Consider the following 144,179-nt stretch of genomic DNA (forward strand, 5'->3'; position numbering starts at 1 on the left):
CTCTGCCAAGAATTCATTTCTGATAAGTTTGTTCTCACATCGGCACGTTTACTCCAGACCCTGGTCAGTTCGGGCACTGAGTTCAGTACGGGTGGACACGTGACCCCTGGGTGCCAATCTCTGGTCCAGCTGAAGACAGGGTCCAGGGTTTGAGTTTGCTGGCAGGCCGAGTTACAGAGCGCGAGTGACCACAGAGAGTCTGATATGGTTGATCACATTGTCGAAGGTCACCAGGAACGATCAAAGTTCTAACAGAAGTTCTCACAAAGGTTTGTGTAGAAGTTCTCACAGAGATTGTCACAGAAGGTCTCACCAAAGTTCTCACAGAGGTTTGTGTAGATATAGAGGTTCTCACAAAGATCCTCATAGAGGAAGTTCTCATACAGTTTGTCACAGAGGTTCTCACAGAGGTTTTAGTAGAAGTTCCTACAGAAGTTCTCACAGAGTTTCTTGTAGATGTTCTCACAGAACTTCTCATAGAGGTACTCATAGAAGTTATCACAGGAAGTTCTCACAAAGGTTCTTACAATGGTTCTCACAGAGGTTTTTACATAAGTTTGCACAGAGGTTCTTACAGATGTTCTTATAGATATTCTCACATAAGTTCTCACAGAGGTTCTCACAAAGTTTTGTGTAGACGTTCTCACAGAGGTTTTTGTAGAAGTTCTCACAGAGACTGTCACAGAGGTTCCCATAGAGGTTTTAGTAGAAGTTCCTACAGAAGTTCTCACAGAGTTTCTCATAGATGTTCTCACAGAACTTCTCATAGAGGTACTCATAGAAGTTATCACAGGAAGTTCTCACAGAGGTTCTTGTAGAAGTTCTCACCAAAGTTCTCACAGAGGTTTGTGTAGATATTATCACAGAGGTTCTCATAGAAGTTCTCACAGTGATTCTTACAGAGGTTATCGTAGAAGTTCTCATAGACATTCTTACAGAGACTGTCACAGAGGTTATCACCAAGGTTCTTGTAGAAGTTCTCACCAAAGTTCTCACAGAGGTTTTTGTAGATGTTACCACAGAGGTTCTTGTAGAAGTTCTCACCAAAGTTCTCACAGAGGTTTGTGTAGATGTTATCACAGAGGTTCTCATACGTAAATGTTCTCACAGAAGTTCTCCCAAAGGTTTTCATAGAAGTTCTCGTAGATGTTCTGACAGAGGTTATTGTAGAAGCTGTTGCAGGGTCAGTGAGACACTGATGTTGCAGACTCTGGTGTATGTGGAGCACGGCCAGGCTGATAGCATCACTGAGAGCAGAACTCAGGAGCTGAAACTGGTTCCTCGTCTCTCTGTACTGGTGCTGTAATCAAACACGATCATTTTGTTCCTCTTTATTAAACCCCGTTATGATCTGAGATTAATTCCGGTTCCTCGGCTCGTTCTGCTCGTTCCGTCTCGCTCCGCTCTGTGATTGATCACTTCAATAAAATTTCCTCACTGTAATTAAAATCAATTTAACTGTTTTTATTAAAATCAAACTTCAACAAGCGTCTCGTGCAGCGTTGATCAGACGTGATGATCCAGAGTGGCTTTTATCTACAACAGGACGCAGTTCAGGGAGCTCGAGATTAAGGGCCGAACTCAAGGGCCCAAATGAGGCAGCCGGACGGCTGTGCGGCTGAAACCTCGTCGCTCAGATCAAATTAATACTCAAATACTAAAAAAATAGCTTTTTTTTTTTTTTACTTGTGTGTATTTACAATCAGGGAAGCATTAATCAGGTCTGGAAGCTTCTGTGGAAGAAAGATGGAGAACGTCTCCTCTGAAGAACTTCTCCTGGCAGCACCAGAACTCATCAGCACTTTCAGAAGCCAACTTGGCGTCAGAAGAACACGAGGATCAGATGGTGGACGTCGACTGGATAATTCCTCAGATCCTCGTGCCCGGATGGTAAATTCTGACTCTTAATAAAGCTGTCTGTGAAAGTCTGGCATCCTGATGCCAGTAAATCTGCCAGGCCGGGCATCCGGACTGATCCACGGATCACTCGGCCCGGGGCGGAGCGCTGAAGCAGAGACGACGAAGCTGCAGGAGGTGACGTGAAGCTTTCAGTCACCCGGAGATTCACGGGGACTCGGTTTAGAGCTTTAAGAGGGAGTGAAGTCTGATAAGATTGATCACATTCTTATAGAGGTTCTCACACAGGTTCTTGTAGAAGTTCTCACAGAAGCTCTCAAAGAAGGTCTTACATAATTTCTCATAAAGGTTTTCACATAAGTTTTTACAGAGGTTCTCATATAAGTTCTCATAGAAATTTTCATATAAGTACTCACAGAGGTTCTCACAGAGGTTCTTATATAAGTTCTTATAGAAATTCTTATAGAAGTACTCACAGAGGTTCTCATAGACGTTCTCACAGAAGTTCTCATAGACGTTCTCTTAGAGGTTCTCAGATTTTTTCACAGGAGTTCTCACAGAGGTTCTTTTAGAAGTTCTCAGAGGTTCTCACAGAAGCTCTCAAAGAAGATCTTACATAGTTTCTCATAAAGGTTTTCACTGAGGTTCACATACATTTTTACAGAGGTTCTCATATACTGTAGGTTCTCATAGAAATTCTCATAGAAGTTCTCACAGAGGTTCTCATAGAAGTACTCACAGAGGTTCTCACAGGTTCTCATATAAGTTCTCATAGAAATTCTCATAGAAGTTCTCACAGAGGTTCTCATAGAAGTACTCACAGAGGTTCTTATATAAGTTCTTATAGAAATTCTTATAGAAGTACTCAGAGGTTCTCATAGACGTTCTCACAGAAGTTCTCATAGACGTTCTCTTAGAGGTTCTCAGATTCTTTCACAGGAGTTCTCACAGAGGTTCTTGTAGAAGTTCTCAGAGGTTCTCACAGTAGTTCTCACAGAGCCCTGACCTCAGAAAGAGGTTTTATTTGGACACAACAGAATGGACACAACTTCCAACAGATACATTCCAAAATCCTGTTAAAAGCTCCCTTTTAAAAGAGTGCAGCCCTTATCTAGCCTCCTGATTGGCTAAATATTCTTCTGGGGAGGAAAGATTTGGGACTGTGCATGTGGGTTGCCATTTGTTTGATCAGGTCTGACTCACAGTGGACATGCCAGTTCGTCCCAGAAGTCTTCACTGTGGTGGGGGTCTGAGCTCTGTGCATGTCAGTACAGTTCCTCCACACCAAACCTGCGTTGTGGACATGAGTTCAGTCATCCAGGATGAAGAATGAGGTGTGAAGGAGGGACGTCCACATACTTTTACATGTGTAAATCACTGAACACACCATATGGTTCTTTTTTTAACTCGTCCTCTCAGTCACTGAAGCTTTTAGTGTTTTTGTCTCTCTGACCGGCGTCGTGGTCTGTCAGAGTCATGATGAGCTAATAAAAACATCATCATTAATTACAGCCGGCACTTCTGCTCCTTGTCAGTCGAAAGATGAAAAAAATCAATCATCTCCTCACTGCAGCCCGGCCTCTGATCTCCGTCCAGACGTCTTCCTGTTAGCCCTGTCACGGGGGTCCCGCTGAAATTTGGGCTTTTGTGTGAAGGACGTCAAAAAGTGGAGCTAATCTGTCGGGATCGGATTTACTGTCAGCTCTTCATCTCTCAGATAATAATTCATTTATTCATTCATCCATTCATTCATTCATGGCCTGCTTTTCCACTGATGCATCCTGGTCAGGGTCACAGTGGGTCAGATTTTTTGGGCAGAAGGCAGGAAACAGAAACAAGGATGGGTTGCCAGTCCATTCACACACACACACACCTGGGTCAATTTTTAGTAGGCAGTTGGGCAGTTGTAGCCTAGTGGTTAAGGGTACTGGACTGGTAATCAGAAGGTCGCTCGTTCAAACTCCACCACTGTCAGGTTGCAACTGTTGGGCCCTTGTGCAAGGCCCTTAACCCTCAATTGCTTAGACAATATACAGTCACAGTACTGTAAGTCGCTTTGGATAAAAGCGTCCGCTAAATGGCATAAATGTAAATGTAGTAGTTTTAATTAACCTGACTGCATGTTTTTGGTTGGTGGATACATGGAGAACATGCAAACTCCACACAGAATGGACCCTGATCTCCAGGTCGGGGAATCAAACCCAGACCATTCTGAGTCCAATAATGCCCATTTTAGTCCCTCTGACAGACTCTGCAGTCCAGAACAGATGTTTAATCATGGAGACGAGTGATTGTGAAGGAAACTTTCTGGATGATCTGATGTTGCTTCTGTCCCTCGGCGTCTCAGAGTTATGATTCAATTAATCCAGCTAATGAGATTTTCTCAGGTCTGATCCAGTCTGAGCGCCGGTATCAGATCACCGAGGGATTCAGGATTCTGCTGCTTCTATCCAGTACAGTCAGTCATTGTACAAAGATCTTGATGAGCTTCCTTCAGACCTTCCTTCTGCTGCTCTAAAACATGAATTCCATCTAACGTTACCATTCAATTCACAGAAGCTGTAGCTCATCGCTTAAACTGCTTATGCCTGGTTCACGCTACACCATTTCTGCCCTGATTTTCGCTCGCCGACTGCTCGCCGCTAGATGTGGCAGCTCGGGAGCAACTCGGCGGTCGAAACTCGGCTATCAATCGCTATGTGCGAACTACTCAACAACTCGATCCGAGCGGCTCGACTGAAGAGAGATATCTAGCATGTTCAATATCTGGATCAGTTGGTTGCAACTGGCAATGAGTGTGGTGAGGGGGATGATATAGCTTCTATCAGAATACATCAGCACACACACAAGCTTTACAATATTTGTGAACTTATCGTCCACGGCAAACCATAATACCAACACTGCATTACAAAAAATATTTATTAACCTCCAACTCACTACAGAACAAAACAATCCATGCTGGTCGCGTTGCCAAATCCACTCTGATTCATTTATTTTTCCTCTTTGATCGCTCGCTACTTGTTGACGTGTATTTTTGGACGTGGGATCATTAAACCCCTTGTCACATTTTGCGTTTGTTTTCGTGACAAAACGTAGTTTGGGAGACCAGAGAAGCTCGCCTGCGATTCCAGTTGGTGGTAGATGGTGTAGTGTGTGACCCCCTATCACCGATCAGTCGTGTAGTGTGAAAGACTCCCGATTACAAGAGATCCAGTCGTGTAGTGTGAACTGTACAGTGACCTGACCACTCGGAAAGTCATGTAGTGTGAACTTGGCTTTACTGATTACGTTCTGCTTGATGAGTTCAGTTCTTAAATCAAAATCCTGTAATTCAAAACTCTGGTGTCAGAAATTCTATTAATTTATAATAAATCTTTCTTTTCATACTGAATTTATTTTATTTATTTGCTTGTTTTTCATTTTATTTTCATGTTTGACCACCGCTTCATCCAGGGCAGGACGGCAATTCATCACGGCTCTCATTTGCATAATATTTTATAAAATGTCCCACATTTTTGGGAGTCCAAGGTGCATGTTGACATCTTATTAATGATTTTAATAAATAATTAACTATTTAAAGCTAATAAATCAGAAATATGGAGTATGCATGTTCTCCTCGTGTCTGCGTGGGTTTCCTCCGGGAGCTCCGGTTTCCTCCCACAGTCCAAAAACATGCAGTCAGGTTAATTGGAGACACTGAATTGCCCTATAGGAGAATGTGTGTGTGTGTGTGTGTGTGTATGTGTGTCTGCCCTGCGATGGCCTGGTGCCCCGTTCAGGGTGTTACTATGTGCCTTGCACCCATTGAAAAGCTGGGATAGGCTCCAGCACCCCTTCCTGCGACCCTGATTGGACAAGCGGTTAAGAAAGTGAGTGAGTGAATCAGAAATATCTAAATTTCAGTTTGACCGGGGCGTCCAAACCTTAAGCGAATATAAAATATAAAAGAGGTCTGAGAAGTATGTTTGGGTCAAACGAGGGCTTCCTGAAGGTCAGATGCTTCCAAAGATCCTTCCTGACCCCTAGCAGGTAGGTCAGAGAGTCGGAACACACACACACACACACAGGTCAGCATCGCTGCGCAGACAGAATCCATTTTTTAATGCAGTTCGACCCTTTCGCCGGTGAGAGGGGTGGTGAGAGGGGTGAACTGAGTCTCCTGCAGCTTAAGGAGGATTATCGCCGGAACTTGTCGGATCTTCTCACCACCTACTAATGATGCCACTCCGTCCTTGATCTGGACCGCAGGGACGCGGGAGCGAGTGTGTGTTTACAGTGGAAGGTTCAGGAGAAGAATCTCAATGAGCTCCACTGCACCACGCTGTCCTGAGTTTTATCTGATATCTGACCTGGTTTGGCTCTCTGACACTGTGGATTCTCATTCTGAGATCCCGGCCAGCTTAAGCAGTGCTCTCGATTCTGTATTCAGTTTGGGAATGGAGTGAGTCAGTCACAATTACACATGTGGTAAAGTGCTAGCAGGGAGGTCACTGATTGGCTCAGCAATGCAGTACACCAAGACCAAAGGATTAAACTCAGCAGTTCATGTGCATCCCATTAGTTGCAGAGGTTAGAAAGCACTGCCCCCTGGTGGCCAGACTTTAATGATAATTATTGCCTTCGGTTTTCTTCTAACACTTTATCTTTATATTTAAAGTTTAGCATTAAAAGGATGTTTAGCATTTGTTTTAGATTTTAATATTTTTTATTTATTATATAATGATTTATTTGCAATTCATTTTATTTATCTTATTATTTTTTTTAATTTATTTATTTCTCACTGATTTATTTTATTTATCTTATTTATTTTTGTAATTTATTTCTTTATTTATCACTGGTTTATTTTATTTATTTTATTTTATTATTTTTAATGTATTTTTCACTGATTTATTTTATTTATCTTATTGATTTTTTTGTATTTTTTTATTTATTTTTCACTGATTGATTTTTATTTATCTCATTTACTTTTGTAATTTATTTATTCATTTTTAAATAATTTATTTGTCATTTAAATGTAACTTATTTTTTGTAATTTATTTATTTATTCTTCACTGATTTGTTTGTGATTGATTTTATTTATCTTATTTATTTTTTGTAATTTATTGATTTATTTTTCACTGATTTATTTGTGATTTATTTTATTTATCTAATTTATTTTTTGTAATTTATTTATTTATTCTTCACTGATTTATTTGTGATTTTTTTATTTATCTTATTTATTTTTTGTAATTTATTGATTTATTTTTCACTGATTTATTTGCGATTTATTTAATTAATCTTATTTTTTTTTTAATGATTTACAGGTTTAAGCCACAGTTTTGTTCTACCTTGTTTATAACATTTGTACTTAGGTTCTACTTTTATTCCTGCAGGTGTGTGGATTTGCCTTACGCTTCAGTATCAAGGCGTGCCCCGCCCCACCCTGCCCCGTCCCGCCCAGTTACACCCACACTGTGTCTGTGGCTGCATTTTGACTGATGACTGACAGGCATCACACGCCTGATATTTGATCCACAATGAAGCTAACGAGCATTAATCACTAAATTAAACCATTAATCGTATTGTCTGCTCTAAACTGTGGACGAGGATGAATGAGGTCCCTTGTAATGGACCGTCTCGCCTTGCTCCCAGTGATTCCAGGTGGTGCTGGACCCACCACAATCCTGACCGGAATAAAGTGGTTCCGAACACACTAAACATCACAGAGAAACATCAGAACCAACAACCTTCAAACATTTCACCTTAATTTAAAACCCCCCATCAGTCGGATCCTCGTCGGTTCCTCCTGAGACGCGCTGATGGGACGTACTGGTGGAATGCAGGCTGGACAAATGACGTCCCAGAACAACCAATCTAACAAATCTGACAATCTCACTGACTGACAAACCAATCAGAAGCTGTCGAGTAATTCTGCTGAATCATGAATGGAACCTGCGCTGATGAACGAAGCTCAGAGGTTCAGAACGAAAGATCCCGTAACAACACATCATACGTAAACAGCGTGTGGTTTGTACAGGTCGACGGTTTAAGATGCTGCAAGCTCAAGGACGAAGAAATAAAATAGAAATAAAAGATCGTGGAGGTTTCGCTTTCAGTCCTGGACGTTTCTGGATACAGAATGATGACAGGATGAAGACGCAGGCATCAATCATGTACACCGATCAGCCATAACATTAAAACCACCTCCTTGTTTCTACACTCACTGTCCATTTTATCAGCTCCACTTACCACATAGAAGCACTTTGTAGTTCTACAATTACTGACTGTAGTCCATCTGTTTCTCTGCATGCTTTGTTAGCTCCTTTCACCCTGTTCTCCAATGGTCAGGACCCCCACAGGACCACCACAGAGCAGGTATTATTTAGGTGGTGGATGATTCTCAGCACTGCAGTGACACTGACATGGTGGTGGTGTGTTAGTGTGTGTTGTGCTGGTATGAGTGGATCAGACACAGCAGCGCCGCTGGAGTTTTTAAACACCTCACTGTCACTGCTGGACTGAGAATAGTCCACCAACCAAAAACATCCAGCCAACAGCGCCCCATGGGCAGCGTCCTGTGACCACTGATGAAGGTCTAGAAGATGACCGACTCAAACAGCAGCAATAGATGAGCGATCGTCTCTGACTTTACATCTACAAGGTGGACCAACTAGGTAGGAGTGTCTAATAGAGTGGACAGTGAGTGGACACAGTATTTAAAAACTCCAGCAGCGCTGCTGGGTCTGATCCACTCATACCAGCACAACACACACTAACACACCACCACCATGTCAGTGTCACTGCAGTGCTGAGAATCATCCACAACCTAAATAATACCTGCTCTGTGGTGGTCATTGAAGAACAGCATGAAAGGGGGTAACAAAGCATGCAGAGAAACAGATGGACTACAGTCAGTAATTGTAGAACTACAAAGTGCTTCTATATGGTAAGTGGAGCTGATAAAATGGACAGTGAGTGTAGAAACAAGGAGGTGGTTTTAATGTTATGGCTGATCAGTGTAGATCTTGCTTTGTGCTGGAACAGGAAGAAACCTTCCCTAAACTGTTGCAAAGTTGGAAGCATATGATTTCCCTTATATGATTGATTTATTACACCTGTTGAGCCTGAAAATTATTAATTTAGTAATTAGAAGCATTCCAGTACTTTAATCCATATAATGTAGTTCTGATGGTGCAGTATATGCAGCTCCTATATTTAAATATTCAAAGCAATATTTTGTAGAATCGATCGATTTGTTGATGTGAGGACCCGATACGACCGAGACTGAATAATTCAGGTCCTGCGTGTGAATGTGCTGGTGCTTTGATGATCTGCTCTGGAGCTAGAAGGTTCAGTTCTTCATGTTGTGCAGATATTAGAGGCTGTAATTAGAATGGAAACCATCAGATGAGGAACCGCTGCCTTTTTATTTGTGTCCTCTTTCGGTTCCATTAATGAACTTGTGTGTTCAGAGGAAATGGTTTTGGAGTGGCTTCTCAATTCAGAGGGCCGAGGCTGACGCACAAAAACACACGATATTTATTATTATTATTATTATAGAAAATATAGTAATAAAAGGCGGAGAATCAGTCTGAGGAATGAAAGCGGAAAAATACAACAAAGTTTAGGGCTGAAGAAATGGAAGCTCTATCAGGGACAGTGTGTGTGTGTGTGTGTGTGTGTGTGTGTGTGTGTGTGTGTTTTGTCATTCTGGATTAAATCTATTCAAATCTACAAACCACATTTCCAGACTTGGGATGCTTTTTTGTAAAACACAGTTAGAAGAATCTGTGGTGTGAATCCAATCCAATTTATTATCCACAAACCCGGTATATATAATAAATCCTTCACTGAATGTAAGAAGTGGAATATTTAGCAGCGGTTCCATCAGCAGTTCTACACTGATACTGTTCAGCTCTCACAGGGAGGAAAGAATCGCTGCACGTCGTCTTTTCTTTACAGAAATCCTCTGTTTACAGCGCAGCATTAAATCCCAGACTCCTGTTCCACAACACGGATCTTAAAATGATGGACGTAAGCAGTTTTGGTACAGAAACCCACAGGGATGCCGGGAGTGTGCAGCAGCGCTCGTTAGAACCTCCGGTATGAAGAACTCAGACCAGATTAACCGTGCAGATCACAAACGAGAACGACACAAGAATCAAGAAACCCAAATACATGATGTTTTCACTTCGATTTTATGATCGAATCCATTATTTTGGTTGTTAGTAACATAACTGGGTGGAGATTTTATCTCTTTTTCCTCTCAATCTAGTCGTATTTGATTCCTCAATGGTATCTTACTTGTACTGCCGCCACCTCAGACACATGTGCAGCACCACTTTATTTGACCTGTCAGACACTGATCTCTATTATCCCCCGTCTCTGTGCAGTGCCATCGATCAGCCTGCAGAGGTCATGACTGCAGCAGTTATGAAGAATCCCTACGACCCTCCCACCCTCAGACTAACCAATTACATCCATGCAGGTGCCCGGACGTCTGCTTGCAAAGTGAGAATGTGAAGGTTCACTGCAGCTTAGTTAGGAGAGAAACTGGAAGTGATGCCACGTCTGTGCCAGCAGCATTTAGACGGCACTACAGAGACAGAATTGATACTGTAACTGTAATTATCATAATTTAACTTAACGAGTCTGGCTAATCATAACAGACCTCGCATCAACATTTACTGCACATGTGATTTTACACATTTAGTAGAACATGATTTTGTTTATTAGGGGGGTAAAGTTATCCAACACCTATATCACCCAATATAGAATTGGTTGTGCCTTCTTTATCAGCAATGACTTCTATCGTTTGATATTTTTCTTTGACAGAACTGCTTTAAATGGCATTGCTTGGCAGTGCTAGCAGCCTGGTCAGGCGCCCGACAGACACAAGGGCTAATGGGGTATAAACTCCTTGCTGCTGTGGCCTGATTGAGCCGTCTAAACAAGTGGTGGAAGGACACGTAGAGCATAGCATGTTGCTCCGTACGCTCTTAGACATGTCAGAGTCACCGGGTGCTATTCTGCACATTACATGGGAATTGGTTATATCCAAGTATTAATGATGTAACAAAGAGAGATGCACTGGAGAGACACTGCTGGAACTCCAGTACCAGTCAGTACCAGTCTGATTCTCCCCAGTATGGTATCCGTGATTGGAACAGACCTTCAGAACCACGTAGGTGTTTGTGTCCTGGAACCAGGTTATCAAAAACCTCCAGGAATAAAATGTGGCTCCTCTCAAAATACTGAGGCCATAAATCTACTCCTCACAGCTGATGTCATTTATTCCATATAAAAGAACCCGAACCTTTAAATACTGAGAATTGGAACACAGCCCACTGCTACATTCCAGCTGGAGAGGGAAACCAGTCCAACGATCGGCGTTTAAAGCTCTTTATTTATTTATTCAGACGCTGGATGTGAGTTTGTTCAAACGCAGCTGCTGTCGGCAGATACTGAAACCCGCCGAGGAAAACAATTAGAAAAGCCTCATTAATTAATGGAAGTGAAACATAATTTTCATATCGTTCAGCACTGGAGGTGAAATCTGGCACGACGCGCCGGATCCCTCACCGAGTCGAGTGGCGGGAGGTGCAGCGCGACTCCACCAGAACTACTGGTTCATCTGATATAAATAAACTGTAGATATATTTGGAATTTGGACGCATGCTGCAATTTACTGGTTTTATTGGTGATTTGTTGAATTTAAGGAGCATTTTTTTTTTGTCATTGTATTTACTTTTGTTTTTATTGATGATTAATTTAATTTAATGTTGATTTTTCATGGTAATTTTTAGTCATATTGGTTTTATTAGTGATTTATTTTATTTTATGTTGGTTTCATTGGTTTTTAATTTAATTTAATGTTTTTATGGTGATTTTTAGTGTTATTTTTGTTTTATTGTTGATTTATTTTATTTTATGCTGGTTTTGTTGGTGATTTATTTTATTTTATGCTGGTTTTATTGGTGATATATTTTATTTTATGCTGGTTTTATTGGTGATTTATTTTATTTGTTTATGATTTTTTTCTTTTGGTTTCTGCTGTTTTTGTTGGTAATTATTTGGGATTTTTGCTGGTTTTATTGGTGATTTGTTTAATTAAATTTTTTTTTTGTATTTGAGTTGCTTTGAATTATGATGATAAATTCAACAGAGTAATAATAATAATAATAATAATTAATATCATTATTACTGTCATTATAAATAATAATAATAATAATAAATACTAAAATATTTAATAATAATAAAAATTAGTATTAATATTTTTTTATATTAATATTATTATTATTATTATATTATTATTATTAATATTATAAAATACTAAAATAATAAAAATAACTAAAATATTAATAATAATAATAAAATAATAAAAATACTAAAATAATAATAATAATTAGTAATGACAATAATAATAATAATTATTATAACATTAATAATAATAATAATAATAATTATTATTATTGTTATTGTTATTTAAAAAATTAATATCACTCAGTTTACTGACTAGTGAGGGAACATCTTAACACGGCCGCTCTGAGAGATTTCGGGCCCCATGAAAATTCACACATATAACCGTGTGTAAACATGCAGTATTGTGAGTAAAGTGGAATTCACTATTAGATATAAAACTGATGACTTTTAAAGTCATTTTAATGCTGAAACTCTTGAATAAAAATTTTTTTTTTCTCTTTCTCTCTGGTTTTGGTACCTGTGTGTTTTTCTTTATTCTCTTTCTGTCTGTTTTTGGATTTTTTCTTTAGACTGAGACATGATGCTCCTCTCCTCACTCACGGTTCACTGCTAGCAGGTACCATTAGTGATGAACCAAACCACTTCATGTAAATAGCAGGAGGAGATGTGCTGGGGGAGGGGGGGAGGCGAGGGTAAAGAGGTTCTCTGGATGTTTACTTCTGCCAAACAGGAAAAACAGGAAAAAAAAAAAAACGTACACACACACCAGCGTTTGCTCTGTGATCTTCTCAGGGAGGAGAGATGAAACATCAACATGGCTGATTCAGACAGGAATAGAATCAAAGAAGAACCTGGAATTACGTACATTTGACCAAGAGGTGAATCTTCTGAGGAGATTTATTTATTTAGTTTAGTTTTATTATCTTCAGTTTGGTGCTTTCCTCTGTGTTCAGGCAGGATCTGGATGGATGTGTTTTTTTTAATATCAGTAGAACATTGAAAGATGAACAGGAGAACACTGAGAGATGAACAGAAGAACGTTGAGAGATAAACAGGAGAACGTTGAGAGATAAACAGGAGAACGTTGAGAGATGAACAGGAGAACGTTGAGAGATGAACAGGAGAATGTTGAGAGATGAACAGGAGAATTTTGAGAGATAAACAGGAGAACGTTGAGAGATAAACAGGAGAATGTTGAGAGATGAACAGGAGAATTTTGAGAGATAAACAGGAGAACGTTGAGAGATAACCAGGAGAACGTTGAGAGATAAACAGGAGAACGTAGAGAGATGAACAGGAGAACATTGAGAGATGAAAAGGAGGAGGATGAAGCCTTTGGTTCCTCCTGGAGAGCAGAATTACACAGAGGAGGAATAGTGAAACTCCTGGATCAGTTATGTGCTACAGAACCCTCATAGCTTGAGGCTCTGGAATACTAAGAGAGAACTGGGAGCTTTGTGAGAAGATCCCAACCTTTAACCACAAGCTAATGACCATTTAATGATCATTCCACCTCATGCCTGCTGTCTGACTGGCATGGTACGGACCCCCTGATGTTCTTATCCAGGGACCATGCTAAGGGGTGCCAGTCTGAATTCAGGAACGCCATGTCTCATCACTGGGTGATACAGGATGATGGAAGAAGGACCATCATCAGGTTCTGTCTGAGAGCTGGCGGTCATGATTCAGATTGTTCATGTAGACGTGGTGAGAAGGTTGGGGAACGTCATTTAAACCCAAATCTTTAGCGTGAAAGCAGGAAGTCTGGGCAGCTCTACACAGAGATCCAAACACAAGTCAGTGACTTAACAATCGTCTGTAGGTGTGACGTACATGGAACAGTAGTCTCTGTGGTCTCAGTGGTCCACTGTGCACAGCCAAGCAAGCTTCATATCACCTGGACAAAGAAAAAAAACCCTTTTGCAGGACAGTTTTGAGGTTTGATGACACCATGTTTGGAGAAGAAAAGGTGGGACGTTCAAACCCAACAACACTGCACCTACAGTACTTTAAAACATGGTGGTAGTAGTATTGTGCTTTGGGGCTGTTTTGAAGCATGCTGAGAAGGTTCTTGAATATTTTGGAATGGTTTTGGAGTCTGAATTCACCTCGGAACTGTCAGAAATATGTGGACTGAACTGAAAAGTCAAGGGTGTTCCAGAAAACCAAGAGTTTGGTTCAACTCTACCAATTCCACCAGGTAGAGGAGCCACAGGAGCCAACCAGAGTCACACCAGAAGCTCGTTGACGGCTCTCAAAAGGGTTGATCATGGTAAAACCAGCTGGAGGTTGAAGGTTGAACAGTAGACAAAATCATCAACCAAATATTCGCTTCAACAGAACATAAATACGTTCTTCTGAAGGCTGTGTGGAGTAAATCTGTCCTTGCACTGAGGGAAGCTGCAGAAGATCTGAGGTGAATATCAACGAAGCTTCTAAAAGCACCAGCAGCAGGAAGAGCCTGAGCATCAGCGTTCCTCATAAAAGCAATGTTCTGTAACTACAGAGAACTGGTTCTGGTTCTGATCCATAAAATCTCACCATCTCACCTCTCCAGCAGAACCTGTTTACCTCCACGTACTCTCTGAAGACCACTCAGCATTGTCGTGCTCGCTGATGGGCCCAGAATGGGTTGTTGATAAATAATCTACGTGCTGGTTAATATTCATGGCCAGGAACTTCTGGAGACACTCGAGTTAATTGGGAACAAACAGAGACGCTCACTGAAGTGGACCGTCGACCCCGTCTGAAGGAAGCACGTCCACTCTTCAGGATTTTGATTAAGGTCTGGTGGTTTCATGTCAAGGTCTTCAAATAAGCAAACAATGATCTTTGGGGAACGTTAGTATTCAGGATGAGCTTCTTCATGGAAAGTATTTATGATCCAGGACTTGTTTATGTCTGAGTGATGAAGTGAACGTGGTCAGATTCTGAAGAACGTTTGGAAGAACTTTTGCATCGGACTCTTTTGTAGAGAAAAATAAGAATCTTCTGTCCAGTGTTCACTGATTAAGATTGTATAATGAAGATTAAAAATGTAAACAGAGAAGAGAAAGTTCTGATAAAGTTCTGATGAAGTTCTGATTGTGAAACCTCTCGTGAGTGCCGTGATTATATTTCAATCAAACAACTGATGATCATCAGGCTCCAGAGCTCCGTCCTTTTAATTATCATGTTTAAAAATGTACATTTTTGAACCATCACCAAAACTGTCTTGCATACAGCCAAAAGTATGTGGACGCCTTACCACGAAAGTGTTGGACAGCCCATTTTAAATGCATTAGCTTTTTTAGGAATTTTGGCCTGTTTGTAAAGTTGGTAAGTAAGTAAGTAAGTAAATGCATACATACATACATACATAAATACATAAAGAAATAATAAATACATAACTAAATACATAAATGAATAAATATATACATAAATATATATATATATATATATATATATAATGAATAAATAAATATATACATAAATAAATAAATAATAAGTACATTAATACATAAATAATAAGTACATTAATAAATAATAAATGCATAATAAATACATAATAAATACATAAATAAATACATGAATAAAAAAAAAAATAATAATAATAATAAATACATACATAAATACATGAGTAAATAAATAAATACATAAATAAATACATAAATAATAAATAAATAAATAAATACATGAATAAATAAATAATAAATACAAAAATAAATAATGAATAAATAAATAATAAATAATAAATAAATACATAAATCTTACACAAATGCATCCAGTCGACTCATTCGCTAGCTCAATGCAACATCGACCATAAGCCTATATAAAGTTTATAGCCATAAGTACGTGGACACGCTTTCCTAATTTGTGAATTCAGGTCTGTCAGCCACACTTGTTGTGAACAGGTGAATAAAATCAATAAAATAAAGGTGTCTACATACTTTCAGACATACAGCGGCTTTTTACCTGATTTGTATGTATAAAAAAGTCCGTAATTCATCCTCCGAGAGCAACGACTGCATGGATTAACATTCAGCACCACTGATGTCTGTCACTCAGCCAATAGAGAAGCAGAAGCTGTAAACACTCAGCTAATTTATTAGCTTTCTGCTCTAATAGCTTTACTCGCGGGGACCAAATGGCACATCATTTAGCGCAAGACCGCCTCAGAACATCGCGGCTGATTATAACACGATGCGATGCTTCCATTTTCCTGTTTCAGTGTTTAGAGGTCAGAACGTTTGAATCGGAATGTAATCAGCGAGGTGAAGAACAAACAGAGCGTCTCAGAGTCATCTCAGAGCGTCTCAGATTCATCTCAGAGCATCTCAGGTTCATCTCAGAGCATCTAGGTTCATCTCAGAGCGTCTCAGGTTCATCTCAGAGCGTCTCAGGTTCATCTCAGAGTGTCTCAGGTTCATCTCAGAGCTTCTCAGACTCTTCTCAGAGCGTCTCAGGTTCATCTCAGAGCGTCTCAGGTTCATCTCAGAGCGTCTCAGGTTCATCTCAGAGCTTCTCAGACTCTTCTCAGAGCGTCTCAGGTTCATCTCAGTGTCTCAGGTTAATCTCAGAGCTTCTCAGACTCTTCTCAGGTTCATCTCAGAGTGTCTCAGACTCTTCTCAGAGTGTCTCAGGTTCATCTCAGAGCATCTCAGATTCATCTCAGAGCTTCTCAGATTCATATTACAGAAACGTTTACAGTAGAAACATGAGCTGGTTCACGTCTTTATCAGACTGGAACACACCTGTTTAAACAATCATTTTCATTTACTACTAATAATATTATAATTAATACTACACTATTAATACTACTACTACCAATACTACAGTATTTATATGTTGGTGCGTATGTATGTTATTTTGTATGTACGTTAATGATTTGCTAAATGTTGCATAGTTGAGTGTTATTTATACTTGATTTTAATGTACAGCACTTTGGTTGACACACGTTGTCTTTTAAATGTGCTATAAAAATAAAGGTGACTTGACTTACTACTACTAATAATAATCATGCTACAACAGCTACTATTAATACTACTACTAATAATAATACAACAACAACTACTCTTATTACTATTAATACTATTACTAATACTACTTGTCCCGCAAAGTACTACTACTACTACTATTACTACTAATCATACTACTACAACTACTACTAATTATCATACTACTACAACTACTACTATTTAATCATGCTACTACAACAACTACTATTGATACTACTACTAATACTATTAATACTACTACTACTACTACTAATAATAATAATAATAACAGTAATAATAGTAATAATAGTAATAATAGTAATAATAACAATACTATTACTAATACAACTACTTCTCTTATTATTATTAATACTATTACTAATACTACTAATCAAAGTACTACAACTACTACTACTAAAACTACCACTACTAATACTACTACTACTAATCATACTACTACAACAACTACTATTAATACTATTACTACTACTACTAATAATAATAATAATAGTAATAATAATAATAATACTATTACTAATACAACTACTTATCTTATCATTATTTATACTATTACTAATACTACTAATCAAAGTACTACAACTACTACTACTACTAAAACTACCACTAGTAATACTACTACTACTACTAATCATACTATTACAACAACTACTAATACTACTACCAATACAACAACTACTACTCTTATTAATATTAATACTATTACTACTACTACTAATCATACTAGCACAACTACTACTATTAATACTACTACTATTACTACCATTACTAATACTACCACTAATACAACAACTACTACTTTTATTACAACTGATACAATTACTACTAATAATACTATTAACACTACTGCAAACGTGCATAAACAGAGGAGATCAGGGGAGGGGCAAATACTTTTTCACATGACCGGATGAACCAAATCACACCTCAGTCCACTGAAGGTCAGTGTGAACAATGACCAGGGGGTTGAAGCAGGATTGGAAATATAAATCCGTAACCAGTCCTGATCAGCTCTGATGGATTCTTTTCGGCCTCGTCTCATTTCCTGATCGGTGCAGAAGTTTTAGAATGAGACGAGAACGAGGCGTCCACAGAATGAAGATCTCCAAGGTCAGACCAGGACTTCATCTGCTGGCTGCGGTTTGGAATGCGGGCGCGGGGTGGGCAGCGGGGATCCCTGCTTGGTGATGCACGAGCGGTTTTGGTCCGAAGCATTAAAAAAACAACATTAATGAATTTTTCAGCTCAGAGGAGCTGAGGGAGGCCGAGAGGGTGAGAAGCATCTAATCAGAATCATCCGTCACGTTCTCCTGATGCTGCAGCGCAGAGACAGATCTCCAACAGCCGGTCTGATAGACAGATCACCAGTAAAACACACCTTGTGCTCAAAAGTATCTGGACATTTGTACTTTCAATTATTAAGAGTCATCCAATACTTGGATAAATGTGGTCTGATTGATTAGTTGTGGAGGAGCTTCAGTGGTTTGTGCAGCCTGTACTGAACACCTTTGAGATGAATTGGGATGCTGACTGCTAGTCCGGCATCAGTGCCAGATCTGACGAATTTTCTTTCAAATTACAGACTACTAATCATACTACTACAACAACTACTATTAATACTACTACTAATACTATTACTACTACTAATAATAATACTATTACTACTACTACTACTATCATGCTACTACAACAACTACTAATACTACTAATACTATTACTACTACTAAAAATAATACTACTACTACTGTACAACAACTACTATTAATACTAATACTACTACTGATACTACTACTAATACAACAACTGCTCTTATTACTATTAATATTATTACTAATGCTACTAATCATACTACTACAACTACTATTACTAATACTACCACTATTAATACTACTACTAATAATAATACTATTACTACTAATTATACTACTACAACAACTACTAATACTACTATTACTAATACTACTACTAATACAACAACTACTACTACTCTAATTACAATTTATACTATTACTACCACTAATACTATTGATACTACTGCTAATTCTAATAATACTACTACTAATACTATTAATACTGACTAATTTTCTTTCGACTTAATGGGCACAAATTCCCGCAGATCTCATGGTTCTCCAGAAGAGTGAACATATGAACGAGCTGGTATCAGATGACCAACGTGCTCATCATCAGGTGTCCACATACTTCAGGTACTGCGGTCGCTCTGTTATTTAACTGGAGTCCAGGTACATGAGGAAGTACCGGCCGGTCTCTGTGGATCTGTTCACCTTCAGCTAAAAGCGGGCGTGTCACTGCGTCGCTGTGGTGTGACGGTGCATCCAGGCGGGCGCTTTAGAGAACTAAACCCTGCAGGAAGTGACACGCGCGGAGACGAACCGCGACCATTTATTCAGAATAAGTACAGCGCAGGAGAGCAACCACAATTTTTGGAGTCTGTCTGTGGGAATTTGCAGTTGGCTAAGACTTAACCCAGGTCTCTGTGGTCCTGAGATAGTGCCTTGTTCCAATTCTTTGGGTTAAGGGCCTTGCTCAAGGGCCCAACGGTGCCTGCATGGCAGTTCTGGGATTCAAATCCACAATCTTCTGACTGATCACCCAAAACCTCTGAGTGATAGATCAGTGGTTAAGGTACTGAACTAGTGATCTAGTCCTATTACCAAAACTACTCCTCCTACTACTATTAAAACTACTACTAGTACTAATACTAATACTACTAATACTATGAATACTAATACTACTAATACTATTGATACTACTAATAATACTATTAATACAACTACTAATACTATCAATACTACTACTCATACGACTATTAATACTACTACTACTACTAATAAAACTACTACTAATACTACTAACACTACTATTAATACTACTACTACTATTAAAACTACTACTACTATTAAAACTACTATTGATACTATTAATACTATTAGTACGACCACCAATACTAATATTATTAATACAACTACTAATACTATTAATACTACTAATACTACTAATACTATAATACTACCACTAATACTATTAATACAACTTCTACTAGTACTACTACTCTGTGGTACTATTTCAAGCCCCATTACTGCCAAGTTGCCACTGTTGGGCCCCTGAGCAAGGCCCTTAACTCTCATTTGCTTAATTGTCTGCTAAATGCCACAAACTCCAGTGACCTTGACCTCAAACCTCAACTGAACACTAGGTTGGGATGAATCAGAATGTCAGTTGCAAGCCACGCCTTCCTGCTCAACATCACTACCTGATTTTATTGATTCTAGTCTCCCTGAGTAGGCACAAATTCCCACAGACACTCCAAAAATGTGGTTAATCCTTTTTACTGTCATTGACACCCCAGACCTTCACCCTGTAGTTTTAATTCTGAGAGAGAAACACACACCAGCATGACACACATCAATCCTCCTGGTTAGGCGGCATTAGCATAAGCATTAGCATTAAAATTAGCATGAGCAGGCGCGTGGGTTACCGCCGCTCTCGGGTCGACACTTGACGAGCGCTCGACTCGGCGAGTAAATTACAGATGTGTATTGATGCTAACAGCTGATGGAGGAGAGCCGAGAGGTGAGAGGATCCTCCACAGGAGAAATCGTTTAGCCCGACCCGCCCGCTCCCTCTCGGTTCAGGAACTCATTAGCGACTGAAACCTTCAGACCTGCTCCCGTCTCCGAGTTCCTCTCCGGTTCTCCTTCACATTCACGCTGCCACGTCGTCTCACGACTCCGCCGACCCTTCAGAACAATGAGCGGGTGATGGGTCCTGCTGAGGCGTGGACCTTTAGTGAGAATGGAAATCCTTGTTTCTTTAAATTTAGTCATTTCCAGTTCCTCACTACAGATCCTCTGTGGCCTGCACTGTCACACAGATACAGGAGCTGTAGTTTACAGACAGGAGAAACCCTCCCTAAATGACCCTCCCTCCCTCAGACACGTGCGTCTGTTAAGGGTCCAGCCAGGCTGCTAGCACTATCGAGACTCAAACTCAGAAGCTTCATCTCCAAATTTAACGCCCTTTTTCCTGCCACAGTTCCTACCTGTGACCTTGGCAGTGTGCACCTTCAGACAGTAGTTGAGAACCAGGCTGCAGACCAGTACAGACCTCCTCCAACACTCCAAAAAGTGACCTCTTCTTTTCACCAGACAGTGACAGATTCCTCTGCAGAGCTTTATCATGTATGGAGGAACACGCTTTACTCTCGGTATTCCTTCACCCGCTGTTTGGTGGAGGAGCTGTTGGACAGGCATGGAAGTGACTCCCTTTTCATTTTTCACGTTCAGTTGGGTCTGTAGAGCGCCCGACCAGACCGGTAGCACCGCACATGGGTCTTCTCGAACCTGGGTCTTCGCAGTGGTGGATCAAGGTGTACGAAGCTTATGCATGAGACTGTATTTGTAGTCCAGGTCAATCAAGAAGTGGTGGATTAAAAATGATTATTATTAAACAGTCTTTGTTTGTGGCCAAAAGTGTGTGGACACCTGACCATCAGTTTGTTAGAGATCTTATCAAGGTCACATGGTCAGGCACCGACATTCCAATTAATCCCCAAAGTGTTCAGGCTCTGTACAGGCCACTATAGTTCCTTCACATATCATATCATGTCCATATACAGCAGGTGTCCACATACTTTTGACCATATATGTTATAAAATAATGCATTTAAAAAATAATAATATATAGAATGTAGGTGTAAATGATACTCGGGAACACAGGGGTGTTACGTGCCAGCCCAGCACTGCAGAAACACAGTTGGTCCGTGTCTCCTGCCCGAGCCACGCCCGGGTCCAGATGAGAGAGTAAATTTCTTTCTAATGAAACATCATCATTATCGGTGCAGACAATCAGATCTAAAAGCTCCTCTGTGCCTAAATGATTCACATTTAAAGGTTGAGCAGCTAACACACACACACACACACACACACACACACACACTCACTCACACACACACACACACACACACCTACACACACACACACACACACACACACACTTACACACACACACACAGGCTTAGCGAATATCCTGCCAGTGAATTAGTGAAGTAAATGCCACCGGGTCTCTGCTGACAGGAACTGAACTGAGACGGCTCTCATTAAACAGGACCAACCAGAAACAGTAAAATAATATTTTGGACACGGTGCACGTCCAAATATTTCCTCTGTATCAGGGTGGACCTGAGGGAAACATCTCCAAAGTGGTTCCATTATGATCCCGGGCAGCTGGTCGAGAAAGGATTGCACAACTTGTTCCAGACTAGTAATAAAGAAGGTAAGTGGAAGCCACTGTAAGGTACAGTAAGTCACTTTGCAGAAATGGTTGCAGGATGACCTGAAAGCAGCAGGAACAACACATGTCAACGTTCTCCATTACTACAACCTTCACTAAACTTACCTGCTAAATAAAACAAACACAAACCTGTTGGTAATGAATCTGCTCAGGACTGGAGAAAGAAGTAGCCATGTGTACCATCCCAAAAACAACCAACTCAGAGTGCAGTATGGTGGTTGGAGCATCATGATATGGACCCAACAAATAAACGCCAAAAATACAAGATTAGGCATAACATTATGACCACCTCCTTGTTTCTACACTCACTGTCTATTTTATCAGCTCCACTTACCATATAGAAGCACTTTGTAGTTCTACAATTACTGACTGTAGTCCACCTGTTTCTCTACATGCTTTGTTACCCCCTTTCATGCTGTTCTTCAATGGTCAGGACCCCCACAGGACCACCAATGAGCAGGTATTATTTAGGTGGTGGATCATTCTCAGCACTGCAGTGACACTGACATGGTGGTGGTGTGTTAGTGTGTGTTGTGCTGGTATGAGTGGATCAGACACAGCAGTGCTGCTGGAGTTTTTAAACACCTCACTGTCACTGCTGGACTGAGAATAGTCCACCAACCAAAAATATCCAGCCGACAGCGCCCCGTGGGCAGCGTCCTGTGACCACTGATGAAGGTCTAGAAGATGACCGACTCAAACAGCAGCAATAGATGAGCGATCTCTGACTTTACATCTACAAGGTGGACCGACTAGGTAGGTAGGAGTGTCTAATAGAGTGGACAGTGAGTGGACACGGTATTTAAAAACTCCAGCAGTGTTACTAACACACCACCGCCATGTCAGTGTCACTGCAGTGCTGAGAACGATCCATCACCTGGATAAGATAAATTCCCCTGTGCACTCTGGCGACCCCTGCTGGTCCAGCAGGGACAGACGTACAGAAGACGCTACTACATGTAATTTTTCATCCGGCCTTTCCTTCATTGGATGCAGCCTGGTGGCACCGTCGAGTCTGGAGTCTTTAGGTTAGCGTATAAGATGAAGCACCGCCCGAGTACCCCCAAAAATGAGATATTTACAGGAATGAAAGCCCTTGTGTTCAGCTACACCCACAGTTCCTAAAGCCAAATAAAGATAATCATCTGAAATTCTAAATCGAATCATGTGAGCGGAATGGCGGGCGCGGCTGCGTTTTGTTTTCTCATAAAGCCAAGTGAGAAAATAAATAAATAAAAATAATAATAACCGCCGTCCTCATAACGCTCAGCTTTAGCCAGACGTCCAGGGTCCAATATTTCTTTCCAAAGCAGTAAGTCCCGCTGATCCTTTAATTAAGACGAATGCTCAGACCCTCCCAGACGTGATATTACGGACGAGAATCACATCATGTAATTAAGGTTTGTTGTTTAGGAGCAGAAGTGGAATCATTAGATTCGGTGGTTCTATACGCCGCTGATGAAACCCGCCGTAAACGCCGCGCCTTTACAAACGATGGTGGAATAAATCCAGCCAGGTTCTCGCGGTGGAACAGAATGAACCACACGAGAACCAGCGCTCGGTTTAATTAAAACCCCTCTGTAATTTAAAAAAGGGCTCCGTGGTTAAATCTCTCCTGCCTTTAAATGCAGCGGTGCTCCGGAGGATCGGAGACCTGCTGGTCTGAACAACAAGCTCAAGGCGTGATGGTCCTTTCTCCCAGTACAACCAGATAACGGACCTGCAGGACGTCAGAACACTGACGGGGTTCCTTCATAATCCCACGTGATGATTTGCCTTTTGTTTTCTTAAAATATGCTATATGGCCAAAAGTATTGGGACACCCCTTCCAATTTTTTTTTTAATTCATGTCTTCCAGCCATTGCAGTTAGGTGTAAAAATCTATTTTATAAAGGATCAACAGTTTAGGGAGGGCCCTTAAAGCAAGCTCTATAAAGAAATGAAGAAAATCTCGGTTTAAAGAACCTGCACAGAGCCCTGATCTTAGCCCTACTCAACAGCTCTGGGATGAACTGGAACACCAGCATCTGTGCCCAGCCATACACATGCTCCTGTGTACTACTGAATGGGCACAAATTCCCATACACAGACATACTTCAAGTCTTGTAAGGAGCCTTCTTAGAACAGCGGCTGTTGTTCTAGCTGAAAAGGTTGCTCTGTTTTATTAGAGCTTGTTTTTGAAATGAGACGTCCAACAAGCTCATGGTCGGGTGTCCAAATACTTTTGACTCTATAGTGTATTTGAGCACACCTTGTAATTATTAAGTTCAGGCGTTTCAGGTAAAAGTAGCTTTGCATAAAAGTGTGAAGATCATGAAGGACCACACTACATCTCTGTATTCCTCCACCGCTCATGTCAGTACCTAGACCAGACAATAGGGGTCGCTGTTGTTGTGGTAAGCACCCAATTTCTTTTATCCGCCCCTTTCCATGTTTAGACGATCGATCGAGTTCAGTCAGGCTTGTGTTCCAGCAGGTCTGAAATCTGAGCGTCCGCTGTTCAGGCATCGTTTATCATCCTTCACTGATCATGGAACAAAGACGCCGAACAGGTTCAAGGTGGCCATTGATCAGAAAACATGAGAAATGTGAAGCTGTCAGAGCTGGAAAGAAACAGAAACAGTAACGATGGGCGGATCAAAGTCCGAGCCATTAATCAAACCAGCCGCTGCGGGGCTGATGAATGAACCTTAACCACCGACTGTCCAGTTTCATCTAACACGGAGGATTTCTGCTGGAATGTTCAACCCACAGAGACACAGACGACATAGCACAGCATGGAACCAACATAAGAAGCGCCGGGACATCACACACACCATTTATCTGTGTGTGTGTGTGTGTGTGTGTGTGTGTGTGTGGTGTTGTTAAGATAAATTTCCTCTGATGTCTTTGAAGGGAACATGAAGGGTGCAAAAAGTCTGAGACATGTTTCATATCATGATGCTTCCACCACTTTACTTCACTGCTGGTTTTTGGTGCTCTGGAGATCATACGCACACATAGTTTATTTATTTATTTATTTATTTATTTATTTATTTTAATCAAACAATATCAAGTCAATTTCTGCTAAAGATTTGAATATTTGGTTGATCTGAAGTATGCTTTGATTGGTCCATTTTAGCAGCCCAGTGCTCCTGTGGCTGGGGTGCAGGAACAGAGATGATTATGGTGGATTTTATTGCTTATTGTTTGATGCGTAACTGTTGTTCCAGCTGCTTTCAGGTCGAATGACTGCTTGTTACTCTTATACATACCTTATCATCAGCTTGAGTGGTGCAGCGGTAAAGAGATCTTGAATCTGGCTGGTGCTATCTGACAGTCGGGCATCTGCATGGGTATTATTGCTTAATGTTTGGGATGGGGGGTTGGGGGGTGGCCGAAACAACCTAGCTATCATCAGTGCGATCTCAGTGCTGGTTCCAAGCCTGGCTATAAATAGGAGGGTAAAGTCAAGGAGGGCATCTTGCGTAAAAACTGTGCCAAGTCTGGTATGAAGAGCAGATTCACTGTGGTGATGCCTAATATGAAAGAAGAAAACAGCAGTTTAAGGGCACATTGGACTAGTTTGTGTGATGCCCATGTCCGAGGATTTGTGGTCTTATGGACTTTCATTTATTGGAATGATGGAGTGAGGTGTTTGCTTAAACATTTTGTTTTTGAGCACTTCAGGAAGCTCCTCTGCCTTCACCATGATTGGTGCCCGAATAATGCACAATTATTATTATTATTATTACAAGTTTTAGGGAACTTGACTTTTGAGCATCCGAAAAAGTTACTTAGAGCAATAATTGTGGAAAAAATCCTTCATTTTTCTCAGTTGCCCTAATTTCCCAAACGTTGTTACAAGGAGAGGTGATGTAACACAATGGTAAACATGCCCCCCTCCACCTCCCAACTTTTTTGTTTATATTGTTGTAGTGTTGCAGCTACTGAATTAAAAACAGAGCATACACAGTATCTGTTAAAAGTTTTGTCGAACTTGAACCTTTTTACACTATAATTAGTTCTCATGTACAGGGAGTACCTCAGGGTTCGAGAATAGGTTCGGTCACAATTTGTTCTTTCTCAATGAGGAGAAGAAGGTTCCAGGCTTTCTCAGTGCCTCACATCTTCTGAAGCGTGCATCACTCTCATGGTTTAAACGCACTCTCTGCGTTTAATTCCAGACAGGCCCCTTCCTCAGCCGTTCAGATATGATTTATAGCTTTATGCTAATGATGGATTAAAATGTAATTAACCCGACCTCTGGGAGCCGGAAAGGTCTTTAAGGTTCGGGACAGAGGGTTTGTGGGATTTCTCGCTGTACAGGATTACACCTTCTTACAGAAATGTTTTGGTAATCCTGGTGCACATGTGTGTGTCTGAATTAATGTAGATCACAGAGTTCTGATATTTCATCTCCATACTACCACTCTAAACACACAGAGGGTCTAAGTACAGGAGGCCTCATTTTTAAGATCTACAACCATGTGGAAAATAAATCACACCCTTTGGTTATTGAATAAAATAAATTCCAACTGTGTAAATCAGTTTAGGGAAGTCCCTTTCCTCTTCCAGCATGATTGTGCCTCAGTGCACTAAGCGAGGTCCATGAGGACACGGTCTGAGTAAGTTAGTGTGAGATTTAGTTCCACAGTCTTTCCAGTCTGTGGAATCTGTCACTGCTGCAAAGGGGGCGACTCCAAATTAATGGACCAACAAGCCTACAGTCAGGTGTCCACATACTTCTGGTCCTACAGTGTTATGAATCTACTGTATGTAAAGCTCTGTTTAAAAAGATCCAGATGATGAATGTGACGGTGTTCAGCTTTTCTTCTGGCTGAGTGTAATCAGTGTGTTTATTGATCGTCTGTCCGGGCTGCAGGAGCGATCGGATCTGAAGAGACTTACAGTTGCAGTCTGTTGTGAGTCTATGAGCTCAGAAGAGAATGGACACGGGGATCGAGACGATCGATACTGGAAGGAAAACAGTATTTAATGTAATGTGGTTATAGAAAATAACTGCATTCATTTGTGCTGCTTGTGTCCGTGGGGCTCCGGTTTCGACTCTCTAGTCTTTTTACATTGTCAGATCATTCACAGTGTTTTGAAACAGCAGAACTGGGGATTCTCCACCACTGGGCTGAGGACCACCAGTGGACCATGAAGAAGCCTCAGTGGTCTCAGGTTTTCCTTCTGCTGTCTCCAGAACCTATTGAAGGTGCTCATACAGATCCAGGATCAGTTGGTTTTGTTGAAGGCTACACATGTACATTTCTATCAGCTGCCGTTATCCTGGTCTGGGTCACTTGAGATCTAGTTCCACCAGGAAAGGTAGGAACCCTTTAAACAGGGCACCAATCCATAACAGGGCTTGGGCCATCCAAAGTTCCCCACCCCTATTCCCCTCAGAGATTGCCAATCATGCCTGTGTAGATGCTAGATTCGAACCAGGATCTCATTGATGATGCACCACCCCAAGACATCAGTGCAACCAACCCTTATAGCTGTTGCATATGAAGTTGAGCTGGAGGCATCCAAGCAGGCTGATCCACCTCTGATTTCCTTCAGACTCCAGACCTTTACTTCTGTCCCGTCTTGGTAGCAGATAGTCCAGCCACAAACCCAAAATCAGAACCGCTGGATGTCAGAGCTTATCTAACGACACCAATGAACAAAAACCAATAAATGTAAAGGAATAGATGCATCAGAGCAGACAAAATCATAATAATCAATAATGAGTCAATATTACATTGATTAGAAGTTTAGAATCTAATAAACCTGTAACGGTGCACTGGTGCACCTGATCAGGGAGAAGATCACCAGTAAGGAGCTGGACCCAATTGCAGGAAAAGTGGAAAGAAAGTGCATGTTAAAAACAAAAGTAAATCTATAAAGCGGATGAGAGGGTGACTCCACAAACCTCTCACCGTTGTAGACAAAAACGCACTTGTGTAATCAGAAGAGAGCGCTAGGTGGAACCACGATCATGGTCAGTCACCCAGCTACTCGATCCACCAGACTCCCGACACACAGCCGTGACCCCAATGCTTCTCTTCTATTCTAAATTGAGAAAAGGAGAAAAAATGGCAAGGGAGTCGATTAGGTTATCAACTCCGAATCAATTCGGCAAACGACTCTCAACTCGGAGTCGACTCAGCAGCGGAATCGCTGGCATAGAAAAAAAAGGGCTTCCGGAATGTGGAAGCAAACGCTAAAGGCGTTTGTATCTTTTGAGCTTTAAGAAGCAGCTAGCTTTTGTAAGAAGTCAGGGAATGTAAGGACGAACGCACACCGGCCAACTTCCCTACCGACTGAGTATGTCTCAGCACTGATCGCGCGCATGAGGATCTCTTAAATAAAGCGCGATCAAGTGCTGACAATTAGCGCAGATTGGCGCTGCTGCAGCTCCTGGGATTTGCAGTTCATTTTGGACTATAACGGGCGACTTGCGATTCCGACTGCATGCGGAAATGGCCGCAGGTAATCGACCCGTTACTAAACCACTTTCTGAAAACGTAAACGGCCTCTCTCATGTTTCATTAGAGATCCACAGGGGTTCCGTCTGATTCTGACCAACAAACACTGACCTCCAGTATTAGAAAGAGGAATTCCTCTGATCTGAACTCTTCCTGGACCTGCAGGACTCGTGGACAAACTAATTTGTAATCACGTTGCCGATCTGTTGGTTCTCAGTTTGGTTCCTCGCGCTGACCAGGTCAGTGTGATTCTTTCTGCAGTATCTCAGTAGGGTTGAGGTCAGAGCTGTGAGCAAACCACTGGAGTTCCTGCATACCAACTGGTCAAACCTTGTCTTAATGTACCATGCTGGACAGGAGAGGGTCTTCTCTAAACTGTTGGCACATTTTGTCCCAAAACTAGAAGATTTGATGCATCCGTTGTTCAGCTATGGATGTGTCAAACACCTGAACTTAATAATTTAAAGGGGCGTCCATATACATTTGATCAGCTAGTGCATAAATTTTTCTCTTCCACAGACAAGACGGAGGGTTCAACTGGATGTCGGCTTCTAAAGAAATGACGTTAATTTCCGTGTTAGGCTTCTTGTCATGCTGTTGATGTCGCAGCTCTCATTACACACTGCAATTATCTGCAAACGAAACTCCACAACAGAGATCTTGACAAAGTTAACGAGCCCCTACACTCACACACACACACACACTCACACACACACACACACACACACAATTAAATAATCGTATGATGTGATAAGTGAGAGCTAAGAGCTTTTTGCAGCAGCTGATATCACCCTCCTATGTTCACTGTATAATAACTCAATATTATAGCAGACACAGAAAGCCCGAGAACGATCTCCAGTTTCCTCGGCACCATCATCCAACACAAACATTCCTAAAATATTCATGAGCGCCGAGTCTCCGGGCGCTGAGGGGAAAAGCAAACTGGCAGCTGTTTGAGTCGAGCCTCATTGCCTTTATGAGAACTCATCTATTTTTAGTGTCCTTTCACCATGAGCTGACCGATCCAATCAGACTCCCCAAAAATCCACATAAATCCCGTTTTCAAATCCGGTCCGCACGAGCTGGCGGATTCGGTCGATTCCGCTGAAAATTGGAAGCTTTACGGAATTATGTACCTGAAGCCACTTCCTATAGCTTCAGTTCTTAGTGCTCGTCAGAGCCAAAAACCAAAAAGAGTCAAATGATATGAACTGGAATCTATACATTTATTAATGGTTTGCTTAAAATATGAGAAAATCTGATGTGTTTTTTTATTATTTAGAAGTAATCACAGTGGATCTGATCCTCATACCAGACTCGGCACAGTTTTTAACTCGGCTTCCCTACCTGACACAACCCTCTTATTGCTATCCGGGCTTGTGACCTGCACTGAGAGTGGCTAGGCTGTTTCAGCCACACCTCCAGCCATTATCCAATTATGTCAATGCTGATGCCTGACTGGCTGATAGCACTGCTGAGATTCAAGCCCAGGATCCCCAGATTAGCATACTTTAAATAGCCATTAAGCAGCTTCCGAATAAGAATGTGGTCAGAACTTAGCCGGATGTTGCCATTCCTACGAGCAGTCAACAAACCTGACAGTAGGTGCAGTATGGTTGTGTTTCAATGCCTCAGCTACTCTCCTTCAAATATACGTTTTACCTTATTACAGCCTGAAAACATAATCTTTATTTCATTGTTTGTTCATGTGATCAGCCTTAAACTTCACTTCTGTATACTGACCGTGGTAAAGAGACCACTCTTCCACGTACTTTGTACACTGATCAGCCTTAACATTAAAACCACCTTCTTGTTTCTACACTCACTGTCTATTTTATCAGCTCCACTTACCATATAGAAGCAATTACTGACTGTAGTCCATCTGTTTCTCTGCATGCTTTGTTAGCTCCTTTCACCCTGTTCTTCAATGGTCAGGACCCCCACAGGACCACCACAGAGCAGGTATTATTTAGGTGGTGGATCATTCTCAGCACCGCAGTGACACTGACATGGTGGTGGTGTGTTAGTGTGTGTTGTGCTGGTATGAGTGGATCAGACACAGCAGCGCTGCTGGAGTTTTTAAACACAGTGTCCACTCACTGTCCACTCTACTAGACACTCCTACCTAGTTGGTCCACCTTGTAGATGTAAAGTCAGAGACGATCGCTCATCTGTTGCTGCTGTTTGAGTCGGTCATCTTCTAGACCTTCATCAGTGGTCACAGGACGCTGCCCACGAGGCGCTGTTGGCTGGATGTTTTTTTTTAAGTGGAGCTGATAAAATGGACAGTGAGTGTAGAAACAAGGAGGTGGTTTTAATGTTATGGCTGATCGGTTTATATAGTAGTGCTTGTCGCTAATTCTGATGAGTGGAGTCAAACTAGCCCTATTTATGTGGGCAAAGAAAAGGAATTAGGAGACCAGACCCAGAGTTAAATTACATTATAGAACTTTCTACACCACCAAATGAATCATCTGAATCATCTAAATTCTGTGTGTATATTCTTGATTCCATCAGATTGTCAGAAACCCACAATGAATGGATAAACAAGTGTGTTTCAATCATTCAGTCAGAGGATTAAGGTCCTAATGACACGTCCTACAGGTGTTTGTACATTTCTCATGTCTGCAGTAGCTTACATAAATCTTCATGTAAAGCTTGTGCTGAGACATGAGACCCGAAATTCCCAGTGTGAACCATTTTATATTCCGATGGAGTGCCGAGTGCAGGTTCTGAAGATCTCTGAAGGAGCGACTGGTGCATCACTAAGCCTGCTCGGCTTGGCAGAAGACCCGGTGTTGGGATGCCAGTTTTTCCTAGACAGATTTATTGAGTGCTCTTAATTACGTCCTGGGCAATCAGACCCTGGAAATAATCCAGGCACCATCTAGCATCTGATCCTGCCTGGTGCTCAGATGTTACGTTGGCCTAATAAGTTCTGTTAAATCCCGTCTGGTCTGATGAAGTCTTTCATCTCTCTTTCACCAAACTATCTGCTCGTCAGAATGTGCCTTCACGTCTAATTACTCCATCAATAATCCATCCCACAATGAACTGGTATTAAAGCAGGACTGAACCTTCCTCCACCGAGTCGTTTACTCACCGTCAGAAAGGTTTGCAACCCTTTTGCTTTTTATTTTATTTATTTTATCCACTTTCAGTACAAAAATTCACGTCACATTTACACACAACATAAATTTTAATTGTGACCCATTTCTTTTTGCAGAGTGTTTTTAATTTTACAAAGTCATGAGGGTTCCACAGGATTTCAGGTTTTATTTCATTTTCTTCAACCGCATTTCATCAACTGGACCTGGCTTGTAGTCAGTGTTCCAGTTCATCCCAAAAGTGATCATTGGGGTTGAGGTCAGGTTTCTTTGCAGGCCACCGGCATTGGTCACTGATGGTACTTGATTACATCCATAATAATTTGTATTTATTTTATTTTTATCGACCGCATTATCCTGATCAGGGTTAAAGCAGGTCTGCTTTGGGAACACTGGCTGCAGGGCAGGAACTCCCTGGACAGGGCACCAATCCATTAAAGGGCTTTGGCCATGCCACCCCCAAGACATAGCCAGTCATGTCTGTGTCAATGTTAAGGGGATAAACTGGAATGCTGATTGCAAGCAAGGCCTTTGGTGCACCATAGAAGTATGAAGATTGTCATAGCTGAAGAAAAAGGGACTGACAACTCCTCTTTAAAGCCCTTGGTTTGAGAATGATGCTACATTTTATTCAGAAAAGCCTAGGCCAGTTTATTACCTACTGTTGCCTGTGTGACTGTTGTTCTGTTTGTTATTATGGAAAAACACTGAAAAATGCTGTTCCTGTCTGGGGACGATTTGTAAACTATCCACCTGTAAATTATGGAACCGGTGATACAGACGGGGATGTTCTAGGCTTTTCCACTCTCTGCTGTTTGAAGGAGGTATTCCAGTTCATCCCAAAAGTGTTCAGTGGGGTTGAGGTCAGGTTTCTTTGCAGGTCTCTACTACTGCACTTTATTAGTATTTGTATTTATTTTGTTTTCATGTTTTACCTCGACTTTATCCTGGTCAGGGTCGTGGTGGGTCCGGTTTCCTTAGAATTACTAGGCTGCACACAAGGTCTCAGCCGCCCCCTCTCTCTAGACATAGCCAGTCATGTCTGTGTCAGTGTTAATGGGATAAACTGGATTGCTAATTGTGAGCAAAGCCTTTGTTACCTCATAGAAGTATGAAGATTTTCACAGCTAAAGAAAAAGGGACTGACAACTCCTCTTTAAAGCCCTTGGTTTGAGAATGGTGCTACTTTTTATGCAGAAGATCCTAGGCCAGTTTATTACCTACTGTTTACTGTGTGATTGTTGTTCCTGCTGCTTTCAGGTTGTCCTGCAACTCTTCTCAGTGTTTTGATTGTTATTATGGAAAAACACTGAAAAATCTCGCATGCTGGACCTGTAGATTATGGAACCGGTGATACAGATGGGGATATTCTAAGCTTTTTCATTGTTTGAAGGAGGTGTTCCAGTTCATCCCAAAAATGTTCAGTGAGGTCGAGGTCAGGTTTCTTTGCAGGCCGCTGGCACTGGTCACTTACATTCTCTATTACTGCAAAATATTTGCATTTATTTCATTTTCATGTTTTACCTCGACTTTATCCTGGTCAGGGTCGTGGTGGGTCCGGTTTCCTTAGAATTACTAGGCTGCACACTAGGCCTCAGCCACCCCGTCTCTCCAGACGTAGCCAATCGTGTTTGTATGTAGATGCCCAGATCTGAAACGTAAAACCAGAGCTGATAACGACGTCCTCTGAATGTGTCCCTCAAACTCTCCAGCTTTTCCTTATTCCCTTAAGACTTTCACTCACACGTTCCTGTGGTCAGACGTGAGGGAACAAGAGATTCAGAAATCTGTCCTCAGCCGAGCAGGGTTGACCTCAGAGCGCCGGCCGGTGTTATAAAGCCGAGGGAGGACAAAGGGAAAGTGGAACCTCGCTGGGGGGTCTCGGCAGGGTTTCATCACCAATCATAAACAGGATGGAGTTTTTTTGGAAGTGGGAAAGCGAGTGTGACACATTCGCTCATGTAAACAACGCCCGGACCTGCTGGCCTCCTCCAGCTGTTTGTGATTGTAGCTTCTGATTGAAGAAGCATCATCACGGAGCTTTTGGGGGACTCGGTGTGAAGGTCAGTGAGGGCATCTTCTCTTCTGTTGTATGATGTTGATGAATAACAGAGCCGGACAGAAAGGAGAGATTCGACTGATCATACCAGGTTCCCCAGGATCACAAACTGCTTCATTCTGATCAGGATCACTGTGGTTCCAGGGCCTTCCTAAACACATGGGGTGAGAGTATTGCAGGAATATGGTCAACACACATTTACTTACACTTCTGGGGCTGTTTAGAAGATCCAATCCACCTACTGCATGTTTTGAGGAGGTTTCTGGACAAAACCCATATTTATATAGGAGAACATGCCAAACATCTAACACAGAGACACCAGATGTGAAGTTTACCTCTGGTTTATCCTGGTCAGTGCTGCGGTGGCTCCGGTTTCCCTGGAATCACTGGGCACACAGTGGTAATTTACTGCCATGCCGCCAAAGATTGTTTAAATGTGGCACAGCAGTGCAGCAGGGTCTCAGGTACTTGGGTTCAATTCCCACCTCTAGTCACTGTCTGTGAAAGGTCTCACATGTTCTCCGGGTTCCTCCCGCCTCTCGGAAACATTCAGAATTCAGACCGGCTGCTTTAAATGGCCTGTAGGTGAGAGTGAGTCATGAATGTGTTAGTGTGTTAACTTGTGATGGATCGGTGACCTGTCCAGGATGTATTTCAGCCTCGCACTCAGGCCCCACCATGACCCTGACCAGGATGAAGCAGTTAGTGGAGATGATTAAATAAATGTTTGATATACTGTTAATATACACCGATCAGCCATAACATTAAAACCACCTCCGTGTTTCTACACTCACTGTCCATTTTATCAGCTCCACTTACCAAATAGAAGCACTTTGTAGTTCTACAATTACTGACTGTAGTCCACCTGTTTCTCTGCATGCTTTGTTAGCCCCCTTTCATGCTGTTCTTTAATGGTCTGGACCCCCACAGGACCCCCACAGAGCAGGTATTATTTAGGTGGTGGATCATTCTCAGCACTGCAGTGACACTGACAACAGCACCCCGTGGGCAGCGTCCTGTGACCACTGATGAAGGTCTAGAAGATGACCGACTCAAACAGCAGCAATAGATGAGCGATCGTCTCTGACTTTACATCTACAAGGTGGACCAACTAGGTAGGAGCGTCCTGACTATTGAAGGACAGGGTGACAGCAGGCTAAAAAAAGTATGTAGAGAAACAGATGGTCTACAGTCAGTAATTGTAAAACTACAAAGTTCTTCTATATGGTAAGTGGAGCTGATAAAATGGACAGTGAGTGTAGAATCTATTTGGCTGTATTAATCTCAGCAGCATGAATACAGAGATTCTCAAAGTCACACAGATTCAACAGTATTTTCAGGCCTTGACTGCATAGACTGAGATTTCTCTAGATTTCCTGAATCTTTTTACAATATTATGTACGGCAGATGGTGAACGACCCTCATTATTTGCAATCTTGCATTAAGAAATGTTTTTTTTTTAATGTTTTTGAGAATTCTTCCATAAATTTTGACATAAAGTGGTGAGCCTCATCTGTTCCCAGTTCACCTGCATATTGTGGACCATCTTTAAACGCTGCAACTTTAATATTTTGTACATTTTTTTCTTTTATTTTGCACCTGTCCCAAGTGTGTTGCAGGCATCAGTGTTAAAATTTGTGTATATTTACAAAATACAATAAAGATTCTTCTTCTCCTTTAAGCTGCAACCGTGAAAAGTCGCTAAACTCAGAACGAAACCGCAAATAGCACATTAGCTTTAGCTAAATGATAACTGAACCACAATGGTGAGCAGGCTTAACAAAGGCGCACGCATCTAGGGTGGGACTGAATCTAATAGCTCCCAGCAGGAGGGTAATGATTAGCCCCAAACAGTCCCAGCTGTAAACGTCGTCATTTCCAGATAAAAGAGCTGCACGCTGGGAGGGAACGGGAGATGAAAAATATGCCGTCATGAACAGACTCTCTGGAGGAACTCTGGCCACCGGCCCGCCGGTGATAACACACACAGCAACGGCACTTCACAATGGACCTCCAAACCACCAGATCCACTATTCAACTCTTCTTATTCATTACAGTCTACACACATCACACGGAAGCTCTGGACGTTCTTCTGGATGTTCCTGCATCACAGTAAACACAGTAAAACACCAGACTGCATTACAGTAGAGAATCTGATCAGCACGTCTGAGAGGAAGAAAAGGACAATGTATATTTAGAAATTATTAGAAGACTCACTGTCCATGTTATCAGCTCCACTTACCATATAGAAGCACTTTGTAGTTCTACAATTACTGACTGTAGTCCATCTGTTTCTCTGCATGCTTTATTAGCCTCCTTTCATGGTGTTCTTCAATCGTCAGGACCCCCACAAAGCAGGTATTATTTAGGTGGTGGATCATTCTCAGCACTGCAGTGACACTGACATGGTGGTGGTGTGCTAGTGTGTGTTGTGCTGGTATGTGCGGATCAGACACAGCAGCGCTGCTGGAGTTTTTAAACACCGTGTCCACTCACTGTCCACTCTATTAGACACTCCTACCTAGTTGGTCCACCTTGTAGATGTAAAGTCAGAGACGATCGCTCATCTATTGCCTCCATCAGTGGTCATAGGACGCTGCCCACGGGGCGCTGTTGGCTGGATGTTTTTGGTTGGTGGACTATTCTCAATCCAGCAGTGACAGTGAGGTGTTTAAAAACTCCAGCAGCGCTGCTGTGTCTGATCCACTCATACCAGCACAACACACACTAACACACCACCACCATTTCAGTGTCACTGCAGTGCTGAGAATCATCCACCACCTAAATAATACCTGCTCTGTGGGGGTCCTGTGGGGGTCCTGACCATTAAAGAACAGCATGAAATGGAGCTAACAAAGCATGCAGAGAAACAGATGGACTACAGTCAGTAATTGTAGAACTACAAAGTGCTTCTATATGGTAAGTGGAGCTGATAAAATGGGCAGTGAGTGTAGATACAAGGAGGTGGTTTTAATGTTATGACTGATCAGTATATATGGACATAAAATGGTTTTCAAAGCTGGGTGCAGTTAGCACTGGTTTCACACTCTGATGATTTAAACTGAAAAATGAAACTAAGGAGGAAGTAAAAAGAGAATTCACCTCATGAACAGAGTAAATTCATTGGTTTTGTAGTGAGTAGATTACAATAAACGCTCACTGCACGCATTTGCTTAATTGCTTCCAAAACAAGCTCAGAATCGCTTCATGGTTACGACCCGAGTATTCAATCCGAGTGTGAAACGCCCCCGGCGTGACCTCACCGAGGAGTGAAACGGAGCGACGGAGGAAGGTTTTCAGTCTGAGTAAAACAATCTGCGAGACGCCCTGCTGACATTCAGAGGAAAATCCAAACGTGTGAATCTCCATCATTACTGGTTTGTCAGTTTCTCTAATGTAAAGGATTCTGTCTCACCTTGGGATGGACAGAAAAATGAAGAACAATGGTGCTGAAACTACAAATCCCATAAATCTTCAGCCAGAGTGAAATGAGATTAGTGAGCACATTACGGGAAAGTGAGGATGAAGGATGAGGTTTGGTTTGGGAACAGAAAAATGCAGACGTGGCTGAAAGGTTCAAGGCAACCAGAACCAAAGAACCAAAGAACCAAAGCAACGGAGGGCACACGTCATGAAGATGTCTCATCATGAGGTCAAGATCAAGCTGTTTTAGAAATTCAACAATTTGGTCAGCGGCACTGAAAAAGAAACACGGCCGAAGTAACGATGCCTCCGAGTGCATTTTGGGAGGACGTTTCTCCAAGGTCAAACTCACATTCATGTGGTTTATGTGGGAAGCTAAATATTGTCACGAATCCAGCCTCTGTGTGCTCCCAGACCTCATGTTTACATGCCACGCCCTTCTCTCCAGGAGCACATGTTGGAGAAGTTTGTTTTTTTAGGGGCAAGATAACGCCCCCTCACTGTGATTGGTCCCCTGCTAATTAACCACAGCTGAACCTCGTTTGAGGTAATAAGCCCATGGCATTTAAGATGGGAGCTTGGGATCAGTCAAGAGGAGAATATTTTGCCTATAACTCTGTCGGTCCGGTCCTGTCCGGTCCGGTCCTGTCCGGTCCTGTCCGGTCGGGTCCGGTCCTGTCCTTGCTCCTGTCCGGTCCTGTTAGTCAGTTCATGTTCTGATTGTCTTGTTCTTGTTTAGTCTTGGTTCTGTTTCTCTTATTCATTTTTAGTTTAGGATTCATGTCTAGCTTCAGCTTGGTTCATGTATGTTTAGATTAGCATTTAGCTTAGAGATTAGCATTAGCATTTAGCACTGTTTGTGTGTTTAGCTTAGTTAGCAGTTAGCATAGGTCTGGTGTTAGTTTATCTTGTCTTGTGTAAACCTGTCTTGTTTCTTTATTATTACATACTCATGTTAATTAATCATGTAACATACATGCGAGATTTAACTGTTATTTTAGCTTTTCTATGGGTGTTTTTCAACACAAATGTGGCACAGTAACGCAACGTACAAATTGTACTTTATTATTTTATATCTTGTCGCCATGTTGGAAAAGGCGCTTACGTCACAACTCGTCCGGTTCCTGCTGAATGAACATTCTGACATGTCCGACTTCAGCTTCTGACTGCAGAGGGTGTCTGTGTGGTGCCCCCTGGTGGGGAACCCCCCCTTCCCCATAAACCCATAATTTAATAGCAGCACGAATCGTTGCAAAACACTAAAGAAGATTTAAGGTCAATTATGCCCGCTAGATGGCGCCCAGCTGACTGGTGACAACGGCGAGTTTCTAACCGAGGAGTTCAGAATCTCGGCACTGGGGTGCTAGTGGAATATCCCGCTGTGCCACCTAGGCGCCTATTATTTATATTTTGCTGGGCAGGTCAGGGATGGACTGACAAGCTCCAAGAGTTTCCAGTTAGTAGCCCCAGACCCACTGTGACCCTGACCAGTATTAAAGAGTAAAATATAAATTAATAAATAAAGAAAACATTAAACAAAATCCATTAACACCAGTATTTAGTAACAAAAGTATAAAACAGTCATATAATAATTATAATACACATTAATTTATTGTAATGTTAAAATAATAAGCAGATTTAAAATTACTTATTGTTTTTATTTTGGTACTGAAATAAAAATAGATAAAAGTACTTATATAAATATACGCTGATGAGCCAAAACATTAGGACCACCCTTCTAAAATGTGCATATTTGGTAGCACTGGTGCATGTGAGGTTGAGGGATCTGCTGGATGTTTGGCCGATGGAGGTTCCTTGTAGTTCTGATCAGCATAGAGGGATCAGAGGGACTTTGATCAGGACCAGACAGTTGACCAGATGTGACCAGATGTGACCAAGGTCATGTGGCTGGATGTGTACGGTGTACCCATGGAAGATGTTGGCACCAGGATGCACAGCAGGACGTTCCACCTGCTGGAGATGTCCTGACACTACATAGTACAGAACCTCCTCAGATGATCTCATGAATTCCAGCTTTGTGAAGCTCATAATTCTGAAATACAGAGGTGCTCATTACGTTTTGTGTGTGTGTGTGTGTGTTTGGGCTATTTAGTTAGCACCCTGTAAAGCAGCACGGTGCCAGGATGAAAATCTCTAAATAAAATCCATGACTGATTTTATTGTGGCTTCTTTCAGCACCCAGAGCTCAGAATAAACAGCAAGTGATTGTGTAGATGAACGGATGAGTTATTGAATAAGCGGAGCATCCTCTCACGCACCATCCTGAAGCGTAATCACGTTTTCTACCTCTGATTGAATTTCGGCCTCCCAAATCACATTTCACACCCAGTCTGGATGAAAAATATCAGGAGTTACGGGATTACAGGAGACAATCTATTAGAAGATAAAGAAAATACTGACAGCTTCCATGGAGAAGCGGATATTTCTTCTCTGTTGGAGCGGCTAAATGTTATTTCATAAGACAGAGAAGGAAGATAGAAGCAGAACTGTGAACAACTTTACAGCTGTGGATGTTACAAAGCAGCGTTTAATATCTGATGTAGATGACATTACAATGTTGGGTGTTTCAGCCACACCCAGAGCCAACAGGTCTATAAAATCTAGTATTTTTGCATGATCCATATCCCAGTGTTGGGCATTCCACTATAAAACTGTGTGCACCCTAATAACAGCCACCACTGTAGATGGTTTTCTGTAAGATTTTGGAGCATGTCTGTGTGAATTTGTGCCCATTATTTATTTATTTATTTATTTATGTATTTATTAGGATTTTATCTCTAATTCACCTCACTTGCACGTATTTGTACTGTTGGAGGAAACCCACACAGACACGAGGAGAACATGCAAACTCCACACAGAAAGGACCCGGACCGCTTCACCTGGGGATCGAACCCAGGAGCTCCTTGCTGTCAGGTGACAGTGCTATCCAGCAAGCCTCCGTGCCACCCTTGTGCCCGTTAAAGCACTGATGTTGGCCAGCTCATCTCCCAACTTTTTAATGGGAGCAAGGCACACAGTAACACCCTGGATGGGGCTCCAGTCCATCGCAGGGCAGACACACACATACACACACACATACACACAAATACACACAAATACACACATACACACACATACATACACACAAATACACACACATACACACATACATACATACACACACATACACACACATACATACACATACATACACACACACACACACACATACACACACATACACACACATACATACACATACATACACACACACATACACACACATACATACACACACATACACACAAAATACATACACATATACACACACACATACATACACATATACACACACACACACATACACACACACATTCATCTATATGGCAACTCAGTGTCTCCAATTAACCTGACTGCATGTTGTTGTACTGTGGGAGGAAACCGGAGCTCCCAGAGGAAACCCACGCAGACACGTGGAGAACATGCAAACTCCACACAGAAAAAACCCGGACTGCCCCGCCTGGGGATCGAACCCAAACTGCTATCTGAAGAAAGCCGCTCATAATTTATTTCATATAATAGCTTTTTTTTGTACATCTGTTAGGAGCGGATGTGAATGTAACAGCTTTATAAACGTGTTATATTTAATCAGATTAAAGAATCAAGCCGAAGTCTGTGAGGCTGAAGGAAGTGAAGATCAAAAGCTGCGCGTCGCAGAACCTGATTGAACGCGAAGCCTCCGCGGCGACTTCCTGAAGTGTCTCCTCCCGAAATTGCCGCGTAATTGGTTCAATCTAATAACAGAGGGAAATTGAAATGTTCCGTGTACATCATTTAGCGAGACACCCTCTCAATGTCAAATTAATATCGCACGGCCCTCTGCAGGACAATCTGGCAACCGCTCGCCGTCCGTAATTAGAGCCTGTCATAACACATTCAGCTTCGGGGGAAAATACGGCACCCTGTTTAACACCCTGAATAAACCGAAGCCTGGCACACAGCGTCTCCAAGCACTCGCACTGCTTTCATATCCGCGGCGGACAGCGAGTGGGGTCCTGTCCAAAAGCTCCGGGAAAAATTCAATTCATGTCTGCAAAAATCGTCCAAAAATGTGAATGATCGGGCTGTGATGCACAACCTCATTCAGTACTTGTATACACAAAACGTTTATCTGTATAATAATAGGTGTAGCTTAAAATAATCAGTGGATGTTGGTGAGTGTTTATGCAGCTCCTATATTAAAAAATAGAAGCTTATAAACATTTGTAACGTTTTAATCTGCTGTAGAATCGATCGATTTGTTGATGTGAGGACCCGATGCGACCGAGACTGAATGACTCAGGTCCTGAACGTGAATGTGCTGGTGCTTTGATGATCTGCTCTGGAGCTAGAAGGTTCAGTTCTTCATGTTGTGCAGATATTAGAGGCTGTAATTAGAATGGAAACCATCAGATGAGGAACCGCTGCCTTTTTATTTGTGTCCTCTTTCGGTTCCATTAATGAACTTGTGTGTTCAGAGGAAATGGTTTTGGAGTGGCTTCTCAATTCACAAAAACACGATATTTTTTTTCTTAAGCAGAGAAAAAAGCAAGTAATGGATTTTCTAGACCTGAGATACAGGAGCTGTGGTCAGAGGGTATAAGAATCAATGATATGAGATCACTTATATGCCTCCAAGGCTCTTTCCTGTTCCAGTGTGACTGTGCCCTTAATGACGGGTGTGATGCAAAGGAAATCTAGACTCCAAATTCCCACAGACATGCTTCATGAGAAGGCAAGTTTCATGAGAAGCATTCTCAGAAGCTGAAAAGATCACACAGACGTTTGGTATGCCAGACAAGCTCATGATCGGGTGTCCAAATACTTTTGGCCATACAGTGTAGTTCGAGACTCAGTACGGGAGGAAAGGCCGGATTGCTGCTGCAACAGCGACTCCTACTGTCTGGTTCAGGTTCCTGCTTTAGAGGTGAAGGAATACAAAGAGCACAGCGTGTTCCTCTGGTCATAAAAAAGCTATATTGTAAAAAATGCATGGATGTTTTGATTTGTTATACTGTCTCATCAGACAGAAAATTAAGTAAAAGCAATTTTAGAATCAAATGTCATTAAGGAAGCACCAAAATTACAAATAATAATAATAATTATACACTGTGCGTCTCACAGGGAGGAAAGAATCGCTGCACGTCATCTTTTCTTTACAGAAATCCTCTGTTTACAGCGCAGCATAAAATCCCAGACTCCTGTTCCACAACACGGATCTTAAAATGATGGACGTAAGCAGTTTTGGTACAGAAACCCACGGGGATGCTGGGATTGTGTATCAGTGCTCATTTGAATCTCCAGTATGAAGAACCCAGACCAGATTAACAGTGCAGATCACAAACAAGAAAGACACCAGAATAAAGAAACTCGAATACGTTCTGGTTTCACTTTGATCACTGATATGAATTTGGAGGGGTTTTTATTATTATTATTTGTATTTTTTTTTTTTTTTTTTTTTTTTTTTTTTTAATTTTATTTATTTCATTTTTTAAATTATTTAAATAAATTTTTTTTTTTTTTTTTGATTGATTTTTTTTGTTTGTTTTTTAATTAATTAATTAATTAATTTATTTTTAATTTTTGTATTTTTATGTATTTATTTTAAATTTTTATTTTATTCATTCAATTTTTTAAATTATTTTATTTTAGTATTTTTTTGTTTTTTATTTTTTATTTTTGTTTTAAATTTTTGTTTTTTAGTTAATTAATTAATTAATAAATTTTTATTTTGTAGTTCTTTTTTATTTTTTTATTCTTTTAATTTGGAGGTTTTATGATTAAATCTTATCCAATTCCCCAATCATATTTCACCTTCTTTTCTGATCAAGGAAAGTCGTGAGTAACACACGCCCCCTCTGAAATGGGTGCAGTACCGCTTCTTTTCACCTGCACCAGGGTTTATATTTGGAGTCCTGACTGACTGACATCTACTGTGTGGCCGAAAGTATTTGGACACTTATCTGTGAGCTTGTTGGATGTCCCATTTCAAAAACAAATGTTATTAAAGCATTGAGCATTGAGCAGGCTCTGAAGCAGGTCTGTGGGAATTTGTGCCTATTCAGTCAAGAGAGCATTTGTAAGGCTGGGTGCTGATGTTCGTTCCTTTTATATAAATGTAATTTAGGCTTGAGATTTTACATCCAGAAGCCTGGTGTGACCCCAGCACCAGCACTAACAGCACTAACAGCACTCTGAGCAGATCGGCAGGAGAAGCAGCCAGAGGCAGGAATTTGTCTGCAATTATCCTTCAGTTCAACTACACTTTTGCACCCATTACCCATAATGCAGTTTACTCCAACATAATCCAATTTACTGTCCGTGTTGGAACTGTTAAAACATTTTAGAGGTAAAAACACTGAATCCACGCGTACAGACGTCCTTTACTGACCTAATGCTACATCGTTCTGCTGGCCAGGGTTTCGGGCAACATGGTAAAGATGCTCATGATCATGGCTGGATTACTGACCGGGCCAGTGGGGCCAGCGCCCAGGGGCCCTTGAGGTCAGGGGGCCCCGGGGGGGCCCTGGCCCAAAACATTTTGCGATGCCTATCAACATTTATGATAGAATATATTTTTATTTCCGAGGGCCCTCCATTTTAAGGATCCTCTGACTATTAGGGACTTTGACCCCAGGGCCTCTTGGGGGCCCTAGCCATGCTTTTGGGGCCCCTAGCCATGCTTTTGGGGGCCCTAGCCATGCTTTTGGGCCCTAGCCATGCTTTTGGGGGCCCTAGCCATGCTTTTGGGCCCTAGTCATGCTTTTGGGCCCCTTATGAAAATGGATGAGGCGTTGTGGCACTGCTCTGACTTCGACTTCTGGCTATTAGGGGTCCTAGGAAACAGGGGGGCATATTTTTAGAGAGCCCGGGTTATGAGAGCCCCTACCAGGGGGCCCTAGAGAAGAGCAGGGCATACCATTAGAGGGCCCTTGATCACGAGGGCCCCTGCTATGGGGCCCTTGACTTCCATAGAAGTCGTTTACCATGGCTCCTTGACTTTCTAGGGACCTACAAATTGCCAGGCAAGCTACCATATTTCATAACAGACGTTTTGTTGCAAATATGCGATTCAGGCCCTTACTTAATGTTTCTGAATTTGTATTGTTTCAAAATTATTATGTTCAATTTCTCTTAAGCGCAGAGACACAAATTAATTTAGCAATTTTGCAATTTTTTTAATTTAAGACAAGCAATTTCAAGCAGTTTGAATGCATACACACTCACTGAACTCACTGTCACTTCTGGCCATTGAATCAGATTTGGTCAGACAGCTTAATTTTGATGAATTAGTGGATGACTTTGCCAGAAAGAAGAGTAGAAAGAAACTTATATAAAACAGATTCTTGTGTTAGGGTTAGTTATTGACAGGTTGTTTAATGTATTAATTTATTTATGTTTTTGGAGGGGGGGGGGCGGGGGGTGGTTCCTGGGCAACTCTTTGCCCAGGGGCCCAGACTATCCTTAATCCGTCCTTGCTCATGATGATGTGGCAGCCACCAAAACATGTTTTACCTCATTTAGAGATCAAAATAAAAAAAAACTGATGAGGCTAATCAGATTAAAAAATGGTAATAACATCTTATAAACCAGCTTCTCTCAAACTGAACCACACGGTTCATATGGTGTTCATAACTTTAGGAACGTCCTGATGTGACACTCAGGTAAAATCAGCAGAAATGTTTTAGTTCTTTATACTTTTATCTGGATGGCATGTACGCTTGGCTCGGAGCTACGCTGCCAGTCTGATTCTGTCACAGTAAAGGTATCTGTGATTAGAGCTGATGGGTCTGTGCAGGTACGACCTGGAACAATGTCACCAAAGACCTCTGGGAATAAAATAGAATAGAAATATAATGCTGTTGCTTTATTGCCCATGGACTGGTGCTGTAGTGCTCTGGAATAAGAAGTGATCTATTATTCATTCATTCATTGTCTGTTTTACTACCGTTTTATCCTGGTCAGGGTCTCTGTGGGTCACCACTTCCTCACAGGACAAACACACACACACACACACACACACACACACACACACACACTGTCTTTCGACTGTAGGTGGAAACCAGTGTATTTGAAGGAAGCCCACAAGAACACCCATGCAGACATGGGGAGAACATGCAAACTCCCAACAGAAAGGATTGCTCTTTCCTGCTGTGAGGCAACAGTGCTACCCACCAAGCCACCATGCCACCCTAATTTTATTATTTTTATCACTACTATTATTAATAATAATACCACTATTTCTACTATTATCATCATGGTACTTATTATGATTAAATTTCATGTTATTATTATTGTTATGATTTGTGTTATTGTCATTGTTTTATTATTATTAATATTGTTTTTGTTGTTATTATTATTATCATTATTATCATTATTATTAGTATTATTATTAGTATTATTATTATTATTATTACTGTTATTATTATTATTATTATTTTTACTGTTATTATTATTATTATTTTTACTGTTATTATTATTATTATTATTATTATTACTGTTATTATTATTATTATTTTTACTGTTATTATTATTATTATTATCATCATTTATTATTATTATTACTATTATTATTATTATTTTTACTGTTATTATTAGTAGTAGTAGTAGTAGTATTATCATTATTTTTTTTACTGTTAATAATAATAATAATAATATTATTATTACTAATGGTGTTTATCCAGAACATTTTGTTCTCTGTTCAGGTCTTCAGGCTCATTCATTGTTGATGGCCGTCCTCTTCCTCTTTTGCCTTCAACTGATCCAAGCATAACTGTCTATGTGTCTAAAATAACAGAGCTTCAGTTTGTGGGTCTATTTGTTTGTCTTGTTTATCTGTCAAACATCTTTGCCAGCACCAAAGCCAATAATAAACACCAATAATCTTCCTGTCCCACATTTTACTGTCCAGCTTTCACATCCAAAAAAAGCACAGAGAGGAACATAGTCTGAACAGATCTGATCTTTGCTTGGAAACACTAATCGTTACATCTGAAGGTATTTTCCAGTTTCTTTATTTTATTTCCTGACTGCTGGATCCTTTGCTGTTAATGATTGATCCAAGTAGAGAAAACTGTCCAGCACTTCCACATCTTCTCCATCGGTGATAAAGTGTCTCTGCCAAACGCAGAAATAAACTGTCCATTAAATGTACAGAAATCATACTGAGATGAATTGGAACACACAAAAACACACAATTAGAGCAGAGCAGGTAAACGTGGTGAAAGTGAGAGGGGACGAACATTCTATAAAACGCTGTTAACGTCAGAGTCAATTATGTATTCCGTCTGAGAACGAGACGATGCAAATGTCACGATTTATTAATGCAATTTCTACGTTTTGTCTCTGAAGCTGTGGGACAGGGAGGCAGCGGTAATTTGTCTGAACGCAGCTGCTACAGTCAGATATTAAACCCACAGAGGAAAACAATTCCACCCGGCTCATAAACGAACGGAGCTGAAGCCTCGTCTTCGTACCCTTCAGCACTGGAGGTAAAATTGGCCTCATCACACAGATCCATCATCATCAGACTCAGCGAAATGTCGAGTGACGATATGGTGCAACCATCAAGGACTTATAGAAGGACAGGAAAAATCACACGCTGTAATTAGTAATGAGCGCTAACGGTGACTGAGGCTGAGTTTATGTTTTTGGTGCAGAGCTTTGTGGATAGTCAAAGTAGCATCTGAATAACTTTACTGAATGACTTATAGCTTATAACCGTGATACGCTTGTCCTTTATGTTCAGCACTGACCTAAATGACTGAATCTGTCTCTGATCAGCTGATCCAAAGCTTTCTGTCAAAATCTGCTGAACTTCTTGGACTTTTTTAATGAAGCATCAATTTGATGCATCCTAATGCGCTGGTGCTGGCAGTCAGTCAACGGATACCTCTCACTGAAATCAATAGCAGCAGTGTGTTTTTGACAGATAGTGACAGAGTGCTTGTTATGCTGGATAGGTTGGAAGACCAGAAGGCCGACCATCTAGACCAGTCCATCACTGACCATACTATTTACATTTTCAGCATTTAGCGGACGCCTTTATCCAAAGCGACTTACATTACCGTTACAGTATACAGTCTGAGCAATTGAGGGTTAAGGGCCTTGCTCCAGGGCCCAACAGCAGCAACCTGGCAGTGGTGGGGATTGAAGTGGTGACCTTATATTTACTAGTCCAGTACCCTAACCACTAGGCTACGGCATGCCTACCAGACTGGAGGACCAGCTTAACCAGCTCAAACCCAAGCATAGAGGATCTAAAAAGCAGGTGAGAGGGAACACTTGTGTGTTCCATGTTAGATTAACAACGGCAGGGATATTAAAAGATAACAAGCTTGCTCATTTAGCAATATAATGCTAATTATGCTAACAATAGCGCACTATCTCCTACAGTATCTCAGTGCCTGCAGGTTTTATTCATTAGAACAATGGCGCTGGAGAGTGGTGTTATTAACCCTGAACCATAATTTTAGCTCCACTCACTCAACAGAGCGCTCACAACTGAAGAGGAGAAGTAGAGAAGTTGAGCACTTTCCTCTCGTCGCAACTGCGGCTCGGCTGGTTCTATTCCGGGTGAGAATAATCTTCACTTAAAACGCAGAGAGAGAAAAGCTTAGATGAGCAAAATGACCAAACTGTAAAACCCTGTCATGTTTCCGTACACAAAAAGTACTGTATGTGAAGAGGGAGCCAAGGGTGCTAAGCACATTTTCTGATAATTAAATACTACTTAATACTAAAAGGCACAGCGGTCAATTACGCTATCTAGCAGGTGCTGGAAAAATATGCAAGCGTGGAAAAAATGAAGAGCACAAAGCTATTAAGCAATCAGGGACCGTACAGAACGACGGCGTCGCCCCCGTTCCACGTGGACCCAGCGAGTAATTAACAGCGGGGTAAATGCAACATGCTCGTAATATTCTAACAGCATTCGTCTTAATTAAGCACAAAAGAGAAAGTGAATAAACAAAAGATTAGAGCGTAATGTCATGAATAAATATGCATAAGCATTTACAGCAAACATAAGTAATAGTAGTAAAGGTTAAAATGAGATTAGGGACATGTGAAGGATTTATTTTTAATACTTAAAACAGTCGTAGTTGTATTAATTTGCTTAAATATCATTCGTTTCTTGCAGTAACGTGAATTAAAATGTTATTTAGATGTTAAACTGCCATGCTTGGCTATTTTTAGATGGGAAATGTCAATATTTACCACTGAAGCCATTTGGAGGCAGATCTGGGTTCTTTTTAATGCTCGCTCTAGACTCACTTTCCCAGGATGACTTGTGGTTTCTCAGTGTAGCGTGAAGGTTTCTGCTCGTAATGAATTCTGCCGCCGATGAAAGCTGACAACATCAAGTTCTGTTTAAGTACTGCGCTGATGCACTGTTTTTAATCTGTATTCTTATTCACGTCTTTGGACAGTGAGCGCAGTGATAGCTTAGTGTTTGGGGTACTTAACTAGTAATCAGAGGGTTGCTGGTTCATGCCCCACCCCTACCAAGCTGCCACTGTTGGGCTCCTAAGCAAGGCCCTTAAACCTCAATTGCTCAAATTGTATTCAGTCATAACTGTAGGTCACAAATGCAGCGTCTCACTTCTAAACAAAGTCACTTATTACAGTACTGGTGATTAATACAAGATCAACACAGAGCATAAACACCTACACTGATCAACCATAACATTAAAACCATTCCCATGTTTCTACACTCACTGTCTATTTTATCAGCTCCACTTACCATAGAAAAGCACTTTGTAGTTCAACAATTACTGACTGTAGTCCATCTGTTTCTCTGCTGCTGATGCTTTGTTACCCCCTTTCATGCTGTTCTTCAATGGTCAGGACCCCCACAGGACCACCACAGAGCAGGTATTATTTAGGTGGTGGATGATTCTCAGCACTGCAGTGACACTGACATGGTGGTGGTGTGTTAGTGTGTGTTGTGCTGGTATGAGTGGATCAGACACAGCAGCGCTGCTGGAGTTTTTAAATACCGTGTCCACTCACTGTCCACTCTATTAGACACTCCTACCTAGTTGGTCCACCTTGAAGATGTGAAGTCAGAGACGAACGCTCATCTATTGCTGCTGTTTGAGTCGGTCATCTTCTAGACCTTCATCAGTGGTCACAGGACGCTGCCCAGGGGCGCTGTTGGCTGGATATTTTTGGTTGGTGGACTATTTTCAGTCCAGCAGGGACAGTGAGGTGTTTAAAAACTCCAGCAGCGCTGCTGTGTCTGATCCACTCATACCAGCACAACACACACTAACACACCACCACCATGTCAGTGTCACTGCAGTGCTGAGAATGATCCACCACCTAAATAATACCTGCTCTGTGGTGGTCCTGTCGGGGTGCTGACCATTGAAGAACAGGGTGAAAGGGGGCTAACAAAGCATGCAGAGAAACAGATGGACTACAATCAGTAATTGTAGAACTACAAAGTGCTTCTACGTATATGGTAAGTTGGGCTGATAACAAGGACAGTGAGTGTAGAAACAAGGAGGTGGTTTTAATGTTACGACTGATTGGTGTATGTTATAGTAGACACACACACTCATACCTAGGGGCAGCTTAGTATCTCCATTTAACTTGGTTGCACGTCTTTACACTGTGGGAGGAAACCGAAGCACCCGGAGGAAACCAGCACAGACACGGGGAGAACTCCACAGAGAAAGGACCCAGACCACTCAACCTGGGAACTGAACCCAGGAGCTTCCTGATTCAAGGCGACAGTGCTACCCACCGAGCCACCATGCAGCCCGATATTAATATTTTCCTACGTTCATGAAGTTAAAGCTCAAAGCAGTGCAAGGGACTCTGGGAAATGTAGTCATATTTTGTAGTGCATGTAATGAAATAATGAAATTAACAACAACAAAAATGGGAAAAATGATATAAAAATGACCACTCTGTGTAATGCTAGAGCTTGGAATATATACGAGGACTGGACCAATGAGATCACAGTAATAATTAAGACGAGAACTCGCCTCCCAATAACTTAAATGTGCAGAATTTATCATGGAGTTTTTCTCCTTCTTCATACAAGTAAGTTCTGGTGTTCCACCACCTTATCTGAAAACAAAAACACCCCTAATGCGCCTGTTCCCCTTTAAGTTTCTCTTCATTTGCACAAAAACCTAAAGCTTTCTCACCCAGGTCCAGAAGAACTGTTGAGATCAGCGAGCATCACTCACACCAGATAATGTTAACGATCCCCATCAATTTCATCCTTTGTTAGATAAGCTAGCATTTTTGGGGGGGACATTTATTTAAGTCCGAATATAAACCGCAGCAGGTCTGTGATTGTATATTTAATCATATGAGATAAAAGCTGCAAAAAAGCCGATGAGAACATCAACAGCGCCCCTCAAAGACCTCCGGTGGCAGCGTCTGCGTCTGCACCCTTAATTAACTTTAAGAGCACTGAACTTCCCTCTCCTCCGATTTTAAAAGCGAGTTCTGCACACTCCAGTGTTTTCTCCGCTTTAGCCGAAATGTATTCCGGAGGCCTCGGCACGCTCGGTCTGAAGGACTCTCGCTGCCGTTTGTATGCTGATGGCGTCTGAACGTGTTGATGATGGATGCGATGTCTGCGCCGGTGAATATGCAGATTCTGTAGACAGCAACACTCGAGCTAATTGGGGACAAACGCCGAACACTTGAATACTCAAGTGGATTTTTGACCCTGACTGAATGTAATGCGTTCAATTTCAAGCCTAATTGGACACGATCAGTTCAGAATTCAAACGACCGGGTCTAAATAGGCTGAGCAAGTGAAGGAGAAAAAGATACAGATGATTAATGCAGTTTTACACGTATTATGATCTTGGAATAAAAAGTGCATCAGTGTTACGATGATGCTGCGAGACCTTGGCGAAAATGGTTCGTACCGACCAGACAGGAGCTTCATTATAGCGCATTAATAATAATAATATTAATATTAATAATAGCACTTGGGTGGTGCAGTGGTCTGTTACGCTAGCTCAGGTCTGAGTTTAAATCTTAGTGGTGCTATCAGCTGTCCAGGCATCTACACAGACATGTCTGTGGCTTGGCCTAAGCTCTGCGATGGATTGGCAGTCTGTCCAGCCTGTCCTCACTCATCACCTCCTCATGATCCTGATGTTTGTATCCTTTATTATTTCCGGCTTTACTTTCTGCTGCTCTTCATTTTCACTCCACGTTAAGCAGCGTCAGTGGTCCATATTTCTGGACTTTTTGTTGCGGTTTTGGCAGGTCAACACTGGCATCTGGAGTTATTAGCCTGAGGATCTTCTCCACTCATTCATTTTGGGGTCACGGTGGCAACACAGCAAGCGAAGCAACCCAAACATCTCTGTCCTCTCCCTCCGGTGGGATCCCCAGGAGTTCCCAGTCCAGCAGAGAGACATAACCCCTCCAGCGGGTTCTGGGTCTACTCTGGGGCCTTTCCCAGTTGCCTGTGGCTTGTATATCTCCAACAGGAGGCATAAAGGAGGCATCCTTATCAGATCCATGCAATGGAACAGAGAGAGAAAACTCATTTTGGCCCCTTGGTATCCATGATGACATCATGAGGTCGTTACCTAAAGTTTATGACCATAGGTGACAAAGACTGATCGGTAAATGAAGAGCTTTGCTTTATGGCACAGCTCCCTCTTCACCATCTACAGTCAGTATTTTTTGTGCTTCTTATAAATAGATGTATTTGATCATAAACTGGGGATAATATTTACAGAGACAGGTGCATCTCCTGAAAACAATGTGAGTGTGAGGTAAGCAGTGGTAGAATATGTGGGGGAATAGGTGCTCAGATAGGGGATTGTGTGTGTGCAACCATGTATTTGGCTACTGCAATCACACTAATAATAAACCAGACTCAGCCTTTTCAAAACTTCCACCCCGTTTTGCCTGAATATGGGTGTGAATGAACCTCGCATGTTGTAATTCAACAGTGGCTGTCAGTCATGGTTGACTGAGTGGGAACTTCAGGAGGAAGGATGGAAGAGGAGGAGGCGGATGATTCTCAGACCTCCGCCACCTTTTCTCTGGCATCAAAAGCCTCAAACTTTCAGTCAGACAGAATTTACTTTGATTTGAAGCAACTTTCCAAGATTCACTTCTAGTCAGAAATGCAAATAAACTGGAGACGTTTTGATGAAATTCTGATTAAGGACTGATCAGTGCACTCATAAAAGATTAGACACTCAGACCATTACTGGGCTTAAGAGCACAATCAGTGCAGAATACAAAATCATCCTGGGCTTTAGCGGCCATTCCAAAACTTCTGTCAGGTTCACTTGTCAAAACTTCACATAATGCAGATATAAAAATATTAACTCTAGAAATAATGACGGTCTTTACATTTCAAGATGCACAGCAACAACGTCAACGTCTAAAAATGTTCTTTATTTATTCAGTCCTTCACTTCTCATCAATTCTCCTGATACTTCATCTAATTTAGCTGTAGCTGATATTAAAAAAGAGTGGATCAGCATCCGAAGCTAAAAAAAAAATACAATTTAACCGAAACTATGTGGACACTTCGTTCACTTACTCATTACTAACAGATGTATTAAATAATTAAAAGCAAAAAATGTATATACACCGATCAGCCATAACATTAAAACCACCTCCTCGCTTCTACACTCACTGTTTATTTTATCAGCTCCACTTACCATATAGAAGCACTCTGTAGTTCTACAATTACTGACTGTAGTCCATCTGTTTCTCTACATACCTTTTTAACCTGCTTTCACCCTGTTCTTCAATGGTCAGGACCCCCACAGGACCACCACATAGCAGGTATTATTTAGGTGGTGGATCATTCTCAGCACTGCAGTGACACTGACATGGTGGTGGTGTGTTAGTGTGTGTTTTGCTGGTATGAGTGGATCAGACACAGCAGCGCTGCTGGAGTTTTTAAACACCATGTCCACTCACTGTCCACTCTATTAGACACTCCTATCTAGTCGGTCCACCTTGTAGATGTAAAGTCAGAGACGATCGCTGATCTATTGCTGCTGTTTGAGTCGCTCATCTTTTAGACCTTCATCAGTGGTCACAGGACGCTGCCCACGGGGCGCTGTTGGCTGGATATTTTTGGTTGGTGGACTATTCTCAGTCCAGCAGGGACAGTGAGGTGTTTAAAAACTCCAGCAGCGCTGCTGTGTCTGATCCACTCATACCAGCACAACACACACTAACACACCACCACCATGTCAGTGTCACTGCAGTGCTGAGAATGATCCACCACCTAAATAATACCTGCTCTGTGGTGGTCCTGTGGGGGTCCTGACCATTGGAGAACAGGGTGAAAGGGGGCTAACAAAGCATGCAGAGAAACAGATGGACTAAAGTCAGTAATTGTAGAACTACAAAGTGCTTCTATATGGTAAGTGGAGCTGATAAAATGGACAGTAAGTGTAGAAACAAGGAGGTGGTTTTAATGTTATGGCTGATCGGTGTATATGAATATATGTGATGAGTTGTGTTGAACACAAAGCCCTGAACTTAACCTTACTGAACATCTTTGGGATGAACTGGAATGTGTACCATGAGCCAGGCCTCCTAATCCAGCACCAGCCTGACCTCAACCCTCAAAAAATCACTGATCCGGGCTGTTACCTCAGCAGGAGACCATTGGTGTGATTCATCTAGGAATCTGAGGTTGAGGTTGATGCCGACCTCCCTTGTTGACCTTCCTGCAGTTCTGGTGGAAGTTGGACCGGGTGTGGTGGTGCTGGAGCAGATCTTTCAGGGTGCTGAGCTTTCAAATGCTGCAAAGTTCGAAGCTAAACAAGGAGAAAAAAGATAGAAAATGAAGAAGCGCTTTGAAGGACTCCTGAATCAGCACGGCGCTCGGCTCTACGCTACACTGAAGATCTTGGGGATATAATTAAGATCTTTAGCTCCATATGTGTGAGATGCATCAACAACATGTGCTGAGTGGGAAAAAAGGGACGTTATTTTATGGATACGACTTAATTAGCGCCGTTTCAAAGCAACTGCTCGCGTTCACTATGCGACCCTGCTTCGGGAAAGTAAAACGGGAGCCACGGACGCACTTTTGGGTGCAAAATACGAGCAAAATGAACATAAAAAATCTCACCGTGTGTGTGTGTGTGTGTGTGTATGGGGGGGTTGGATGGACTCCGGGCTCATGAACACATTTGATGAACTAATTGTCCTAACCTGGATTCAATCAAACAAGCCGCACATTTGCGTGCTGTACGTGTGGGTGTTGTGGCCAAATAGAGGCTGAAAACATCTAGCCAGTAGCATCCATAGGTCCAGTTTTGTCTCATCAGTCTGCAGGACGTATCCCAAAAGACTTGGGGTCACCAAGGTGTTCCTCATGCTTTGCAGTGCTATTCTGAGGTTCTTCATGATGGTTTATTCCTTTAGGTCCTTGTGCTGATCAAATCTGCTGCCTTCAACACGTGAATCTTGAAGAACCACCACCGTTTGAGGCTGAAAACATCTAGCCAGTAGCATCCATAGGTATCACGTATCCCAAAAGGCTTGTTGTCACCAAGGTGTTCCTTTGGAGTGCCATCCTGAGGTTCTTCAAGCCAGTCATCTAGCCATGATGGTTTGTTCTTTTAGGTTCCTTTAGGTCTTTGTGGTGATCAGATCTGCTGCACTGAACACGTAAACCTTGAGGAACCTCCACCAGTCCAACATCTCACAGATCTTTTACCCTCACACAAGCAACGGTGCTACAAAACTGGCATCACCATTTCAAGTCAAGACTGAAAACATCTAGCTCAGGGCATCCATAGGTCCAGTCATACTTTTGTCTCATCAGTCTGCAGGACGTATCTCAAAAGGCTTGTTGTCACCAAGGTGTTCCTTAGGAGCGCCATCCTGAGGGTCCTCAAGCCAGTCATCTAGCCACGATGGTTCGTTCCTTTAGGTTCCTTTAGGTCTTTATGCTGATTAGATCTGCTGCATTCAACACGAGAACCTTGAGGAACCGCCATCAGTCAAACATCTCACAGATGCTACAAAACAGGCATCATCATTTCAAATCACAGCTGAAAACATCTAGCTCGGTGCATCGTACTTTTGTTTCATTAGTCTGCAGGACGTATCCCAAAAGGCTTGGGGTCACCAAGGTGTTCCTCATGCTTTGCAGAAAACAGGATTCCTTGGACCAGTAGACCTTCTTCATGATGGTTTGTTTTTTTAGGTTCTTTTCAGGTTATTTTAGGTCTTTGTGGTGATCAGATCTGCTGCCTTCAACACGTGAACCTTGAGGAAGCTCCACCAGTCCAACATCTCACAGATCCCTCAGGCTCACACACCCCGGTGCTACAGAATGGGCATCACCATGCACGTGGTGATTGTAGGTAAGCAATGGTAGAATGTGTGTGTGTGTGTGAATATTATTGCTCATATAGGTGATTGTGTGTGCAACCATGTATTTGGAACCTCCACCAGTCCAAAATCTCACAGATCCATCAGCCCTACATGCACGCAAGTGTTACAGATCAGGTATCAGCGTGCACGCGGCTCTGCTGGATTTGTATGCGTGGAAAAGTCGTCCGTTTTCCCTCAAGAGCGCCAAACGAGCGGATTAGCATGCAGCACCACAGACGTTCAGTCCTCCAGCCAGTGGAGAGAACCTGATGCTGCCAACACACTCGGCTCATTTATCAGCTTTCTGCTCTAATAGCTCCTCCACGCTCCGCACCACCTACACAAGCAGTCATAATGAATGTGAATGGCTTCATCACGAGATGCAGAACATTCATTTCTGCTCCCTTCAGGAATTTTAGGGGCGAAACGCTTTAATCTGAGGTGAATATACGAGGTGAGGAACCACAAACCAGCTCCAGACCAACGTACGGAATTTTCTCCTCCGTCACCCGGCATAAATGTCGAACGTTTTTCATCTTTATCTGTCTGGCGGCAGCGGCGGTGAAAACCAGCGCCGTTCTTCTCACCAAAGACCTGAAATCTCAGAACCTGAGGTCTGAGTGGACCTTCACTGACTTGTCCTGTGTGTGTGTGTGTGGGTCAGTGTTTGTGTGTGTGGGGGTCAGAGTGTGTGTCTGTGTGTAGGTCAGTGTGTGTGTGTGTGTGTTTGTTGGTTAGTGTGTATGTGTGTGTGGGGGGGGTCAGTGTGTGTGTGTGTGTTTGTTGGTTAGTGTGTATGTGTGTGGGGGGGGGTCTGTGTGTGTGGGGTCATTGTGTCTGTGTGTGGGGGGGTCAGAGTGTGTGTCTGTGTGTAGGTCAGTGTCTGTGTGTGTGTTTGTTGGTTAGTGTGTATGTGTGTGTGTGGGGGTCAGTGTGTGTGTGGGGGGGGTCAGTGTGTGTGTGTGTGTGTTTGTTGGTTAGTGTGTATGTGTGTGTGGGGGGGTCAGTGTGTGTGTGGGGGGGGGGTTTGTGTATGTGTGTGTGTTGGTCAGTGTGTGTGTGAGTCAGTGTGTGTGGGGGGTCATTGTGTCTGTGTGTGGGGGGGTCAGAGTGTGTGTCTGTGTGTAGGTCAGTGTCTGTGTGTGTGTTTGTTGGTTAGTGTGTGTGTGTGTGTTTGTTGGTTAGTGTGTATGTGTGTGTGTGGGGGTCAGTGTGTGTGTGGGGGGGGGTCAGTGTGTGTGGGGGGGTCATTGTGTCTGTGTGTGTGGGAAGGTCATTGTGTCTGTGTGTGTGTGTGGGTCAGTGTGTTTGTGTGTGTGTTGGTCAGTGTGTGTGTGAGTCAGTGTGTGTGGGGGGTCATTGTGTCTGTGTGTGGGGTGGTCAGAGTGTGTGTCTGTGTGTAGATCAGTGTCTGTGTGTGTGTTTGTTGGTTAGTGTGTGTGTGTGTGTTTGTTGGTTAGTGTGTATGTGTGTGTGTGGGGGAGGGTCAGTGTGTGTGTGTGTGTGTTTGTTGGTTAGTGTGTATGTGGGTCAGTGTGTGTGTTCTGTATTACCCGTAGATGTGAGTATATACTGTAAGTAAATCGACTGTGACGTCCACGTCTCATTCTCATCGGAATTCCAAGTCTGTGTAGAAGTTTTGTGATTGGATGGAAACAAGAGCATCGTTCATTCATTTTGCCCAGCTGGTCAGGGTCACAGTGAGTCAGTAGGCACTGAAGAGCATCACATACTTCTGTACTCGCTCACTGACTCGCTCACTGAGTATTAAACCCGCCCCCCTGGACCCGTGTCACTCTGCACCACCCACTCAGCAACAAGCGCAACCAATCTACTATTCTGCAAAACTAACACTCACCAAAGTCAGACGGGGACGACCTTATCCCTGGTTCTTAGTTAGGACTGACAGGACACGCACACTCGCACACACGCACACACACACACACACACACACACACACACTGAGTGTGTCTTAAAGTGACTTGGTTTTAGGTGAAGCTCCTCCAGATGTGCAGCCGAACAGATGTGCACAATAATTAAAATGCCAGCGGAGCTTCATCTCAATTTTAGCATTCTCCTGCAAGTATGTGTGTGTGTGTGTGTGTGTATGAATCAGTGCGTGTGTGTTGGTCAGTGTGTGTGTGTGTGTGTGTGTGTGTGGGGGGGGGGGGGGGGGGGGGGGTCAGTGTGTGTTGGTCAGTGTGTGTGTTAGTCAGTGTGTGTGTGTGTGTGTAGGTCAGTGTGTGGTGTGTGTGTGTTTGTTGGTCAGTGTGTGTGTGTTGGTCAGTGTGTGTGTGTGTGTGTTGGTCAGTGTGTTTGTCTTTGTGTTGGTCAGTGTGTGTGTGTGTGTGTGTGTGTGTGTGTGTGAGGAATGCACTCTAAACAAGCAACCAATCCATCACAGAACATCACCCCTCACACACTAACTAAAACTAAGGATCAATTAAGAGCAGCCAATCCACCTTCTGCATGTTTTGGGAGGTTTGAGGAAACTGATACACCAAGAGGAAACCCACACAGGCATGGGAAGAACATGCCAAACTCATCACACGTGATTCATAGAACTATTTGTCTAATGTATAAATCTGAAGGCCAAAAGTATGTGGACACTTCTCCTTTGACCACACCCTAACTAACAGATGTATTAAATCCTATATATGAAATAGATCACATGCTTCCAACTGTGTAGCAACAGTTTGGGGAAGGTCCTTTATTGTTCCAGATCGACGCCCATGTTTTGAACACATGGTGAGGAGGGGCCTGCACAGATCTCGAACCTACAACCCACTGAGAACCTTTGGGATGAATTGGAATGGCGGTTGAGTCAGACCTGTGTGTCCAGCTTCTGCTCATGACCTCACAGTGTTCTTTTGACCAAACAGGCAACACCGTATTGGTGCTCGTAGTTTTGGAGTTGGATGTCCGGCAAGCTCCTGGTCAGGTGTCCACATACGAGATATTTTGAAGGACGTATGATGGAAGTCCAGTTTAGTGTTTGCAGCCCATGTCGGTTGTTCAATCTAGCAAAGGATTGTGGGTAAGTGAGTGAAAAGCTGGGAACCCTCGTGGTAAACCGGCCCCTCGTTCTCCGAACACGCCCGATAAGAAAACGACGAGTGTATTTACGATCCGGCGGCTCGGCCTGATCAATCCTCAGCACACACAGGCTGCTGACACCTTTTTTATTTTATTATCGATGAAATGTTGAAATGAAAGCAGTAATAAAAAAATGTCGATGTGCTCGCTGACGAACGCTGATGGGATTTTAAAGCTCCTGACAGTGTAATTACCAGCCTGTAATGTTGTAATTCATCAGAGAGATGGGTGCTGACAGCGCATGCCAGTACGTATTTTTGTGTCCAATTTCTACGTGGGAACAATGGCGCACGTTCCTCATAACAATTAGCGCTCGTCTGGTTACGGAAGGGGGGGGGGGGGGGGGGGGGGGGTATGGTGCACCACGTCGCCAAAAAAGTGTTGATGAATTCTGGCAGGCAGGATTTTAATAAAACGCACCCTGATCTGTCCTAGTAAAAATACACGATATGACCAAAAGTATCTGGACACCGGACATCACATTCCAAAACCACGGGCTTTAGGATGTCGTCTGCCTTTTCTTTTATTCCTAAACAGCATTTTGGACTGTACCTGTGAGAATCTGTGCACATTTAGGAACACCTGGCTTGTAATCAACACTTATTCAACTCTCACAATTCATTCTGAACATGTTCAGTGGGGAGTTTTGCTTTGTGCACGTGCTGGAACAAGAAGAATCGTTTTAGAGAATCCATTTTGTGCACCTGAACTCACTCATTTGAAAGAGTGTCCACATACTTTTGGCTATACAGTATATGCAGTATATACTTTAATAATAAAATACTGTATATGATATGAGGTTTGTTGGTTTTATGAGCTTTATTATGTTACTGAGCACTGTGACGTCACAGCCAGACCTGACAGTTCTGACATTTACCACCAGGTGTCACTACTGTTTCCAAACTGTTCCCAGTCAGCTCACATGTGCTTGCCTGTTAGCTGTTAGCATTGATTAGCACTTAGTGAATGAATCCCTGTTCTACTCCTCAGTCTTTGTGAAGGTTTGCTGCTATGTAGTAATTTTTTAGAGGTGGTGCTGGTCTGTGTTCTGGTTTAATTCATTCATTGATTTTTGGGTGGACTTGTGGACTTCTTATGTTTTGAATTTTATGGACTTCAAATTTTGAGCTTTGCCAATTTTCCAGGTAATACAAATAGACATACATTTAAAAATACACAAATTATAACTTTTAGTTGTGTGTATTTTAAGCAATTGAGGTCTTGCTCAAGGGTCCAATAGTGGCAGTGCTGGTCCAGTACCTTATCTGCTTATTTTCTTCCATATGTATAATATATAGCTCCACTTACCATATAGAATCACTTTGTAGTTCTACAATTACTGACTGTAGTCCATCTATTTCTCTGCATGCTTTGTTAGCTCCTTTCATGCTGTTCTTCAATGGTCAGGACCCCCACAGAGCAGGTATTATTTAGGTGGTGGATGATTCTCAGCACTGCAGTGACACTGACATGGTGGTGGTGTGTTAGTGTGTGTTGTGCTGGTATGAGTGGATCAGACACAGCAGCGCTGCTGGAGTTTTTAAACACCGTGTCCACTCACTGTCCACTCGATTAGACACTCCTACCTAGTCGGTCCACCTTGTAGATGTAAAGTCAGAGACGATCGCTCATCTATTGCTGCTGTTTGAGTCGGTCATCCTCTAGACCTTCATCAGTGGTCACAGGACGCTGCCCACGGGGCGCTGTTGGCTGGATGTTTTTGGTTGGTGGACTTTTCTCAGTCCAGCAGTGACAGTGAGGTGTTTAAAAACTCCAGCATGAAAAGGGGCTAACAAAGCATGCAGAGAAACAGATGGACTACAGTCAGTAATTGTAGAACTACAAAGTGCTTCTATATGGTAAGTGGAGCTGATAAAATAAACAGTGAGTGTAGAAACAAGGAGGTGGTTTTAATGTTATGGCTGATCGGTGTAAAATGTAAGTTATGAGTTCTATTTTCTTGTTTAATTGTGACTGTGTCCCTTGTTTCTGACACAAGACATGTTTGATGTCCGTCGGTGTTCTTGAAGACTAAAGGATTTTATAATCACAAATAGTGGAGGGGCGACTTCATAATAACGTCCATGATCTTGGAATAGAGCATCTAACAAGTTTATGGTCAGGTTTGGTGATGTACATGGACTTCACTCCATCATGGGTTATTTTACCTTCTGCTTGACGTTAGCAGAAATGTAACTGGTATCTCAGGGTGTAGAAAGATCTCTGTTTGAGGAGAGAAGATACTGTGCAGCATCTGTGTGCTCACATCCATCTACAGTACATCTTACTGCGGGTCTGTTAGTGTGACCTTTAAGCTAAAATAAATACTAAGCCCTTCGGGTCTGCCGTGGCTCCTCTGTAGTGTGACCGTGCATAGAGACGACTGCTTTAAAGAACCGAATCCCGCAGGAAATCTCCCGAACAGAGACAAACCGCTGCAATTTCTTTAAGCACAAGTACAACGGTGGAGAGCAGAGAGCGTCCTGTCCAGCCCAAGCAAACCGCACAGCCAATAATGCCAGGAAGTAATTTAGGGAAAAAATGTCAGAGCGTCTGTGTATCAGTTAGCAAACATTTAAAACGTGTCCTGGGATTGGGCTGTGAATCCATGTGTAATAGACCTGTCTTCCTTCTGATCCTCCGCTGCTTCCCTCGCTTACTTCTTTATGCAGTGGCTCCGAGTGAGGGATGATGGTGTTTGAGCCCTGGAGATTCGCCGATGTGAACTGCTAATTCAAACATCAGGAAGAGACATGACTTTGCAGAAAATAAAACGGCATAAATGTCACCCACACTGATTGGAAATTAGCTGGGGACTGAGCAGACGTGACATCCAAGAAGTTTTTATTCACATCAAATAATGTTTTTCTTTCGAACAATCAAGGTCGTGCTATACTATGCCATACTGTGCTATATGCTTAGGGTGGACACTTCTATAACCCCAAGAAGGAGGACAGCAGACCCTAAAAAGGAGATTAGACCACAAATAGAGAACATCAGACCCCAAAAAGGAGAACAGACCCCAAATAGAGAACGTCATACCCCAAAATTGGACATCATATCCCAAAAAGGAGACCATCAGACCCCAAAAAGGAGACCATCTGACCCCAAAAGAGATCAGACCCCAAAAAGGACGACCGCAGACCCCAAAAAGTAGAACATCAGACCCCAAAAAGGAGAACAGACCCCAAAAAGGAGACCATCAGACCCCCAAAAGGAGACCATCTGACCCCAAAAGAGAACATCAGACCCCAAAAAGGAGAACAGACCCCAAACAGAGAATGTCATACCCCATAATAGGACATCATATCCCAAAAAGGAGAACAGACCCCAAAAAGGAGACCATCAGACCCCAAAACGGAGAACATCAGACCCCAAAAAGTAGAACAGACCCCAAATAGAGAACGTCATACTCCAAAATAGGACATCATACCCCAAAAAGGAGACCATCAGACCCCAAAAAGGAGACAATCAGACCCCCAAAAGGAGACCATCAGACCCCCAAAAGGAGACCATCTGACCCCAAAAGAGAACATCAGACCCCAAGAAAGAAGAACATCAGACCCAAAAAAGTGCGCTTTACAGACACAGTCGACTGTAACGGAGATGACATGAGTGGTGCTGGCTGGAGTGGTGGAGGAATACAGGGAGTGTAGTGTGGTCCACCGTACATGCTATGGCTTCACACTTGTCAGAGGCCATTTTAGTGCATGAGGGAATTGAGTACATCCAAACTGGGAAAAAATCCAACAAAAATAAAAATCATTTGCAGGTTGGTTGCTTTACTTGGCTCGACTGGCAGCGTGATGCCACACTTGTGTGTCGTGTTCCAGCTTGAGTCTCATGACGGAGGGATGATTAGCAGGTTGGTACATTTAATAGCGGCGTGTTTGGAGTTGGTACAGTTTCAAACCCAGATTTCACGCTGCCAGCCAAGCTGCTCCTGCTGCTCAGACTGAGGAGAACGCTGCTGTTTGATCAGGAATCTTTTATCTGTGGCACCATCCTGACTTCTGATTTTATTTGTTTTGCTTTCTTAATTAAACCCCAGTGACCCTGGAAAAGTTTTTTAACGGTCTGCTGTCCTCCTTTTGGGGGTCTGATGTTCTCCTTTTGAGGGTCTGATGTTCTCCTTTTTGGGGTCTACTGTCCTTCCTTTTGGGGTCAGATGTTCTCCTTTTTGGGGTCTGATGGTCTCATTTGTAGAGGTCTGAGTTCTCTTTTTGGGGTCTGATATCCTCCTTTTTGGGGTCTGAGTTCTCTTTTTGGGGTCTGATGTTCTTTTTTGGGGTCTGATATCCTCCTTTTTGGGGTCTGATGGTCTCATTTGTAGGGGTCTGAGTTCTCTTTTTGGGGTCTGATGTTCTCTTTTTGGGGTCTGAGTTCTCTTTTTGGGGTCTGATGTCCTCCTTTTTGGGGTCTGATGTCCTCCTTTTTGGGGTCTGATGGTCTTATTTGTAGGGGTCTGATTTCTCTTTTTGGGGTCTGATGGTCTCATTTGTAGGGGTTGTTGGTGTGAATTTCAGTTAAACTTGATGTACAGAATTCCAGCGTCACAGCGTCCCTGTGAACAGACATGTTGACCCGTTGCTGATAAGATGGTTATATATTACACTATATAAATACACTATTTTAACACACAGGACCAAATGTTCCCCGTTTACATCAGCACTGCAGTAACACGGGGGCTGATTAATCCAAATGGGGCTCAGATTCTGAGATTCGGTGCCTGAGAGAATAAAATCATTAAGACGGAACTGAAGCATCGTCATCTAAATATAGCAATAAAGAGACCAAAGTATGAATTATTGAGGATGGTGGTTGGAGCTCTGTGCTACTGTAATGATCAGCCAGCTGTTTTATTTTGCTTGGATTTCCTGCATTATTTAATGTGTTTATAAAATCTTTAGATTAAAACCCGAGCAGTCTTTTTCTCACAGTTTGGTGAGCCGTGAGAATCGAATATTAGATATTTAAAAAGTGACAATTACACAAGTATTAAAGCACTTTGGTTGTTTAATGTACTTGTGTGCATTTATTCATCTCATATCAGTAACAGCGCTGTTGTTGGCGATTGCGCTATGAAGTCATTTACGGTGGTTCAGTTTAGATTTATTTCTAATGGCGGACTGTGTTTGTTCCATTAATCTTCATCAGATTAGATTGGACACGAGAGCACTTTACTGACTCCTGACTTCTTTTCGCTTCATGTTTGGGCTCGTTGTCTTGAAACATGCAGATCTGGTCATTTGGCCTTAATATGTCCCAGTGCTTTCAATTCATATATGCAACCTTCAATGCTGTATAATGTTTCAGTAATGTTCACAGAGAGTAACATTGCAGCTCCATATTATGATGCTTCCACCACCATACTTCAGTCTGGGTTAGCTGTAATATTTTTAGGGTGCTCAAGAGGCGCAGCGATAAAAATGCCTGGCTCATCCAATCCAAGGGGTGAACATAGATTCCTCATAACTGCTGCAATTCTGACCTCTGCTGGATGATCACTGGCACCTGCACAATGAGGCGGAGGATAATGGAGATCTGTGTGACTCTCCAGGCGCTATATGAACCCACCTTGTGCAGCGGTCAGCGAGTGTGTGTTAGTCACGACTCTCCGTGATCAGTAGTGGAGGTCTACAGGAGTAGAGAGGAAGCAAAATGCAATTGGATAAGATTAGATTGGTCGTTTATTTGTTTTGTCCATTGCTCTGAGTTGTATAAATGCGCTGGTGTTTACAGTTTGGAGTTCTGCTTACAGTAAAACCCAGATTTCACACTGCCAGCCAAGCTGCTCCTGCTGCTCAGACTGAGGAGAACGCTGCTGTTTGATCAGGAATATTTTATCTGTGGCACCATCCTGACTTCTGATTTTATTTGTTTTGCTTTCTTAATGAAACCCCAGTGACCCTGGAAAAGTTTTTTAATGGTCTGCTGTCCTTCTTTCGGGGTCTGATGTCCTCCTTTTTAGGGTCTAATGTTTTTCTTTCTTGGGGTCTAATGTTCTCTGTTTAGGGTCTGATGTTCTCCTTTTGGGGGTCTGATGTTCTTTTTTTGGGGTCTGATGTTCTTTTTTGGGGGTCTGCTGTCCTCCTTTTGGGGTCTGATGTTCTTTTTTTGGGGTCTGATGTTCTTTTTTGGGGGTCTGCTGTCCTCCTTTTGGGGTCTGATGTTCTCCTTTTTGGGGTTTAATGTCCTTTTTGGGGTCTGATGTTCTTCTTTTGGGGGTCTGATGTTCTTTTTTTGGGGTCTGATGTTCTTTTTTTGGGGTCTGATGTTCTTTTTTGGGGGTCTGCTGTCCTCCTTTTGGGAACTGATGTTCTTTTTTTGGGGTCTGATGTTCTTTTTTGGGAGTCTGCTGTCCTCCTTTTGGGAACTGATGTTCTTTTTTTGGGGTCTGATGTTCTTTTTTGGGGTCTGCTGTCCTCCTTTTGGGGTCTGATGTTCTCCTTTTTGGGGTCTAATGTTCTCTTTTTGGGGTCTGCTGATGGTTGGAGATGGAGATGATGTTAGTGCAGTTCTGTTTTGGCTTTTCTGCTGGTCCTGCGTTTTGTAGACCGACTGTCTCTTTCTCTCTTATTATTGAACAAATAATACTAGCAGGAATGCTCGAGGTGTTTGATTTCCAGCCTCCACACAAAACATGCAGAAGGTAGACTGACCGCTCTGAATGAACTCTAGGTTTAGGTAAGTGTTAGGGTGTGTTTTTTAGGGGTACGCATTGGTCCTGCGTCACACCAGAGTCTTCAGAACACTGCATTAATCCATAAAGGACGTATCTACAGGGTAACACGAGTACAAAACCCAAACTGCTGTACGGATTTTACAGCGTGAAGAACGTTCGTTATCCAGTCAGCACTGACAGCAGCAGCAGATCAATTAATAATGCCTTAGGACCCCTGATCGAGAACCCGAAAGGCATCATGATATATTTATAAAACACACACAGTTTCAGTCTCAGACTCCGGGAGTTCGACTGAGGTCCGTTCCGACACCTCATGTTTGGATTGTTCTCACCAGAACTGTGTCTGCAGTATGTCAGCGCAAACTGTGCAAATAACCGTGTGTTAATATTTTAATATTTCCAGTTTACTCAGGCAGTTTCATCAAAGGTTCACACACACACACACACACACACACAGTCGGATGCGAACAAGTGTGTGTAAACAGAGACAGCACTGATCAAATTCCACTGAAAAAATGCACGTGCACTGACCCTCCGACCCATGGAGTTTTTTTGGTATCTGGTACCAGGACGTCTAGCAGCTGGTCCAGCAGCTCTTTAAGCTTTGGTGCATTTTGAGGTGGATCATCCTACAGCACATCTGAAGGGTTGGATGCTCTGTGTGTTCTGGTGTTCACCGCATCACCAGGATTTAATCATTTGCAGTTTGATCCACAGTAGATCTTCTGTCGGTACAAACCAGACGCCACAGCCTTCATGTCGTCTGGTCTTCTTTTAATGAGTCTTGGCCGCCCAACGACCTGTCGCTGCACCCCTTGCTGTTTTGGAGATGCTTTAACCCCGACGTCTGGCCATAACGATCGTTTTCTAACGTTTGATTTTAGAAAAACCCACAATAAGCTTCCACAAAAAGTCAATATTTGACTGTTTCCATTATTTACCAACAATAATAAACAGAAACGTTCCAAGTCTGCCGTGATATGTATCTTTTTTTCAAATGTATGTAGACGTTTCATTTCATGTACACATGTTCTGGAGCAGAACTGTATTATTACTCCTTCGGGCAAAGTGACTTTCTGACCCCAGAAAGGAAGCTTGTTTAGTCTGGATCAGCAAACTGTATGTGTGTGAAATAATAGACAGTAAGTGTACACACACACACACACACACACACACACAGAGTTTCTGTATCACTGATGCCCGCAGGTCCGCTCCACACTCCACGGTGCAGAATAATCTTCTGTTCCACCCTCCAGCCGTTCCTAAATCCAGCGCCGTGTGAGAGAGATGATCCTAATCGCTGTGTGTGGAAGCTCTAGTGTGAAATCTATTAACGGCTCAGATCTCTCGGCGTGACGTCGACCTGCAGCGGCGAGATGATTAACTTCATTACGGAGCGGCTCTACAGATGTAGCGTTAATAAAAACAGCTGTATCGCGATCACACCGGCGCGTCCGCAGATAAACGAATGCCGCCGCTTTCTGGATCGAGCCCGGCGCAGAATAATAATTGCCAGTAAACGAGCGGTTCGCTGGAGATCCAGCTGTGCGAATGAAAGCACGGAGATGAAACGAGGAGGTGGCGGATGTGAAGGAAAGGTTTTGTAGCTAACATTGCGTGATTAGCATTACAAAGAGTTTTCGTTATTTCTTTCTTCTTCAGCTGGGTGATTTCTGAAAGTTTACATGCGCTTGTAAGGGACACGCAGGCGTTGGGTTTTTAATGGCTGTCTTATTGTGGGTTTTCTGCTGGGTTAAAATATTCATAACATGGTCTGGATTATTCATTAGTGACCTAGTGTGGCGTAATGGTAAGAGTCCTGCCGCTTGTAAGTTCCAGGGTTTGAATCTTGGGCTGAGCTTACTAACACAGAAGGCACATGGTGTTACCTAAACCTAGCCAGTGGTGTGACACACATCGGTGCACCTTTAGTGCAGGTCCCAAGCCTGGATAAATAGGTTTGCATACACTGATCATTAAAACCACCTCCTTGCTTCTACACTCACTGTCCATTTTATTAGCTTCACTTACCATATAGAAGCACTTTGTGGTTCTACAATTACTGACTGTAGTCCATCTGTTTCTCTACATGCTTTGTTACCCCCCTTTAATGCTGTTCTTCAATGGTCAGGACCCCCACAGAGCAGGTATTATTTGGGTGGTGGATGATTCTCAGCACTGCAGTGACACTGGTGGTGGTGTGTTAGTGTGTGTTGTGCTGGTATGAGTGGATCAGTTACAGCAGCATTGATGCCGTGTCCACTCACTGTCCACTCTATTAGACACTCCTACCTAGTCCCACCTTGTAGATGTAAAGTCAGAGATGATCACTCATCTTCTAGACCTTCATCAGTGGTCACAGGACGCTGCCCACGGGGTGCTGTTGGCTGGATGTTTTTGGTTGGTGGACTATTCTCATCCAGCAGTGACAGTGAGGTGTTTAAAAACTCCATCAGCGCTGCTGTGTCTAATCCACTCATACCAGCACAACACACACTAACACACCACCACCATGTCAGTGTCACTGCAGTGCTGAGAATCATCCACCACCTAAATAATACCTGCTCTGTGGGGGTCCTGACCATTGAAGAACAGCATGAAAGGGGGCTAACAAAGCATGTAGAGAAACAGATGGAGTACGGTTATGGTTATGGTTGTTTGGTGTATTTTACTGTAATAAACCTCTCCTGTCAGCTTAAATTCAGTTCATTATTTACCCACTAGAGGGAGCATTTCTGATTCGTCTCGCTGACTATGCACGCTGCTCGTCTAATGACTCCTCCAGCTCACAGTCTGAAAAATAACCCGGTGGCTTGCAGAATTTAAAAATAGGGCTAACGAGGATAAATCGGTTAAAGCGAGCGACCAAAACAATGACTGCGTTGCATCAGATGTGGAATCCACAAGCGAGGCATTGTTGCATCGTATGATGTTGTGCAGAACGTTTATTATATTATTTAAGCTTGTTGAGAGTTTTCTTAATGGTTTTCGGATAAGCGTTGATGTAGTTGGTGAGGGGCGCATGTCCAAAAAGGTTAAAAATCCTGGTCTAGTTTACCACGTCCAGTGACTATTATTCCAGAACTGGAGCTGGTTGTCGCCAGTCTCCTGAAGCTACAGTAGGTCGTTACAGATGGGACATGGCTTACACAGCAGTTCCTCTGTGTGGTGTTGTGATAAATAAAGAATGAATAAATCTCACCACCAGAAGGACCATCAAGTGTACAGAGATTGCAAACAGAGGGAGTCGGGTACGCAGCAGGTTTTGCCATGGTCATCACTTACTGCCGTCAGGTCTCACAGACGTACCATGTACCAGCATCCACGAGTTTGAGCGTTCTGTTTTTATTGGATCATTCAGCCGTTTCAAAGCAGCATCATGCACCATTAAAAAAATGCTAATTATTAAAAGAAGCATCTGTATCATCTAAACACGCATCATTTTCAACATGGCAGCCTTACTGTTCACTGTGAAAATATTGAAAATAGCAAAAGTGTCGTAAAACAGACTGATGGCCGCCCAGATGTCTTTTGGAGAAGATGCAAATGCGGATGGAGTTGACATCACAGTTATGAGCTGTAACAGCGCCATGTGTTGAACGTGGCATAACGGAGCCTGTAGGATAAACAAAATAAACATTAGAATAAGGATGCGCAAGCACAATCAGTCACCGTGATCCCATAAGTATTTGGACAGGGACACCTTGGTGATAGGTCAGCATTTTTAATATTATTATTTAATATTTAGGTTATTGTTTATGTTATTGTTTTTTATGTTTAATGATAAATTTAAAGTGCACATACACATAATCATGCATTAGAAAAAGTAAACAGACATTATAGGCCTCTGTTTATTATTATTATTATTATTATTATTATATACAGTAAACACACAGATGAGCCAAAACATTAGGACCACCCATCGAATATTCCCAGTGAGGCATGTTCCTGTGATTAGTGAGTTCCTACGCAGATCTTTAAGCGCTGCTTTGCTTTGAAACTACTGAAGCGCAGCCGTGCGTCATGTTGTGTTTGTATTATGATAATAAACATGATTTTATGGACGTACACCAGGTTTGTGTCGTGTTTACGTTGTGTTGTATTGCTTGTGTTTAGCCATGTGAAAGTTAACAAGCTAAATTGGTTTTCTGGTGGATTTTTAGCATTTCCGGACGTTCACTGTTTACTTTGACAGCGTCGATAGTTTGCAGCAAAGATTAATGAAACATTAGTGTGACATGATCCCGCTCGTACCGTTTGCTGCTATCAGATAACATGCAATGATTGATGGGTAAACTTTACCGTGAACTATAAAGCAGTACTGATGAAGGGAGTTTTTCCTTGCCACTGTCGCCCTTGGCTTGCTCAACAGAGGTTTTTGGTCTGTCGGTCCTGGATTCTGTTATGGTGTTTTGAGACGACGTCTATTGTAAAAAATGCTATACAAATAAATTTGAATAGAATTGGAGCACTACTCACGACTCCTACACAGTCTGTTCCCTGTTCCCTTCCAACTGAACGCTTTCACTTCTTACAGTTTGGAATCTCACTTAAACTGTAGTCCACTTCATAGGGAACTACTTGGGGACTCTACAAGACATCTGAAGGAGTCCTGAGGTATCTGGTACCAGGACGTTACCAGCAGGTCCTGGTGTCATGTCCCTGTACCTGGATTCATCAGACCAATCCACCTTCCTCCCTGCTCCAATTCGGACGTCATAGCCTTCATGGTATTAATACCCCCCTGACTGTTCCATGCACATTTTTTGAAGGTGGGTGTGGTCCTGATGTTTTAATCCAACAGCCTGCTTTGTTTTTGACGAGCACTCTCTTTCCCTACACCTCGGTTCAAACCAAGAAGTCATTTTGGACTTGTTTTCCACGATCACTGCTTCGACTGCTTCGACGTTTGGTACAAATCCATCATGAGAACCGATAGCCGCTGGTCCACTCTGCTCATCCCAGGACCCTTATGACATCATAATGCCGGCGCTGCACCTCAGCTTTTATGGTGCAGGGGAGGAGGATTCGGTCCTCTGTTATCTGTTAGTCTAGATGAGGGTATCAATCACACACACACACACTGGGCATAGCTAGTAAAAAATCTCACTCTGTGCCCCTTGTCTCCCCATAAGCGATTACACCGAGATTTTTGTAACCCGCTGATCCATGATTCCTACTCCACTATTTTTTCCACATTTTCTCTGACGAACCATGAATACAAACTCAATTTTAAAAAAAGTTGGGACAGTAGAATCAGTAACAGTAGAAAGAAAAGATTATCAGTGCTTTCACTGATCAAATTTACTGTAGTTTGTAAATATAAACATGTTTAGATTTTGATGTCCCAACTTTTCTGGAAATGGAGTTTGTATTAATATCAGACACAGATGTTTAGATCGTCTTTGTTTTAAAATTTCTAATAAAAAAAACGTGCACTTTCACTCAACAGTATGAACATTAACTTATCATAATTAATCCTACAAATAATCGTAAAAATTTTAATTATTACTTTGCACAGCTGGATCCTTGTTTTAAATTTCTTACATCGTTTAAATACACTGAAACACACACAGAGCAAAACCAAATAAATGCTTTGTTATAAACACACTACTGACATTTCATTTAAATTTAGGCTTCTTTACCCAGCTGAGAATCCTGCCAGAGAATTACAAGAGTAAATGCCACCATTTATCGCTGCCAAGAACAGAGAAATGAGCCTGTGTGTGCCAACTAGTGAGTGCCAACCTAAAATAATCAAATAACATTTTGTACAAGTCTTTATTTACCAGGGAATATATTCATAATCTGCAGCCTTCGGGCGGTTTGCGGCACTCGACACGCAGTGGCGCCCCCCACTTCTGAATTTATTTTAGGCTTGTTAAGCCACGAGTGCAGGTTTGAGACTGCTGTGCCAACGATGCCAGTCCTGCAGGATGTGACGGGACTTAAAATGTCCGGAACTCACTATTATCAATATTAGATTATCACCCAGTCACTGTCTTAACTGCTTATCCAATTAGGGTCACATGGGGGTGCTGGAGCCTATCCCAGCTTTTCAATGGGCGCAAGGCACACAGTAACACCCTAGACGGGGTGCCAGTCCATTGCAGGGCAGACACACACACACACACATACCCATTCACTTATAGGGCGATTCAGTGTCTCCAGTTAAATTGACTGCATTTTTTGGACTGTGGGAGGAAAACGGAGCTCCCGGAGGAAACCCACGCAGACACGGGGAGAACATGCAAACTCCACACAGAAAGGACCGGGACGGCCCAGCCTGGGGATCAAACCCAGAACCTTCTTGCTGTGGGGCGACAGTGCTACCCACCGAGCCACCGTGCCGCCCCCTATTAGATTATTTACAATTATTTTATGTTTATATTTTATGTATGATTTGTTTAAATCTTAATCATTCAAACTATCCTCCTGGACTCCCAAAGATGATAGACGTACCTGTGAAGGTTTTTTCAAGGTTTCTTCCTTGTGATTTTAAGAGAGTTTATTCCTGCCACTGTCGCCCTCGGCTGCCCAGCAGGAGGTTTTTGGTTTGTCAGTCCTGGATGCTGTAAAGCTGCTTTGAGACCAGGTCTGTTGTAAAAAGTGCAACACAAATAAATTTGACTTGTGCCGCCAGCTCATGGTTGTTCGTCCTCTGTTGCTGCTTATTGCAGTCGAGCTGATAAAAAGGTCATGAAGTGTTTATTTACTCTTAATAATTTATATACTTATCCGGAGTGAAATGTAGTGCTTGTTTAAAACAGCGGTTCTCAAAGCGGGTTGGTACATAAACGTCCCTTCAGGGGTGCCATTCAAGCAGGTGGGTTATTGTGTGGCTGTTAAGAGAAACATTGCTCATGAGTCCCTCCCAACTTAAAAAAAAAATGATGCCTGAAAATGGATAAAAAAGCAGACATGGCCTACTCAACCATGAACAAAAGCTAAACAAAACATTAATGCACCTACGTCTTAGCAATAAGCAATATTAGCAATGAATGCAATGAACAGAAACATCAAAATAAACTCGGTAGCGTCAACAAGCTCTGTTGTTGCTGCTGCTATAATGTTTGTGATAATAACTGTAGAAAACAATCAATGTTCACTGTATTAGGAACACCAGGTTAATACTGGGTTTAACCCTTTACTTCCAGATGAACCTTCATTCTTCAGGCATGGATTTCACAAAGTGCCGGAAACATTTCCTTCAGGTTTTGCTCCATGTTATTGATGAAGATTGGTCAGCGGCACATTCATGCAGTCAATCTCCTGCTCCATTGGACTAAGATCTGGTGCCTGGAGAGGCCACTGAGGTACAGATCACTCATCGTTATGACATGATGGAATATCGGTATGGAAGTAGCCGTTATGAGATGGTTAACTGTGGCTATCTGGACAAGGGCAGTTGGAGCCTAGAGGTTAAGGTACCCACCACTGCCAGGGTTCCACTGTTGGGCCCTTGAGCAAGGCCCTTAACCCTCAACTGCTTAGACAGTATGTTGTCACAGTACTGTAGGTTGCTTAGAATAAAAAAAAAGTTCTGCTAAATGCAGAAAATGTAAATGTCATTGTAACTTTTGTTCATTTTATTAGGAACACCAGGTTAATACTGGGTTTAACCCTCTTTACTTCTAAATGAACCTTCATTCTTCAGGCCTGGATTCCACAAGGTGCTGGAAACATTTCCTTCAGGTTTTGCTCCATGTTATTGATGAACATTGGACATTAACATTCATGCAGTCAATCTCCTGCTCCATTGGACTAAGATCTGGTGCCTGGAGAGGCCACTGAGGTACAGATCACATCGTTATGACATGATGGAATATTGATATGGAAGTAGTCGTTATAAGATGGCCAACTTTGGCTATCTGAACATGCACATGGTCAGCAACAATACTCAAACCATGCTTGATAGATGTTTGATAGACGGGTGAGGCAGCAAACTGCTGACAAAAACTGAGATTCCTTAGACCAGGCTACGTTTTTTGTCTGGTTTCAGTGAGCCTGTGCCCACTGTAGCTTAAGATTGTTCTTGGCTGTAGATTCTTGCCGTAGTCTTTAGCTGATATCTCGTGTTGTAAAGAGTGATCTGGCCAGTCTCCTCTGACCTCTCTTATCAACATTATTTTGAGTAGAAGGTCAAAATGTTGCATATTGGCCGCAAAAAAAACCCAAAACACGTATTTCGGTCCGTGTCAAGCCACACTGGTGTTCTCTGATGTCTGGTGAGTGGAGATAAGCTTTCAGATCGCGAACTGAATCCCGTAAACTCAGTTGTGTGTTCAGCTGTGTTTGTTTTCTGGTGAAATGTAGCTGGAAAAGGAGAAACGCTCTCATCATGTCCTAATAACGCCGAACTCGGGCCAGACGTACAGGGTTTAATATTCCTGTCCAAACAAATGTGTCACGACATTCTTTAAATAATAAATATAAAGGCTCAGATCCTCAGAGATGTGATATTAAAGAAGAAAGAACATATATAATAAACATATAATCTGAGTTTGTTATTCTGAGAGAGAATAAAGAACTAGCATCATTACATTCCGTTGTATGTGGTGCTGATGAAACCTACAGTAAGTGCAGCACGTTTAGAAATAATAGCAGTCATCATGTAGAGCTCATTTACACAAAACACGGACGCATTAATCTTTAAATATCGTTTTTTCCCCCCGATTCCTAATTGGTTTAAATTACAGCTTTGTTCCTCTATTCAGGTTTAAATAGTCGCTCGGTGCTTAAGTGAGTGCGCTAAATCTTCTTCTCACAGTAAAACAGAATAGATCACATGAGAAGACCTCCAGCTCTGTTTAATTAAACTAATCCCCGTTAATTAAAAAAACTAGGCTGTGTTGCCAAACATATAAAAGACGTGCCAGTCTGAACAATGGGCTTAAGGAATAAAGTTACCCCCTCCGACGTACAGCCGGCTAATAAATTACCAGGATGTCGACCAGAGATACTGACGTGGTAATCCTACATCAAAATGCAGGGTTTAAAAGAACGTCGGTTCTGTGCCCTTTATGGTGAAGAATATGTAGACACACTTCTAAATATTTCTAAATATTAGGAGCCAGGATCTTTAAACAAGTGGACAATATTTTCCACTGATGCACTTCCAAAAGAGTTGAACCTTTAGAAGTGGAAAGCTCATGATCAAGTGTTCACATATAGTGCATATCTTCAAACAAAACTAAATCAAAACACAGAGACAACCCGAGTAAGCATTAAAACATCATCTGGTCCTCTGTAATGAAGTAATAGCCTCATTACTCAATTAATTAATTAACCAAATGAAATTGTTTAATAGCGTTAATTAGTCCTGATACAGCGAGACCTATTAAATTTAAACACCCACTTAGGCAGAACATTCTTGGCTAAGTGGAGTAGCTTTAGGGTCTGCACAAGCGGCTCGTCGTGCCGCGTTCAAAGGAAATGAGAACGAAAGCTACGAAGCCATCGTGAGGCCTGTGGAGCTCGAGTAAACCAGTTTAATCCTGGAACGGTGGTGCATGTATTCAAAAGCGGGTCTCCAAAAGTGAGCATCTCAGAGAAACCTAGAAAAAACATCTTATGCCAAGTTCACACTGCACGACTTTCCAAGTGGTCGGATCGCTGTACAGTTCTCACTACACGACTGGATCTCTTGTAATCGGGAGTCTTTCAATCGGGTGTGGCTTTCACACTACACGACTGATCGGCGATAGGGGGTTTCACACTACACCATCTATCACCAACTGGAATCGCAGGCGAGCTTCTCTGGTCTCCCGAAATACGTTTTGTCACGAAAACAAACGCGAGAAGTGACGAGGGGTTTAATGATACCACCTCCAAAAATGCACGTCAACAAGAAGCGAGCGATTAAAGTTTGTGCGCTGATGTGCAGCCCTGGCCTGGTCATGGTAGTGTGACGGTGAGGATGCTTTGTTTCTTCAGGGCTTAGATGATCTAATAAAACAATAATTTTGCTTTCAACAAAAAATGCTAGAGCAGAATGTCTGGTCATCCGTCCATGATTTGAATCTTGAAGGCAATACATTTATGTAGCAGGACATCATTCTGCAGCACAATCCCACCTCTGAATGGATTGAAAGGAACAAGGTTAAGGTTTTGGAGTCGCCTAGTCACAGTCCTTACTTGTACCCCATTGAGGAACTGTGGCAGGAACTTAAATAGGCACTTCATGCCTACCAGTCCAGAGCTGTTAGGTTGCTATTGTGAAGTGATTAAATTGGATATATAGTTTTTCCATTCTGTACAAACACTGACTATTAAAAGTAGATTTTGTGATTACAGCTTGTCAGCTTGTCTTGGTCTTATATTAAATGTAGTTTGAAGCTCTGAATCGATTAAGTGTGTCAAAAATGCACAAATAAAAGGAATAAAAAAGAAAAAATGATAACCCTGAACTTACAACCGCTTAATGTGCGCCGCTGACATGAAGCCTCTAAGGCTTGAACTGCAGAAATGATAAAGCTCAGAGCGCTGAAAAATGTTCTCTCTTTCTCCTCTAACGGAGAAAAATAATCTGAGCTCGACTGTCTGACTGACAGCAACCCTCTTCATCCCATGACATTCTGTACAAAATAATAGGAGGGAAAAGTGCAGGACAGAGAGGAAAAACCCATTTTTATGGCAGGCGTGAGCAGAGCCGGTGTGTTTCATTAAAAAGAGATAGACGGCGGGTGACGGAGACATGAGAGCCAGGGTGGCAGTGACTTCCCTAATAATAAAGGTCATGTTTATTATGAACTCTGAATAGAGCTTTTTAAAATGGAAAGAATGGAAAAGAGGGATTAGCAGGAGGTAAGAGACACGAGGAAATGATAGAAAAAAAAACAGTACAAGCTCGTATAAACAATTGAGAATAAAAGTTTGGAAAAGTTCCTTTGCTGCTCAAAGCGAGCTCCATAAACAGGTTGTTTGACGAGTTTGGTATATTGACTTCAACCTCATTGACCTCATTGGTCAGTATTTGCCTGGTCAGTGAAACTACACACAAATCTCCTCACTCAATAAATCTGAACACAAACACACCTCATCAATCAGCCATAACATTAAAACCACCTCCTTGTTTCTACACTCACTGTCCATTTTATCAGCTCCACTTACCATATAGAAGTACTTTGTAGTTCTACAATTACTGACTGTAGTCCATCTGTTTCTCTACATGCCTTTTTAACCTGCTTTCACCCTGTTCTTCAATGGTCAGGACCCCCACAGGACCACCACAGAGCAGGTATTATTTTGGTGGTGGATCATTCTCAGCACTGCAGTGACACTGACATGGTGGTGGTGTGTTAGTGTGTGTTGTGATGGTATGAGTGGATCAGACACAGCAGCGCTGCTGGAATTTTTAAATACCGTGTCCACTCACTGTCCACTCTATTAGACACTCCTACCTAGTCGGTCCACCTTGAAGATGTGAAGTCAGAGACGAACGCTCATTTATTGCTGCTGTTTGAGTCGGTCATCTTCTAGACCTTCATCAGTGGTCACAGGACGCTGCCCACGGGGCGCTGTCGGCTGGATATTTTTGGTTGGTGGATGATTCTCAGTCCAGCAGTGACAGTGAGGTGTTTAAAACCTCCAGCAGCGCTGCTGTGTCTGATCCACTCATACCAGCACAACACACACAACACACCACCACCATGTCAGTGTCACTGCAGTGCTGAGAATCATCCACCACCTAAATAATACCTGCTCTGTGGTGGTCCTGACCACTGAAGAACAGCATGAAAGGGGCTAACAAAGCATGTAGAGAAACAGATGGACTACAGTCAGTTATTGTAGAACTACAAAGTGCTTCTTTATGGTAAGTGGAGCTGATAAAATGGACAGTGAGTGTAGAAACAAGGAGGTGGTTTTAATGTTATGGCTGATCGGTGTAAAGCAGGAGTTTCATCTTCAATTCCTACAGAGCATCACGTTACAAACCCAAAGTTATCATGCAGTAATGATCACTGTGGTCTGATTCTGTGATAACACGTCCAAATTAACATTTCAGAGCAGGAAACCTGAAGCTTTATATACAGTATATATACTGTATATATATACAGTATATATATATATATATATATATATACACTTGAGGACAAAATTATTAGCCCCCCTATGAAAAATTCATTGTTTTAAATGTATTTCCCAAGTACTGTTAAATAGAGCAAATAACTTTTAACACAGCCTTTTCAAACATCCCAGTTTTATTTTGAATGATTAAATCATTTTACTTTGCCCACAGAAATTAAATTATTTCACAAAATCAAAAACTACCACGGCCAAAATTATTAGCCTCCCTGATGCTAATAGTCAGTTGTGTATCCTTTTTGCTGGATAACAGCCTGCAGTCGTTTACTGTAGTTTTCAACAAGTCTCTGACACATCTCCTGAGGAATCCCAGCCCATTCTTCTTTGGCAAATCTCCCTAGCTCCTCCAGATTTGATGGCCTTCTGGCATGAATCTTCTTCTTCAGTTCACCCCACAGATTTTCAATGGGATTCAAGTCAGGGCTTTGTGCAGGCCAGTCAATAACGTTCACTTTGGTCTTCTGGAGGTAGTTCTTCACCAGGAGCGATGTATGTTTTGGGTCGTTGTCATGTTGGAAGAGAAAGCGACGACCCAGACCAAGTTTTGCTGCTGACTGCTTATGGTTTTCTTTCAAAATATTCACATATCCTTCTTTCCTCATGATTCCTTCCACCTTGACAAGATTCCCAGGTCCAGATGCACTGAAACATCCCCACAGCATAATACTCCCACCACCGTGTTTCACTGTGGGGACGGTGTTCTTTGGGTGATAAGCCTCCCCCTTTTTCCTCCAAACATAAGCAATGTCTCTATGGCCAAAGAGCTCTACTTTTGTCTCATCTGACCAAAGGACATGCTTCCAGTATGCATAATCTTTCTCCAGGTTGTCCTTAGCATACTTCAGTCTGGCTTGAAGGTGTCTTTTCTGCAGGAGTGGAGTTTTTCTTGGTCTGCAACCTCGCAATTCATTCCTGTGCAGGGCTCTAGTGATTGTCTTTTTTGAGACAATTATTCCTGACCTGGCTAAGTCGTTCACTAGTGTCTTGGCAGTTGTTCTGGGGTCTTTAGACACATCTCTCACTAGTTTTCTTTCCAGGGTCTTTGATATCTTGCGCTTCCTACCTCTGCCAGGCTTGTTCTAAATTGTGTGGCTCTCTTTGAATTTTTTAATAATACTTCTCACTCCAGTTCTTGACACTTGGAAACGCTGTGATAACTTTGTATATCCTTCTCCTGCTTTGTAAGCATCGATGATTCTTTTTCTCAAGTCTAAACTGATTTCTTTTGTTTTTGGCATGATGCTTTCTCAAGTGACAGCTCAAATGCTTACTGAAGCTTTTATACTGTGTGTAAATTGGGAGATAACCCTCAGCTGTGACTTGATTTAACGAGCTTTTATCATTACAAAGTTAAAGCACACCATTGCACAGCAGTGGTTTGTGCTATGGCTCAATAAAAAAGTCAGTTCTTAAGGGGGCTAATAATATTGACCCCGGTGATTTTTGTTTCTTTTGAAATATTTCTGTTATAGTAAGCAAATAAAAATAATTTATGCTTTCTAAAGAAAAGTATGTTTAGAAATGCTATATTAAAAAATCCCTGCTCTGTTATAAAATGACTTTGGGAAATTTTTAAATAACTTTAAATTTCATAGGGGGGCTAATAATTTTGTCCTCAAGTGTATATATATATACTGTATATATTACCTTACTGTTAGTAGTGGCTAACAGAACTGTGATGACTGTGGCTAGTTATATAGCAATGCCACTACCGTAAATAACAATGTCTTGATGTAAATCTATCTCTTATTGGATGCTCTCAGCATGGGGTTAACATGATTGTGCCCCACAGGTCAGTATTTAAAGTGTGTTGAACATACACACAAGTGATTTAAACTTCTTGCTTGGTTAGTTAATTGCAGACAGGCTGGCCTCACACTCCTGTACTAAGACTGCTAGGAGAAGTACTGACGATACCTCTGTTATATGTAATATATGCACAAAAATATATAGCAGCACATCTGGTAGGGCAGGTATCACCCGCTCAGATAAAACCTATAATGCTAGAACAAACAGCTCAGCCATAATTTGGAAAACTTGAGAGCAGAAGTGCTCACGAACAACAAACACACAGCGTTTTGGGCAACGTGAGGTGAAAAATAACCGGGTATGTTTACGCTGGGTTAGACAGCAGAGATCCCCAGCAGGGCTAACAGCAAGGTGAAGTTGACAAGGCTGCATTAAAATCAGTATTGGAATGCAGGGAGGGTAAAACTAAACACCACACACCCTTTTAGCTCTGCTTGTTAATAGGACACAATAGCAGAAGCTGTTAACTGGCTCTCACTTTCAGCCTCTCTGGCCTCTCGCTAATCAATAGCAGGTCGTCCAATTAAGCTCGGAGCTGATACCTCCGTCCCCCACGGACTAAAGGGGTTCTGTCACTAAGCAGAATGCTAAATGTTTCTGGACATGTTTACCTTATTAAAATGATGTCATTGCCGGTTGTGGTTACAAAAAAAAAGCACACACAGAACAGGCAAGGACGCTAATAAAAACAGCATGAGAGAGCAGGTTTTTTTAATGCATTTTCTCTCATTTTTTGCGTCTCTACTGGTGCTGACCCCCACCCCGATGGAGGAGAGCGAACTGACACACGCCCACTCCGACACGTGAGCAATACCCGACTGCATCTTTTCACCTGCACGAGTCAAGTTCATATGCAAATAGAGAGCCACACCCTGATCAGCATTATTCCTCTACTCTGTGCAGACGCCATCAATCAGCCAGCAGAGGTCGTAATTGCATCAGTTATGAGCTCCCTATCCGGCTCTCTACCTGGATGAACAACAGCCAAACGTTGTTCATGTGGCCGCCCAGCCCAGCCGGATGGCAGAGCTGAGATTTGATACGATGGCAGGTTTTCAACCTTGAGGTAGTGACCTGTAATTTTTAACTCTAGGCAAATAAATCAGATAAATATTATGTGATGGGTATTTTCGCATGATAATGATAACGTACCAAACCAGAATCAATTCTCAGACTGTGGTACATGATAAATGATACACCAGATAATTGTTATAAGAACGAACGCTGACAGGTTAACTGGTGGCGGTGGCGTCTTGTTTGAACCTGAAGAGCTGCTGTGCTTCAAATAGCTGGTCGTTTTAATCCCGGTGATGAGATGAATGTGTCACAACACACAGAAGCCGTGTAGATGCAGGTCTTCTAACTGAATGGAAAGATCAGTTGATGGACAAATCCTGTTTTCTCCAAAATTATGTGGACGTGGTCGGGCTACAGGCTGCATCAGCTGTCTTGTGGAGTCCATGTGTTGGTGGGTCAGAGTCGTGCACCCTGCCTGCAGTTTTTGTGGATTTGTAGGTTTTTAGGCAAGCATTATTGTTTAAGAGGAAGCCGGTGAAGAGAGCGCATCAGTGTGGTGATGTGGCAGAGGTTGGGTTGGGTAGATTAAAACCCAGGCATGCAGCTGCATTTTGATTCAGTCTGAGAAGGTCAGATAGTGAAGACCTCCCTGATTCAATCGTATTTAGGATATGTATAATTTAGAGAGGTTGAAAAAACAGCCATGAGTGGGTTTTTCTGGGCAGAACTGACATCTCTTTTCGAAATGACTGGATGAATGAGTTCTAGGCTTCTAACATGTTTGTAGAGTTGCAGCTCTTATATCAGGGCTTTCCATTCTGTTCGTTAAAGAAAAAAAAAACATGGATTTGTGGACGTGTTAAGTGAAATAATGTCTGCGTGTCCTGCCTTTACAGGGATACGTCCCAAACACTAACGGAGAAGGTGATCAAAAATTCAAATGATTATTCTTTTCAGCAAAAAATGAATAGAACTAAATATATTCCAGTGAAACAGAACCTGAGAAACCGAGCTGAAAACAAGCATGTATGTAAGATTCATAAGTGTCCTGCAAAACAAAAAATCCCCAAGGCGGGGGGAGTGTAGTTTTAGTGGGTTTGACCCTTCAAATAAAGTTACTGGCCAAATAATCCTTGAATTGGAGTTTCATCCTTTACTGTGCTCTCTGAGAAGATAAACCTTCTTCACAACCTGAAAGAACCATTTGGAGATTCCCAAAATGGCTGTAATGGAAGTAGCAGCCGGTTCGTCTTTTCTCGTCCCGAGGCTAAGAATCCTTGTAGCGTACGCATTACACAACAAGATGCAGGACATAAAAAGCCTTGTTCAGGTGCACCGCAAATATAATCGGACCCTCCGGAGGTGGACGAGCTCAGACTCCGATGTCAGCTTGAGATGAATGCAAATGTGGTCCCGCGAGACGGATCACCCTCGGTGTGAAGCATCACGAATTCTCCACCTACAGAACATCGCCTCTCAGGGACGGGGTCTCGCTGATACTGTTCGTCCTTGGCGGTCTGTATAATGAGAAACGTCTCTGTGCAAAGACCTGCAAGCGCACTTGATTCACCAAGCGGGACTGCAAAACACTAAGAGGAATATTTAACAATCAACAAACTTTATGTTCATGTTTCATCAAGCGCGTCAAGTTTTTCAGCCTTGGAAATAGTTCAAATAGTTCGAATGATAAGAGGAATAATAATTTTTACTCAGACACCAATATGGGCTGTAATTCTAATTTTTATTCAACTGTCTATAAAACATTGAGAGAGTTTTGACACATACCTGATGTTTTGTTTTTAATTGTTACTACAGGTTTCCTTCTTTTGGTAAGGATGGCTTACATTGTGGTTTGGTGGAGTCCCAGAGACTTTGAAATGGCTTTTGGAAGCTTCTTAGACTGTGGCATGGCTAAGTGGTTAAAGGAGGGACTGACAGCCAATGTAAATGAGAGGTGCTTTCAGTGCAGGTCCCAAGCCCAGGTAGAAATTCAAACACCTCACTGTCACTGCTGGACTGAGAATCATCCACCAACCAAAAATATCCAGCCAACAGCGCCCCGTGGGCTGTGTCCACTGATGAAGGTCTAGAAGATGAGCGACTCAAACAGCAGCAATAGATGAGCGATCGTCTCTGACTTTACATCTACAAGGTGGACCGACTAGGTAGGAGTGTCTAATAGAGTGGACAGTGAGTGGACACGGCTGTGTCTGATCCACTCATACCAGCACAACACACACTAACACACCACCACCATGTCAGTGTCACTGCAGTCCTGAGAATCATCCACCATAAAATGTTTTAACGTCCTTTTGTTATTTATATTCCACCTAATATTTTTTATAATCTGCCTGATTTTATTAAGTACTCAACTGTTAGAAACTGAGAGGACAAAGACGAATCTCTCATTATCCCGTGAATGATCTGCATTCTCTCCATCAGCACTCGCGCTGTGGAGAGACAATGTGCACAATCAGAGAGAACGGAGCTTTCGGAGCGTGTTGAATGAAGCTGTTAATTACTGCGCCGAGGTAACAGCACCTTCTCATTAGCTTCAGAGAGAGGATCAGAGTGCATGCTGGGAACTAATGTCAGCGCAATTACGGCTCGGCGCTTTATGGCTGCTCGATCGTCTCATCGGCGTTCGGGAAAACCGGTTTGGGATTGATATTAACGATGGATTTCCTAAACGGCGGAGTCACGTGTGGTGGAGCTTTAGGATCCTACGCTGGACATTCGTACCGTAAATGAGGGTTTTTTAATTACTGGGCCACAGACCTACACGTTGGTCTGAAGCGTCCTCTAGTGGCCCTCAGAACTGAACTCTGGAGAAACCGGAAGGACTCGCCGGACCAACAATTATCATTCATATTTAACAAAATATAAAGAAAGAAGAGCAATATAAGCAATATAATAGTTTGCTATTATTATTAATTTGATGGCTACTTCTGTTCTTAGAATTTGTTTACCCCTGTATTTCATCTCCTTTTATTTTTAATAGGTTCTGTAATTGTTTGGAAACTGAAGAAACCGAAATTTACACCACACCTTTCAATGCAAGCCACGTCTAGACTGCAGGCAGGCCAGTCAAGCACCTACACTCTCTTATTACCAAACTTTGTTATTGTAATGTGCAGAATATGACTTGGTTTTGTCTTGCTGAAAAAAAAAAGTTGGGATGTCATCGAGAAGGAAGCAAATGTGTGTGTGTACCCTTCAGCAATGGAGCCTTCGCGAATGTGCAGGTTATCATTTACATTTTTAGCATTTAGCAGACGCTTTTATCCAAAGCAGCTTACAGTTGAGACATTGTACAATTTAAGCAATTGAGGGTTAAGGGCCTTGCTCGAGGGCCCCACAGTGGCAACCTGGCAGTGGTGAGGCTTGAACCGGCAACCATTTGATAACTGGACTAGTACCTTATCCACTAGGCTAAAGCTGCCCTACATCCATGCTCCATCCATGCTGTTGGCACTGACATGCTGCTGGATTTGAACTGGGTGTTGGTAAACATTAGGATGGTTCTATTCCTCTTTTATGAGGGACCACGGCATGTGTTTTAGTCTATATTAGATGAGCTTGAGCACAGAGAGATCAGCAGCATTTCTGGATGTTGTTGATATCCAGCTTCTGCTTTGCACTTTAGATTCTTAACTATTTCCGGGCCCGTGTGGCTGTTGGTTTTAATGCAGTGTGATCCAAACAATTAAGGTCCAAGTTTTCGGCGTTGCCATTTATGCAGATTTATGAGATGTATTTTTCTAGAAATCACTGCTAACTTTTCTTATCTGAATATTTGCAGACAGCTTTTCAGTAGCAGGCCTGTAGCGTTTATGGATGGATTAAAAATATCTGCATTAAGGGCAGAGCCCCTGTGACAACCAGTTATTATTAACGACAACAGAGGAGGCCGCGTGCTGACACGGAAAGCCTTTCTTTAGTGTACGGAGACACAGCGGGAGTCTGATCAGGTCTGACACTGAGAAGTGGGAGCCTCTGCGCTATGTAATGAAATCTTCACAGCCGCACGGGCACACGGATAAGCAAAGGGCTATTACATTAAAAACGGGTGACAGTAAGAGAGCGATAGGATTCAATTCTGCTTGCTGATCAGAACTGATCCGTAATGCACGTCTGAGACGGTATCGACCACAAAAACGGCTCTGTAATGAATGAAATCAGTTAGGAGCGTGTTTCTGACCAGCACTGAGCAGGAAAGGTTTGAATTAAGGCTGTGAACTCTGAACACAGGTTTGGAACCTGCAATTCTTATTTGGCGAATTGGACTAAAATTCCCACAGACACATTCCAGAGGAGTGCAGGCAGTTAGAGTTATAAATGGGGGGGGGCTGGGCACAGTGTGACAATCCATCGCGGGGCCACGGCTACCCCCCACCTTCAGATGTAGCCGATCGTGTCTGTATGTAGCCCCCCAATGGGAGGATTTGAACCCTGGGTCCCAGCGGTAGCAGGCTAGCCATTTCTACCGCTGCACCACCTGAGCTCGTCAAAGCTGGATCATGTGAAATTAAATACTGATGTTCTATTATTATGATTATTAAGATGAATGGATGGATCATTTCTTACATACGGTTAATGCTAGTCATTAGCACTGAGCAAAATTTCAGCACCCTGTTAATTACATCTCTCTCTGTATACGGCTAGTTTATGTAAATGCTTTACAGAGATAAACAGCCACCCGCACGTAGCTGAACTTTATGCAAACTAGTTTCACAGAACATCAGATGTTTCCTGAAGCTCTTCAACACACACGCACAAAAAACAGAGATCCTTTTGTTGAGATCCATCATTTCCCCCCCCCCACACACACCCATTATAAAGTCTATAGGGCACCTACCTAAAAATACATCTGTTTTCATTAAATTTCTTTAGGTGTGTGTTTGTGTGTATTTATGTTTTGTAGGTATGTGTGTGTGTTTGTATGTATGTAGGTGAGTGGGTGTTTGTGTGTAAGTATGTGTGTGTGTGTTTGTATTCATGAAGGTGTGTGTGTTTGTGTGTAGATGTGTGATACAGTGTGTATGTATGTAGGTGTGTGGTGTGTGTGTTTGTAAATATGTAGATGTGTGTAAGTGTGTGTATATGTCTATGTATGTAGATGTGTGATGTGTGTATGTAGGTGTGCATGTGTATGTACAGTAGGTGTGTGGTGTGTGTTTGTATTTTTGAAGGTGAGTGTGTGTTTGTGTGTAGGTGTGTGTGTGTGCATGTATGTAGGTGTGTGGTGTGTGTATGTATTGTGTGTTTGTAGGTAGGTATGTAGGTGTGTGTGTGTGTGTGTGTGTGTGTGTGTGTGTGTGAGAGAGAGTATGTACGTATGTATGTGTGTGGTGTGTGTGTGTGTGTGTGTATATGTAGGTGTGTAAGTGTGCATATACAGTGTATCACAAAAGTGAGTACACCCCTCACATTTTTGCAAATATTTTATTATATCTTTTCATGGGACAACACTATAGACATGAAACTTGGATATAACTTAGAGTAGTCAGTGTACAGCTTGTATAGCAGTGTAGATTTACTGTCTTCTGAAAATAACTCAACACACAGCCAATAATGTCTAAATAGCTGGCAACATAAGTGAGTACACCCCACAGTGAACATGTCCAAATTGTGCCCAAATGTGTCGTTGTCCCTCCCTGGTGTCATGTGTCAAGGTCCCAGGTGTAAATGGGGAGCAGGGCTGTTAAATTTGGTGTTTTGGGTACAATTCTCTCATACTGGCCACTGGATATTCAACATGGCACCTCATGGCAAAGAACTCTCTGAGGATGTGAGAAATAGAATTGTTGCTCTCCACAAAGATGGCCTGGGCTATAAGAAGATTGCTAACACCCTGAAACTGAGCTACAGCATGGTGGCCAAGGTCATACAGCGGTTTTCCAGGACAGGTTCCACTCGGAACAGGCTTCGCCAGGGTCGACCAAAGAAGTTGAGTCCACGTGTTCGGCGTGATATCCAGAGGTTGGCTTTAAAAAATAGACACATGAGTGCTGCCAGCATTGCTGCAGAGTTTGAAGACGTGGGAGGTCAGCCTGTCAGTGCTCAGACCATACGCCGCACACTGCATCAACTCGGTCTGCATGGTCGTTATCCCAGAAGGAAGCTGACGCACAAGAAAGCCCGCAAACAGTTTGCTGAAGACAAGCAGTCCAAGAACATGGATTACTGGAATGCCCTGTGGTCTGACGAGACCAAGATAAACTTGTTTGGCTCAGATGGTGTCCAGCATGTGTGGCGGCGCCCTGGTGAGAAGTACCAAGACAACTGTATCTTGCCTACAGTCAAGCATGGTGGTGGTAGCATCATGGTCTTGGGCTGCATGAGTGTTGCTGGCACTGGGGAGCTGCGGTTCATTGAGGGAAACATGAATTCCAACATGTACTGTGACATTCTGAAACAGAGCATGATCCCCTCCCTTCGAAAACTGGGCCTCATGGCAGTTTTCCAACAGGATAACGACCCCAAACACAACCTCCAAGATGACAACTGCCTTGCTGAGGAAGCTGAAGGTAAAGGTGATGGACTAAACACAATTGAGCACCTGTGGCGCATCCTCAAGTGGAAGGTGGAGGAGTTCAAGGTGTCTAACATCCACCAGCGCCGTGATGTCATCATGGAGGAGTGGAAGAGGATTCCAGTAGCAACCTGTGCAGCTCTGGTGAATTCCATGCCCAGGAGGGTTAAGGCAGTGCTGGATAATAATGGTGGTCACACAAAATATTGACACTTTGGGCACAATTTGGACATGTTCACTCTGAGGTGTACTCACTTATGTTGCCAGCCATTTAGACATTAATGGCTGTGTGTTGAGTTATTTTCAGAAGACAGTAAATCTACACTGCTATACAAGTTGTACACTGACTACTCTAAGTTATATCCAAGTTTTATTTCTATAGTGTTGTCCCATGAAAAGATATAATAAAATATTTGCAGAAATGTGAGGGGTGTACTTACTTTTGTGATACACTGTATGTAGGTGTGTGTATGTAGGTGTACGTGTGTTTGTATGTATGTAGGTGTGTGTGTATGTTTCAACCTGGTCAAGGTCACAGTGAGGACAGTGCTCATGAGGCAGGAATACACACTGGACAGGATGGCAGTTCATCACAGGGAAACACTGGACCAAATTAGGAGCAACTGAAGGCAGCCAATTGACTTTGATAGGTGACTAGGGTCAGGGTCTGGGTCACAGTGGGTCCAGCACCACCCAGAAAACACTGGGTACAGGGCGGGAATACAGTCCATCACAGAGCATCAGGTACCTCCACCCATCCACTGACCTACTCAGTAAGATCAATTTATAGCAGCCAGTCCATCTTTTGTATCCTGAAGTACCCTGAGACCCACACAAAGGGAATAAAAAGAACATGCCAAACTCCTTATAAACTGAACTAATTTCAGCTGTGCACCTCCTGCTCTTTCCTCTATGCCCCCTCCTGCCATTTTGATAAAAAATATGATTTTATTTGTGTGTTATAATCACTTTATTAAAGGTAATCTTTCAGAATCTCTGAGCTTTTGTTCCTTGAAACTCATGCAAAGTGTTTCATGTTTCCTGCTCAGCAGAACCGAAGCTCTGATGCTGCACTGTGTACGAAAAGGTAACGAGGCGGGCGGGGTCGAGGTGGACAGAGGTATAATCAGAGCTTTTTGAGGTACGGGTGCAGAAGCAAGGAAAAAGAAAAAAGGACAACACGCTCGACAACAACCTCTCAGCAACCTCAGGTTTGGATTTCTTACATATTATGGATGTGAACTTGAGTAATTATTTTATTCTCTTTTATAGTTTTGAATGATTTTAATGTGGTAATCAGCCTAATTAATAAGAAATAATAAACACAGCTGTGAAAAAGTTTGTGCACCCCTGTTGGTGGTGAACTGAATGAAGCTGCAGTAAGTGCTGAGCAGATGTAGAAGCTCCTGTAATCCTGGTGAAAAAGCTTCCAGCTGATGTTACATCATGATGAGAAAAGTGAACAAAGTTGTCAGTAAGAACAAATAATGTAGCTAGAATAATCTGAGCTAAACGATTTTTGGTTTTGGTTTGTTGAACACGCTCCTGTAGGACTGGGGTGCACAAACTTTTGACTGTTACTGGACTGTGTGTAGATGTGGAATTTATTCAGGTGCTGAAATCGAGTCTGAAGTAGTTTTTCTTACAGAAATGATTCGTCTCATTACAGTCACTCTGCTGTTCTCAGGTCAGTGTGTGTGTGTGTGTGTGTGTGTATGTAGGTGTGTGTGTGTGTATGTAGGTTAGGGATGTCCCGATCTGATCTCAAAGATCGGGATCGGGGACGATCAAGGCATTTTTTAACTGATCGGAATCGGCTTTACTAAACCCGATCCTAATCCCGATCTTTTGTTTTACATCAGCATGTCCGCTGTGTGGAAACAGTTTAAATTGGAAAGTGAAACTCCAACAGTGTCCAACAGTGAAGTGTGACGTCTGCACTGTGAGCGTTTCACGAGGCGGTGGGAGCAGAGCTGCGTTCATTACTGTAGAATTTTACTATTTATATGGTGTGTGAGTCGAGAATCACTCCGATTTACAAAACAACGTAGTGATGCACTCGTTTAATAAAGAAATAAATACACGGTATATTCACATATTGTCGGGAGCAGAACACTTTATTAACTTCTTCTGTTACGGTACCGAATAGTGGACAGCTAAAGTCAAGCACGCTATTCCATGCACTATGGAAGCCCCAAAGTGTCAAAACACACTCACTTTGCATAGAAACGTCCATCAAACCATCGTCACAATACACGCACTTTAAAAACTGGCTTTCCTTCATAACAAAAGAGCCTGTCCATTTTATTTTGGTATTCAGGTTTTACTGTAATGCTTTTAAGTTACTTTTTTTCTTATATTCAAGTTAAGCTGCTACACAGATTTCTGTTCATTTTTAGTGTATCACTGCATTAAACAGATTTTTTTTCTTCGAATGTAAAGTTTAAAGTAAAACTGTAATTATCTCAATTTTGATTGATTTTGTAAAAATACAAAACATTAAGCAATAGTTTGGATGCAGCATTTTTTCCTTCAGCACTGCAGAGCTATTCAGGTGTTAAACATGTACACTGGATTAATTTGAATAACTGTAATGTACTTGAAGTGTGCACTGTGTGAACAGTATTATCCAGTTCTTATCTAGACAATATCTAGAAAATATAAGTATCGGTTTGAGACTCGGTATCGGATCGGGATCAAAATTAATAATCGGGATCGGTATCGGGAACAAAAAAACGTGATCGGGACATCCCTAATGTAGGTGATTGTGTGTGTGTGTGTGTTTGTATGTATTTGTATGTGTGTATGTATGTAGGTGTGTGTATTTGAATGTATGTAGGTGAATGTGTGTGTGTGTTTGTATGTGTGTATGTATGTAGGTGTGTGTATGTACAGTATGTAGGCGAGTAAGTGTGTGTGTATGTGTGTAGGTGTGTGTATGTATGTAGGCGAGTAAGTGTGCGTGTATGTATGTAGGTGTATGTATGTATGTATGTAGGCGTGTAAATGTGTGTATTTGTATGTATGTAGGTGAGTGTGTGTGTGTGTGTATGTATGTATGTAGGTGTATGTATGTGTGTAGGTGTGTGTATGTATGTAGGCGAGTAAGTGTGCGTGTATGTATGTAGGTGTATGTATGTATGTATGTAGGCGTGTAAATGTGTGTATTTGTATGTATGTAGGTGAGTGTGTGTGTGTGTATGTATGTATGTAGGTGTATGTATGTATGTAGGTGAGTGTGTGTGTGTGTGTGTATGTATGTATGTAGGTGTATGTACAGTGTATCACAAAAGTGAGTACACCCCTCACATTTCTGCAGATATTGAAGTATATCTTTTCATGGGACAACACTGACAAAATGACACTTTGACACAATGAAAAGTAGTCTGTGTGCAGCTTATATAACAGTGTAAATTTATTCTTCCCTCAAAATAACTCAATATACAGCCATTAATGTCTAAACCACCAGCAACAAAAGTGAGTACACCCCTTAGTGAAAGTTCCTGAAGTGTCAATATTTTGTGTGGCCACCATTATTTCCCAGAACTGCCTTAACTCTCCTGGGCATGGAGTTTACCAGAGCTTCACAGGTTGCCACTGGAATGCTTTTCCACTCCTCCATGACGACATCACGGAGCTGGCGGATATTCGAGACTTTGCGCTCCTCCACCTTCCGCTTGAGGATGCCCCAAAGATGTTCTATTGGGTTTAGGTCTGGAGACATGCTTGGCCAGTCCATCACCTTTACCCTCAGCCTCTTCAATAACGCAGTGGTCGTCTTAGAGGTGTGTTTGGGGTCATTATCATGCTGGAACACTGCCCTGCGACCCAGTTTCCGGAGGGAGGGGATCATGCTCTGCTTGAGTATTTCACAGTACATATTGGAGTTCATGTGTCCCTCAATGAAATGTAACTCCCCAACACCTGCTGCACTCATGCAGCCCCAGACCATGGCATTCCCACCACCATGCTTGACTGTAGGCATGACACACTTATCTTTGTACTCCTCACCTGATTGCCGCCACACATGCTTGAGACCATCTGAACCAAACAAATTAATCTTGGTCTCATCAGACCATAGGACATGGTTCCAGTAATCCATGTCCTTTGTTGACATGTCTTCAGCAAACTGTTTGCGGGCTTTCTTGTGTAGAGACTTCAGAAGAGGCTTCCTTCTGGGGTGACAGCCATGCAGACCAATTTGATGTAGTGTGCGGCGTATGGTCTGAGCACTGACAGGCTGACCCCCCACCTTTTCAATCTCTGCAGCAATGCTGACAGCACTCCTGCGCCTATCTTTCAAAGACAGCAGTTGGATGTGATGCTGAGCACGTGCACTCAGCTTCTTTGGACGACCAACGCGAGGTCTGTTCTGAGTGGACCCTGCTCTTTTAAAACGCTGGATGATCTTGGCCACTGTGCTGCAGCTCAGTTTCAGGGTGTTGGCAATCTTCTTGTAGCCTTGGCCATCTTCATGTAGCGCAACAATTCGTCTTTTAAGATCCTCAGAGAGTTCTTTGCCATGAGGTGCCATGTTGGAACTTTCAGTGACCAGTATGAGAGAGTGTGAGAGCTGTACTACTAAATTGAACACACCTGCTCCCTATGTACACCTGAGACCTAGTAACACTAACAAATCACATGACATTTTGGAGGGAAAATGACAAGCAGTGCTCAATTTGGACATTTAGGGGTGTAGTCTCTTAGGGGTGTACTCACTTTTGTTGCCGGTGGTTTAGACATTAATGGCTGTATATTGAGTTATTTTGAGGGAAGAATAAATTTACACTGTTATATAAGCTGCACACAGACTACTTTTCATTGTGTCAAAGTGTCATTTTGTCAGTGTTGTCCCATGAAAAGATATACTTAAATATCTGCAGAAATGTGAGGGGTGTACTCACTTTTGTGATACACTGTATGTATGTAGGTGAGTGTGTGTGTGTGTGTGTATGTATGTATGTAGGTGTATGTATGTATGTAGGTGAGTGTGTGTGTGTGTGTATGTATGTATGTAGGTGTATGTATGTATGTAGGTGAGTGTGTGTGTATGTATGTAGGTGTATGTATGTATGTAGGTGAGTGTGTGTGTGTGTAGGTGTATGTAGGTGTGTAAATGTGTGTGTATGTATGTATGTATGTAGGTGTGTGTGTGTGTGTACAGTGTATCACAAAAGTGAGTACACCCCTCACATTTCTGCAGATATTTAAGTATATCTTTTCATGGGACAACACTGACAAAATGATACTTTGACACAATGAAAAGTAGTCTGTGTGCAGCTTATATAACAGTGTAAATTTATTCTTTCCTCAAAATAACTCAATATACAGCCATTAATGTCTAAACCACCGGCAACAAAAGTGAGTACACCCCTTAGTGAAAGTTCCTGAAGTGTCAATATTTTGTGTGGCCACCATTATTTCCCAGAACTGCCTTAACTCTCCTGGGCATGGACTTTACCAGAGCTTCACAGGTTGCCACTGGAATGCTTTTCCACTCCTCCATGACGACATCACGGAGCTGGCGGATATTCGAGACTTTGCGCTCCTCCACCTTCCGCTTGAGGATGCCCCAAAGATGTTCTGTTGGGTTTAGGTCTGGAGACATGCTTGGCCAGTCCATCACCTTTACCCTCAGCCTCTTCAATAAAGCAGTGGTCGTCTTAGAGGTGTGTTTGGGGTCATTATCATGCTGGAACACTGCCCTGCGACCCAGTTTGCGGAGGGAGGGGATCATGCTCTGCTTCAGTATTTCACAGTACATATTGGAGTTTATGTGTCCCTCAATGAAATGTAACTCCCCAACACCTGCTGCACTCATGCAGCCCCAGACCATGGCATTCCCACCACCATGCTTGACTGTAGGCATGACACACTTATCTTTGTACTCCTCACCTGATTGCCGCCACACATGCTTGAGACCATCTGAACCAAACAAATTAATCTTGGTCTCATCAGACCATAGGACATGGTTCCAGTAATCCATGTCCTTTGTTGACATGTCTTCAGCAAACTGTTTGCGGGCTTTCTTGTGTAGAGACTTCAGAAGAGGCTTCCTTCTGGGGTGACAGCCATGCAGACCAATTTGATGTAGTGTGCGGCGTATGGTCTGAGCACTGACAGGCTGACCCCCCACCTTTTCAATCTCTGCAGCAATGCTGACAGCACTCCTGTGCCTATCTTTCAAAGACAGCAGTTGGATGTGACGCTGAGCACGTGCACTCAGCTTCTTTGGACGACCAACGCGAGTCTGTTCTGAGTGGACCCTGCTCTTTTAAAACGCTGGATGATCTTGGCCACTGTGCTGCAGCTCAGTTTCAGGGTGTTGGCAATCTTCTTGTAGCCTTGGCCATCTTCATGTAGCACAACAATTCGTCTTTTAAGATCCTCAGAGAGTTCTTTGCCATGAGGTGCCATGTTGGAACTTTCAGTGACCAGTATGAGAGAGTGTGAGAGCTGTACTACTAAATTGAACACACCTGCTCCCTATGCACACCTGAGACCTAGTAAGACTAACAAATCACATGACATTTTGGAGGGAAAATGACAAGCAGTGCTCAATTTGGACATTTAGGGGTGTAGTCTCTTAGGGGTGTACTCACTTTTGTTGCCGGTGGTTTAGACATTAATGGCTGTATATTGAGTTATTTTGAGGGAAGAATAAATTTACACTGTTATATAAGCTGCACACAGACTACTTTTCATTGTGTCAAAGTGTCATTTTGTCAGTGTTGTCCCATGAAAAGATATACTTAAATATCTGCAGAAATGTGAGGGGTGTACTCACTTTTGTGATACACTGTATGTACGTATGTGTGTGTGTATATATGCAGGTGTGTGTGTTTGTATGTACAGTATGTAGGTGATTGTGTGTGTATGTGTGTGTGCGTGTATGCATGCAGGTGTGTGTGTTTGTATGTATTTGTATGTGTGTATGTATGTAGGTGTGTGTAGTTGTATGTACAGTGTATCACAAAAGTGAGTACACCCCTCACATTTCTGCAGATATTTAAGTATATCTTTTCATGGGACAACACTGACAAAATGACACTTTGACACAATGAAAAGTAGTCTGTGTGCAGCTTATATAACAGTGTAAATTTATTCTTCCCTCAAAATAACTCAATATACAGCCATTAATGTCTAAACCACCGGCAACAAAAGTGAGTACACCCCTTAGTGAAAGTTCCTGAAGTGTCAATATTTTGTGTGGCCACCATTATTTCCCAGAACTGCCTTAACTCTCCTGGGCATGGAGTTTACCAGAGCTTCACAGGTTGCCACTGGAATGCTTTTCCACTCCTCCATGACGACATCACGGAGCTGGCGGATATTCGAGACTTTGCGCTCCTCCACCTTCCACTTGAGGATACCCCAAAGATGTTCTATTGGGTTTAGGTCTGGAGACATGCTTGGCCAGTCCATCACCTTTACCCTCAGCCTCTTCAATAAAGCAGTGGTCGTCTTAGAGGTGTGTTTGGGGTCATTATCATGCTGGAACACTGCCCTGCGACCCAGTTTCCGGAGGGAGGGGATCATGCTCTGCTTCAGTATTTCACAGTACATATTGGAGTTCATGTGTCCCTCAATGAAATGTAACTCCCCAACACCTGCTGCACTCATGCAGCCCCAGACCATGGCATTCCCACCACCATGCTTGACTGTAGGCATGACACACTTATCTTTGTACTCCTCACCTGATTGCCGCCACACATGCTTGAGACCATCTGAACCAAACAAATTTATATTGGTCTCATCAGACCATAGGACATGGTTCCAGTAATCCATGTCCTTTGTTGACATGTCTTCAGCAAACTGTTTGCGGGCTTTCTTGTGTAGAGACTTCAGAAGAGGCTTCCTTCTGGGGTGACAGCCATGCAGACCAATTTGATGTAGTGTGCGGCGTATGGTCTGAGCACTGACAGGCTGACCCCCCACCTTTTCAATCTCTGCAGCAATGCTGACAGCACTCCTGCGCATATCTTTCAAAGACAGCAGTTGGATGTGACGCTGAGCACGTGCACTCAGCTTCTTTGGACGACCAACGCGAGGTCTGTTCTGAGTGGACCCTGCTCTTTTAAAATGCTGGATGATCTTGGCCACTGTGCTGCAGCTCAGTTTCAGGGTGTTGGCAATCTTCTTGTAGCCTTGGCCATCTTCATGTAGCGCAACAATTCGTCTTTTAAGATCCTCAGAGAGTTCTTTGCCATGAGGTGCCATGTTGGACCTTTCAGTGACCAGTATAAGAGAGTGTGAGAGCTGTACTACTAAATTGAACACACCTGCTCCCTATGCACACCCGAGACCTAGTAACACTAACGAGTCACATGACATTTTGGAAGGAAAATGACAAGCAGGGCTCAATTTGGACATTTAGGGGTGTAGTCTCTTAGGGGTGTACTCACTTTTGTTGCCGGTGGTTTAGACATTAATGGCTGTATATTGAGTTATTTTGAGGGAAGAATAAATTTACACTGTTATATAAGCTGCACACAGACTACTTTTCATTGTGTCAAAGTGTCATTTTGTCAGTGTTGTCCCATGAAAAGATATACTTAAATATCTGCAGAAATGTGAGGGGTGTACTCACTTTTGTGATACACTGTATGTAGGTGAATGTGTGTGTGTGTTTGTATGTGTGTATGTATGTAGGTGTGTAGGTGTGTGTATGTACAGTCTGTAGGCGAGTAAGTGTGTGTGTATGTACAGTATGTAGGTGTGTAGGTGTGTGTATGTATGTAGGCGAGTAAGTTTGTGTGTATGTACGTAAGTGTGTGTGTATGTACAGTGTATCACAAAAGTGAGTACACCCCTCACATTTCTGCAGATATTTAAGTATATCTTTTCATGGGACAACACTGACAAAATGACACTTTGACACAATGAAAAGTAGTCTGTGTGCAGCTTATATAACAGTGTAAATTTATTCTTCCCTCAAAATAAATCAATATACAGCCATTAATGTCTAAACCACCGGCAACAAAAGTGAGTACACCCCTAAGAGACTACACCCCTAAATGTCCAAATTGAGCACTGCTTGTCATTTTCCCTCCAAAATGTCATGTGACTCATTAGTGTTACTAGGTCTCAGGTGTGCATAGGGAGCAGGTGTGTTCAATTTAGTAGTACAGCTCTCACACTCTCTCATACTGGTCACTGAAAGTTCCAACATGGCACCTCATGGCAAAGAACTCTCTGAGGATCTTAAAAGACGAATTGTTGCGCTACATGAAGATGGCCAAGGCTACAAGAAGATTGCCAACACCCTGAAACTGAGCTGCAGCACAGTGGCCAAGATCATCCAGCGTTTTAAAAGAGCAGGGTCCACTCAGAAAAGACCTCGCGTTGGTCGTCCAAAGAAGCTGAGTGCACGTGCTCAGCGTCACATCCAACTGCTGTCTTTGAAAGATAGGCGCAGGAGTGCTGTCAGCATTGCTGCAGAGATTGAAAAGGTGGGGGGTCAGCCTGTCAGTGCTCAGACCATACGCCGCACACTACATCAAATTGGTCTGCATGGCTGTCACCCCAGAAGGAAGCCTCTTCTGAAGTCTCTACACAAGAAAGCCCGCAAACAGTTTGCTGAAGACATGTCAACAAAGGACATGGATTACTGGAACCATGTCCTATGGTCTGATGAGACCAAGATTAATTTGTTTGGTTCAGATGGTCTCAAGCATGTGTGGTGGCAATCAGGTGAGGAGTACAAAGATAAGTGTGTCATGCCTACAGTCAAGCATGGTGGTGGGAATGCCATGGTCTGGGGCTGCATGAGTGCAGCAGGTGTTGGGGAGTTACATTTCATTGAGGGACACATGAACTCCAATATGTACTGTGAAATACTGAAGCAGAGCATAATCCCCTCCCTCCGGAAACTGGGTCGCAGGGCAGTGTTCCAGCATGATAATGACCCCAAACACACCTCTAAGACGACCACTGCTTTATTGAAGAGGCTGAGGGTGAAGGTGATGGACTGGCCAAGCATGTCTCCAGACCTAAACCCAATAGAACATCTTTGGGGCATCCTCAAGTGGAAGGTGGAGGAGCGCAAAGTCTCGAATATCCGCCAGCTCCGTGATGTCGTCATGGAGGAGTGGAAAAGCATTCCAGTGGCAACCTGTGAAGCTCTGGTAAATTCCATGCCCAGGAGAGTTAAGGCAGTTCTGGGAAATAATGGTGGCCACACAAAATATTGACACTTCAGGAACTTTCACTAAGGGGTGTACTCACTTTTGTTGCCGGTGGTTTAGACATTAATGGCTGTATATTGATTTATTTTGAGGGAAGAATAAATTTACACTGTTATATAAGCTGCACACAGACTACTTTTCATTGTGTCAAAGTGTCATTTTGTCAGTGTTGTCCCATGAAAAGATATACTTAAATATCTGCAGAAATGTGAGGGGTGTACTCACTTTTGTGATACACTGTATATGCAGGTGTGTGTGTTTGTATGTACAGTATGTAGGTGATTGTGTGTGTATGTGTGTGTATTTGTATGTATGTAGGTGAATGTGTGTGTTTGTATGTGTGTATGTATGTAGGTGTGTAGGTGTGTGTATGTACAGTATGTAGGCGAGTAAGTGTGTGTATGTATGTAGGTGTGTGTATGTATGTAGGCGAGTAAGTGTGTTTGTATGTACGTAAGTGTGTGTGTATGTATGTATGTAGGTGTGTGTGTGTGTGTGTGTGTGTACGTATGTGTGTGTGTATATATGCAGGTGTGTGTGTTTGTATGTACAGTATGTAGGTGATTGTGTGTGTATGTGTGTGTATGTGTGTGTATTTGTATGTACTGTATGTAGGTGAGTGTGTGTGTGTGTATGCATGCAGGTGTGTGTGTTTGTAGATATGTGTGTGTATTTGTATGTATGTGTGTGAGTGAGTGTTTAACATTGTGGTTAATCTGCATAATCTGCAACCTACACACCAACACACACACACATTCATCTACATACACACACGTACGCTCACACATACATCCGTACAAACACACACACCTACATACATACACACATATACAGTACATGTCTATACACACATGTACACTCACACATACATACTGTACGTTTAAACACACACCTACATACACACACGTACACTCACACATACATATGTACAAACACACAGACGCACACACCTACATACACACACATGTACATCTACATACACACATGTACACACACATACGTAAACACACACACACACACACACACACACATACACAAACACACACCTACATACACACACGTACGCTCACACATACAGTGTATCACAAAAGTGAGTACACCCCTCACATTTCTGCAAATATTTCATTATATCTTTCCATGGGACAACACTATAGACATGAAACTTGGATATAACTTAGAGTAGTCAGTGTACAACTTGTATAGCAGTGTAGATTTACTGTCTTCTGAAAATAACTCAACACACAGCCATTAATGTCTAAATAGCTGGCAACATAAGTGAGTACACCCCACAGTGAACATGTCCAAATTGTGCCCAAATGTGTCGTTGTCCCTCCCTGGTGTCATGTGTCAAGGTCCCAGGTGTAAATGGGGAGCAGGGCTGTTAAATTTGGTGTTTTGGGTACAATTATCTCATACTGGCCACTGGATATTCAACATGGCACCTCATGGCAAAGAACTCTCTGAGGATGTGAGAAATAGAATTGTTGCTCTCCACAAAGATGGCCTGGGCTATAAGAAGATTGCTAACACCCTGAAACTGAGCTACAGCATGGTGGCCAAGGTCATACAGCGGTTTTCCAGGACAGGTTCCACTCGGAACAGGCTTCGCCAGGGTCGACCAAAGAAGTCGAGTCCACGTGTTCGGCGTCATATCCAGAGGTTGGCTTTAAAAAATAGACACATGAGTGCTGCCAGCATTGCTGCAGAGGTTGAAGACGTGGGAGGTCAGCCTGTCAGTGCTCAGACCATACGCCGCACACTGCATCAACTCGGTCTGCATGGTCGTCATCCCAGAAGGAAGCTGATGCACAAGAAAGCCAGCAAACAGTTTGCTGAAGACAAGCAGTCCAAGAACATGGATTACTGGAATGCCCTGTGGTCTGACGAGACCAAGATAAACTTGTTTGGCTCAGATGGTGTCCAGCATGTGTGGCGGCGCCCTGGTGAGAAGTACCAAGACAACTGTATCTTGCCTACAGTCAAGCATGGTGGTGGTAGCATCATGGTCTTGGGCTGCATGAGTGTTGCTGGCACTGGGGAGCTGCAGTTCATTGAGGGAAACATGAATTCCAACATGTACTGTGACATTCTGAAACAGAGCATGATCCCCTCCCTTCGAAAACTGGGCCTCATGGCAGTTTTCCAACAGGATAACGACCCCAAACACAACCTCCAAGATGACAACTGCCTTGCTGAGGAAGCTGAAGGTAAAGGTGATGGACTAAACCCAATTGAGCACCTGTGGCGCATCCTCAAGTGGAAGGTGGAGGAGTTCAAGGTGTCTAACATCCACCAGCTCCGTGATGTCATCATGGAGGAGTGGAAGAGGATTCCAGTAGCAACCTGTGCAGCTCTGGTGAATTCCATGCCCAGGAGGGTTGGAAGGCAGTGCTGGATAATAATGGTGGTCACACAAAATATTGACACTTTGGGCACAATTTGGACATGTTCACTGTGGGGTGTACTCACTTATGTTGCCAGCCATTTAGACATTAATGGCTGTGTGTTGAGTTATTTTCAGAAGACAGTAAATCTACACTGCTATACAGGCTGTACACTGACTACTCTAAGTTATATCCAAGTTTCATGTCTATAGTGTCGTCCCATGAAAATATATAATAAAATATTTGCAGAAATGTGAGGGGTGTACTCACTTTTGTGATACACTGTACATCCGTACAAACACACACACACAGTGTGTGAGTCGAAGACCCCGCCCCCTTTTTAATCAGGTCTTTTCCCTCATTTTGAATGATAACGAGAGGAACGTAAAGCCAAGTGGACTGTTTAGTCAAAAGTATTTGGACATTTTGTAAAATTTAGTGAAAGCAAGAATCTGTGACATTATTGAATATTTAACTGTTAAAACTAGAAAAGGGGTGGCTAAGTGGGTAGCACTGTCGCCTCACAGCAAGAAGGTCCTGGGTTCGATTCCCAGATGGAGCGGTCTGGGTCCTTTCTGTGTGGAATTTGCATGTTCTCCCCGTGTCTGCATGGGTTTCCTCCGGAAACTCGAGTTTCCTCTCACAGTTCAAAGACGTGTGATAATATGAAAATAAATAAATGAACTAGACACTATTGCCATTTCCTGGTCTGATATTTTACCAGCATTTGCAGTTTATCATTAGATCTGCTGCAGTATAAAATCATGAATTAATAAATCATGTTCTTGTGTTGCTCTCAGTGCTGTGTGCTGCAGGATCGTATGTTCCTCATAACTACTACATTGTGAATGAGAGTAAAAATTGGACAAACGCTCAAAAATACTGCAGAGAGAATTACGTTGATTTGGCCACCATCAGCAACATGGATGAAATGAACGAGCTGATAAACATTCTGAAAAATAAATCGATGAATCAGACCTGGATCGGACTACAGGGGAAAAAAGATAAAAAATGGCGGTGGTCTCTGGCTGATGAAACTTTCTCTCCTAACGGAAACTTGTACACAAACTGGCATCCAGGACAACCAAACGAAAACTCAGGAGAAATCTGTGTTACCATGTGGAGTGGAAACGGGATGTGGAATGATGCCACGTGTTATCATTTACATCCATTCATGTGTTATGACAGTAAGTATTGACTTATTAGGAAGATGATTAAGTGTAGAGTGAAATAGTAATTGCTCCCTTTGTGGATGATTTAAACATTAAATCTGATATTGCACAATTATTACACACTATATCAGTATAAACATTTTGCACAATTAAAACATAATTTCATTTCTTTTGAGATCAAATTTATCCAACAATCAAACCACCCTCCAGTGGGGAGGACTTTTAGCTTCACTTTTCTTCACAAAAATACATTAAATTGGGGCCACATGTTTTGGGTCTGTAGGGGTGTTCCCTTATGCAGTAGTTAACCACATGTTTTGGGGTATGTAGGGGTGTTCCCTTATGCAGTAGTTAGCCACATGTTTTGGGGTATGTTGGGGTGTTCCCTTATGCAGTAGTTAGCCACATGTTTTGGGGTATGTTGGGGTGTTCCCTTATGCAGTAGTTAGCCACATGTTTTGGGGTATGTTGGGGTGTTCCCTTATGCAGTAGTTAGCCACATGTTTTGGGGTATGTTGGGGTGTTCCCTTATGCAGTAGTTATCTACATGTTTTTTGGGTATGTAGGGGAGTTCCCTTATGCAGTAGTTATCTACATGTTTTTTGGGTATGTAGGGGAGTTCCCTTATGCAGTAGTTATCTACATGTTTTTTGGGTATGTAGGGGAGTTCCCTTATGCAGTAGTTATCTACATGTTTTTTGGGTATGTAGGGGAGTTCCCTTATGCAGTAGTTATCTACATGTTTTTTGGGTATGTAGGGGTGTTCCCTTATGCAGTAGTTAGCCACATGTTTTTGGGTATGTAGGGGAGTTCCCTTATGCAGTAGTTAGCTCTTACTCTCCTGTATTTGTGTTTAGGATTTGGAGATGAGCCATGATTGCGTAAATTCCAGGCCGTCAGTGACTTGATGTTTTATAGTGAATATTCTTTCATTTGTTTTTATCTCTTCATAATTTTTTGTGTAAATGAAATGTTATTTTTCAGAGAACACGAGCACTAGTGGATTAATATTGATTGATGTTAATATGACATGGGGAGATGCTCAGAGATACTGCAGAGCAAATCACATCGACTTGGTCAGTGTGAGGAACCAAACTGAGAATAATCAGATCTGGGAAAAAATAAAAAATGTGAGAGGAAACTTTATCTGGATTGGTCTATTCAATGACTCATGGGAGTGGTCAGATCAGAGTAATTCATCATTCCGTTACTGGAAGGCTGATCACGCTGTTAATAGTGGTGAAAATGAGAAATGTGCCCAGGTGCTTAAGAGTGGGAATCCGGAACAATACTACTGGGATGATACAAATTGTAAAGATAACCTCCCATTTATCTGCCATGAGAGTGAGTTTCATTACACATTAAAACTGTCAGTATGAATTTCTTTACACAATAATAATTGTCATCGTGTGTGTGTGTGTGTTCTGTAAGATAAACTGATTCTGATACAGCAGAAACAGACCTGGAGAGAAGCTCTGAAATACTGCAGGGATAATCATAACGACCTGGCCTCGATTCAAAGCGAGAAGATCCAGCGATGGGTTGAGAATGTGGTTCAGAAAGCCTCCACCGAACACGTGTGGCTCGGCCTGCGGCACGCTCAGATTTTCTGGTTTTGGGTGGAAGGAGAGTTCCTCCGCTACGAGAACTGGGCCCCGGGGAAAGGGACAGGGGCCAAACAATGCAGCACTGAAGAGAGGAGCGGAGCGGTGGAGTCCGGGGGAGAACACAAGTGGATCAGCCTGCCTGAGAGCCAAGAGCTCAACTTCATCTGCAGCACCTAAGAAAGTTAGTTACACTGGAATAGTGTGTGTGTGTGTGTGTGTGTGTGTGTGTGTGTGTGTGTGTGTGTGTGTGTGTGTGTGTGTGTGTGTGTATTTAGTGATCGGCTCACATGTTGGATTGTCGGATAGCTGTCATTGTGAGGTCTGTAGTTCCCAAAACGTTACCATTTAGTTTCCATAACTTTGTGAGCATGACAGAGTGAAAATTAATTTCTGTTTATTTATATATTTTAATCATTTTTATATATATATACTGTATATATATACTGTATATATCTTATTGTAGCCGTCATGTTTCTGCCATTGTGAAATTTAAATAAAAGTCATGTTTGTTTTTGCAGGCACGCCTAGCATCTACTTCTCTTTTCCACCTGAACATTTTAGGTGGTGACATTTAAAAATAAATAAAACTTTTTTTTTTTAAATAAAACACAAGATTATTTTCAGAATGTTTTTTAAATCAGTTTTTAGGAAGACTCCTGCACTGCTAATAACGGCACAGTGACGGCACAGTTAGCGTTATGAGTAATGAGATCATGGTGCAGGTTTTGATCTGTCTTTGTCTGGGTGATAACAGGACCACACGTTAGCACTTCTCCTTCATTCTCCTGTGCCCGGGGGGGCCCGAACAGGAGGCGTATAAAACATGACAGTATTGGCAGGTCGGCAGATATGGTAGCCGCTAGCTGTCATGTAGCTCTAGCATTCATAATAGCCTCGCACGATTCTATCAAACCTGCGCTGAGTGCTTGTGACACGTTTAAACTGCCGCGGCGTGATGAAAAATAACCGGTGTCAGCTTCCATCTGGGCTTTAAAAGATTTAAACTCCACAGGGAGGGCGAGCGCGAGTAGGGAGGTCCAATTTGTAATTCAGATTTACTGTTTGATCAGCTCCCAGCTACCCAAGTAAACATGGCTGTCCGCGACTGCATTAAAGAAGTTCGGACAAGAGTCTGCCGCGTAGCAAGAGATTATTATGAGCTTCCGGTGCTTTCTGAGTTGTAAATATCATCCTGTGTTTACCCAGAGATTTCAGAAAGGTCTGCCAAATCAGGCCGGTGGCTTTTCCGTGCTTTCAGGGGAGCGGCTGAGACGAGGGGCTGTCTCGCTTTTAATTAATAGCCGATTCTGATTTTTTTCTCACGACTTTTATACAGCTGGTGAACTGTGGCTGCATTTTGCTAGTGAAGAGTCGGCAAGCGAGAAAGTCCCGGTAAAGAAAACACGTCTCCTCCTTCCTCAATACAATCTCCACTCACCTGTTTCTCTCCCCGCGGGTTCAGATTTAGGTGTTGTGGTTTGGAACAATGACTCTGGTGCGATTAGGAAGCCTCCTGTGAGAGGTTCTGCCCCCGCCGCAATTAAATCAAGCTCTTTTAATTAGGAGCCCGTATATGAAGTCAGTTCGGGGATTTGCTGTTAGCACTTGCTGTCTGATTACAATATCTAATCAGACTGGAGTGATCAGACTGAGAAAACCAACATAATATTTAAAGATTATTTATAAAGTATATTTATTTATGGACATGCTCAACAAAACACCATGAATTGCCCTCAGATTCATTCTAGCTGAAACTTTATTCTAAACTATAGCAGCTCTGATAAATAAAGATAATTAACTTTATTATAAAGATGATAAACTTTTTTTTTCTTAAAATTGCAGAATCATTTTCTGTCCTGAAGGAGTGGGGGACATAGTGTAGGGCAACCAAAACCTAAATATAAAATATAAAACCATTTCCAGCAGCATTTTTTTATTCATTCATTAATTTTCACTTTATCTTGGTCAGGGTCGCGGTGGGTCTCGTCTCCCCAAAATAACTGGGTGCAATGCAGCTACACTGCCCAGACAGGACAGCAATCCATTGTGGGGCCTCGACCATCCCCACCCCAGACACAGCCAATCCTGTCTGTATATAGACGCCCGACCGGCCAATAGCACTAATGGAGATTCAAACGCTGGATCCCAGCCGTAATTGGTCAGCACACTCTGCCACTGCACCACCCAAGTGCCCACAGCATATTTGTTTTTTTTCTTATTAAAAAGAAAACGACATTTTTGTGTTTTACTCATAATTAATTACATCAAAATTTGATTTGAAAATGTACATTCATGTCCATTCAGAGCTTCTACAAATACTATATTTTTACTTTCTCAAAGTATTCATGTTTGAATGACGCCACAGGATGCCTTTAACCCACAACTGCTTTAACTATCAGGTTTAAAGAGAAGAACAGAAGATCTGTAATGGTGAGAATTGCATCTTGTGTAAATCACTATGTTAGACGAGTGCTTTGCATGGTCATGTAGCAGGTTTTTGTGTGTATTTCATATATATAATATTTGATTTTATCGTGCTGCCTTTACTATTCATGTCAAACTAAAATGACACCAAAATGCAGATTTTACTTCAAATTCTGTTTTGATTTTAGTGGGTAAATAAACATTTGCTCAATATTTTGTAAATTATGATCATATTTATGTACCATACAATCCTGTGTTACTCTGGGTTACATGTAAACTTCTGCACTATCTGTTTCTCTATCTGTGCTCTCTGTAGTGTGAGTAATAACTTTCATTCTTAATAAATAAAATATTTGGGATCAAGTCTGTTGAATTATGTTTATAGTACCATGATCTAGAAGTGCTGCAGTGATAAACAGTCTTATGTAAATGTTTGAACAGCGCTGGTCACATTCCATGTGTTGTTGATGTTGGTTGAGCAAAATTAAGTGAACACGTCCTCTACAGCAAACTTACCTAGTTTAAAATGAGTTTATTTACTGTATTTAACATACTGGTATGAATTAATCCTACATGATTTATATATTTTACTTTTTTAAATGTTGAATTCACCAAATCAAAAGGAATTTGCAGGGAAAAAGCTGTATTTACCCTCCACTGTGGTGAAGGTTCTTACTTCTTTACATTTGAAACATTAACTAAACATGGAATTTGACCGTGGGTGTCCAAACATTAGTTTAAGACTGTATTATTGACTATAACATCAGCAGCAGACCTTCTTGCTGTCTTTTTTAAAATATATTTACTACAAATACAATTAAAAGAGGTACATAATATATAAACATCATGTACTACAATCCTCTGAACATCTGAACTCATTTTATAACAATAGAAATTAATCAGAATTGCAGGCCAGTAGTAGCTGAATGTTAAAGTCATGGACTAGTGATCAGAAGTTCATTGAATCATACTCCACCGCCGCAGAGCTGCCACAGTTTGGCCCCTAAGCGAGGCCCTTAACCCTTCATTCGCTGTGATTGTATTCGCTCACTACTGTAAATCGCTTTGGTTTAGCGTCTGCTAAAGAACAGTAGTGTGTGAATGCGGCTTTGCTCCACATGATGGCAGCACTTACTGATGTCGCTACAGCGCCTCACTTTATGGTAAGTAGAAGAAAGTGTTAACCCGCGTTTCAAACAGCACTTATTTGTTAGCGTAGTGCACTAGATAGTGTAAATAATCCGTTATTAGTACACTATATAGTGCACTTATATAGGGACTAAAGAGCTATTTATAATTTATTTTAAATAAATAATAAATAATTATTGTGCAGTTTGTATAAATATATTGTATTTGTAGTCAGAATTCCAGCACTTGATTTTAATTCTAGAGACTAAAAATAAAATAATAAAATAAATATAATTGTTAGTTGTAATCGCAAATATTAACCCCCGAAAGAAAGTAAGGATTTACAATAAAACCTTAATCAAACTTTAAACTAAACTTTGCAATCTTACAGCTAGATTTAGCTTTAAATATTAGTTGAATGATTAGTTTGGGTTGTCATAGCCATCTTTGTTTTAGTGGTTTTATTTGATTTATATGTTGGTGCGTATGTATGTTATTTTGTATGTATGTTAATGATTTGTTAAATGTTATATGCATAGTTGAGTGGTATTTATACTTGATTTTAATGTACAGCACTTTGGTTGACACACGTTGTCTTTTAAATGTGCTATAGAAATAAAGGTGACTTGACTTGACTTGATGCATTAAATATTTATATTTATATTTTAGAGTAGCAAGGAATTTTGTTAATGCTGCCACAACTATTTAACCCCTACAGAATATTACTGATCTTAAAACCGACTACTATTATTAATAATTTTGTTTGTTTGTTCAGAATTAACCCATAAAATACCGGACCCAGTTCACCACATAGGACAATTATGAGGGATGTAAAACAAACCAAATCGGCCACAAGGAACACATTTCTTAAACAAGGTCTAACATGATGAATTACCAGAACAGGTAAAGGTACCATCTCCGCGACCTCATATGGTACTTTTGCCTTGCAATGTACTCTGTATGTCTGTATGTCCGAATCATCAGACCCACTTGACTCATCACTCTCCACGTCTTTTTTCCTGTGAGTGTAATCAAGGTCTTCGGAGTTTTTATCTGAGCTATCTTTACATCCTTCAAACTCACTGTCATTACTAGTGATGATCTTAAGTGCATCCTAAAGACTGTATTCATGCTACAAGTAAACTGACATTGAAATGGGATCAACATGTTTCTTTTTTATTAAGTAAACCATCTCTGCTAAAACCAAGGTGCAGTTGCAGACATGCAAAAGTTGTTTCATAATACATTTTTATAATAATTTACTTGATTATTATTGATTATTTAATTGATTTTAAAATTAATTTATTTGTTCAAATATGCTTTAAATGAAACAACAGAAAATATATTGACTCAAAGTAATTGAATCAGTTAAATTAATTAAGCAGCTCATTAGCATTTTTCTTGCAGCTATTTCAATGTTAGCATCCCGATGTAACATATATGTCACAAGTCATTTCGTAATCTGTTTTATATTAATTAGTTACAAACAGGGGGTCAGAATGTATCATATGTAATATAGGACATGTTATTAAAGCATTAGAATTGTTAAATGAGTTGAAGCATACATTTTAGTAACAAAAAACTATCACGTCACATGAACGCAAATTCTCAAACAGTTATATGACTGCATCCAGGATGTTCAGTATATGTCACATTGAAACTTTATTAGGACAAAGTGAAGAATAAAGCTGTATAAAGAACTTTTCAGACCTTTCAAAGTGTTGGTGACACATATGTCACTGTGGTCTCTTATGGGTTAAATAAATAAAATCTAAAACTACAATCTTACAAAATAACCCCAAAACACATTAAACATTTATATTTATAAACAAAACATGTAAACAGACTAAATAATGAAGTAGAAAGAAATGGAAACCACAGATATTGCGTTTAGTGAACGATGTTATTGTTGCTTTTCTCCACTTGGTGGCAGCAGTGACGAATCCATCACTTGAAGTTTATAATAAGTAGAAGAAAGAGTTTACTGGGCCTGAGTGCAAACTGCACTTTAATTTTAGAGAAGTGCACTTAATAATATTAATGCTTTGATATTATACACACTATATAGTGTACTAATATCGGAAGTGTAGAGTTATTTGTAATTCAGCCCTTGTATGCAAATTATTGTAAATAAATCGTGAATAGTATAGTTTTTTATAAATATATTGTATATGTAGTCGTAATTCCAGCAACTGATTACTGTATTATATAAGAATTTGTGTGTGTGTGTGTGTGTGCGGGTGCAACTGTAGTTCAGGTTCCGACTGTTGCAATAATAAAACACTGTAGCACTTTAGCACCACAATGCTAACTCTGTTTCTTTACAAAATAATTTATATTAAATTATAATGATCAAAGAAACGTTTCGGCAACACACACAAACACCAAACCCATTTCATAGCACAATTCCACTAGTATATGGAGTGTACAGATATTGAAGGTGAGTAATAACTTATGGCGCACACTATGTAGTGCACTATTATAATCACTAAAAGCCGTTTGAGACGCTACCCAGGTTTCTTCTGTATAAGCTGGCAGTGTGGCGGTGTTATGACTGCTGCCACCCAGTGGCACAAGGCTGTATTAACCTCCCTTACTAAACCGCGTTATAGAATTGAGTGTGTTATTTTTTCTGGAGGGTATATACATGTATTCTATAATCTAACAAAATAACCTAAATACACAATACAAAGGTTTATATTAATAAACAAAATATGCAAACAAATTAAGTCACAAAGATGAGGGAAAGCAACGTCACGCTTATTGAAAGGTGTTATTGTTGCTTTTCTCCACCTGGTGGCAGCAGTGAGTGGTTAATTAAAGCCTGACAAAATTCCCGGAGGAAATTGGGACTCGAACAGCTCCCAGCTGCCTGCATAGTGTTTATAAATAGTTGAGGAGTCGTTTGGAACTCTGCCCAGGCCGTTGGTTTTCCTTAATTTATTCTTTCAACTGAAATACTGAAGTGATCATTTTGTCACTGCCTCTAGTTTTACCCTAAAGATACCCTGGTGGGTTGAGCTTTGGGATTTCATTGTTGGGTCCCTTAGCAAGGCCCTTAACCCTCTCTGCATTCTGACCCCAGCTTCCAAACAAGCTGGGATATGCAGATAAAGGATTTCATTATACTGTGCATGTGTGTATGTATATATGACAAATAAAAGAATTAATTATTTAAGTTGTATAACTAATTCTGGGTTCTTATATAAAGCAGTGGAGTTGTTCTTGGTGTGTGATCATGTTCAATATTTCCTGTTTTCTTTTCAGAAAAGTTCAGAAAATTATCCAGTGTAAAATAATGTACTAAACAAAATATTACAGAGTGTATCATGTATTATTAAAATATATATAGTTAAAGGTAGACAGATTTTGTTCTAGAAATCACTGCTAACTTTTCTTATCTGAATATTTGCAGACAGCTTTTCAGTAGCAGGCCTGTAGCGTTTATGGATGGATTAAAAATATCTGCATTAAGGGCAGAGCCCCTGTGACAACCAGTTATTATTAACGACAACAGAGGAGGCCGCGTGCTGACACGGAAAGCCTTTCTTTAGCGTACGGAGACACAGCGGGAGTCTGATCAGGTCTGACACTGAGAAGTGGGAGCCTCTGCACTATGTAATGAAATCTTCACAGCCGCACGGGCACACGGATAAGCAAAGGGGATTCAAATAGGATTCAATTCAGTTTAGGGGCTTCATAATAGTATTTAAAAAAATCACTGGGCACAGTGTGACAGGATGCCAATCCATCGCGGGGCCACAGCTGCCCCCCACCTTCAGACGTAGCCGATTGTGACTGTATGTAGACTCATAATGGGAAGATTTGAGGATTTGGTCCCAGCGGTAGCAGGCTAGCACTTTCTACCGCTGCACCACCTGAGCTCCTCAAAGCTGGCTCATGTGAAACTTAAATACTGATGTTCTATTATTATGATTATTAAGATGAATGGATGGATCATTTCTTACATACAGTTAATGCTAGTCATTAGCACTGCGCAAAATTTCAGCACCCTGTTAATTACATCTCTCTCTGTATACGGCTAGTTTATGTAAATGCTTTACAGAGATAAACAGCCACCCGCACGTAGCTGAACTTTATGCAAACAAGTTTCACAGAACATCAGATATTTCCTGAAGCTCTTCAACACACACACACACAAACAGAGATCCTTTTGTTTCTGACAGGATGCAAAAGACCATCATACACCCCCCCCCCACACACACCCACCCCCCACACACCCACCGAACACACACACACACACACACACACACACACCCATTATAAAGTCTATGGGGCACCTACCTAAAAATACATCTGTTTTCATTCAGTGTCTTTAGGTGTGTTTGTGTGTGTATGTCTATGCATGTAGATGTGGTGTGTGTGTGTATGTAGGTGTGCGTGTGTATGTCTGTAGTGTGTCTGTGTGTGTGTGTTTGTAGGTGTGTGGTGTGTGTGTGTTTGTGTTAGTTTATGTGTGTGTATATGTAGGTGTGTGTGTATATATGTAAGTCGTAGCAAGCCGTAGCCTAGTGGTTAAGGCACAGGACTAGTTATCCAACGGTTGCTGGTTCAAGCCCCACCACTGCTAGGTTGCTGCTGTTGGGCCCTTGAGCAAGGCCCTTAACCCTCAATTGCTCAGACTGTGCACTGTAACTGTAATGTAAATCGCTTTGGATAAAGGCGTCTGCTAAATGCTGAAAATGTAAAAATGTCAAGTCAAGTCAAGTCAACTTTATTTATATAGCGCTTTTTACAATAGACATTGTCTCAAAGCAACTTTACAAAATCCAGGACCAACAGATACAAAAACCCCTGTTGAGCAAGCCGAGGGCGACTGTGGCAAGGAAAAACTCCCTGAAAATTACAGGAAGAAACCTTGAGAGGAACCAGACTCAGCAGGGCCCATCCTTCATGGGTGGCCTGGAGGATACTTTAAATAAATACACGATTTACACAAATCATACAAACACAGAATTAAATGATCTAAAAGTCATAACTGGTAATAAATAGATAAATAAACAATTAAATAATAATAGAGTTGTTATCCGCTCTAGTCTTCAATAAAGTCTGTAGTGATTTCTTGTCGTTGCAATTACTCCAGACCCGTCACATCTGACAGGAGCAGCATCGTTGTCCCAGCAGTCTCGACTTTAATCCTTAACCTCGGCGGGTAAACAGGTTTCCATCAGAATGCCCTCGGGGTAAAACAACAGAGAATGTAGTTAATAATGTACAATGCTGGTTGACAAACAGTTTTACAGAGAGTTTTAGACTCCGGCAGCCCTAATTATTACAGCATAACTAAAAGGGAGAGCGAGCAGGTAACAAGGTCATGAAGGCTTTCACAGGACATCAGCGCCCATCTCCCCACCGTCACCAAACCTGAGTGATCGGACAAGAGAGGCAGAACGACAGCAACCCAACATCCCTGATCACCACAAGTTTCTATGACCAAGAACCCCCAAGCTCTGCGCCTTTGTCTATACTAATCAAAAGCCTGAGAAAATAAATATGTTTTCAGTCTAGACTTAAACATTGAGACTGTGTCCGAATCCCGAATAGAGGCAGGAAGATTATTCCAGAGTTGTGGAGCTTTGTAGGAAAACGCTCTTCCACCAGCCGTGATCTTTTTAATTTTAGGAACTATAAGTAACCCTGCATCTTGTGAACGAAGTGGACGCGCTGGGCTGTAGTGATTAATAAGTTCACTCAGATACTGTGGAGCCAGACCATGTAGCGCTTTATAAGTTAGTAAAAGTATTTTGTAATCAATGCGAAATTTAACTGGCAGCCAGTGTAGAGATGATAGAACAGGAGTAATATGGTCAAATTTTTTAGTTCTAGTTAGCACTCGAGCTGCTGCATTTTGAACTAACTGGAGTTTGTTTAAGGATCTACCAGAGCATCCAGTTAGAAGAGCATTACAATAATCTAACCGAGAAGTTATAAACGCATGGATCAGTTTTTCGGCGTCATTAACAGATAGTATATTTCTTATTTTAGAAATGTTACGCAAATGATAGAAAGCAACTCTAGTAATATTATTAACGTGTGTATCAAATGAGAGATCTGAATCTATTGTGACACCTAAGTTTTTTACATCTGGGCTGGGAGTAACAGAGAACGTGTTTAAGTTTAGCACCAGGTTAGACAACTTGTCTCTTGCAGCTTTAGAGCCAACAAGTAAAACCTCTGTTTTATCTGAATTAAGTAAAAGAAAATTACACGACATCCAGTTTTTTATGTCGTTTACACAATCTTCTATCTTACTGATTGTGTCAGTATCATTTGGTTTGGCTGATATATACAGCTGTGTGTCATCTGCATAGCAGTGAAAGTTTATGCCATGTTTATGAATAATTTCACCTAGTGGAAGCATATAGAGTGTAAATAATAGCGGTCCCAGTACCGACCCCTGTGGAACACCATACTTTACTTTTGTAGTTTCCGAGCATTTATTATTTACATAAACGAATTGAGAGCGGTCAGTCAGATATGATTTAAACCAAGAGAGTGCGAGTCCTTTAACACCTACTGTATTTTCTAGCCTCTCCAGTAAAATGTTATGATCGACCGTATCAAACGCTGCGCTAAGATCTAATAGAACAAGAAAAGAGACACATCCATTATCAGAAGACATTAACAACTCGTTAACTACTCTAATTAATGCGGTTTCGGTACTATGATTGGGTCTAAATCCTGATTGAAATTTTTCATGAATACAATTTTCATTCAAATAAGAACATAACTGTTTGGAAACTACTTTTTCTAATATCTTTGAGACAAAAGGAAGGTTTGAAATTGGCCTATAATTAGCTAGTACATGTGGATCAAGATTAGGTTTTTTAATCAGTGGTTTAATAACAGCACTTTTAAACAATTTAGGTACATACCCAAGGCTAAGGGATGCATTGATTAATGTAAGCAGGGGCTCTACAATAGCTGGGAGTAAATCTTTAAGTAAACGAGTTGGAACAGGATCGAGTATACACGATGATGACTTCGATGATTTAATCAACACAGTTAGTTCATTTTGGGAGATTGGATTAAAGGAATTTAGTTGGATTAACTCGTTACTATTATCACCACTGTTATCACCAATGCTGCTCGGAGTGAGTCCATACTTAACATTGGCAGGTGACACACTCTGACTCTGAAGTCGTATTTTTTCTATCTTGTCATTAAAGAATTTTAAAAAATCATCGCTGGTACAGTCAGGCGATATATTAGATTCAGTTTCATTAACGTTTTTAGTTAATTTGGACACTGTCTCAAAAAGGAATCTGGGATTGTTTTTATTTTTCTCTATTAGGGATGAATAATATAAAGATTTAGCTTTTATAAGTGCATGTTTATACTCAGTTAGAGCATCTTTCCAAGCAATCTTATACACCTCCAGTGTAGTGTGACGCCACTTGCGTTCTAATTTTCGTGCTGCTTGTTTAAGTGCGCATGTGTGGTCATTGTACCAAGGAGCAAGTTTTTTCTCCCTAATCAGTTTAGTTTTGAGTGGGGCTACGTTATCTAAGGTTGTGCGCAATACAGTCTCTAGGTTTTGAGTTGCCTGATCTAGTTCTTTAGGTTCTGATGCTGGTATATTTGGTAATTCTGGTAGGCAGTTTATGAACGCTGCTGCAGTTGCAGATGTAATAGTGCGCTTACATTTAAAACGATGCGGTTGCTGTATATTATTGGACAGGGACACTTCATATATTAGTAGAGAGTGATCAGAGATTAAGTCATTCTGTGGTACAATTTCCAGGTTGTCTATGTTTATACCATAAGTAAGTATTAAATCTAAGGTATGTTTACAGCGGTGAGTGGGTCCTGTTACATTTTGGGTGATGCCTAAAGATTCTAAAATAGAATCAAACGCAGTTTTGAGTGGATTACATTTATCCTCATAATGGATATTAAAGTCACCAACAATTAAAGCTTTCTTAGTTGATAAAACTAATTTAGAAAGAAAATCGGCAAATTCGTTAAGAAATTCTGAGTAAGGACCAGGGGGTCGATAAACAGTAACCAGCTTAAACATACTAGTTTTATCAGATGAACATTTATTGGTTATGTCAGAGATAAGAACTTCAAACGAGTTTGTTACGGGAGTTGATTTTACAGTGAGACCTATGTCCTTGTCATAAATTGCGGCTATTCCTCCACCACGACCACTAAGACGTGGCTTATGTTCATAACTGTAACCCGGAGGAGATGCTTCATTTAAACCTAGATACTCATCAGGTCTAGCCCAGGTCTCAGTTAAACAAAGTGCACTAAGACTATTATCTGTAATTATTTCATTTACAATTACTGTTTTGCATGCAAGTGACCTGATGTTTAGAAGTCCTAACTTTAGTTTAGCTTTACTATGGTTTTCATGATGCTCATTTAGATTAATTTTAATTAAGTTATTATGACATACTTTTTGATTTTGTTTTGGCTTACACCTGCCACGGTAAACAGACACAGTCTCAATGGTTTGTGACCTAAGGATTCCGGGTGACGTCCGATGGCGACTCGCAGACAGTCGGTTAGGCCTGTTAGTCTGCTGCCTGGTCTTGGCTCTGGATAGTCATTTACCACTATCTGCCGCTACACTAACGCGGTGGTAAAGCCTGTCACCTATGCTGCAAGAAATGCGAGCAGCACCCTCCCACGTGGGGTGGACACCATCCCGCTTCAAAAGACCAGGCCTTCCCTCAAAAGTGGACCAGTTATCTACAAAATCGATGCAATTTTCTGAGCACCATTTAGACATCCAGCGGTTCAGCGACAACAACCTGCTGTAGGTTTCGCCACTGGGTCGAATCGGTAAGGGGCCAGAGCACACTACTGCCTCAGACATCGACCTAGCTAACTCACACACCTCTTTAACATTACTCTTAGTAACCTCAGACTGCCGTAAACGAACATCATTAGTGCCGACGTGGATAACAATCTTCGAAAATCTACGATTAGCATTAGCCAGCACTTTCAGGTTTGCTCTGATGTCGGGCGCCCTGGCCCCCGGAATACAGGTGACTATGGTTGCTGGTGTCTCTATGGGGGTTGCAATACGCACGTGTCGGAGCTGAGAATCTCCTATAACCAGAGCACTTACATTAACAGGCTGCTCAGCGGGTGGCTCACTGAGTGGGGAAAACCTGTTGGACACGTGCAACTGAGATGGTCGGTGCTTTGCCCTACGACTATGTCGCCGAGACGTCACCCAGTCGCCCCGCTGTGAGGGCTCTAATGCCGGAGTCTGGGGTTCTATACCTGAAATGCTGGCATTCGGGGCTGCTACAGCTGAATCTAAGTCCTCACTAGTAGTAGTCTGTTCTAAAGCCCGAATGCGCCCTTCTAACATTGAGATCTTCTCCGTCAGACTAACAACTAATCTACACTTATCACATGTAAAGTTATCACTAAACACGGAGAAGGAATAACTGAACATATTACACTCGGAACATGGATATAAAGCTCCTGCTGGGGCCATAGTAACAAAGAAATATACTTAGCTTTACAAGATGAGTTGGAGATGATGTTTATGTTGGATTCACCGGCACTTCTGCTGGTTGTCACAGAAGAACGGCTTTAATTCCGGATGAAACAGGCGATGATAAGCTGGAATACAAAAACCACCAACCAAACCAACACAAACGCGCTTCGTTCGGACAAAAGCGGCTGTAATTCTAAAGGAGAACGGTGTTATGCGCTGGTGTACTAAACAAATAAACGCGCTTCCTACGAACAGAAACGGTTATAACTCCCCACAAAACAGAGGTGTTTTAAGAGCTGAAATACAGAACACAACCAAACACAAACGCGCTTCGTGCGGACCAAAAACGGTTTTAATTCTGGATAATTAAGATGTTTATGCGCTGAAGTACAAAAACAAACAAAACCGGCTTCGTTCGGATGCCGGTAGCAGAAGTTTCCTAGTTTCCAACACAGCACGAATTTACGTTTATTAAACACAAGATAAACAAAATAAAACTAAATCAACAACACACGGAAGATAAACGTATAAATTATATGTTTAAAACATACGTATATAAAAAGTTATTTAGCTAAAGGCTACAAACAAACAACTAGGCTAGCGTCTCAGCGTGCGTACCACCGGAAGTGACGTGTCTTTCAGTCTTGGTGTGGACCCAGAGGTCTTGTAAGTGTAAATGTAAGTGTGTGTGGTTATGTAGATGTGCATGGATTTGTATGTATGTAGGTGTGTGGTGTGTGTGTATTTATGAAGGTTTGTGTGTGTGTGTGTGTGTGTGTGTATGTGTTAGTTTATGTGTGTGTATATACAGTATGTAGGTGTGTGTGTTTATGTAGGTGTGTGAGTGGATATGTAGATGTATGTATGTAGGTGTACATGTGTTTGTATGTATGTAGGTGTACATGTGTTTGTAGGTGTGTGTGTGTGTGTGTGTGTATGTTTTAACCTGGTCAAGGTCACAGTGAGGACAGTGCTCAAGAGGCAGGAATACACACTGGACAGGATGGCAGTTCATCACAGGGAAACACTGGACCAAATTAGGAGCAACTGAAGGCAGCCAATTAACCTTGATAGGTGACTAGGGTCAGGGTCTGGGTCACAGTGGGTCCTGCACCACCCAGAAAACACTGGGTACAGGGCAGGAATACAGTTTGGACAAGTGTCAGTCCATCACAGAGCATCAGGTACCTCCACCCATCCACTGACCTACTCAGTAAGATCAATTTATAGCAGCCAGTCCATCTTTTGTATCCTGAAGTACCCTGAGGAGACCCACACAAAGAGAATAAAAAGAACATGCCAAACCCCTTATAAACAGAACTCATTTCAGCTATGCACCTCCTGCTCCTCCCTCTCCGCCCCTCCTGCCATTTTGATTAAAAATATGATTTTATTTGTGTGTATAACTTTTATAATCACTTTATTAAAGGTCATCTTTCAGAATCTCTGAGCTTTTGTTCCTGGAAACTCATGCAAAGTGTTTCATGTTTCCTGCTCAGCAGAACCGAAGCTCTGATGCTGCACTGTGTACGAAAAGGTAACGAGGCGGGCGGGGTCGAGGTGGACAGAGGTATAATCAGAGCTTTATGAGGTACGGGTGCAGAAGCAAGAAAGAAGAAAAACGGACAACACGCTCGACAACTTGAGTAATTATTTTATTCTCTTTTATAGTTTTGAATGATTTTAATGTATTAATCAGTCTAATTAATAAGAAATAATGAACACAGCTGTGAAAAAGTTTGTGCACCCCTGTTGGTGGTGAACTGAATGAAGCTGCAGTAAGTGCTGAGCAGATGTAGAAGCTCCTGTAATCCTGGTGAAAAAGCTTCCAGCTGATGTTACATCATGATGAGAAAAGTGAACAAAGTTGTCAGTAAGAAAAAATAATGTAGCTAAAAGAATCTGAGCTAAACGATTTGTGGTTTTGGTTTGTTGAATACGCTCCTGTAAGACTGGGGTGCACAAACTTTTGACTGTTACTGGACTGTGTGTAGATGTGAAATTTATTCAGGTGCTGAAATCGAGTCTGAAGTAGTTTTACTGTTTCTTACAGAAATGATTTGTCTCATTACAGTCACTCTGCTGTTCTCAGGTCAGTGTGTGTGTGTGTGTGTGTGTGTGTGTAGGTGTGTAAGTGAGTGTGTATTTGTATGTATGTAGGGGAGTAAGTGTGTTCGTATGAATGCAGATGTGTGAGTTTGTGTGTAGGTGTGTGTGTGTATATATTTACGTAAGTGAGTGAGTGTGTGTGTATGTGTGTAGGTGTGTGTCTATTTATGTAGGTAAGTGAGTGTGTGTATGTATGTATGTATGTAGGTGATTGTGTGTATATGTGTGTGTGTGTATTTGTATGTACTGCATGTAGGTGTGTGTGTATATGTATGTAGAGATGTGTGTGTATTTGTATGTGTGTGTATGTAGATGCGTGTGTGTGTGTGTGTGTGTGTGTGCGTGTGTGTGTGTGTAGATTGACATCAAAGTGTTTTTAGGAAGTCAGTTTTATATCATGGTTAATCTGCTTGAGATACAAAATTGTCCATGACTGTGTTTGATATTAAACTTGTGAACTAATTAATCTTGTGTATCAGGTAACCACTGTTTCTGTCAGGAATGTAACCAAAGTGTGTAAAACATGACGTTAAAATCCTAATAAATAAATAAACTAGACACTATTGCCATTTCCTGGTCTGATATTTTACCAGCATTTGCAATTGATCATTAGATCTGCTGCAGTATAAAATCATGAATTAATAAATCATGTTCTCGTGTTGCTCTCAGTGCTGTGTGCTGCAGGATCGTATGTTCCTCATAACTATCACTTTGTGAATGAGAGTAAAAAGTGGACAGACGCGCAAAAATACTGCAGAGAGAATTACGTTGATTTGGCCACCATCAGCAACATGGATGAAATGAACGAGCTGATAAACATTCTGAAAAATAAAACGGTGAATCAGACCTGGATCGGACTACAGAAGAAAAAAGATGTTAAAAAATGGCGGTGGTCTCTGGCTGATGAAACTTATGGAGACTTGTACACATACTGGTATCCAGGACAACCAAATGAAAACTCAGGAGAAATCTGTGTTAACATGTGGAATGGAAACGGGATGTGGAATGATGACACGTGTAATACTTTACATCCATTTGTGTGTTATGACAGTAAGTACTGACTTATTAGGAAGATGATTAAGTGTAGAGTGAAAAAGTAATTGGGGTGTTCCCTTATGCAGTAGTTAGCCACATGTTTTTGGGCTAACTAATGTAAATAAAGATGATTATATTACTTACTGAACTTTTTTGTGATCTTTTCATGTTTTGTTTAGTAATCTAAAACATGTATAATTACAAATATGCAATAAAAAGGCAACCAAAAGGGGGTAATTACTTTTTACACTATATATGAATAAAGTATTAATAATAACACTTAAACACTGTTGTAGTTTTGTAAAGCAGTTCTTCACGTGTAAATGAAATGTTGTTGTTTTTTTCAGAGAACACGAGCACTAGTGGATTAATATTGATTGATGTTAGTATGACATGGGGAGATGCTCAGAGATACTGCAGAGCAAATCACACTGACTTGGTCAGTGTGAGAAACCAAACTGAGAATAATCAGATCTGGGAAAAAATGAAAAATGTGAGTGGAAACTTTATCTGGATTGGTCTATTCAGTGACTTATGGGAGTGGTCAGATCAGAGTAATTCTTCATTCCAGTACTGGTCTTCTGATTACCCCAAAAATGGTGGTGGTAATTCTGGTGGTAATGGTGGTAATTCTGGTGGTAATTCTGGTGGTAATTCTGGTGGTAATGGTGGTGGTAATTCTGGTGGTAATGGTGGTAATTCTGGTGGTAATGGTGGTGGTAATTCTGGTGGTAATTCTGGTGGTAATGGTGGTGGTAATTCTGGTGGTAATTCTGGTGGTAATGGTGGTGGTAATTCTGGTGGTAATGGTGGTAATTCTGGTGGTAATTCTGGTGGTAATGGTGGTGGTAATTCTGGTGGTAATTCTGGTGGTAATGGTGGTAATTCTGGTGGTAATTCTGGTGGTAATTCTGGTGGTAATTCTGGTGGTAATGGTGGTAATTCTGGTGGTAATTCTGGTGGTAATGGTGGTAATGCTGGTGGTAATGGTAATGAGAAATGTGCTTCAGTGCATAAGAGTGGGAATTCGGAACAATACTACTGGAATGATACACAGTGTGAAGATGAACATCCATTTATCTGCCATGAGAGTAAGTTTCATTACAGATTTAAACTGTCAGTATGAATTTCTTTACACAATAATAATTTTGATTGTGTATGTGTGTGTGTTGTGTAAGATAAACTGATTCTGATACAGCAGAATCAGACCTGGAGAGAAGCTCTGAAATACTGCAGGGATAATCATGACGACCTGGCCTCGATTCAACGCGAGAAGATCCAGCGATGGGTTGAGAATGTGGTTCAGAAAGCCTCCACCGAACACGTGTGGCTCGGCCTGCGGCACACTCTGGGTTTCTGGTTTTGGGTGGAAGGAGAGTTCCTCTGCTACGAGAACTGGGCCCCGGGGAACTGGACAGGGGCCGAAGACTGCAGCACTGAAGAGAGGAGCGGAGCGGTGGAGTCCGGGGGAAAACACAAGTGGATCAGCCTGCCTGAGAGCCAAAAGCTCAACTTCATCTGCAGCATCTAAGAAAGTTAGTTACACTGTAAAGTAACCTTTTTCTTTAGATTTCAACTAAAAATTGAATGAATTTAATAAACATTTCCTTTGTTATTAGATGAAGACTGACAACTAGCTGCAACGTTTGTTTTTGTTGTTTAATATTCTTTCTGTGCGTATATACACTTCACTCTTACATACATAATCTATTTTTTATTTTATTTTAATGTATATACCTGTAAATGATTAAGATGGCACAAATTAGTTTCATTAGCAATTAGTTTCAAAGCCTTTGCTGTAAATTTTTATCCTTTTGTCTAATCTTAGTAATAATTAGTATGTGGTATTTTGGTTCACTTTTGACCCCATTTCCCAGGACTAACTGCCCCACCCCCCACCCCCCCATCTAATTGTTTATATTTTTAAATATAAGAAATCTATCTTTAGCTTCTTTTTTTAGAAGCCAGTTTGGACTCGGTGTCTTATTAAAACCTCAAGATTTCATCTGTAGACTACTGAGATAAAAAATCCACTCCTGTATTGTTTGCAGAGACACAGTTCTATATCACGATGCTCCCTCCACCACACTACAGTGAGTTTGGTGTGCTTGGAAGGTTTATCTGCATACAAATTCTCCTCTTCCTGTGCTTTATTTTAACAAGATACAGTTTGTTGTGCAGTTCGTGCTTCTCTTTTATTTACCTTATCATCACCGGTGCACCCGTCCCGAAACAGCCTGTGCTTCCATCAACATGGATGTGTGACCTTCACTTTTTTCACCCAATGGGGATCCTCATCAGGTCAATTAAATACAGACAGAACTGGGGTACAGCTTTCACGGCAGTCTATAATCATTTTGTGTACATTATTATTTGGATTTTAATCTACACTTAATTTTTAGGGTTGTATTGACCTCAGAACAACAAATATGAGTTACAGTCCCCTCCACAATTATTGGCACTTACACTGATCAGCCATAACAATAAAACCACCTCCTTGTTTCTACACTTACTGTCCATTTTATTAGCTCCACTTACCATATAGAAGCACTTTGTAGTTCTACAATTACTGACTGTAGTCCATCTGTTTCTCTGCATGCTTTGTTACCCCCTTTCACCCTATTCTTCAATGGTCAGGACCCCCACAGGACCACCACAGAGCAGGTATTATTTAGGTGGTGGATCATTCTCAGCATGGTGAGAATTGCATCTTGTGTAAATCACTATGTTAGACGAGTGCTTTGCATGGTCATGTAGCAGGTGTTTGTGTGTATTTCATATACTGTATATAATATTTTATTTAAAATATTTGACTTATTTAAATCACATTCACTGGCAAATGCCTTGTAAATAGTGCTGCCTTTACTATTCATGTCAAACTAAATTGACACCAAAATGCAGATTTTACTTCAAATTCTGTTTTGATTTCAGTGGGTAAATAAACATTTGCTCAATATTTTGTAAATTATGATCATATTGATGTACCATAAAATCCTGTGTTACTCTGGGTTACATTTAAACTTCTGCACTATCTGTTTCTCTATCTGTGCTCTCTGTAGTGTGAGTAATAACTTTCATTCTTAATAAATAAAATATTTGGGACGAAGTCTGTTGAATTATGTTTATAGTACCATGATCTAGAAGTGCTGCAGTGATAAACAGTCTTATGTAAATGTTTGAACAGCGTTAGTCACATTCCATGTGTTGTTGATGTTGGTTGAGCAAAATTAAGAGAACACGTCCTCTACAGCAAACTTACCTAGTTTAAAATTAGTTTATTTACTGTATTTAACATACTGGTATGAATGAATCCTACATGATTTATATGTTTTACTTTTTTAAATGTTGAATTCACCAAATCAAAAGGAATTTGCAGGGAAAAAGCTGTATTTACCCTCCACTGTGGTGAAGGTTCTTCCTTCTTTACATTTGAAACATTAACTAAACATGGAATTTGACCGTGGGTGTCCAAACATTCGTTTAAGGCTGTATTATTGACTATAACATCAGCTACAGACCTTCTTGCTGTCTTCTTTAAAATATATTTACTACAAATATAATTAAAAGAGGTACATAAACATCATGTACTACAATCCTCTGAACATCTAAACTAATTCATTTTTATAACAATAGAAATGAATCAGAATTGCAGGCCAGTAGTAGCTGAATGTTAAAGTCATGGACTAGTGATCAGGAGTTCATTGAATCATACTCCACCGCCGCAGAGTTGCCACAGTTTGGCCCCTAAGCGAGGCCCTTAACCCTTCATTCGCTGTGATTGTATTCGCTCACTACTGTAAATCGCTTTGGTTTAGCGTCTGCTAAAGAACAGTACAGTGTGTTAATGCGGCTTTGCTCCACATGATGGCAGCACTTACTGATGTCGCTACAGCGCCTCACTTCATGGTAAGTAGAAGAAAGTGTTAACCCGCGTTTCAAACTGCACTTATTTGTGAATTTTTTACATTTTACATTTTCAGCATTTAGCAGACGCTCTTATCCAGAGCGACTTACAGAAGTGCTTCTATAGTGAACATTTTATTTCTCAAGTTTAGGTAAACAACAGTCGAAGAACACAAATCTGCTAAAACCTGTTAGAACCAAAGTGCCTTTTTTTTTGGAAATGGAAAAGAATGGAACAAAATGTTAGTAAATAAGTAAAAGTCAGCCTAAGTGTTTAGTAAAAAGGTGATGAAGGTTTTTAATCGTTTTTTAAAGACAGCAAGAGACTCAGATGTTCGGACAGACAGAGGAAGTTCGTTCCACCACTTCGGCGCTAGAACAGAGAACAGCCTTGATGCTCGTCTTCCTTTAGTCCTGGATGGAGGCTCAAGTCGAGCTAGACTAGAGGCTCGGAGGTTGCGTGGTACAGAGCGGGGTTTGATTAGATAGGGTGACCATATTTTCATTTGGGAAAACCAGGACACCTTGGAGCCGGGGGGGGGGGGGGGGGTTACATATACTGTGGCATGCACTCACTTAACATAGGCCCACGTAATCCTACAATAACATGATATTTACAGTTGGTTTATTAAAAATGCTTTTCAGTAAAAGTCAACAACAAAAACTCCAATAACAAATGATAATTTTATTCAAAATGCTTAAGTTAACATTTCCTGTAATGAATGAATAGCACAATGAAATAAATAATGTCTCATCTAAACATCCCTCACTTAACAACAAAAGTTAACAATAACTCTCAACTCCAAATAACACATGATACTCAGTTACCCTCAGTAATGAACGAAATATTGTCTGTTCTGTAGGCTATTGGAAAAAAATAAATTAACAAATGAACTAATTAACAATCAGCTATTGGAAAAAATAAATTAACAAATTAGCCATGTTGTGATAATAAGTAGCTGGGGGGGGGGGGGTTACATATACTGTGGCATGCACTCACTTAACATAGGCCCACGTAATCCTACAATAACATGATATTTACAGTTGGTTTATTAAAAATGCTTTTCAGTAAAAGTCAACAACAAAAACTCCAATAACAAATGATAATTTTATTCAAAATGCATTTATTCAAAATGCTTAAGTTAACATTTCCTGTAATGAATGAATAGCACAATGAAATAAATAATGTCTCATCTAAACATCCCTCACTTAACAACAAAAGTTAACAATAACTCTCAACTCCAAATAACACATGATACTCAGTTACCCTCAGTAATGAACGAAATATTGTCTGTTCTGTAGGCTATTGGAAAAAAATAAATTAACAAATGAACTAATTAACAATCAGCTATTGGAAAAAATAAATTAACAAATTAGCCATGTTGTGATAATAAGTAGCTTCAAAAGATTAATAACCTTTTTAATATGAAAGGGGCACCACCGGAATTTAGTTTATTTTAACTTAGGTTTTGGCAAATTCCAGAAAAACCAAATTAAGGACCAATCAGCTCTATTCTGTAGGATGGAATTCTTTAAGTCTATTCTCGCTTCTGGTAATCAAAATTAACACACTCAACTTAAATGATTATCATATTTATTGAAGATTAAACATAGTAAAACAGTACTTGATAAAAAGGAATATATGGTTAAACAGTAACAAGAGTAAAATTATGGAAAATACTAAATCAAAAATTAAGAACTTATGAATGGAACCTTTTTGGTGAAAAGAGGGAGACGTGTCTAATTAGGATGTCTGTTATTAATAAGTTTAGGTTAGAAAAATAATAGCCGACAGAACCAAGCCCTTCACGAAAGCGAGAATGTATTGTCTACCTTTGTAGTCTTCAAAGTCCAGCGATGGTTCTTCACGTTGGAGCTCTTTTGACCAGTTTTCAACAGATGGGATCGGTGACTCCTCTGTTCTGGTCGGCTCAACAACGCGGTGCGTGTAGTCTGGATGTTCACTCCCTTAGAACAGCTCTGCAAGGAGACTCATGCCAAGGATTGCGTGAAGAGGTTGGGTTCTGCCTTCGCGTCCGAATCTGGGCAAGGAGCGTTGAAAAGAGGGCTTGTGGCTGATGTCTGTCTGGTGGATGCGGCCAGCGCTTCTCCTAGACGGTAGTGGCTCTAGAGCCAAGCCAGCTGGGGGTCACGGTTACCAGACTGGGGATTCAGTCGGGTCAGCTGTCCTCTGGTGATCTTCTCAGGTCCGATGGCTTTAGCTCTTCCTTGTTGAAGTCCAGAGTGTCGAGTTGGAGCCTTTTTCTTGGGTCGAAGACGTGTTCCTTTTTTTCTGAGAGAGACTTGCATCAGCTTTACCGCCTCTTTTCAAGGGACAGTGAGGGGAGGAGTTTTGCTTAGGGAAAACCAATAAGATGACCAGGACCTCCTACCGAGGGTGTGGCGTAATTTTAGCTTCCTACATTCCACCAAAAAGGAGTAACTTATAAGTAACCACTGGATGGCACTATAGCTCTTACAAATTACCACTTTTATCTAGCATTAAACATTCCAATATTTCTTACGATTTAAACGTTAATACTAGATACAGACTGGTATAGGCACTCTTATAAGTATATCTATATATACTGGGATATGTTAACTTTTAGCAACAAGAATCAACAACATCAAGTGTTTTTGATAACTTTAGCACACATTAATAGGATTATACAGGTATTACTATAAACACACAACCTGATAAATGATTACTAAAACAACTTCATACATTCACATGCAAACATTCTGTGGAGACAACAGAGCATGAAATACTTCCTAAGATTTTAAGCTTATATTGGGTCAGACTAATATTTGAACAGTTTTACCCTGAGCCGGTTATAACATAAAAGAGGACACACATTAACAAACATGACACAATTGCAGTAGAACTTTGAGGGGTGTAATTGTGGCAAATTATAACATATAAGCAGACAGCATATTACCAAAACCTAGCACATTTAAGCTCTGGAATGTGTAACTGTGAGTGGGTCCCTCTGTGGGGGTAGAGGGGTGATCTTTTCCCAGCAGATCTGGGGGACTCTGAAAGCCCCGGTGCCTTACTGTCTAGAGAAGTGTGTCCCTGTAGCAGTGACTGAGTCGTTAGAGAGTCATTAAGAGATAGACTCCCACACATCAGAAATCCTCCGGGTAATAAACATTGAGCCAAATGGGTTTTTATGGTAAAGGTCTGCCTTTTGTTTAGACAAAAGAGGTCTGGAAAGTCAGTCCGAAATCAGGTTCTCCCCAGGGAGCCTTTCAGTATGTTAGTTCAAAGGGTCTTAAACCCAGAAATGAGGTGTCAACCGAAGTTCAGGCAGTAACTTTTAAAGATTACCATCTTGTTGATACATCCAGCTTGACTTGAGAAAAATTCTTAGTTTTTAATGTTCTGAAAGAAGAAATGCAAATATCCATGACACTACAGCCAATTAACAAAAAAATACCTCTTGTGTATTAGCAAAAATACAAAAATACCAACAAAAATATCAATAGACCATCTTTACTTTCCTGCTTAATCCTCATCTTCCTCTTCGTCTGGTTTTTCCTCCTCTTCATCTGGTTTTTCTTTCTCGTCCTTCTTTGCCCATTTATATTTTGCTGTAGAGCTGATCTTTCTCAGCAGTTTCTTGTGGCTCAACACATACGTATGAAAGTCCTTGCAAGACATATTTTTGAAATTGTATTGCACAAATAGGATCCCTTTCAATGATTCAACTGAGAGCTGGTTCCTCTCCTTTGTCCACTGGCTCTGCATCAGTGAAAAAACTCTCTCCACATTTGCATTGTGAGGAGGAAGTGCAAAAACAAACTGTGCAATCTTCAGCAGTTCTGAGTAGCATCCAATGCTTTTGGCCTTCTCAAAGTATTTGGTCCACTTCTGGTGCACCTGCAGGCCCATGAATGCGTCATCATCACTGCAGCTTTCTATGAATTTCTTCAGATTAGCAACTTGGTCAAAGCATTTAACATCATCAATTGGCACCCCCTTTTCTCCAAGGTACTTGATGCAGGCCTCCACATCATTCCACTTTGGTGGCTCACTCATGTCCATCCACATGAATGGTGAGAACTCTTCCATAGGTGTCATCCACTTCTCCAGATACTCCAAACATGAACTGTACATGCCGAGCACATCAGCTATGAACTTGTCACAGCCCTCTTCAAGTCCTTCTCTGCGATTTTCGGCCAGCAGTCCCTTAACTTTGAGGGACATGAAATTGTTGTTCTTCCGTTCAATAAGAATGTTGTGGATGATGCTCAATATTTTCTTAACCTCCATGATGGAGTTGTTCTCCCTTTCCATTTCTTGAATGTGATTGTGGAAGACGGACATGAGTGAGTGCATGTGCCACAAGTATATCTCACTAAATGGGTTTTCAAAAAATCCCTTGATCATCATGGGTGGCTTTTCCTGAGACGAAAAGAATGCTTTTAAAGCAGGGAACATCTGCAGCATCCTCTCTATGCCTGGGAACAGAGAGAGCCACCTGGTCTTGCTGCGTGACAGCATCCTCCTGTATTCAACATCCACAAAATCGCAGTACTCTTTGAGGGACTCTGTGCGCACAGTGTAAATGTGGAAGTACTGGTAGATTTTAAAAATTATATTCTTAATGTCCACATCAAGTCTGTCTGCCCCGTGATGGACACAGTTGTTAAGAATATGCGCTGGGCAACCTACGCCAATCAATGTTTTGTTTTGTAGCATTCTCTTCAAATTTGCAAATACATTATTTCCCCCTTCGTCACGCCGGGTTCCACCAAAATTAGTGTTGCAATTGTCGCCGGTAAATGCGACGCATTTGGAAGCCAAATTGTTTTTTGCCAATGTTTCCATTAGGTAATTGGCGATGGTGGTTGCAGTCTCGTTTGGTGTATCTTGCACTTGAATTAGTTTACTCTGCACACCACCCTCCTTCCAATCAAAGTACTGAATAATTATGGGGAAGATTTTCACCGCACCGTGATTACTCCCATCAGTGCTTACACCACAAAATGGGATGTTTTTGAGCGCTTCGTGCGCCACTTCTACAGAATGAGGTGCCAGAACACCGTCAACAATAGCCTCGGTCTTAGTTCGGGCACAACTAAACTTTTTGGCTGTGTCTGAATCGGGGAGGGTCTTTGTTAGGTTTTTCGGAACATAAAAACGTACATTTAATATGGGAAGCTTTACGGCATTTTCCAAGCTTTACGACATCCAGGCCGCATGGTCTTTTGTCCAACATGGCGCCGGCTAGGCTCCCTCCCTGACTCCTACCGAGGGGGGGGAGGCAGAGCCCGGGGCTTGTTAGCACACTTCATTGGCTCCACCAGCAGTAAAGGAGGAGGAGCCTAGCTGAGTTTAAAAACCGGCGGGGAGAGAGGCTCTTTCTTTGGTGGTTGTGTGTCTAGACTGCAGGAGAAAGGCGCGCCGGTCGGCTTAGCTCTGATATATATTCACAGATCATTTTTACACTTAATAAAGTGTTTTAAAGAGTACTTTCTGGACTTCCCGACTGCTTTCTTCAGGACCTTTTTGAACTAAAAGATTCATCCTAACAAATGGTAGCCAGAGGATGGTTCAAGAGGTCTGAGAATTGCATCAGAATTAATTCAGCTGACTGAGATAAGACCGGAGATTCTGAGGAGCTTTTGTACTCAGTACAAGGCGCGCGCCTACTTAAGGTAAACAGACGTTCTCTGTATATATATTAGCTGCATTTATTATTTAGCGTACTAAGTGTGAAAGTGAATCTCAGAATCCGTAAGTGTCTGATTAAATTACTAAAGTATCATTAGATAGTTTAAAACTGTGAATATATGTTGGAGCTAAAAATGTGTGTTTCCTGATATCTGAATTTGAACCAAACCGGTTAAAATAAATGTTAAGGGCGCCATTGTGTTTGGAACACTATTGGAGGGAAAGGGGAGTCTGTCTGTTATGGAAGCGGGACTCGTCTAATTCGAATTGTTCTACATTTTAATTAGCCTGTCTGTTATGGAAGCGGGGCTTAATTAATTTGATAGTTCTAAATTATAACGAATTTGTCTGTTATGGAAGCGGAATTCGTAATTTGTGTGGGAAATCTTGAAAGGATCTGTCGGTGCTGGGAACGGGATTTGATCAATAAGATTATTCTAAATTCGGACTTGACTGTTATGGGAGCGGAGTTCGGTTAATTAGACTACTTTAAATTCTAAATCCGGTTCGAAAATAGTACATCGGGAGTTTGTTTGTCAGTGTTTCTGTGCGTATTTATATGTAACCTTTTGTTTGTCCGCCATCTTGCACACGCGTGTTTTCTGTCTGTCCGCCATTTTGGCTCTGTCTGTCCGCCATTTTGGCTCTGGGAGAGCTGCGCGTGTTTTCTGTCTATCCGCCATTTTTGTCGTGGGAATGCAGCGTGGTCTCCCGTCTATCCGCCATTTTGGCTCTGAATGGGCAGCGCGTTTCTGTCCGTCGGCCATTTTGGTGCATGTGCGCGGCTTGCCGTATCTCTTGTCCATCGACTATCTTTGTCTTTGTACGCCTGGATTGGGTAAGTGCTGCAGTTAATTTTATAATCAACTTTATTTTTATAATCTTAAGATAACTGAGTTAAGATGAAGTATTTATGGTACCTTATTAAGTGTGTTTTAAGGTAGATAGCGTTCCTAAACTTTAAGGTTCTTAAACCAGGAAAGGGGGTACTTAGAGTGGAATTCACCCATGTGTGACATAGGACATTTTCACACATAATTAAGGAAAATCTCCTTAATCAGAGTTGTTATAGTGAATAAGATTAAAATTTTTGACTAACCCAACGCTTGTTAATCGTGTTAGGAGCTTTGCATGTATTGTTGAGAGATTGTTATATTGTTTTTTGTTTTAATGTGTGGGGCAATGCTGGACAATAATTCGACATCAATATGTCGCAAGTGGGGAATGTTTCAATAGCGGGGATATGATTTTAAACAAATTCGATCAATACACATACATACACGAATCCAGTGCTTAGTGTTACCGCTCTGATCACACTGGTTACTGTAACACAGTAGTTTTTAAAGCACATTTCACAGACTGTAATTTTGCTTTTGCTTAAGTATGTTTTGTATTAGTAATTGTTACATTTTGATTAGCATCTGTTACCGAGCAAAATAAAAATAAAAAAACGCTAAAGAAATCGCGGCTGTGAAACTGCTGCAGCGAATTTTGCGACAGTGAGTCGAGTCTTTTGTCTCGGTTCTTTTTGAAGAGCCGCGTATTTACATGGCGACTCCCGGAAGAGTCGATTCCTTTGTTTCGGTTAAGAAGAGCCGGTTCATAGATTCGAATCATTTTGCGACACATCGCTAGTGGTTATACAGTTTGAAAAAGTTTTATGTCATTTGAAATGACGCATTACACATCCCTAACTGTTTTAAGTGTTGCATCAACATGTTTCTTCTATTGCATTTGAGTTAAGGACAACGTTTCTTCTATTGCATTTGAATTAAAAACTACTGTTGAGGTTTGTATCCACTCCCGTTTACACTACACAGAGGAGACCCCCTGCTGTTTACTCGGTGAGTACATTTTAAATGAGTTATTTTCTACTTTTTGCTTGAGTGGATTTTCAGAGTAGTAACTTTACTCGTAATTAGGTGGAGATTCATTAAGGTAATAGTGCTTTTGCTTGGATACACTTTTTGGTACTCTTTCCACCTCTGATTAAGACATGTGTTGATATATTGGATTATATATTGTCAAAGCTTGTGTTTATTTGAGAGTGATGTCGTGTTTTTCTCTGTATACAAATGCTGAATACAAGTAAAAGGTAAAAGCTAACATGTTACTGTTTCTAAAATATTGTGTAGTTGTAAAGAGTGAGATTTCATAGCCCTATAAATCTTATGAGGTGTGATCATTTGTTTGCCTCTTGAATTAAATTGGAAATAATGCCTGAAGGTACCACTATTTCTGTACAAGACAGGGACTCTGATCCCTTCTGGATTTGTGCAGAATTTTCTTTCTGTCTTTGTCTGCTACAGAAATATCCGTAGTTATACTAAGTGATCTTGAGGGTTATACTTATCTAACTCGGTTAGTGCCAAATTATGTTCTATAACTGAAAGGAAAACATCTCTTGTATCAAGTTAATGATTGTATAAATACTACAGTGTACTTCTAAAATTGAACATTATTATCAAATGCTGTAATATACTTAATCCTACCACTTTTTACTAATTGCAGGAGATGGTGAACATCATGACTGTATTACTCTATCAAATTTTTTCTGGGCCTGATAGGAATCCTGAATTGGAAATGTTTGTGAAAGGATTTGCATCCAGAGATGCTGCAACAGACAGGAAACAAGTGGGCTTAGTTAAAATTTTAGCAAATGATACTTTGTGTCATTGTCCCTCCTATTCAATTTATTGGCTTAAACTGTTGAACTACATGCTTTAATAACAGCCTCTAGACTGGCTGCAAGCAAAACTGCTTACATGTTTCTGAACTAAACTTTCACATATGGAATCGAACAATTGGTTGTATTTGGTGGGAGAGTGTCTTGTTTTGACTAATTTAAATTTGGAAATCGCCCACCATACCTTGTTGCACAACTTGTGGATGCAATTCTGCTACCCAAACAGAGAGCCATTTTGTAAATTGTGCATATTCTAAAGTTTTGTTCCAATTTTACAGGACAATGCCAGAGGTGACACTGCCGACAAAGCTGTTACACACCTTCCACTGCTCAATAACGACATTATTTGTTTACAGGTCCAGCTAACACCAGACTTTGATTGAACTAACTTTAAAATTCTGTGCTTTCCAACAGGATAAACACATTTAGAAGGTTTATTTAATATTTTATTTTCAAGATTTGATTGTAAAATTTGAAAAAGGGGGGAGTATTATGGCAGGAATAAGAATTTATGTTTAATATGCCGCTTTGTGTATTAAATCCTGTGATACATTGTGCTGGGGCAGCTGGACTGGCAGACCTACGGATATGCATGCAGATTCAGGTACGTATATGCATGCAGATTCAGGGACGCCTGGTGAAGGTAATCTTCAGCCTTACCTCACATATGAGGACATTACATTTTGGTTTTGTTATGCCTTATTCCTTGACCTGCTACACCTCGATCGATTGTCCCCATTGGTGGACACTTTTGTCTGCCAGCTAGTGGTAGCAAAAGTACTAGAACACTAATAAAGTTTGTTTGCTTCTTTATTAAGATTTTGACGTTATGTTTTGCACTTTGGTTACATTTATGACAGGAGCGGTGGTTGCTCATTGCACGGGATTCAGGTTATATCGGGCACAGACATGGACAGTTCAGTGTCTCTGGTTCGCCTCGCTGGCATGTCTTTGGACTGTGGGAGGAAACCGGAGCACCCGGGAAAAACCCACACGACAACATGCGGGCTCCACGGAGGGGGACCTTCTTGCTGTGACAGTGTGCGACGGTACTACCCACTGAGCCACCGTGTCGCCCAACTAAGGTTAAAAACAAAAGGAATAGGGAAAATGCATTGAAAAAATCAAAGCTCGGGTCTCAGGAGATTAAATATAATTGCTTACACGGACTCCGGTAAGATTCAATTTAATTGGTAATATTTTTTGGAAATTGTTAATTGGCAATTGTTAATATTTGATGCTTGTGTTGTATCCGATGAATCTTTTCTAGCTAATTGATCAGGTCAACTCACTCATTTTATATTATATAGTTTATTGAAGAAGTTAGATTGGTTCAATGTGGTGCAGTAAACCTTGTGGCAATACTATGCATGATCATAGATGAGTGCAGTTTAAAGATTGAGGGAACAGTGAAGAAAATAACTTGGTAAGTGAGAAGTATCGAATAGTCTAGTAGACAGTTAACTAAGTGGAACTATTTAAGTAGAGTTTAATGTGATTCAAGAAAGCCAAAGTGGATCAAAGCGCTGGTGATGATGAGCATGAGGGATTGGCTGACTAGGAGCAGGAGATGATCATGTGAGAGTCTGTTGGATTGTGGGAAATGGAGTCTGTATTGTTAGAAGCAGGAGGTGTGTTAGTACCAGTGACCAAAAGTTGGGGTAAAAAATCTGAATGAATAAATAATATAAGTCAGGGGTTTGTAGGACTGATGGAAGTTGATATAGCAGAGCTGTTGTTATTTTAAGTATGGCAGAGTAAATAATAAATAGTGGATTGGTGATTTGTATTGGGAAAAATGTGATTTAGAAAATTTGAAGGCTCTCTAGCATGCGGCGATGATGAAGTAGAATAAGTGTAGAAAATGTTAGATGTAATGTGTATGCACCTTCTGCTCTGATCAGTTTGAACTGTTTGAAGTGGAATTTTATATAGCAGGAAGGGTTAATGCAGTATATGAGAGAAATTGTGAAGTAATTGTTTGTTTCCAGGGTATCACTGTCGATTGCCCTGAAGTATATGTTTGTTTCCATAGGACCATTGTCGGTCGCGGTGAAGTGACTGTTTGTTTCCAGGGGATCACTGTCGATTGCCTTGAAGTATATGTTTGTTTCCATAGGACCATTGTCGGTCGCGGTGAAGTGACTGTTTGTTTCCAGGGGATCACTGTCGATTGCCCTGAAGTATATGTTTGTTTCCATAGGGCCATTGTAGGTCGCGGTGAAGTGACTGTTTGTTTCCAGGGGATCACTGTCGATTGCCCTGAAGTATATGTTTGTTTCCATAGGGCCATTGTCGGTCGCGGTGAAGTAATTGTTTGTTTCCAGTAGACACTGTTGTTGTACTGAGGTTTACGTTCTTTTGTCTGAGTTGTGTTTGGACAACCGAGTGAGTTGTGCCAGTGAATGTTAAAAGAATACTCGTATTTTTCGACTAGGCAGGAATCTTCTGTTCTAGGGTGTGTCTCGTTAAAACCTATCAGTTTATCTTTTTCTTAATACGTGTTACAGATTTTGCTCGAAAGGTTGTTTAAAGCGGTCTAAAATGTCTAATTTAACACATAGAGAATTGAAACAAGTAGTTGTTAAGCGACTGGTGGAAACCACCTCTGTCAAAGAGAAGGCGAAAACAGGCGCAAAAGTTGAGGAACTGAGTTGGACAGAGGTTGGTCTCTATCCACTGGAAACTAAAGCCCCACCTGGCTCTGAACAACGTATTAAAAATTTTCTAAATTTATCCAAAACATAAAGTTGACAAATGTAAATGGGAATTATACAGGCAGCCAGCTGAATGCACAAAATTCAGTAGGGCGGATTTAGTATGGTTGTGTGGAGATATGAGAATCCGGCGAAGATTGCATGGGAATTGGTCTGGTGAGTGTGCGTTGGTCTTTCTGATTATGCCTTTTAGAATTTACAAGCAACACGGAGTGGAGGATGCCGCGGACGTCCTGACCAATCACCACAGCCATCGAAGAGACACCCGAGAGGTCAAACCTGGCGGATCCTTCGACAAGACCGTGTGGATTGATGGTATAGGGGTCCCAAGGGGGGTCCCAGATGAATTTAAGGCTAGGAACCAGATTGCTGCAGGGTTTGAAAGTGCACTCTTTTGGTGGGTGACTATCAATAAGAATGTAGACTGGATAAACTATCTCTATTACAATCAGCAGAGATTTGTTAATTTCAGTGTTCAGGCCATTGAGGGACTGAGAGACCAGCTAGACCAGACTTCACTTATGACCTTACAGAATAGAATGGCGTTGGACATGTTGTTGGCAGAGAAAGGTGGAGTTTGCCAGATTGTGGGTTCATCGTGTTGCACCTTCATCCCTAATAATACTGCACCCGATGGTAGTGTGACACGAGCTTTGGAAGGATTAAGGGCTTTGTCACGAGAATGGAAGGAAAATTCAGGGATAAACAATGAATGGGTGTCTGTCCCTAAACCACTGAATGAACTGCCAAAGGCAGCTCACTTGCGGCCCTGACGCTATCCTTCCTGCTCGCCGGCGCCACATTGGTGTCAGAAGTGGGATTGTGGCATTTGGGTGGCTCTGGGGGTTCGGTGGGCCAATATGCCCGGTCTGTCTGAGTGCGCTAGCCCAGGTGGCTGTAGGGGCAAGGTGCCCGGTCCAGCAGTGGGTGGAAGAGCGACTCGGCAGTGTAATGGGGTGCGGTCCGGACATGGAGCCACCCAGTGGACGCTGGTGAGTGGGTCACCGGGACGGTTGACCATTAGGGAGGGGGCAGTGTAGCGTCGCCACTGGGTCTGGCACGGGCTTTACCCAGAAAGCCTTGCGGCAGTGGTGTCTAAGCTCACCATGGCCGTGTATCCGGATGTTGGGAGTGGGGTGGCTGCGGTGAGGGCTGGGTAAGTAGCTTATATGTTTGTCTGTTGTATGATTGTATGTGTGTATGAATGGGTTAAGTGGCTAGAAGGGATGTTTGGGCCATGGAAGGAAGTTATTACGAGTTTGGTGATGTCGGTATGTGTAGGATTGGTAATTTTAGTGATATGTTGTTGTTGTGGTATCCCGTGCATCAGGGTATTAATAGAAAAATTTGTGATAGAAGTAGTGAGTAGAGGAAGCAGAGGGGGGCAGGATCCACCAGTTATCCAGATGATGTTGGCTGATTTGTCTAGATATCATGTAGATGATGATGAGGAGGATACCCTTGAAGGTGGGCCGGAAGACCCACTTCGAGCGGCATAAGTGCTACTAACTCTGCTTAATTAAAGGTAAAACCGACCAGACAAGACGAGGAGAGAGGACCAGCACTACTGATCACACACCGTGATGAAGGAAGGAGACTTGGAAGGACTGGCAGAGGCAGACACTGAGGGGACTGGAAGACCCACTCCAAGAGACAGAAGTGCCACTAAATGGACCTGCCTACAGGGAACTAAACACAGCAGAAAGCCCGACAAAACCAACCATGTGGAAGAAGAGTCCAGCGGAATCAACGGAGCGGAACAAGACGAGGGGGGAGAATTTAGTTAGGAGAGAAAAACATAAACATATAGTTCGCAGACACATAGACCATCTTTGAAAACACTAGTTAAGTGCAACACACATAGTTTAGCTACAAAACGCAAGCGGTTAGTTCAGGATTGTTTACAATGTATATATGTTTGGTACTTTTAGGAAGGATATTCTCTGTGTTACATCGTTTAAATGTTTGTGCTGCTGTGGAAACAGGTAAGACCGACAGGGGAGAATCCATAAGACATTAGGAGTCATGCAGAGACACAGGAGCTATGGGCCCCTTCTGAATATCTGCAGCTCCGTCTGGTGGAGGACATCCTGAACGGACTTCCTGTAGAAGCCACGCACCCATTGTTTTTATTTTATTTTTCTCGTTTTTGATTTCCTATTTTTAAATTGCTTTATTTTGTTTTCCTATTCTTATTTTATTTACTATTTTTGTTTGTTTGTTTGGTTTAAGGGTAGGAGCTGTTGCGATAGGTACGGTTCCTTTAGTTTAACTGGTAGCCTTTTATTTTTTAGATACCTTTTATTGTAAAAATTCAGCCCAGTGGCCATGTAAGTCAGAAGGGGTTAAATTGGGGGGTTGCTGACAGCTATCCTTATCTCCTGGGATCTAGAAACACCTAACCTATAGTTAAAAGTTATTGTGAAAGCATTAAGATGCTTTCAAGGGTGGATTGTTAGGTTTTTCGGAACATAAAAACGTACATTTAATATGGGAAGCTTTACGGCATTTTCCAAGCTTTACGACATCCAGGCCGCATGGTCTTTTGTCCAACATGGCGCCGGCTAGGCTCCCTCCCTGACTCCTACCGAGGGGGGGGAGGCAGAGCCCGGGGCTTGTTAGCACACTTCATTGGCTCCACCAGCAGTAAAGGAGGAGGAGCCTAGCTGAGTTTAAAAACCGGCGGGGAGAGAGGCTCGGTCTCTTTCTTTGGTGGTTGTGTGTCTAGACTGCAGGAGAAAGGCGCGCCGGTCGGCTTAGCTCTGATATATATTCACAGATCATTTTTACACTTAATAAAGTGTTTTAAAGAGTACTTTCTGGACTTCCCGACTGCTTTCTTCAGGACCTTTTTGAACTAAAAGATTCATCCTAACATCTTTTTCAACAATGAACTTGTGCAGTCCATAGGTCGATAACTGTTGTGATGTTTCACTGTGTGAAATGACCATGCAGCCTCCGCTGCATTCACTGCATCCTCGTTCCCTGGTTTGACAAAGTACTGTGTGATCGAGCTAGCACTACTCTCGCCTCGGACAGCTGTTTTATGCTTCTCGGTGTCCAGGTGGCTTTTCAGATCCCTTGCACCTCCACTGGACACCGAGACATATGTGCCTGCTTTGCACACTGTGCACAAGGCTTCCCATTTGTCTCGACCCGGTCTGAAAGCGGGGAAACTCTTTTGTAAATCGTCGGTAAACATACACTTGCGCTTCGGCATGTTGCTTGCGTACTGACAGTCACGCTGTCTACATTCTGATTAAGAACAGGGCTGCCCTCACTGACGCGGCTCAGGGATTACGTCACACGCAGCGCCGTGCGCAGTGCCCTAGTGCCTGTAAATTTAATGGTCCAATGAAGGTAATTTAAAAACCAGGACATTTCCTCACTTTTTAAAAAAAAACCCGGGACGCCCGGGACAGGACGTGAAATACGGACATGTCCCGGGAAATACGGACGTTTGGTCACCCTAGATTAGACCCCGAAGGTAGCTTGGGGCTGGTCCATTTTTGGCTTTGTAGGCGAGCGTCAGTGTTTTAAACTAAATACGTGCAGCTACAGGAAGCCAGTGAAGAGAACGCAGCAGTGGGGTGATGTGGCAGCAGTGGGGTGATGTGGCAGCAGTGGGGTGATGTGGCAGTGTTTAGGTTGGTTAAAAACCAGACGTGCAGCTGCATTTTGAATGAGCTGTAAGGGTTTAATCGTGGACATGGGAGCTCCTGCCAGGAGGGAGTTGCAGTAGTCCAACGTTGTTAACGTAGTGCACTAGATAGTGTAAATAATCCGTTATTAAGTACACTATATAGTGTACTAATATAGGAACTTAAGAGCTATTTGTAATTTATTTTAAATAAATAATAAATAATTATTGTGCAGTTTGTATAAATATATTGTATTTGTAGTCAGAATTCCAGCACTTGATTTTAATTCTACAGACAAATAATAAAATGAATATAATTGTTAGTTGCAATCGCAAATATTAACCCCCTAAAGAAAGTAAGGATTTATAATAAAACCTTAATCAAACTTTGCAATCTTACAGCTAGATTTAGCTTTGAATATTAGTTGAATGATGCATTAAATAACATAAAGAAAAGAAATTATGTTATATTTTAGAGTAGCAGGGAATTTTGTTAATGCTGCCATGTCACAAATACAGAATATTGCTGATCTTTAACCTACTAGATATTAATAATTTGTTCCCAGAATTAAATACATAAAATCTGAAACTACAATCTTACAAAACAACCCAAATACACATTAAACATTTATATTTATAAACAAAACATGCAAACAAACTAAATAATGAAGTAGACAAATTGAAAACCCATATTAACAGATATTGCGCTTAGTGAACGATGTTATTGCTGCTTTTCTCCACTTATTATTCTTGAATTTATCATTTAAAGTTTATAATAAGTAGAAGAAAAGAAGAGTTTACTGGGCTGAGTGCAAACTGCACTTTAATTTTTAAAGAAGTGTACTTAATAGTGCACACTATATAGTGCACTAATATCGGAAGTGTAGAGCTATTTGTAATTCAGCCGTGAATATTATTATCATATTATAAATGAAGTCGTAATTCCAGAACCTGATTACTATATTATATAAGAATTTGTGTGTATGTGTGTGTGTGTGTTTGTGCGGGTGCAACTGTAGTTCAGGTTCCGACTGTTGCAATAATAAAACACTTTAGCACCACAATGCTAACATAAAGTTAACATATGTAAAGTAAAACAGGGGCAATTCTGGTTCCATTACAGTTTCACTGTTTTCAGTGTTTTTGATTATTACTGTTATTTTTACTCTCCTTTTATTCTCCTCTTAATTTTCTTTCATACTTCTGATTCTTCCTTCTTCTTTCTCTTTACTTTTTCTCACTGTCTTTCCTTATTAATATAATAATTGTAGCTTTAATATTCTAATTTTCCTAGTAGCTCTTACTAGCAGATTTCTCTTTTTGGTATTTATGTATCTTGTATTTTAAGTAGGGCTGTCAAACGATTAAAATTTTTAATCGCGATTAATCTCAGAATTTCATATAGTTAATCGCGATTAATCGCATTACAAAAAATCTGTGTAAATGTTATAGAAAACAAGGATTTTTATGTGAAATGTTACAATTAAAATGGTGAACACATTTTATGCTAAATGTACTGATGTTAAAAACTGCTGGGACAAGAGAAAACTGTAAGGGAGTTTTATTCACTCACATACTAGGCAGTAAATGTCAGATTGTAGGTTAGAATTTCTCCATCAGCAAACATTGTAGATCAGCGGTGCTTTAGGTGGGATAAGGCGTAGTTATTGTAACAGACTTTTCTGTGGTTGTATTGTGACAATGGTTTGATGGCCGTTTCTACACGAAGTGAGTGTGTTTTGACCCTTTGGGGCTTCCATAGTGCATGGACTAACGTGCTTGACTCAGCTTTCCGGTATTTGGTACCTTAACAGAATAAGTTAATAAAAGTGTTCTGCTCCCGACAACTTGTGAATATAGCGTGTATTTATTTATTTATAAGTGCATCACTACAACGCTCGGTTACATTATGTTAACAAACCGCAAATGAAAAACGGTGGCAAGTCCGACATTAAAACGTTTGTTTTAACATAATGTTAACATAATGTAACCGAGCGTTGTAGTTCTACCAGTCAAGTCTCAACATTAACTAGAATTTGCGTTAACGGCACTATTATTTTTAATCGCGTTAAATTGAAATCGCGTTAATGCGTTATTATCGCGTTAACTTCGACAGCCCTAATTTTAAGTATTTCTGACACAATAGGTCACATTAACCACAAACCTTTGCTGATTTGTCTTTTTTCTCTCTTTCGAGAGTTAATTCAAAACTGTTATTATTATTATTATAATTATTATTATTATTATTATTATAAAAGTCTATATTGTTGTTTCAACTTCAGTATTTATGTTAGATAATAAATATTTGAGCATTTTCCATTTTAATAGAGTAATTTAATAGAGCAATTTGTTGCCACTGGATGGCAGCAGTTAATAATGCAGCTCTACAGCGCATTTAAAATAAAACAACCCGAAAAAGACAAATGAAATTGAGCCGCATTCTAAACAACTTTCATGAATACCAAAGTGCACTACATAGTGTATATCATCCATTATTACACACCCTACATAGTGCACTAGTGTAGGGAATATGGTGATCTTCGAGAAAGCCTTTTCAGCGTTGCAAATCCTGATTTAAATACTGTATTGCATACAATCACATTGATATTAATATACAATGAACAATAATTAATATTTACTGTTTAAAATGTTATATTACTAATAAATATAGTATTTTATCAAAACGGTTTACGTTTTTAAGTTTCTTCCTCGCGTGTCATTAAAAAAATTAAAGCGCTTTGTGTTAGTTACTTCTGCCCTCCGGTGGTGAATAAAATGAACTGCATCGTTTAATCTGGTACTAGGTAATCAGAACGTTTTTATTTGCTGTATAAATGTACATGTATTAGACGGTTGTCTTAATGTTTGGTGATAACGCTACATTTTACACAAACACACAACTAATAAATTATTTGCATCCAATTTTCACAACTTTAAGATTTTAATACATGATTATAAATATGTTTTTATATTAAACAACGTAGTATATAAATATGTAGAATATTACGTAAATAATAATAAACGTACAGTACTGTTATCTAGAATTTATATTGAGTTTAAAATTTGTAAGTTAATAAGATATATGGAATTATGTACTGAAGATAATTTCTTAATTACATTTACACTTTCAGCATCCAAAGTGACTTACAACATACAGTCTAAGCTATTGAGGGTTAAGGGCCTTGCTCAAGGGCCCAACAGTTGCAACCTGGCATCTCATTAATGAATCATAACTGTAGTATATGATTTAGTAAATAGATCTAATCAGACTTTTCTTTATTATATGATCTGTAAGATTTAATTAGTGCTGGATTTAAAGGAGCTTGATGCGGTTTGTCATCACTAGGTGGCAGAATAACACAATAAAACCACGTTGCTATGCACTTGCTATGAATAGTCGTATCAATTAATTTAATATGCTGTTAGTTATCTGATACAAAACAAAACCTTTACATTTGTTTAATAAAAAGAAATTCTACAGTGGTGAATAAAGTAACAACAAAGGTTAACACACAAACGTGGGCCGAGTTTTAACTATACCCTTCCTATTTTAGTGCACTCTAGGGTGTGAGTGAGTGCGTTGATGGATGAGTGTGTGACCCCCTGCGACCCTGACCAGAATCGATGGCGCATTTGCCACTAAACCAAAGTAAGTTTGAAAACATTGAAAACAATCCGATACATAATTTTTGTTATTGCTTCCCAATTTGTCCACCAGGGGGCAGAATTGGCTTAGAAAATCATTCAATTAAAAACGTCAATACAGCAAATCACGTTTTCTCTTTTTCTGGTCTGGGAAGAACAAAAATCGTTTTGCATGAGCATGTTCATGTTAAAATATCATGTTCATGCAGTGGTTTTGTGTTTCATTTTTAAATATGGTGTTGTATATTGTTTGAATTTATTTGTGTCCGGTGAGTTTTCACTGTGGCAGGAAATTCTGTAAATATCTGTAAATATCTGGAGAGTTTGATACAAATGTTCAGCTTTTTGCTGGTCTGGAGGTTCTATTGTTTCAGTCCATGCTAAGAGATTTGTAGACCCCCGGCTGGCCGACGAGCCTCACAGGTGTGAGAGGAACGCCTGAACCTGGCAGGCCATCTGAATTTCAATCGACTCTTCCCGAGTGGCAAAAGGGCTAGCTCGGCTTCATGCTGACAGGTGTAAGATTAACTTTGCTAGGCGCGGGGCCCGTCCGTGCGCGACAAATTAAATTAATGGAACAAATTTCCCCCCTAATTAAGATAAAAATTCGTGTCAGCTATAACCTTGCTGAGCGCTAATTATGTACAAATGATTTATCATCTGTTTCAGCCGGAATATTAATCTTCGCCTCTTCTCCCGGTGTTAAGAGATGAGGCTTGATTAACACTGACAGTTTTTGGTAAAGAGAAGAAAGCCGAGCAGAGCCGGCCGATGCAGGGATGCCTCCTCACTTCCAGCCTCACTCAATTAGCAGCTAGCGCATGTGCAGGCAAGCAGAACCTTGCCGCGTTGACTAAATAGCCGAGCTTTCACACACGGCTACGGTACGAAATCATTGCTGCAGTCAGCGGCGAGGCTTCTACGACCAGCCCAGATGAAGAAATGCTTCTGTTCTGAAACTGATGAAGTAAATCGTCTTTTAAATCAGGGATTCTGAGGGAATTCAGACAGAATAAGATGGAGGAGTTTCGTCCTGGGCAATAATAGCTCAGCAGTTAAGGTAGTGCACTAGTATTTGGAAGGTTGCTGGTTCAAGCCCCTTATCTGTTAAGTTGCCACAGTTGGGCTCTTCATCAAAACCCTTAAACATCATCGGCTAAATGCCATAAGACAATATAAATGTCATAACAGAACCACCTGATTCTCTTACTTTGGAGTCAAGCATTTAGGCCTGTACCATCCTCTTGGTGCACACTAGATCATAAAACACTAGCCAGCTGAGCAGTCCTTATGACCCTTCACTTAGGTGAACTATATGGGGAAAAAATGTGGACACCACGAGTATGTTAATATATGTAGATGTTTACACTATTTGGCCAAAAGTAAGTGGACACCCATCTAATGATTAAGTTCAGGTGTTTTAGCAACACCAACTAGTAAGAGGTCAAGCATGACTGTTTTGCTTAATGGAAACAATTTGGCATGTTTGGTATGGAGGAACTTCAGTGCCCTGCAGAGATCCCTGACCTTAGATCTATTCAACACTTTTGGGATGAACTGGACAGTCCGTTATGAGCCAGAACTTCCCACCAAACACCAGTAGTGTCTTTCTGATAAAACTGCCTGTTTCCAAAGAGTGGAGGATGTTAGAGCTCATATATTTCCAAGAAGTTCATGGTGTCCACATACTTATGACTGTATGTATGTTAGCAATAAAATCCCCACGTTACCAAACTGCACATCTTAAAATAAGGTTCAGTGCTTTTAAACTCTGTTTTTGGAGAGCAATCATTTTGTAAGAAGGATCTTCAAACATTGACTTACATGAGCTGGTTACCCAACGCGGGGAGGGGGGGGTCGAGGGGGGGTTTGACATGATGATCAGGCAGGTCCAAGGCCTGCTGATGGTGGATCAGTTGGCGGCAGAAGGAGATTTATTCAGGGCTGCTGACATTCACTCTATATAGCGCTGATAACAGCAGAGACCCTGGATCCTGCGCTCAGCACCGGATGATGAATGAAGTGCCGAGCTGTAATTACTTATCGTTTCAGCTTCTTCTTCTCTGTCCCCCCGTGCCGCCGCCTCCTCCTCATCATCATCATCATCCTCCTCCTCCTCCTCGTCCACCTTCCTCTTCTTTCTTTTCTCGGTGATGCAAACACTGCATCTCTGCTTTTTTCACCTCCCCATCCCGAGTCTCTCCAGCAGGACTGTGAATAAGTGATTACAGCCTCGTCTTAAAGCACAAATGAACTCATGAGGGTAACGAAGAGGAAATGAAAACAGGAACGTTACTTTTTTAGGATTATTATATAGACTCCCACCTGAAGTGCATCCTGTAATTCAGTAGCATGAAGCATTCTGATCATCAGGTTTACATTTTGGAAACATGTGGCCCACTCATCTTTACAACATCCATCATTTGTTCTAGTGATTTTTATTATTATTATTCTAACATTTTTATTCTTTTTATTCTGAACATAAACACGTCACGTCTAGGTCAGGTGATGCAGCTCTTGAGTTTTTCTTTATACTGTATATAGAGCATTAAACCTTGATGGCATGTTCACTCCTCTCCATTCGTAAACACATCTCGCTGTCCTGGGTTCGATCCCCGGGCGGGGAGGTCCAGGTCCTTTCTGTGTGGAGTTTGCATGTTCTCCACATGTCTGTGTGGGTTTCCTCCGGGAGCTCTGGTTTCCTCCCACATTCCACTGGAGACACTAAATTGCCTTATAGGTGAATGTTTGTGTGTGTGTGTGTGTGTGTGTGTGTGTGTGTGTGCCCTGAGATGGACTGGCGCCCCGTCCGGGGTGTTACTGTGTGCCTTGTGCCCATTGAAAAGCTGGGATAGGCTCCAGCACCCCCTGCGACCCTGATTGGATAAGCTGTTAAGAAAGTGAGTGAGTGGATCAGTGGTCTGTTGCCAAGGTAGACCAGAAAACACAAACTGTCACTTTATGTTGATGGCTATGTGGCGACGTTAAGCTTGCTTGACTGTGGACAGGGTCAGACCTGGACCAAATTTCCTATTAGCAGAACAGTGACGGTTTGTATTTTCCTTATGACCTTGACAAAGAGACTACTGTTCCACTTACTTTGATCCAGCAGATTTTTCTCATGTGACACAGTTTGTGTTCCAGCCATTGAGTCACGGCAGTGCCATACATTAAGAAGGACCTGGGTTCAACTCCCCGACCACGTGGCCAGGGTCCTTTTGTGAGTGGAGTTTGTATGTTCTCCCCGTGTCTACATGATCTTCCTCCGAATCCAAAGACGTGCAGCCAGGATAACTGGGGCTACTAACATTTCCCAAAGTGTGTGTGTGTGTACACCGATCAAGCATAACGTTATGACCACCTTCCTAACTGA

General features: G+C 41.5%; 1 protein-coding gene and 1 pseudogene across 1 annotated transcript; both read left to right on the plus strand.

The window, feature by feature from the left end:
• Positions 1-28,791: 28,791 nt before the first annotated feature.
• On the plus strand, positions 28,792-102,541 carry LOC134329524 (macrophage mannose receptor 1-like; annotated as a pseudogene).
• Positions 102,542-118,147: 15,606 nt separating this feature from the next.
• Positions 118,148-120,066, plus strand: LOC134329525 (C-type lectin lectoxin-Thr1-like; the record flags this gene model as incomplete). The annotated part of the gene is made up of 2 exons (XM_063010810.1): positions 118,148-118,550; positions 119,714-120,066. Coding segments are annotated over 2 exons (756 nt in total), but the record flags the coding sequence as incomplete, so codon positions are not given.
• Between the last annotated feature and the right edge of the window lie 24,113 nt (positions 120,067-144,179).

Source organism: Trichomycterus rosablanca, chromosome 15 (assembly GCF_030014385.1).
Source record: "Trichomycterus rosablanca isolate fTriRos1 chromosome 15, fTriRos1.hap1, whole genome shotgun sequence".
In the NCBI taxonomy this organism is placed as follows: Eukaryota; Metazoa; Chordata; class Actinopteri; order Siluriformes; family Trichomycteridae; genus Trichomycterus; species Trichomycterus rosablanca.